General features: G+C 39.8%; 5 protein-coding genes across 12 annotated transcripts in view; 3 read left to right on the forward strand and 2 right to left on the reverse strand.

The window, feature by feature from the left end:
• prdm1a (PR domain containing 1a, with ZNF domain) overlaps window positions 1-7,031 on the forward strand; it is a 14,684-nt gene extending 7,653 nt beyond the window's left edge. The window contains exons 5-7 of the mRNA XM_047362046.1: window positions 3,267-4,339; window positions 4,570-4,698; window positions 4,807-7,031. Coding sequence (XP_047218002.1) covers window positions 3,267-4,339; window positions 4,570-4,698; window positions 4,807-5,412 — 1,808 coding nt within the window. The 3' untranslated portion in view covers window positions 5,413-7,031. The remainder of the gene's footprint in view (window positions 1-3,266; window positions 4,340-4,569; window positions 4,699-4,806) is intronic.
• Window positions 7,032-42,014: 34,983 nt separating this feature from the next.
• atg5 (ATG5 autophagy related 5 homolog (S. cerevisiae)) lies at window positions 42,015-80,901 on the reverse strand. 3 transcript variants are annotated; one of them, XM_047361967.1, is made up of 9 exons: window positions 80,782-80,891; window positions 80,562-80,654; window positions 80,230-80,414; window positions 77,639-77,766; window positions 76,133-76,211; window positions 75,557-75,719; window positions 72,025-72,119; window positions 56,975-57,092; window positions 42,015-43,056 (listed from the first exon to the last, which is right to left on the reverse strand). In XM_047361967.1, the coding sequence occupies exons 3-9, from the start codon at window positions 80,335-80,337 to the stop codon at window positions 42,920-42,922; spliced, it is 828 nt and encodes a 275-aa protein (XP_047217923.1). In that variant the 5' UTR covers window positions 80,338-80,414; window positions 80,562-80,654; window positions 80,782-80,891; the 3' UTR covers window positions 42,015-42,919. The 3 variants fall into 3 exon arrangements, with proteins under 3 accessions (XP_047217923.1, XP_047217924.1, XP_047217925.1); XM_047361968.1 differs by lacking the exon at window positions 80,562-80,654 and having other exon boundaries at window positions 80,782-80,901; XM_047361969.1 differs by lacking the exon at window positions 80,562-80,654 and having other exon boundaries at window positions 80,230-80,352; window positions 80,782-80,847.
• A 324-nt stretch (window positions 80,902-81,225) lies between these two features.
• dctn3 (dynactin 3 (p22)) lies at window positions 81,226-87,762 on the forward strand. The gene is made up of 7 exons (XM_047360731.1): window positions 81,226-81,383; window positions 82,229-82,313; window positions 86,103-86,189; window positions 86,294-86,377; window positions 86,650-86,708; window positions 86,790-86,849; window positions 87,086-87,762. The coding sequence occupies exons 1-7, from the start codon at window positions 81,282-81,284 to the stop codon at window positions 87,170-87,172; spliced, it is 564 nt and encodes a 187-aa protein (XP_047216687.1). The 5' UTR covers window positions 81,226-81,281; the 3' UTR covers window positions 87,173-87,762.
• Window positions 87,763-87,867: 105 nt separating this feature from the next.
• Window positions 87,868-112,124, reverse strand: LOC124865549 (phospholipase A and acyltransferase 1-like). 5 transcript variants are annotated; one of them, XM_047360728.1, is made up of 5 exons: window positions 94,601-94,842; window positions 89,666-94,325; window positions 89,404-89,536; window positions 89,069-89,313; window positions 87,868-88,043 (listed from the first exon to the last, which is right to left on the reverse strand). In XM_047360728.1, the coding sequence occupies exons 2-5, from the start codon at window positions 89,759-89,761 to the stop codon at window positions 87,933-87,935; spliced, it is 585 nt and encodes a 194-aa protein (XP_047216684.1). In that variant the 5' UTR covers window positions 89,762-94,325; window positions 94,601-94,842; the 3' UTR covers window positions 87,868-87,932. The 5 variants fall into 5 exon arrangements, 3 of the variants coding, with proteins under 3 accessions (XP_047216684.1, XP_047216686.1, XP_047216685.1); XM_047360730.1 differs by lacking the exons at window positions 87,868-88,043; window positions 89,069-89,313; window positions 89,404-89,536 and adding exons at window positions 95,457-95,592; window positions 95,737-95,824; window positions 110,644-112,124 and having other exon boundaries at window positions 94,098-94,325; window positions 94,601-94,848; XM_047360729.1 differs by lacking the exons at window positions 87,868-88,043; window positions 89,069-89,313; window positions 89,404-89,536 and adding exons at window positions 95,457-95,592; window positions 95,737-95,824; window positions 96,264-96,323 and having other exon boundaries at window positions 94,098-94,325; window positions 94,601-94,848.
• Window positions 104,575-121,022, forward strand: nt5c3a (5'-nucleotidase, cytosolic IIIA). 2 transcript variants are annotated; one of them, XM_047360726.1, is made up of 8 exons: window positions 104,575-104,972; window positions 116,852-116,950; window positions 117,131-117,200; window positions 117,322-117,454; window positions 117,533-117,622; window positions 117,729-117,891; window positions 118,643-118,843; window positions 119,482-121,022. In XM_047360726.1, the coding sequence occupies exons 1-8, from the start codon at window positions 104,835-104,837 to the stop codon at window positions 119,581-119,583; spliced, it is 996 nt and encodes a 331-aa protein (XP_047216682.1). In that variant the 5' UTR covers window positions 104,575-104,834; the 3' UTR covers window positions 119,584-121,022. The 2 variants fall into 2 exon arrangements, with proteins under 2 accessions (XP_047216682.1, XP_047216681.1); XM_047360725.1 differs by lacking the exon at window positions 104,575-104,972 and adding an exon at window positions 115,234-115,429.
• Window positions 121,023-121,896: the final 874 nt, after the last annotated feature.

The following is a 121,896-nucleotide window of genomic DNA, read 5'->3' on the forward strand; positions in this document are numbered from 1 at the left end:
CACAATCTTTCTGAGTAAGTAACGTTAGACCGAAACTCAGTTTAAGGGCAAAAGGTAAAAGAGGAGGAAGCTGGCAAGATAAGTCCCTGTAATTGCACATACTAAATATGAATAATGTGCAAACCAATCATTAAAGTTGGAAGCCAGTATGTAATCTTTCGTGTTAAATTTTCAGGAGTGGGGGAGGGTATGTATGACTAAAAGTAGTTTGGAATAGCATGCATACATTTGAATTATCACACATGGACAATACAATGTTTAGCAAATCCCAACTATTAATACAATTCCTTGCATAAGAATTCATAACCCCTAACCCTAACCTCTCTAAACATTGTGGAATGTTAAAACCACAAGCTTCTATATATTTTTTATGGATTTTAAGTAACAACCGAAGAAAAAGTATTGCATAATTGTCATGTGGAAGATAATGATTCATATTTTCTAAATAAAATTAAAAAATAACAATCTGAAATGTTTGCCATCCCCTATAAAAAATCATCTGCAACCAAATTGCCTTCAGAGGTCACAATAAAGGAAAATATATTTCATTATATTTTTATGAAAGGTTGTGGAGCAGTTTAAAGTAGGATTAGGTGTTAAAACAATATCCTCAACCCGACCATGATCAGAACATGAAAAGAGTAAAGCACAACTGCAAATCTACCAAGACAACATGAATGGCCTGCTATGTGTGGCAGAAAACTAACAATGTACGAAACCCTAAACACAAAATCCTCACTGTGAAACATGGTGTTGGCAGCATCATGCTATGGGAATACCTTTCTTCAGGCTCTTCAGGCTCTCCAGACACATGGAAGCTGTTGATGGGAGTTCATAGATAGATGGATGGAGCTAAATTCAAGGCAATCCAGGAAGAAAACCTGTTTGAGGTTGTAAAAGACTTGTGACTAAGCCACAGTTTGTTCTTTCAGCAGGGCAGTAAATGTTTTCAATCAAAGCACATTCCTTTGTTAGAATGGCTCATTATTCATTTAGAAACAAATCTGATTGAGAACAATGAAAATTGACACTTAACCTAATTTGATTAAACATGAGAAATTTTCCAAAGAATAATGGGCAACGATTTCAGTCTCTAGGTGTGCAAAGCTGGTAGAGACATTCCCTATCTGATTTCCAATTGTTTTGCAAGATATTGACAAAAGGGGGAGGGCTTGATGCCAGAACGTTTTTGACACATTACTGTGTGTTGGTCAATGACATAAATTCCCAATAAAATACACTGTAGTTGAACATATATCAATACATTTTATAGCTAATATGTAGTGGTCTTTTCCAGTTTTTAAAAGCACCTTTGCACACATTGACTACATTGCTACTAACACAACTTAGAAAATAATTTTTACAGATTTGGGTCTGTTGTACTAAGGGGGGCACCAGAGTTTCTGGCCAAATTAGATGACATCCTGTATTGCATTCCTAAATGGTAGGGAGAGACAATAAATGTTGTCTGTATCATTTCTCTTTGCGTAGCCTCTTTCCAGTACAGTCATTAGAAAACCAGACGTGTGTGTATGTGTGAGCAAAATGAGCATGCATCGCTGTCTCACTCCCGCACTTTCTCCTCTCCCTACTTCTCTCGCTCTTATTGCTGCTGTCATCTTGCATTCTTCAAGCTTTAGCACTCGAGAGCACCTGTCATCCATGTGAGAGTGTGTGAGTGTGTGTCTTCAAAGATACTCAAAAAACCGTCTCTCTTCCCACACTCATGCTGATACAAGGGCAACATGCCGACACATTTACACACTCCTTTTCATCTCAAACACATGCAAGCTCACATAACAAGCTTGTGTGTGTGTCGGCCAATAACCCTGATATATACGTGCCACTTAAAGAGACCAGAGAGGAGACAGAGGAGGGTTTGGTAGAGCCACACCTCCTGCCCACTCGGCTGACTACTTGAACTTCCTGGCAGAAGGGCCGTGTTGACAGATTGATATCTCCAAGATGGCCGACCTGTTTGTTTTCTAAAAGAGGGATGGAGGGAGGAGGAAGAGGAGGAGGAGGAGGAAGGCTAACTGATAACCCCAGTGTTTACACACTGCCGCTATTACTGGTGAAAGGGTCACTGACTGAGTGTGTGTGTGAGTGTGGAAGGTGAATCGTAGGGGAAAGAGAAGTAAATTTCACCAGTACTGCATTTGGGATTTTCTTTGACAGCCTCCATTTCTCTCACACACACTTTCTCACAGACAGACAGACACACACACACACACAGAGAGAGTCCCCTCTGGGCGACCTCATGGTGAAAAGTTAGCTGGGCAGTAAAGGAGCTTTAAGATAATAGACTCCTGCATTTTAAGACTCATCTGTGGCAATTTAGCAGCCGAGATGTGCTACTAACTGACATCCCGGGGCTTTTAGAATGTGTGTAAGTGAGCTCCCCTCCCTAATCCGCTCTTTCATGATGAGGAGGCAGCAGTAGGTGTGAGTGATTAAAGGGAGGAAGCTCTCTAACTTACCCTTCGACCTGGAAACAATAGCAAATGGCCAGGAAAGGCTGCAGAGTAAGAGCTTGATCAGAAGTGTGTGCAAGTTGTTCAGAAGAGGAAGAGTCAACATATCAGACAGAGGCCTTTGTCTAGAGGCGCCTCCGTGTGTGTGTGTACCTTGTCACATGGTGTGGGGCGTGTTTGTGTGTGCTCTGAGGCGGGCAGGTGGAGGCCAAGCTTTTTCTAAGGATATCTGCAGCAGGAAACCCTTCATCAGCCCTGTCTGTCTGTCTGCCAACATTCTGATTTTATCTTGATTTTATAGGCAAACACGCATCACATGCCCCACACACAACCCCTGAAGGCAGATGTCACGCCTCACTTCCTGTGGATTGCTCCTTACCTTGCCCCTCAACCTCGTTCATCACTTCTGTCACCCTAATTAGTCCTGTGACTTAATTATGCTGTTCCTTCATTCAATTCAGTTCATTCATATAACTCCAAATGAGATCAGATGTCATTTTAAGGAGCTCTACAAAGTGGTATAATTCATATGCACTTATATATAATCCAAACCAATTTAAAACTAATTAAAATAAATTTAATTAATTCATACCTTCACATTTAATTTAATTTAATTACAGACAGTGTAATTCTTTCCAATTTTTTTATACTTTAGATGTATCATTTTTAACACTAATCTTGATTTAAAGGACTTTCAGTGTTTATGCTGAGTTTAGTATCTCATCATATGCAGTATGTGGGCTGCTATGTGGATCCATTTGATGACCTACTTTTCTTTGTTTGTATTTACAGAGCAGTCATTTATGGAAGTTAAACAGCAGCAGGTGGACAGAGAGGAAAGCCCAGTTGAAGCATCCAGTCCGTTTCCTGTCTCAATTACTCCCAGTCCGCCCAAGAGGGAGCATAGCGTCCTGTCCATTCTCCGTGGCACTAACAGCACCTCATCATCCTTGGCCCCCAAGAGGGAGCCCAGCCGCCCTCTTCCCACCCGCCCACGTTGTGCTGATAGCCCGGAGCGGCTTCTGTACCCCCGTGCCATCTACCCGGCTCTCAGGCCCCATTTTCCCCTCTCTGAAGACATTCTCAAACCCAACCAGCTTGGTTACCCTTTAACTCATTCTCCTGGCAAACAGTCATCAGTCACACCAAGCCCACCTGCAAGAAGCAGCCCAGGCACCAGCCCTCATAGTAGCCCTTCTGGTCCAGCATTATCACCGGTTTCTTTTTACCCTTACCCTGGTTACTCCCCTCCATCTGCCCCACTGTCTTCAACATTCTACACTCCTGGGCCACAGTACTCGCGTTACCTCCTACCCCATCATTATCCTCTACCTGGTGGTGGTGTCCCAACCGTGGGAGGGATATTTCCTAGAATCTATCCAGTCTACGGCAGCCTATTGCCCCATCATTTGCCCCTCCTGCCTTCTGACACTGCAGGGAGGCGTCTTGTAATACCTGAACCTGTGCACCCCTCCTCAATCTCTGCTCACAGAGACTATTTCCTGCCCGGGCCAAGAAGTGCCTTCTCAACTGCTACTTCTTTGAGAGACAAAGCAGCAGCTCACAGCTCTTATCCTGGGCACCCTAACCCACATGGATCAGCTCACACTCCCTCCAGCAGCTCCCCAACTGCCGGCACAGCACCTCCCAGTGAGCAGTTGCCAACCAAGCCTACCTCAGCCCATCTGGGAAACACTAGTGAACATCACCCAGATGAAGAGGCTATTAATCTGACCAAAGTGAAGCGTGGCGCAGGGTCAGCGGGCTACAAGGCATTGCCTTACCCTCTGAAAAAGCAAAATGGAAAAATTAAGTACGAGTGCAACGTGTGCAGTAAGACCTTCGGGCAGCTGTCAAACCTAAAGGTAAACTTTGTGATATGCTCTGTTAATATATTTCAGCATCAGGTCTGCTGATCTGATTTATTACCCTGCTATCATTCCTGCAATCTGAAAGGCATGCAGTGTATCTAGTAGGGCGTAGAGCAAGTTTATGGTACTTAGAGTGTCCCCAGATGTTTCTATATCATAATAATCAGTGGAATTATCTGAAAAAAACTAAGCAGATTTGCTCTTCTTTTCCATTTTACTCATAGGTTCATCTTCGAGTGCACAGTGGAGAAAGACCGTTCAAATGTCAAACCTGTAACAAAGGCTTCACTCAACTTGCTCATCTGCAAAAACACTACCTGGTTCACACTGGGGAGAAACCACATGAATGTCAGGTGAGAAAAGATGTTTTAAAAGAGCTGATTTCATGCATAGTTAATGTGTAATAACTCACATGTGGCTACAAGCTGCTTATTTCCTATGTTCTGTGTTATATGTTTCAGGTTTGCCACAAGCGATTCAGCAGCACCAGCAACCTGAAAACTCACCTGCGCCTTCACTCAGGGGAGAAGCCCTATCACTGCAAGCTCTGTCCAGCTAAATTCACCCAGTTTGTCCACCTCAAGCTGCACAAGCGCTTACACTCCCGTGAACGTCCACATAAGTGCCCCCACTGCCACCACCACTACATCCACCTGGTTAGCCTGCGACTACACCTGAAGGGTTACTGCCTGGCTGCAAGCTCCGGTTCTGGCAGTCCGAATGTTTCGAGTCAAGCTGCCTTGGAGGAGGTGCATCGCGCCAATGAAGAGATCGAGCGCTTCGACGTCAGTGAGCACGCTGAGCGACTGGAGCAGCTGCAGGGAGGAGTGGAGATAGATGCCATGTTGGAGAAACAGGTCTTGGGGATGCTGTGGAGAGAGACCGACCTCAAGTCCCCCAACTTTCTTCCCAGTTACAATGGCACTGCTACAGAGCTTCTGTCTGCAGGTTACGGTGCATTCGAGTCCTCGAACGAGACGTCGGTTATCAAGATGCGCCGCAGCACCCCCATCCCACCACTTGCTGCTAGCATTACTGTCAAGCAGGAGTCAGAGGATCGTACATAATAGAGCTTTATTATGTGCAAGACACATGAAAAAAGATTTTGGACTGCATGGTGGACTTGTTGCCAGGAGCAACAGCTGTAAATAAATAATTATCTATTGTCATCCCTATGAACACGCCATGCTTTGTACCTATCAGGGACTCACACTCAGGGCTGCAAGAGACAATGTCCCATGACTACTTAGTGGTTTCCGTGTTTATTACTCCTAGATAATCACCTAAAAAGGATTTTTTCTTTAATGTTATTAATATAATTCTATTATCATTGTCATTTTGATTGATTTTGTCTTTTTTCCAACATTTTTGTTTTTGATAAATAGGCTGTTGTATAATCTAACTTATTATACATTTAATTTTGTGTCTGCAAAAGCAATAAGTGAATGGATTGCTGACTTACGGGGTGAAAACAATTATTTTTGTTAATTTTAATTTTTTATTCCCTGTGGCATTTTCTCTGTAAATAGTTACTCTTTTATTGCCCATATTAGTCTCTTCTGATCAATAAAAGCAGGGATGTCCATTCTACAGGACCTATCTATTTAAATCCTAGTAGTGAAGTAGCAGGTGGAAAATGCAGGAAAAGTACGGCACATAAATTAGTTCATTTCCAAAGAAGAGTTCAGCCTTTCTGGATCTCTCCCCTTAAGTGTCTTTGTCCCTTTCTGATATGTCCTTAATTTAAATGAAACATAAAAGGGCATTTTTTTGTATATTTTTCACAACAGTTACCTCAGTGTGGATGTGATGATATGTGTGTTTGTGTGTTCAAAGGGACAGCTGAAGGTAGGATTTTTTTAATATTTATTAGATTTTCTTTTCTACTTGAAGAAGAATAAACCAAACTGAACTGGAGAGCAGCTCTTTATGCGGTCCAAAGGAGCGGCATAGCCCGCTAAATGTAGCACATAATGGACTCAGGAGGCTGATTAGCCATCATTTCCCCTGTTCTTCCCTTTTGTTTTCTATCCTTGCTTTTATTAAATACTGTTAGTAACCAACAGGGATTTCAATATGTTGGGAATCTACACTAGATTTAAAAAAAACAAAGTTCATTTGGCTTTAATTTCCAAAACAATCTAAACAGAGGAAGGACTAAAATAACGAAAACAGGAAGATATATGTTGTGTAGAGGATGAAGTGTTTGCTCCTGTTTTGTACATATTGTTTTATGTTGTTCTTGCTGTTTTTATTTGTTGTTTTATTTTTGAGAAACAGCCCCATCCATCTACTGCCTTGTTAAGAACACCTAAGCACCTCGGCCCTCTTTAATGCACTGGCCCCCTCCTCTCACTTTATCCCTTCAGTGCCGATGCTTGTATCATACACTGTGTACAGTATCTGTAAAACTGGTCTAAACCTTATTGTTACTACAGCAGCTGTGATTTTCTGTAGCAGGTGCACTTCAACAACCTGAACTCTGAAGTTGTTGTTACTTTCTCTGTTTCATTATGATTCAAATGTTCGACCAAAGCTTTTCTCTTTCTCCAGTCAGAGCTTCCACTCCAGAGGAGAACCTCCTAAAATACCTGTCTCTGTTTACATACTGGTTTACAAAGTTATTTATGTGCAAAATGTCAAAAAGTGTAAATTATGATATAAATGCTCACTGCTCTAATCTAAACTCTAAGGCTCTGTGGCTCTTTTTCTCTTTTTTATTTAAAATAAATACGAAAACTAATACAAACACAAATCAAAAACTTCTAATTTTATAGGCCAAAAGAATCTTGCATCTTATTTTTTATTTTCCACTATTTAGACATGTGATACATATACTGTAGCACCAAAAGAAACAGCCCACACAAGCACACAACAAATACTATTTTGACCTCTGGTTTTAGAGTAACAAATGTGAATGCAGCCAGAGAGGACAAGAGCTAAAGTCCTGCAGGATTCTCATTTTACATCGTAACTCTGCCTGGCTTCAACCTGAGACGAGGTCTAATCACTCAGAATAACTAAGAACACCTGGGTGTAAAAGATGTATTAAATTCAAGCTAAAATATAAGGGTAATAGAAATGTAAGAAAACAGAATAAAAACATTAAAAGACTAAGATACATGTAAAAACAGTGGAAGGCTCAGTTTTTAATAGACTGTTTTTTTCTTTGTTGTTTCCTTTAACCTTACAGCTCAAGATTTCTTGTTTTTTATCACTGAGGCCAAAGTTAAGCAGTCTCTTTGGTAGAAAGTCGTGAATGTTTATGTCTGTGTCCTTCCAATTCCAAGCTTTAAGACTAGTGCAGGAAATGGGAACACAGCTTCCGCTGCCTATAGGGTGCAGTAACTGTCGTCTGTCTTTTGTCCTACAGTACAGGAGACGGACAACATGGCTTATTTCAGAGCTTTAGCTCATGTTAAATGTGGACATTTACAGTCTGGAAGAGAGATTGTTATCCAATTACAAGCTTCAACTCTACAGTCATTTAAAACAATAAAAACAACAAAAGCATTATATTTTTGATAAAACAAATTATTGGAAAAAAATGAGTCATGAGTTGATATAAATTAAGTGTAAAACAAGCTTTTAAAAATATTTACGTTTAAATGAACATACATAGACGTGTGTCTTTGTAAGCTCCTAACATAAATAATCTGTCTTCAGAGCATGGTGCTTTACAGCACTTGAGACGGGATGACAGGAGAACCTGTTTTTTTTATTATCTAAAATGGCACAAGTTTATAACATGTTTTACCAGTTCAGGTTGTGGGAATGCTATTGCTTTCATTTTGTTGCTGCATCACTTTTGCACCAGCGCTTTGAGTGTCTCGTTGCTGAAAAGCGCTATATAAATAAACTTACCTTACCTTACCTTACCTTACCTTACCAGGGGTGATGCTAAAGTTTGGTTCTTTCCATAAAGAAGCACATGCTTCAGTAAAAGAACAGTAAAAAGACCATGATAGGATAAAAAACACAATAAATATTTGGAAGTCTTGAGCCTCCTCTCCTTATTATTATTTATATTTATAGAAGCCTGTTTTAAGGGTTATCTGAAGAAACTGTTTCAGGCCATCTGACGGTTGTCTTTTCTTTTCACACTGCTTTTTTCTTTTACTTAAGACCCAGCACTTTGACCATGTCTAGAGAACGGTATTATTTCATTGTCAGGCTAAACACCATCACCATCACCAAAAAATATTCATAAAATTAGAATAGAGGTGAGATGTCAAAATCAACAGATTAGCCTGACTTGGCTCAAATGAGAGTAACTAAGCAAAGACCCTTGTTAGCAGCAGTTTGTCACAAATATTTGTTTTGTTCCAGTTTGGGTATTAGTTGCTGGTTTATGGCTTTCTAAGCTGAACTAAAAAAAGTGGCCACACAAATTTTATCTTTACAACAGGCAGCTATTTAAAAGGTGCTTTAGCATATAATTAAAATTATAGACCTCTGCTACATTGTTTCTTTTGTCTCAACAAAATGTATTTGCTTTTTATTGCAGTAATATTCTCACACTACTACTTTTTGAAAAATCCATGCTATAAACTCAGTAAATTATTTAAGTAAGGAAAAAAATCACATTTTAACAAATAAATTTTTTCAACAAAATCAGAATTAAAAAAAATAACTAAATTTCTTTTATGTTTTTCTTTTTTTTCTTTTGACCAAAACACTGTGTTTTGGTCAGAAGAGACTAAGATTGGACTTTTCTGCAGTACACACTCCAGGTGGGTGTGTCAAAAAGTGAATGAAAATGTGAAATACCCCATGTTGAGTATGGTGAAAAAATTGTGATGCTTTGGGCTGCTTGCTCTCCCAGTGGGCCTAACAGGAATTTTTTTTTAATGGGCTTTAAAAGTATTTCTGAAATGTAATTTGTATTTATGTTTAGTCATTTTTTTTTTGAGGACTTGAAACTTGGGACGGCTGCATTGAGGACTGAGGCCTTTGTATATGGATCACGCGTTTTACCGCTGTGCCACACCCTAAAAGGAGATTTTAAATGACAGTAGTGTGTCAGGAGACACAAAATAGACCATAGTGATCTAAAACATACAGCCAAACCAACACAGAAATAGGTCAATGGACTCATAATTAACCTCTGTTATGGCCATCTCAGTCCTAAGATCTAAATCACAGGTGTCAAAGTCCAGTCCTTAAGGGCTGGCACCCTGTAACTTTTAGATGTGTCTCTCTTTCAAAACACCTGAATCACATTATTAGGTCATTAACAGGATTCTGTAGAACTTGAGTGTATGAGGAGGTCCTTTGATTTAGGTGTGTTAAACTTGGGAGATATCAAAACGTCGCAGGCCACCGTCCCTTGATGACGGGAGTTTGTCAACCCTGATAAATCATTTAGAAAACCTATGGGGTGAGCTGAAGAGAGAACCAGCAGTGGTGTCCAAAGTCAGTCCTTAAAGATGACATATGCAAAATCCACTTTTTTTAGCCTTAAGATACATTCGGCTGTGTACTTGGAGTCTGTAGGAGTCCAGAAAATTTGAATTTAGTCTCTCCGGGTGCTGCGGAGAAATCTTTATATTCTGGTTGTGCCATATTTTTCAGTCCGTTCAGTTTTCTCTATCCTCTGTTACGTTTTTCCAACTATTACGTCACAGTATTTGCTGCAGAAAAGCAAATACTGTGCCTCCCTGGGCTGTCACCTTACCGTGGTGGAGGGTTTTGAGTGGCCCAATGATCCTAGGAGTTATGTTGTCAGGGGCTTATGTCCCTGGTAGGGTCACCCAAGGCAAACAGGTCCTAGGTGAGGGATCAGACAAAGCGCAGCCCACAGACCCATTATAACGAATAACATATTTCCCTCGCCCGGATGTGGGTCACCAGGGCCCCACTCTGGAGCCAGGCCTGGAGGTGGGGCTCGCAGGCGAGCACCTGGTGGCCAGGCTTTTACCCATGGAGCCTGGCTGGGAACAGCCCGAAGAGGAAACGTGGGTCCCCCCTCCGATGGGCTCACTACCTGTGGGAGGGGCCAAACGGGTCAGGTGCATTGTGGTATAGGTGGCGGCCGAAGGGGGAGACCTTGGCGGTCTTATCCTCGGTTGCAGAAGCTGGCTCTTGAGACATGGAATGTCTCCTCTTTGGTGCGGAAGGAGCCTGAGTTGGTGTGCAAGGTAGAGAGCTTCTGGCTAGAAATAGTCTGGCTCACCTCGACGCATGGCTCTGGCTCTGAAACCAGTCGCCTTGAGAGGGGTTGGACACTCTTCCACTTTGGAGTTGCCCTTGGTGAAAGGCGCCGAGCTGGGGTGGGCATACTTGTTGCCCCCCCATCATGTCACCTGTACGTTGGGGTTCACCCCGGTGAACGAGAGGGTAGCCTCCCTTTGCCTACGGGTGGGGAGACGGGTTCTGACTGTTGTTTGTGCTTCTGCACCAAACAGTAGTTCAGACTACCCACCCTTTTTGTAGTCCTTGGAGCGGTGTTGGAGAGCGCCCCTCCGGGGACCTGCCTTGTTCTGCTGAGGGACTTCAACACTCAAGTTGGCAATGACAGTGAGACCCGGAGAGGTATGGTTGGGAGGAGTGTCCCTCCCGTTCTGAACCTGAGTGGTGTTTTGTTATTTGACTTCTGTGCTCGTCATTGATTGTCCATAACTAACACCATGTTTAAGCATAAGGGTGTCCATATGTGCTCTTGGCACCAGGACACCCTAAGCCGCAGTTCGATGATCGACTTTGTTTTCATGTCATCTGATCTGCGGCTGCATGTCTTGGACACTCGGGTGAAGAGGGGAGCGGAGCTTTCCATTGATCAGTATCTGGTGGTGAGCTGGCTCTGATGGTGGGGGAGGATGCTGGTCAGACCTGGCAGACCCAAACGAACCTAGAGGGTCTGCTGGGAACACCTGGCGGAGCTTCAAACACATTCCGGGGGAGGTGGGGGACATTGAGTCAGAGTGGGCCATGTTCCACACCTCCATTGCTGAGGCGGCTTACCGGAGCTATGGTCGCAAGGTTGTTGGTGCCTGTTGCTGCGACAACCCTCAAACCCGCTTGTGGACACCGGCGGTGAGGATTGCTGTCAGGCTAAAGAAGGAGACCTACTGGGCCCTTTTTGGCCTGTGGTACTCCGGAAGCAGCTGGTGGGTAATGGCAGTCCAAGCGGCATGCAGCTTGCGTGGTTGCTGAGGCAAAAAATTGGGCGCGGGAGGAGTTCGGAGAGGCCATGGAAAACGACTTCCGTATGGCTTTGAGGTGATTCTGGTCCACCATCTGAGGTCCCCAGGTTCCACTGAGGAACCGGAACCTGGGGACCTTGGGGCAGGCTATCCAATCTCTGGAGCTGAGGTCACCGAGGTGATTAAAAAGCTCCTTGGTAGTAAGGTCCCAAGGGTGGATGAGATTCGCCGGAGTACCTTAAGGCTCTGGATGTTGTGGGGTTGTGTTGGTTAATGCGACTCTGCAGCATTGCGTGGACATCGGGGGCAGTTCCACTGGATTGGTAGACTGGGGTGGTGGTCCCCCTTTTCGAAAAGGGGGACCACAAAGTGTGTTCCAACTATAGGGGAGTCACACTCTTAAGTCTCCCTGGTAAGGTCTATCCGGGGGTTACTGGAGAGAAGGGTTTGTCGGACAGTCGAACCTCGGATTCAGGAAGAGCAGTGTGGTTTTTGTCCTGGCTGTGGAACACTGGACCAGCTCTACACCCTCAGCAGGGTCCTGGAGGGTTCATGGGAGTTTGCCCAACCAGTCTACATGTGCTTTGTGGACTTGGCGAAGGCGTTCGACCATGTCCCTCGGGGAATTTTGTGGAGGGTACTGCGGGAGAATGGGGTACCAGGCCCTTTGATACAGGCTGTTAGGTGTCAGAGCTTGGTCAGCATTGCTGGCAGTAAGTCGGACTCGTTTCCAGTGAGGGTTGGACTCTGCCAAGGTTGCCCTTTGTCACCAATTTCTAGGTGCACCCAAGGGATTGAGGGGAGCCGTTTTGGTGGCCGTATGATTGCGTCTCTGCTTTTTGCAGATGATGTGGTCCTATTGGCTTCATCGGGTTCTATTGGCTTCTACAGTTCTCACTGGAGCAGTTTGCAGCCGAGTATGAAGCGGCCAGGATGAGAATCAGTGCCTCCAAGTCCGAGGCCGTAGTCTTGAGCCAGAAAAGGTAGAGTGCCTTCTCCGGGTCAGGGGGAGGTCCTGCCTCATGTGGAGGAGTTCAAATATCTTGGGGTCTTGTTCACGAATGAGGGAAAAATGGAGCGGGAGATAGATAGACGGATTGGTGCTGCGTCAGCAGTGATGCAGACGCTGTACCAGTCTGTCGTGGTGAAGAGAGTGCTGATTCAAAAAGCAAAGCTCTTGATTTACCGGTCGGTCTATGTTCCTACCCTCATCTATGATTATGAGCTTTGGGTCATGACCGAAACAACAAGATCACGGATACAAATGGCCGAAATGAGTTTCCTCCGCATGGTGTCTGGGCTCTCCCTTAGAGATAGGGTGACAAGCTCGGTCATCCGGGAGAGGCTCAGAGTAGAGCTACTGCTTCAAGAGGAGCCAGTTGAGGTGGCATCTGGTTAGGATGCCTCCTGGACGCCTCCTGGACACCTCCCTGGTAAGGTGTTCCGGGCACGTCCCACCGGCAGGAGGCCCAGAGGAAGACCCAGGACACGCTGGAGGGACTATGTTTCTCGGCTGGCCTGGGAACACCTTGGGACTCCCACGGACGAGCTGGCCCAAGTGGCTGGGGAGAGGGAGGTCTGGGTCTGCTTAGGCTGCTGCCCCTGCGACCCAATCCCGGATAAAAGAAAGACAATGGATGGATGGATGGAAGCTAAATACGGTCATGGACATCCGGCTAATCAATTTCGCGTATCTGCCATATTTATTTCCCACTGCAATTTTGCAGTCCAAGCTCAAGTATGCCTACGCTGAAAGAGGATAGGTTCGGTTGGGTTGTTGGGTGTATTACCCCACAGAATTCATTACACCATCCCCCACCATCAGAACCTCTTCGAAGGGTCTGGTTAAATTTTTTAAACAGTTTTGCATTATTTTAGCTGCTTTTGTTCTGTTTCTGCAGCGCTTTTTAGTTTGATAGTTGTTATCAAACTATAAAAACAGAAGAAGGGGTCAAAGTGGAGTGTTCTTTGACCTGGAGGGTGCCGGGTGTGAAGCGCCTCAACAGCATTTAAAGAGATGACACCAAACGGTAAAAGAGGAGCCTGTGGAGCTCCATTAACAAGGAATTCAGATTAAGGCATTGCAGTTCCACTTTAGATTACAACTGAATGATCTAAGTGTGAAAACGGAGGATTTAAAACCATGATATGTCCCCTTTAAGAGTCAGTCCTACATATTTTAGAGCTTTAGATGGTTCAACAAACCTATATAAAACAAACGGTACACTGTCAGGTGATGATGATAAACCTAGGAGGTATTCAGCACTTTAATTCAGCTGTGTTTAATCTTGAGAACTTGATTTGGACAGAGATTTTGCAAAACCGAACGTCAGAGATCCCTATTTCTGTATGCAAAATTGTGAAATTTTATAGGGGAAGAGCTGTTAGCCTGTTAGCAAAAGGGGTTCATACATATTGTTTTCAGGGTTGCTCAAAATTGTGGCACTGGTGACTTTGTTCAAAACAGTAATATTTTTACAAGGTATTTTTCACTAAAAAGTAAATGCGCACAAATTAAGGTTGCATCAGTGTGAGATTATGCTACAGCAATATATGCTTTGTGCATTTTACATCCTCCCAAGGGGCGTCAATTAGTGTGGAAGGTACTGCAAATATAGCAAAATATAGAATGGATTATGAAAAAGCTAAAGCTGACTTCAGATTCTAGAAACTATTATATCACAGCAATAACTGCTCCCTTTTTTGTCATAAAGTCATAGCAAAGTCTCAGAATTATATTATGTTCCACATTCATACAAATTCCAAGAAGTCTAATTGGTTGCATAGTGATGATAGATGAGTTTTTCCTTTGAAACTAATCTGTGTATCAGTCAGCTGTTGAAGATAACTTTTCACAGAGAAGAAGAGATGAAACACATTGCACCTTCACGTGGTCCAGGATACTGAGGAGAGTGAAAAGTGACTCTAAAAAAACAGCATGAATCCGTTACCTCATCACCCAGCTAAAAACACCCGGAGCGCACCCACCCTTTGACTCAGCATCTTTCACTTTTGCACACTACATCGCTTTTTCCTGTTTGTTCAATCTTATTATTACTATCAGGGAAACTTCTCAACTCACTCGTTGACACAGCGAGTTCCACTACCTCAGCAAGATGGCGTCGGGGTTTCACAAAACTTTTCTGACCGGGGGAGGACATCACCTTCCAGCTCTGGAGGAGGGGGGATATCCCACAGGCTGAACCACACGTCGAGGTTTGTTTGTACATTATCCGTTTTTACAAGACGCCTTGATAAAGTTTCAAATCTAATCTAATCTTGCACAGCACCCCTTTGTGACAAACAGCTTAATTCCAAAGTAAGACACCCACAGTTTTGAAGAAAAGGGACACCCACAGTTTAAAGTTAAAAGGTTATTTGAGTGCTAAAAGGTCTGAGAATACTGGTGACATTTAGAGCTAATATCCTCCAGCTGCAGGCATCGAAACATAATGCTTTACAAGCCTTCATTTATAGATCCTCAGGTTTTGCTTTTGCTAAGATATTGCCGATCATGAAAATATACCGCACAACATTTATGCCATTTTTATTCATCATATGTGGGATTGTCTTTTAAAAATGTAATCTGTGGAAATCTGTTCTACACTACATAAAAAAAAAAAATAAAAAAAAACATTGGCTCTCAGTTGCAAGATAAAAGAGCAGAGTTCTAATAATGTATTCTTCCATGAAGCCAATATTCACTTCACCCAACTGTGTGGTTAGCTGCTGCCCAGCACCTGTAGTGTACAGGTGGGAGGGCAGGCTTATATGAGTAGGAGGTTCACTGAAATGAAATGAAATGATGCAAAGCCAGTTGTTGGCATGTGTTGGAAAATGGTGTTGAACAGAAGATAAACGTCTCAGAAATTAATTCCGATTTTACAAGAGGTCTTGATAAAGTTTTAAATCTTATCTCATTACACACACTACTCTATTTCCAAGTAAAACCCCACTGTGTCAAAGAAAAATGACGCCCACATCTGAAAGTGGGCCAAGTCCCTTTAATTTCGAACAGATGAGTTTACTAGCGATTGTGAACTGAGCCCTGCCAGAAAATGTGTAGCTGTGATGTAGCAAGTCCCGTTCAGTCATTCATTAAATAGATCTTTACCCACATTCATCTATTGAAAAGTTGTCTGTATGTTGTGTTTTATTAAAGATGTTGATGTTCATTAAATGTTTATGTGGTGACTGTAGTGATTATTAGTGTAAGTTGACTGGTACAGCTGAAAACCAATATGTAGATACAAGAAATAAAGACAGAACCATTTTTTCCACACTGTCTTGACATGAAATCAGACATTTTTTAAACATTTCTTAATACAAAGCAAACATACATTTGCTTTGTATTTTGTAGAATTGTATTTCAAGCTACAGCAAATGACTTACTTGACAACATAATGCTGCCACCACTTCAGAGTTAGGATGGTATTCTCAGGCTTGCAAGCATCTCAGTTTTTCCTCCAAAAGGAACAATAAGTAGGCCGAATATTTTAATTATAGTTTCATCAGAAAACAGGATATTTCTACTTTAATTAAGGTAGTTGTCATCACTGAGTGGATTTGCAAACTGTATTCTGTCTATTTATATAGCTTCTTGAGTAATGGCTTCTTCTTTGCAGAGTGGCCTTTCATCATGTCATTCAGCCAGCATCTTCTCAAGGTCTTTTCCTTTTGTTTTCGAGTTAATATGCAAATTTCGCACTAAAGCACATTCATCTCTGTGGGACAGAGCATGTCGCCTTCCTGAGCAGTATGATAGTATATGGGCCGCTTGCTCTACCGCTACGGCACGCGCAGCACCCTAATTTTTCAGCCCTTAACAAAATTGTACATTATAGAACATTATTCCTCATCCTACTGAAATGGTTCAATTCACCGCTTTGTCATTGTTTTTCTATCTGTCATAAAATGTGCTGCCTGTCTGGCGTGTGTCTCAGGACGATGTTGAAAAATCTGTTGTGCGGGCTTCTCTTTACTGACTAGTTCCTGCTGAAAGCCATGAATCCCTAATGTGGAAAAGACTAACATCAGCATGGGTTAAGATCAGGTTTGTAGTAGAGTGAAAGCAAGTGTTCACTGTTCACTGAAATATTTTAAAACATAAGACCTATATCATAAAACTTATTTTCAGTTTCGTGGGATTTTTATACTGACAAGGATAGGATAGATAGCTCAAGAGGTGGCATAATAGTTACAGATCAATGGGTCACAGAACTTAGGTGGTGAGCAGGTCTGCAGATTCCCGGAACGGGAAGGAGACTCATAGATGGTTTAGCACAGTAGAGTACCTCCATCCAACCACAGATATGGATACGGAGCATCGGGAGGAAGAAATCCAGGCTTGAATCCACAGGGATTTTCTGGAAGGAGAGGAGCACAAACTCGGGTAAGTGTAACTCTGGGAGAGTTAACAATCTCACACGGCCTTAACCTTGATTAGCCTTGATGTGCTGCAGCTACGGAGCTGCACCTGCCTATCACAGCCCTGCTGAGAAGAGGTGAGAGAAAACACAGCACAACAGAGGAAAAACAGAGACCAGCGAGACTGACAAGAATTAGCTAACTGAATGTCAGAGAGGTTCTTGTGGTTGGTCCAAATTATCATGGGTTGTACTGTGTCCTCAAACTATTGTCGCCATTCCTCCAGAGACTGTTTGATGGTTAGAAACCCCTGGTCTCCGATGATGTAGCTTTTTTCTGGGGGTGAATAGCGTCTGAAAAAGAATGCAAAAGGGTGGAGCTTACCGTCAATCGGAGATCCTTGAGAAAGTACAGCTCCAACCCCTGTGTCCGAAGCATCCACTTCTAGGACAAACTGGACCTTGGGATCAGGGTGGATGAGGATGGGTCCAATGAAGAATCTCTGTTAAATTTATAGAAAGCTTCTTCAGACTCAGGAGTCGAGGTGAATATCTTCTTGATGGATGTTAAAGAAGTGAGGGGTGAAGTTGTCAGGCTTAAGTCTCAGATGAATCGGCAACAGAAGTTGTCAAATCCTAGGAAAAGTTGGAATTGTTTTCTGATAGTTGGCGTGGGTCATTCTAGAACTACCTTGTTCTTTCAGGTGTCCGTCTTCACATGGCCAGCCTCAAAAATGAATCCCAGAAAGGTTATAAAGTTGACATGAAATTCAAATTTCTCGTCTTTGACAAAGAGACAGTTTTCTATACGTCGGAGGACCTTGCTGACATGTTGCTTGTGTGTTTTGAGATCCTTGGAGAAGATTAGGATGTCATCAAGGTATATAAATACGAAGATCTTAATGAAGTCTCTCAAGACAACATTAACCAGTGAAAGACAGCAGGGGCATTAGTTAAGCCAAAAGGCACAACTAAGCACTCGAAGTGTCCAGTGGGTGTTTTAAAGGCAGTTTTCCATTCGTCCCCCTCTTGAATAGGGACCAAGTGAATAGGTATTGCGGAGATTGAGTTTGGTGATTTGGTTCAGGGCTCTATAGTGGATGCAGGGTCTCATGGTTTTATCTTTCTTGTCAACAAACAATAACCCTACACAGACTAGAGAGGATGATGGCTGAATGATACCTGGTTTAAGAGAGCCCTTAACGTATTGTTCCATGGTCTCACGCTGTGAATTGGAGAGGTTGTAAAGGCAACCAGAGGGCAAAGGGAGCACCTAGGAAAAAATCTTTACTGCAATCATAAGGGGCAATGAGAGGGAAATAAAAGTGCCAGATCTTTGTTAAAGACACTCTAAAGGTCATGGTATTTTGGAGGAACATGAGAAAGATCGGGAGTAGGTTCAAGATCCGTATGGTTTGTGGAAACAGAGAGAATGGCTGAGAGGAGACAAGAACCTAAACCATGGGTGCTCCAGAAGACATTAACTTGTCTTCGATTCAGACAAGTTAATGTGTGGGTTGTGTATCTTAATGGCAGAGCAACTAGAATGTCTTTACTATGGAAGACAAGAAGAAAATAAGCTAATTGTGGTAACCAGAACGTATAAATCGGAGTGGATGAGTTTGTTGTCTCCAGTGACATGCAGTCAGCACAACACAAAACCTGCCTGAACACAGCTCTGTTGGATAACAGCTTCTGCTTTTAGTCATACTTAGTATCCTCTTTGTCTATTAGATATTTTGCACCCTCTTTCATTTTGAGTTTTAACAAGGTGCATGCAGTCTTGCCTTGTTCAGTCACTTCTCGACATATCTGACACCTGCATTCTCATTCTGACAAAATATAATATTGTTGTGTGATTAGTCACTGGCAATAGAACAGAATGTGACAATTCATGATAATAAAATAAACTGATGACATAATGTCATGACATAATCGGCATTATACTGACAAAGATAATGAATCCTGGCAGTTTTGGTGATGTTTGACTTAATAAGAAACCTGCAGGCTCACAACAACCTATGGATCTGTTTTGTTTCATAAAAACAATTCAAGTTGTGTGTTTTACCTTTTTCCAGCATAGGAATGCCTTCTGGGCCTTCATAATACGTTAAAGGCCCTGACAGTTTCCCCATGCTTTTTGATCAAGATCCAACTTTAAATGGCGAGGCTGCAGCAGAAGTTCAAGCGACGACTGTAAGTAGTGACTGGTTTTCTGGCATTTTTCAGCCGAAAATAACCATGATGTATGTGTTCACACACACACACACACACACACACACAAACACATGCACACCCACTCACACACACACACACACACACACACACACGCACACACACACACACACACACACACACACACACACATCCGTGTTTTACTATCTTTATGAGGACTTTTTGGTCACTTCCATTGACTTCCATTCATTTTCCTTGATTTTTAGTGCCTAACCCTGACCCTAACACTAACCCTAACCCTAACCAGTTAATACCTAACCCTAACAATAACTCAATTCATACCCTAGTCCTAAACCTAACCCCTGTCCCAAGAACGGAATTTGAAAAAGTGAGTACCAGGAAAATGTCCTCACTTTGTCAAAATGTCCTCACTTTGCGATAAAAATACGAAAAATGGTTCTCACTCAGCAACAAGTACAAGAACACACACACACACACACAGTTTTCCTATCTTTGCAGAGACATTGCATTGACTTCAATTCCTTGCTACAGCCTAACCCTGACCCGGAGCCTAACCCTTACTAATATATACCTGACCCTAAATGTAACCTAAACTCAATTCATTCCTTAGTCCTAAACCATTTTCCCTGTGTGGACTAGGCAAAATGTCCACACAATGCTGGTGTTTAATCTACACAGGGTTATACAGACATGTGCACACACACCCACATTCTCACTCATTCAAACAAACTGTCCTGCATTAAGGAAACACATAATACACTTAAACCTATTCCACAAATAAATTAAGACAGAAGGAGACAGATGTAGTCAAAAAAAGCGTGTACATTTCAATGTCTAACACAAGAAAAAAACATTTGTCTTTTTTCATGTCACAATTTACTGATTAATCATCTAGTTAGTTTCCCCTGACATGCTGCGATTAGTTTCTCTCATAAAAAAACCACAAACCAAACAAACCCTTAGACACCCACACAGACATATATACAGAGACACACACACAAAAACACATTCTCTATCTCCCCTAATCGGCGTTCCAGGGTGACGCCACTGATGATGGTTTTGGAAACTGAGCGGCATCCCCAGTGGCTGTTTTCCTGTAAGTGCTTTGCAGAATCATGCCATAATGTCGCTGAGATGCAAAAGTGGAGGGACACTGGTTAAGACCAGTAACTGAAGCTGTTTACCTCTTTATCCATTCATTTTACTTCCCAGAAATAATTTGTTTGTCTGTTAATCTTTCTGAAAGAAAGTCAAAGCCACTTTGGGGTCGCTGCCAGAGGATATCCAGCACCAGTAAACATGTCTGGATATGTGCTGTTACAGTTATAAATATGGAAGGGTGTTGGACCTCTGTAATTCATCAAAATATTCATCACAAATGAGATCCTGATGAAGACAACTGAAAGCCAAATACATGTAAAAATTAGATCCATATTTCCCACAAACCCCAAAGTTCTTTGTCCCTTTTTAATAACCGTTTTCCTTTCTGTCTTTAATTAAAATTAAAAAGCTGTTGGAAAACTATTTTTTCCTTTGATCTTTTGCTTATTTTCCTATTTTACAGCAATGTTTTTGTTAGTGTATTGTGGGCCTGGCAACATCAGTGTTAATTCTGCCCAATAGGTCAGTGCAATACTTTGATTAAATCAGAAATATTTGAGCAAAATCAAAATCTTATTCTTGGAGGATATAGGGGTGACTTTTCCTGAAATGGTATCAATGAAGTTAAAGTTTAGGTTAAGGTTGAAACTTGACATCAGCCAAGGGCCCAAATGTACTCGTACGCGTCGTATTCCGCTTTATCCGGGACCAGATTACGGGGGCAGCAGACTCAGCAGAGACACCCAAACGTCCCTCTCCCTAGACACCTCCTCCAGCACCTCCGGGGGGAGCCCAAGGCGTTCCCAGGCCAGCTGAGAGACATAGTCCATCCAGCGTGTCCTGGGCCGTGTTCTGGGCTTCCTCCCGGTGGGACGTGCCTGGACAACCTCCCGAGGAAGGCGTCCAGGAAGCATCCGGTATAGAGGCCCGAGCCACTTCAACTGGCTCCTCTCGATGTGGAAGAGCAGCGGCTCTACTCCGAGCCCCTCCCGGATGGCCGAGCTCCTCACCCTATCTCTAAGGGAGTGCCCGGCCACCCTTCGGAGGAAGCTCATGTCAGCCGCTTGTGTCCGAGATCTTGTTCTTTCGGTCATGACCCAAAGTTCATGCCCATAGGTGAGCGTAGGAACGTAGACCGACCGGTAAATCAAGAGCTTTGCTTTTCGGCTCAGCTGTCTCTTCACCACAACGGACTGGCACAGTACCCCCATTACTGCGGCAGCTGCACCGATCCGTCTGTCGATCTCCCGCTCCATTCTTCCTTCACTCGTGAACAAGACCTCGAGATACTTGAACTCCTTCACTCGAGGCAGGAACTCCCCTCCAACTTGAAGAGGACAAGCCACCCTTTTCCGGTCGAGAACCATGGCCTCGGACTTGGAGGAGCCGATCTTCATCCCAGCCGCTTCACACTCGGCTGCGAACCGTCCCAGCGCATGCTGTAGGTCTTGGCTAGAGGAGGCCAGCAGGACCACGTCATCTCCAAAAAGAAGAGACGAAATCCTCTGGTCCCCAAACCAGACCCCCTCCGGTCCTTAGCTGTGCCTAGAAATCCTGTCCATAAAAGTTACCGGGAACAGGTCCGACTTAGTGCCGGCAATGCGGCTGGACTCTCCTCGCCAATACCGTGGCGTAGGCCTTACCAGGGAGGCTGAGGAGTGTGATCCCCCTGTAGTTGGAACACACCCTCCAGTCACCCTTCTTATGAAGGGGGACCACTACCCCAGTCTGCCAGTTCAGAGGCACTGTCCCCGACCACCACTCAATGTTGAAGAGGCGTGTCAACCATGACAGCCCCACAACATCCAGAGACTTGAGGTACTCAATGCGGATCTCATCCATCCCCGAAGCCCTGCCACCACGGAGCTTTTTAACCACCTCGGTGACTTCAGCCTGGGTGATGAGAGAGTCTAACCCCGAGTCTGCAGCCTCTGTTTCCACCAGGGAATGCGTGATGGCAGGATTGAGGAGAACCTCAAAGTACTTCTTCACCGCCCAATAATGTCCCCAGTCGAGGTCAGCAGCCTCCCACACCCACTGTACACAGTGTTGGCGAAGCACTGCTTCCCTCTCCTGAGGCGCCAGACGGTTTGCCAGAATCGCTTCGAGGCCAACCGGTAGTCCTTCTCCATGGTGTCAGCGAACTCGAGTTTTTGCCTCTGCCACAGCCCAGGCCGCGGCATGCTTGGCCTCATGGTACCCATCACCCGCCTCAGGAGTCCCACAAGCCAATCACAGCCGATAGGACTCCTTCTTCATCTTGACAGTGTCCATACTGCCGGTGTCCACTACCGGGTTCGGAGATTGCCGCTGCAGGCACCGCCGACCTTACGGCCGCAGCTATGGGCGGCAGCATCAACAATACATGCGGAGAACACGGTCCACTCAGACTCTATGTCTCCAATATCCCTCGGAATCTGGTCAAAGCTCTCCCGGAGGTGGGAGTTGAATACAACCCTGGCCGAGGGCTCTGCCAGACGTTCCCAGCTGACCTCACTATGCGCTTGGGCCTGCCAAGTCTGTCCGGCTTTCTCCTTTTCCAGCGGATACAATAATGAACCACCACATGTGCTCTCATGCAAAGTGGGGTGCACACAAAGTATTCTTGGTGTGCCCAAGAAGGCCATTCCAAGACTCAGCATAGATCATCCACATTCTTAAAGGTTTTAATGTTGTGGTGCAGTTTGGAATGAAGGGGGGGCTAAAATACTGTAGTAGTCTATTTCTATCTTTGCTAATTTCTCTGGGTCCAAGGGATGAAACACAACTCAGCAGACAACTAGTGGGCAGCAAAACACAATACTATGCAAGAGTATTTGTACACCCTGACCTGTCAAATGTTGTCGTGTTGCAACTACAGACTGATTATCATGTTCTGGGTTTGGATCGGACCAAAGTGCAGATAAGAGCTTGGCAGCCGCATGATGAAAGGAAGACTTTTCTTTCATTAAAGGTCTCCAAAACGTAACATAATCCAGCCAGTACAAACATGTGTTGAGCGAAAAACTTACATGTGTACATAGTTCTGTAACGTAGCAAAACTGAGCATAAACAGGGGTAGTGAACGAGGAATAGTGACGGAGGAACCAGCGGGGAACAAAGAACACAGACCAACTAATATACAGGGAGAAAACAAAGGCAGGTAATCACAGGAACTAAGAACAGGTGTGGCAAGGAGACATGGAGGCATAAGGGACAGGTGGAACTAATTAACAATAAAGGAAACCATAGACCTAAGAACGGTTAATACAAAAACACAAACCAAGTCCAAGGACGTCATACCATGACATAACCCCCCCCCCTCAAGGTCGGATCCCAGACGACCACTAGAAAACACAAAGTCCAAAACACAAAAATTCTCCAACCAGGGTGGGCGGAGGGGGGCCTCGGATGGAGGGCCAGAAACAAAAAAAACAGAGTTCAGGCGGGCGACCAGGGGGTCGTCCCCAACAGGCACAGAGTTCCCCAACAGGCACAGAGTTCAGGCGGGCGACCAGGAGGTCGTCCCCAACAAGCACAGAGTTCAGGCGGGTGACCAGGAGGTCGTCCCCAACAGGCACAGAGTTCAGGCGGGCGACCGGACCTGCACCACAGAGTTCTGCGGCGAAGTACCCAGCGAAGAGGCCGACGATCAGGAGGCCAGCAGCGTCGAAGCCAGCGGCAATAGAAGCCGGTGTTCTGGAGGCCTGCAGCGACGTAGCCAGCGAAGAGGCCGATGATCCGGAGGCCAGCGGCGGAAAAGCCTGCAATGAAGAAGCTGAAGGTCAGGAGTTCGGCGACGTGGCCAGAGGAACCCAAGAAGTGAGGTCTTCAGAGGTCTGCGGCGAGGATGCAGATGCCTCGAAGGTCTGCGGCGAGGATGCAGGCTGCCTGGAGGCCGGCAGCAGAGATGCCCGGGAAGCCCACAAAGCGAGGAGTCAGGCGGTCTGTGACGTGGCGAGATCCTCAGAGACTTGAACCTGGCGTCCGGCTTGGACCCAGACAGAAACCCTGAAGACTTGAACCTGGCGTCCGGCGTGGACCCAGGCTTAGAGTCGTCAGGTACATTGTCAGGTGCATTGTCAGGCGTAAGTCAGTCAAAAAGTCAGTCATCACATTGTCGGGCTGTGGTGTGTCAGGCAAAGAGTCAGGCTCTGGTGTGTCTAGCTGTGGTGTGTCTGATCCTGGGTCAGGCTGTGGTGTGTCTGGCCCTGAGTCAGTTGTAGTGTCAGACTGCGCAGGAGCACAGTCAGTGGGTCCTAGAGCCAAGATGTGAGGCGGTCCGTCCTCAGACCCCTCAGGAAACTCAGGAACTAGGATGAGAGGCGGTCCATCCTCAGACCCCTCAGGAAACTCAGGAACTAGGATCTGAGGCTCTGTAGACCCGGCGGCGACCGGCTGAGGCTTTGTAGACCCGGCGGCTGCATGCTGGAGACATAGCAAAACTCAGCATAAACAGGGGTAGTGAATGAGGAATAGTGACGGAGGAACCAGCGGGGAACAAAGAACACAGACCAACTAATATACAGGGAGAAAACAAAGGCAGGTAATCACAGGAACTAAGAACAGGTGTGGCAAGGAGACATGGCGGCATAAGGGACAGGTGGAACTAATTAACAATAAAGGAAACCATAGACCTAAGAACGGTTAATACAAAAACACAAACCAAGTCCAAGGATGTCATACCATGACACTGATGGTATTTTACTGGGATTTGACATGAAGGACCAACAAAAAGTACCATAAAATTGCAAAATGGAAGGTAAAGACCTTTTCATAAATAAAACTTAAAACGTTTGAGGAACATTTGTATTCAAACCTTTTGCAAAACTTAAATAATAAATTGGGTTCATCTGTGTGTAATTTAATTTCAGAACCAATACAGTTGTTTTTTATAGAACATTAGAGAACAAAAAACATCATCAAGGCTAAAAAACACACTAGTCAAGTCAGAGATGAAGTTGTGGAAAAATTTAAAGTAGGGTTAGGTTATAAAGCAATATAACAAGCTTTGAACATTATATGGTAAACTGTTAATTTTATCATCTAAAAATAGAAAAGCAGGTAAGATACCTATGGTAACTGGAGTAGCTGCTCAGGTAGGACAATCAGGACAGCTGTTGGTTATACACTACAAATTTAGCTTTTATGGGAGAGTGTCAAGAAGAAAGTCAGTGTTGAAAGAATGCCCTAAGAAGTTCCGTCTGGAGCAAAAAGCCATGTAGGGACACACAAACCATATGGAAGAATGTGCTCTGGTCAGATGAGACCAAACGTGAACTTTTAGGCCAACATACTAAAAACAACATGTGGTGAAAAATAAACATTGCAAATTCCTATGAACACCATTTCCTCAAAGTGAGACACAGCGGTGGCAGCATCATGCGTGGTTACGCCTTTCTTTAGAAGGGACAGGAAGTCAGAGTTGATGAAAAAATGGATGACCTGCTTTGAATTAACTTAAAGCCATAATCCTATACACATCAAATGGTGACATTTGTGTTTGAGCTGAACTTTGTCCCTTCTGAATTAATGTAAAGTAATTAGGAATTTGTGTCAAGTTATAAAAACTGTTGATCACAGATGGAAAACTTTCAGTCTCCTAAAATGCGAAATTGGTGGAGACTTACCAAAATATACTCTGAACTGCAAAAACTAGTTCTAACAAAGTTTTTGTCAAACCTTTCAGGTTTTTATTTGTAACAAAATCTTATAAGCTATTACCATTATCTATCCACTTCATAATTCATAATACACTAGTTTGTGTTGGTCTATCACATAAGATCAAAATAAAATGCAATTAATTTTGTATGAACATGAACATGTCATATCATATTCAATAAAGTAGAATAAGCTCTTCGATGAGGCTCATTTGTCAGATTAAAATGACAACCTTCAAGCAGGTATTAAACATACTTTTCATTGAGCCCACATTTCTGCATTGATCTGATGCACTATTGCTATCCTAAGCTAGATGTAAGCATTGCTACAACTAATAAAATCTTGAGGTTTCAAAAAGGCTGTAATATGTTCCACATGGCTTTTAATTAACTGCTGTGATTGACAGTTGGAGCTCAAATAGCCCCCCAGCTATTCACTTCATCTTTGACTTTTACAGCACGTGCTTAAAAAAAAAGATCTGACTTTCTCCAGACACTCACTTCTACAGCAGTAGTTTGAAAGTTACACTAGCAAGACACAAAGTACTGTGATGCAATGTTTTGGTAGGTTTAAATGTTTTTACAGTACTGCCATGTCAGCACAATGTAGCTCAGCGGGCTAATAGTTGATGTCATTAAGTATAAATGTTATTTTTTGTCTTAAACAGTAAGACAGTTTCATTGTGAGAACAGAAAAAACCCCACAGTTCTCTAAATATAGAATGTTTTGACTCTGAATGGAAAATAGACCTCTAACAACACGTGCATTTTATATACAGTTTCTTGTTCACAGCACCAAGGACCATTCTTAAAAATGGTTGCCAAGTAAGAAGGTAAAACGCTGTCAGCTCATGTGCTGGAAACGACTGAGACCTGTCCACACTCAGCAAGACCTGAGAAATTCGTTGTTTTACTCAAGGTGGCAAGAACAAGAACAAAGTCCTTTTTGGTGAGGACATTTTGGACTTCACAAGAAACCAAGTGCCGAACTCATGGGAAGCCTAGGATGTCCTGCAGCATTTATCGATGTAGTAAACGCCTTTAATATAATTTGCAGAAATATATATGTATACATATTTAGTCTATAAGCTGAACTTTAACAAAGCCTCATAGTTTCTTGTCTTTCAACAAAATAACTTTCAAACTTAACAACTTATTATTACTTGTTATAAATAGAAGAGAAGGGAAACTGGAAAGCTACTGCATTTGTACACCTACGTTGTTCACTGTATTAGTAACCTCTGCAGCAGCGAACACTTTTCTGCTCCAACATCTATAGTCTTATCACTCTCCAGCATCTTCAATACATCTGGCTTTCAGAGGTGAAAAGACTACAAAAATAATGCACTCAAGTAAAAGTGCAGTTACTACCAGTAAAACTATTTAAAATTCAAGTAAAGTTGCTGGTGTAAATGTTACTCGAATAAGAGTAAAAAAGTTAGTTACTTTTTCATGAGCAGAAGAAAGTCCCTCTAGTTCATTACATAAAGGAAAAATTTCTCACTAAACGCAAACCTTTTTTTTGCTGTTTCGAAACGATGTTGAGTCTTTAAATGCAGATAGTCTCTTTACGTCAACTTCAGCTGTACTTGATGGGTTTTTATAGTGCCTCTAGCATCCTATTGATGTGCCTCCATGTTGGGACCTCATTACTAACCCAGCTAAGGATCGCTGCCACATTTTTATTTTTACTCTGAACGAATTAAAATACTTAAAATAAAACATAGTCAAGTAAAAGTAAAAGTTTAGATTTTGCAAACTACTTAAAAAAGTGCAAATTACAGACAAATTGTACTTAATTACAGAACGCAAGAAAATGCAATTTGTTACTTTCCACCCCTGTTGGCCTTAGTACATCTTTAGTACAAGTAAGAAATGTTTTAATTTGTTGCTGCCCTTTCCTGTAGAGCTTTCTTTTTTTATCTCTCAACTTTTCAGTGCCACCTTTACATTTCCTAGTTTGCTTCCGCTGCTGCATCTCTGCGGCTAATGTTGACTTATTTAATGTTGCTTATAGCGTCAGTGATTGACAGGTAATGTTCCACGGAGGAATGCCATGACGAGCTAAAGCCACAGCACTGCACATCTCTCTGTTGGATGCAAGACAAACAGGGAGATTTCATTTATGTGGCACAAGTAGGAGCAAGGCCGTTCTGATTCATGACTGCTGAGTTATAAGTGCCTCCAGGGCTTGAACCACCTGCCCAGTAACCCACTGGGGAAATCCCCGGTTATCCCGTATGTCAGTCCACCACTGCCACCCCTCCATCCAGACCTTGTACAGGTTTAGGGTCAGGAAAAGGACAGCTAACATCTCTGCCGACCGCACACATCCTGGACACAAACAGTTTAGATTTTTACCCTCTGAGTCACCACAATGACAGGTTCTTTCCCCAGGCTCTCTCTCAATGAACACTTAACAGTCAGTGTGCTCTCTCTCAATGAACACTTAACAGTCAGTGTCCAGATTGATACATGTATATTTGCACTAATTCAGTCATGTCTTTCGCTTTTGTTAACACACTGTATGTACAAAAAAAATAGTTTTATTTCCCTTTAATAATATTTAAAGAGTCTTCACTGAGAGCAAAGTGGAACTGAAATCAAATTCCTTATGTGTAAAAATCTGGCAAATAAAGTCATGCATTTGTTTTAAATAAAAATGTAAATAAAAGCAGTTTTGTTTTTTCAGAATGACCTCCTTGCTTAATTATTTTATGAAAGATTTACAATCAGAAACAAACCTCTTGTTTGAATGCAAACACTTTTAACTCTATTGGGGATGTGAATAAGAAATGCTTGTACCTAATAATTAACAATCACAGTTTTATGTTTTTTATACCATCATTCCAGAGACGTTCATTTCACAGACATTAACGTTCTAATGAACTACCAGGCAAGATTAAACCAGCATGAATTAAATGGATGTTTTAATAAATGCCTGGCTGATAAATGTGACACAAGCACCACACCAACACATCACAAACAAAATCCAAATTCTTTGGTTTGAATTTCTCAAGTAAACATTTAGCGAGCTTTTCTAATGTTTACTCATCCAGACTGAAGACATTTTTTTCTAATTTTGCTCCATTTTTGTATTCATTTATCCCATTTTTACATGAAAATAAAGAAGAAAATGATTTGACTGTTTTGTTTTTCTCAGCTAAAATCCCAATCAGCTTGTATAATCAGATTTGTTTCTCATTCTGGACCATTTTAGAATACAGACTGCTATGACTTTATGTTTTTCATCTTTGTCTGTCTGTACCAGGCCAGACAACTCATTAAAGATCAGTGTCTCAGCCTGTCGAACATGTGCAGAGGACGATGAAGTGACTCAGCAGAAAGCAGCCCACCGACTCTTCCTGAATCTCACACATGTGGGGCCTCTGTCTTCTTTAATTATTCTGGAAACCGCAAACAGGGTCCCTTCTTGCACACCATCCACACATACAGGTCCTTCTCAAAATATTAGCATATTGTGATAAAGTTCATTATTTTCCATAATGTCATGATGAAAATTTAACATTCATATATTTTAGATTCATTGCACACTAACTGAAATATTTCAGGTCTTTTATTGTCTTAATACGGATGGCATACAGCTCATGAAAACCCAAAATTCCTATCTCACAAAATTAGCATATTTCATCCGACCAACAAAAGAAAAGTGTTTTTAATACAAAAAACGTCAACCTTCAAATAATCATGTACAGTTATGCACTCCATACTTGGTCGGGAATCCTTTTGCAGAAATGACTGCTTCAATGCGGCGTGGCATGGAGGCAATCAGCCTGTGGCACTGCTGAGGTCTTATGGAGGCCCAGGATGCTTCGATAGCGGCCTTTAGCTCATCCAGAGTGTTGGGTCTTGAGTCTCTCAACGTTCTCTTCACAATATCCCACAGATTCTCTATGGGGTTCAGGTCAGGAGAGTTGGCAGGCCAATTGAGCACAGTGATACCATGGTCAGTAAACCATTTACTAGTGGTTTTGGCACTGTGAGCAGGTGCCAGGTCGTGCTGAAAAATGAAATCTTCATCTCCATGAAGCTTTTCAGCAGATGGAAGCATGAAGTGCTCCAAAATCTCCTGATAGCTAGCTGCATTGACCCTGCCCTTGATAAAACACAGTGGACCAACACCAGCAGCTGACACGGCACCCCAGACCATCACTGACTGTGGGTACTTGACACTGGACTTCTGGCATTTTGGCATTTCCTTCTCCCCAGTCTTCCTCCAGACTCTGGCACCTTGATTTCTGAATGACATGCAGAATTTGCTTTCATCCGAAAAAAGTACTTTGGACCACTGAGCAACAGTCCAGTGCTGCTTCTCTGTAGCCCAGGTCAGGCGCTTCTGCCGCTGTTTCTGGTTCAAAAGTGGCTTGACCTGGGGAATGCGGCACCTGTAGCCCATTTCCTGCACACGCCTGTGCACGGTGGCTCTGGATGTTTCTACTCCAGACTCAGTCCACTGCTTCCGCAGGTCCCCCAAGGTCTGGAATCGACCCTTCTCCACAATCTTCCTCAGGGTCCGGTCACCTCTTCTCGTTGTGCAGCGTTTTCTGCCACACTTTTTCCTTCCCACAGACTTCCCACTGAGGTGCCTTGATACAGCACTCTGGGAACAGCCTATTCGTTCAGAAATGTCTTTCTGTGTCTTACCCTCTTGCTTGAGGGTGTCAATAGTGGCCTTCTGGACAGCAGTCAGGTCGGCAGTCTTACCCATGATTGGGGTTTTGAGTGATGAACCAGGCTGGGAGTTTTAAAGGCCTCAGGAATCTTTTGCAGGTGTTTAGAGTTAACTCGTTGATTCAGATGATTAGGTTCATAGCTCGTTTAGAGACCCTTTTAATGATATGCTAATTTTGTGAGATAGGAATTTTGGGTTTTCATGAGCTGTATGCCAAAATCATCCGTATTAAGACAATAAAAGACCTGAAATATTTCAGTTAGTGTGCAATGAATCTAAAATATATGAATGTTAAATTTTCATCATGACATTATGGAAAATAATGAACTTTATCACAATATGCTAATATTTTGAGAAGGACCTGTACAGCTCCCCTGCAACGCATCTGAGCTGCTCACCGATGAAGTGTTTCCCATGGTTACAGGAACACTCGGGGGACCATCAGGGTTTGATGGGATATGAAGATGATCTCTTGGCCACAAATCCACATTTTAATGGTTATGGCCAACTCGCTAAAACCTGTGGAATAACAGTATGACATCATACCCGACTGTTGACTACTGTACATATCGAGGTTTCTGCTTTGCATGCTAATATCCATGAATAACTGAATACACTGTTTTTCTTTGACAGCTTGCAACATCAGTGGATAAGCCCTCTGAAAGATTTGGAGGATAGAGTTTCTGCTCATCTGATACAACTCTGTCTATTGCGTTGGACCATCATGAAACAGTCCCTCAGGGTATTTTCAAGCCCTCAACACTAAGCGGCTACCTTTGCTCTATATATTATTTAAGTAGAAACCTTTTTTTTTATCTTGAAAGAGCTGCTTTTATTCCCCTATCATAAAAAAACTAATGGCAAAGATCTTGTCAAGATTTACTTATGTTGATCATAGACGACAACTTACAATTATATACAGAGTCAATTGTAAACAAGCACAGCCAATAAATAAAAGCTAGATTCCCTCTGTTGTCATTCTCGAATCATGAATGTTTGCTAAATGTCTGGAGATATTTACTTTTTATCAGGGGTCATTGCTATGAAGCCCAGTTCGGGAACTCCTTACACAGCCTGTCTCACAACAGAAATCCCACGCAGAACCAAAACATTTCCTACTTTCTCAAAATAGCCTCCTTGACCAGGATATGGATGAAGAAAACACATATTACTCATAACAAAAATGCAATATAGAAAACATAAAAAAGGGTATAAGTAGCTTGTTTTCCCATAAAATTGCATATTTTAATAAATAGTTTGTTCCTAGTTCATTAGTTTTAACAGAATTAAATAGACAATGTTGTCATTTACTCTGCTTTAAATATTATTTTGTCAGTTTTTTAGAGCTATGCTAGTTATTTGTTTTATTTTGCATTTTGAGATAAAACAATAAAAAACAATTCATCCCAAACAATGACAGCCTTCTTCACATTGAAGAACCAAGAAGCACTTTAGTTGCAAAATTAAACTGTATAATCAGGAGAGTTATTTTTTAAATAACTGATCATAAAGTTATTTTATGATCAGGAGAGTTATTATAGCTAATATTAAACAGGATATAATATTAGCTATATCTCTGAAACATCTACATTACTCATTTTTCCTAGGAGAGTTAGTTTTTACAGTAGGACATCACCTCATTTTTACTTTTAAAGTGACATGGAAATGTCAGTTTGAACACAACTTTATTACTTGCCAAGTTTGTGACAAACAAAACCAGACAGTTAGGAGCCACACAACACCACACACACGCCTGGATACCTGATGTCCCGACCCCAAGGCTGTAAGCAGAAAGCGACACACAACGCTTATTAATGGTGTCTCTGTGTGTGTGTGTGTGTGTGTTAGTATCGGAGAGACAGAGATCAAAGAGTAATAGCTTGGCTGCCCCCATCAGCCACATCCTCCTGTCATACTCTCTGTTTCTCTGTGGGTCCGTCCGTCTCCTCAGCACCTGCCTATTAGAGGGCGACAGGGTTAATAACAGGTTGGTGTCTGTGTGTGTGTGTGTGTGTGTGTGTGTGTGTGTGTGTAAACATTTCCAGGGAAAAGTTTGTCGGTTGTTTTCTCAGACTACTTTGACCTCATGGCCGTGAGTGTTTTTTTTTTTTTTTTTTCCTTTTAATTTGATTTTCATAAACACACAAGCAGCAATAAACATTAAAGTTAGCATTTCACTCTTTTGCATATTTTTGGGGTTACTTTTTGAGGTATTGCATATAACCATCACAGTCTGGAATCATCCAACAGAGACGTCAGTGTCAATTAAAACTTAACATTCAGACGTAAAATAATGTGAAGTTTTAAGCTGCTTTGCTAGGCTTCAGCAAAACTCAACACATAAAGGGCAAACAGTTGTGACTGGCTGGTCGAACCAGTTGGATCCCTGGTTGAATAGGAGGCAGACATGATTTGCCAGAACCAACTGAGACAAGCTCTGCAGTATTCCCATGGGTAAAAATCCTATAAATATTACATTGGTTAGATTATTACACATGTAGTATGTTCATGAGTATTCTATCGATTAATCCTGAATTTAATTACATTCAGCTGCAGGAAGGAGTGGGGTCAGCAAGTCTCCTTTAACGGTCACTAGACTATCAATTAAAATGCTACGTGAACTTCAGTTTGACTTTGATGAGACAGATTAACATTTTGGCAACAAACATCCCATGTGAGTATGGTGTTAAACAATGATTTTTATTGTACCTCACCCCCATTGTCAGGTATGGTGGAGGATGTGGGATGCTGTGGGCCTGAAGCTTCTTAGTGTGCATGGCATCATGAACATGTTGAAATACCAGGACATTTTGAATAAAACTCAAATGACTCATCACAGGGGCTTTTTTAAGATGATAATCCAAAACGTATAGTCAAATAAACAAAAAAATGGTTCAAAAGATTCAAAATCAGCCTTTTTCATCAGAATACTCATAGACCCAAAGCCTATAGAAATATGTTGAGAGCTATTGGAGAAGACTTTGTAGCAAACTTATACAAAGAGGAATGTTCAAAGATCGTTCTCCCTGTATGTCCAACCTTTGGCAATTTTAAATACGAAGACTAAGAGCAGCTGTATCATCAACAGTGGAGCTGTTAAAAAGTATTAAAAGTAGGACTGCCAATATATGTGGCACATTTGATTTAGTGACAAAAATTAACCCAACTGCGAAAATAATGTGCATTTTATTCTCAGGAATAAAGTTATGGGATAGTCTAATAGATGACTGTAAGGAAACTAAAAACATACATTAGTCTGAAAGAATATAGAAGATGCTTATTTTGAATAAATCTAAAAATAAAGAGCAGCTGTTTAACCTAGGACTGTAATGGCTCTGCAAAATATAGATATATTGCAGTTGTTGTTTTGTTCTTGCTGGTTTGCAATAAGTAAACTCCTGTTTCTATTTTATTTGTTTTGCAGTAACAAAACTAAACAGTTTAAATAGTTAAGTAGCAGTTCTCCAGGTGAGTTTGTAATGCGGTAGGAATGTGTAAGGTTATACTTTGACCTACTCCTTTTCGAACATGGAAGCAGCAAATAAAATATGTCAAGATGTGACTTAACTAATATGAGAATATGTTTAAAATACACCTTAACATAACATAACCCATCCAAATAAATATTTTCAAAATAAAGGTTGCATATTTTTTAATTTTTGAGTGTAAGATTATATCAATGTTTTTGGCCATCGAGTAGAAAAGATTATAAAATATTTTTAGATTAAAAACAAAATTGACTGACTAAACAATTAAACATAATAATACAAGCATACTAAACAACTAGATATTGAAATGAGAAGAAGGAAAGATTTTTTTAATATTTGCAATCTGGTTTTCCTGCAGTACCTCCATAACTGATGCATTCATGGGATCTTTTAGGTGGTAACGCAAATGTTGGCGACTTGAAGTCTGCATCACCGGTTATGTGTCATACCATCAAGTGAAAACAAAAATGAAAATGAAATGGAGTAGTTCCTTTAAGAGCAACAATAGAGGAAGTGAACTGAAAACAAAAGTGGAGGAACAATTATGTCGTTTGAATAAAAAAGAATATTGCAACCGTATAAAAGATAAAAGCCCCAACACGCAAGACAACAAGCTTTCAGTGTGTCATCTGAGCACACTCTAGTGTGTGTGTGTATGTGTGTGTGTGGGGGGGGGGCCTGAATCGTGTCCTTTGAATCATTGCAAACTTCAAAGGCCGTCGCTCTCGTTAAAAAATGGACATCTAGTCCTCCGTCTTCTGAGACAGAGAACCACAGAGAGGAGCATATGTGTGTCACGCTGCCAGGAATAGAGAGACAAAGAATCAGGCGCTAAGACTTTTGGTTGTCGGCGTGTTTACCAGTTAAACTTGAGGAAACTCGATTCTTTCTTCACAGAAACCTCGTTCATCGGCTGTTACGCTGTCAGCTCAAATTACATCCACATAACAGGGTTCTGTTACTTTAAAGTTCCTTTTGATTTATGGATGTAACATTGAAGTATAGTTGACATACAAAGTATTTTCAGGGACATACACTTTAATTAGACCAAATTTTTTATTAATTCAGGTATACTTTCCAGTCATTTTTATCCAACACCAAACTTCAGAACTCACTTATGATGACTGATTTGTGTGGTTAAAGGCACTGCACATAAAAATAACAAGATGAAGGCAGAAAGCTAGTGAAGATTCTCCGTCTTCCAGGACATTGTTCTTTAACCACTTTTGGATGAAGGCAGAAAAACTCCAACTCTAAAACTGCTGAGAAGTTGAGACCTAAAAGCAACTCGTTTTGATTAATTTGTGTAGGATTTGGCCTTTTTTTTTTCTTCTGATGAGTTGTTTCCAACCAACTCCCACAATAACCTGCAGCTTTAATCAACTGTTCTGAAATGTAAAGTTTGGGAGTCCGCTGTGACATTCTGATGTCACATGTCCCAGTGTGTGCTGTAACATGTTTGTGCGGCTCGGGATGAGAAAAACACTCATGACTTCCTCTTCATCACTAATCACTCTCATCTGTTGATCTTCTTGATCTCTGTCTGATATACAGCAGAGCACAGCAGCCCCCTGAGACGCCTAAAAACTGGAACGGGGTGTGTATGTGTGTTATTCTGCTTGTCCTTGCTTGTGAGGACCAGTTTGATTTGGGACAGATATCATTGCTGCTATTCAAGGGCTTGGATGTCATTATATGGTTAATAAGACAAATGGAGAAAAGAACTACAACTTTATCACATTCTGACCGTTCCGCAGAGATTAAGATCCGGGACATTTTGACGGTTTCAACAGTGTATCTCAATGAAGGCCCTCACAAGTAAGGTATCATGAGCGCGGGAGGCTGTGGTTTCACCAAATTAGGCAGGACAGTAGGGGACTGAGGGGAAGTAGGTGGTGTAGTTTGTGGTCTGAGCTGATGGTAAAACTGTGTGTGCATGAGAGAGACTGGTTTCACGGAATCTAGTGGAAATCAGCCATCCGGTAAACTCGATTTGGATTTTATTGGCTATTTATTGGAAAAGAGAGGGAAGCCTTTCCAGTCCGACTTGATAAACAACATTGATCAAACACAAACAAAATAGTTTTCTGCTCTGTTGTTCAACTGCTATAGATGGCTTTATTAGTGCACATATTGTTATATAGATATGTTACATAATTAAACAAACATTATGTTTCAGATTGAAAAACAGTTTTTAAGTTGGGTCAAAATAATCTAATAGGGTCAATTCAGCTGTTAATTGACAGTTTTACTGGGCTGGTTAAGTTAACCAGTGTATCTTTTGCCAGGTTACATCATAAATGTTGTACAAATGCAAATCATTTTTACATACAACATTTATTCTTGTTTTACTCTGGGTTTTAGCTGAGTTAGAGTGATTTATAACAAATCTCACCATATTTTTATTAACTTAGTTTTTAATCACTTTTTTTTTTTTTTTTTTTTTTTTTTTATCAACATCTCTTTTGGCTGGAAATGAAATTAATATTCAGAAGTGGCCAAGGTAGAGTCTTGCCTTAAATCTCAAAGAGAATCTGTGGCGGGAGCTAAAGATTAGGGTGATGGTAAGAAGGTGTTCCAGGCTCATAGCCAGAGATGCCAGTGGAAGCATGCAAGAAGCTGGTCAGACATTATAAGAAGAGTTTAAATTCTGTACTACAAATACATATTTTTCCACTCATTATTGAGAGGGGAAGAATAATTTTTAATGACATTTTTAGTACAAGTAACAGAAATCTTTTTTTTTTTACTGATACTCCTTTAACATTTGCTTTATTTTCTTTTGAGAGGCCCATCTCATTTTCTATCAGAAACAAACTAACAGATGGCAAATATTATGATGATAAATTAAATTATGCTTTAGATTTCAGCATTTTCTAATTATCTCCATAATTAATTTAACAAAGAAACAATTGGTTCATTTACTGGTGTGAATTAGACGATGCAGGGAATGAAATAACCACCAATAAACACCAATAAAACTGATCGGCTCGAAGAAGACGATCGGTTGTAAATGGTGGATTTATTACACCAAAAAGATTGTCAAATTATACATTTTTTGGATTTCTAAACTGATAGTGTAATTGACTGAAGAAAAATTTATGTCATAAAAACAACTATTTTAAAATCTATATTCATTAATAACACTATTGCTGGATGTCTGCACGACCTGTAAGATTAGCACCCTCTAATTTACCATTAGATATACAGATTTGATTTGAAAATTTTCAATTTGCAATGTTCTGATTCTGAATGGGCTGAATTTATACAGTATAGCGTTTTCAAGCCATACCAACTAGTCATCGCACTCATTAACATGCATTTATTCATACACCGATGTACAGTGCCTTGCCCAGGGGCACATCCACATGTGGCAGCAGGAAGGAAGAGGAGGCTGAAATAAAACACACAACTTCCAGATTGCAAGACGAATACTCGACCTCTAAAAAAAGTCACCTCAGGAAGTTAATGAGAAAATTTGAGAACAAAGAAAAATTGCATGTATGTTGGTACTGCTACGGTTATATAATAATATTTCTATGATAAGGATATTGAAATGAAAGTGTTTAGTGATTTTTAATAAAATAGCATTAATGACAGTATGATTATCATGTTATTTTAGGAAGCACAACAATGCTGGATTAAATAATCATAATTTAACAAAAAACATGAACCGTAGTTAAGACTTTCAGGTGTGCAAAGGCTCTTTAGACACTTGAAACCACCATGACAGGGGATTCTAACCCAGGTGTTGACTTACAAGGAATGTGAAACCGAGTGTTTTGACAATGATAAATGTCTAAGACTGCTTGACTTCAACTTAAGTTTATGAGCTCTTTTTCCCCCCAACAAAGGAGCTCATCTAGAACATCTAGACAGAATAAGAGGAATGATGTTATCAGTTCTGATTCAGGTCTAAAGCATCTTAAAGTGAGATGGAAATCGATTTCTACTAGCAATTTAACTCATTCCATCCCTGCACCTCACTAAGCATCACACTCCCACTCAGCTTTTATTTCCTGAGCCACTTCTGCCTCAGTGTTTCGTACAGTGTGGGGGTTGGATGGCGGGCCGGGAAATCCCATTAAAGTGTGTGTCAGGCCCTTCATCACTATGTCTCCAGCCCCAGATTGCATAGTATACAAAACACATTTTCACACACAAAAACAGACACACCACCCCAAGCCGAGTGGCGGCTATTTGACTCAACACCATAAACCCGCCGTCCGATCATTGTCGGCGGCAGAAACAGCAGTGAGGAAGCGTGATGTGATGACATGATGTGTGACATCACTCGCACAACATACACTTTAAATTAGCAGACTGGCATTGTGACAACAGACAAGAATCTATGTGTGTAGACATCTGAATGTGCACACACACCTGCAGGGGGCTATAAATGATGTCTGTAATTATGTACACACACACACACTCACACTGCAGAGTTGGACTCCCTGAATTCACACACAGTGACAGAGCAGCCCCAGGCCTGTCTGGACAGTTTAGCGGTCTCATTAGCAGCGAGTGGATGCCAACAGATAATTAACCAGGAGAGATGAAGAGCGAGAGGGAGGGTGAGTGTCAGCAGTAAAACACAAATGAGAGACATGTTCTTAAAAAGACGAATAAAGTAAAAAGAGAAGGCATAGGGAAAGTTTGTTTTGACTGATTATTAATACAAAGTATAGGAATCCTTGTTTCACAAACTATAAAGGCTTAGATTTATCTTTAAGATGTCTTAGAACCAGTTCTTTTCTATATGTATGTATGTACAGTATGTAAGGATGGATGGACAGACAGATAAATAAATAAATCTCTAAAAACAAGAATATAACCTGAAACATCACTGTACAGCATTTTAGTTACAGTTAGAATAAAAATGGATTACATGTTCTACATCACATTTGTTAACAGCAAACATTTTCAACCTGTTTTAATTTCCAAATTTGTAGTTTTTAAAAGTAATCACACTTACTTGTGGGGCGGTATTAAATTAATAACCATTCATGGCATCACATTATCCACACAAAATGTAAAACAAAAAATGTAGCATAATCTGATTGGTTTGATTTCAAAAACGTTACAATTGTTTCTAATGCAGAAAATTTGGCTCCATCAAATTAAACATTTTTTAATGCGGCTTTCCAATAAAAATCCAAATGGTTTTACCAACTTATTTTTATCATTTCTTAGCTACTTATGATTTTAATTAGCTTTTGTGGTGTTTTATGTCCTTTCATGTGACGCTTCAATTATACAATTTTTTTTTATTGCATTTCTTGTTTTTAATGTAACTTTATTAACCTTTGTTTTTCTGTAACGAATGGTGCTATATAAATAAACCTACACTGACTTACTGTTTCAACAATAATAAACTATTTAATTTAACAGATATTATGTTACTGATAACATGAATTTATTGTTATTTTGGTTTTGATGTATAGACTTACGATAAAACACAGAATAAAATCATGTATAACACTAGTTTTAAATAGCTTATTGTGCAGAATATTGTCAGCTCAACAACTGTAAGTTTAAAACAGCGTTACCTAAAAAGGAGTTATGGGTGGTACTCCTCTAGTTTCCACACCACAGGTGAAGAAGTAATATTAGTGGTGCACATGTAGAGGCCTTCTTTTAAGCCAGTTGACCGATAGTGTGCAGCAACAGGTAGGGAAGGGGCAGCGGTACACTATGCTATGCCTGAATTACAGCTCCTTTAAGTCAATACTCGACACAGACCACAAGCAATATAAAACACCAAGAATTGCCTCATTTTTAGGATTCTTAGGGATTTTTCGAATTTTTCAAATATTCGGGTCAAATCTGTAATTCCCTAAGATGCAGTCACGAAGCAAGTCAGATGGATAAACTGATTTGCCTGAATATTTCCAAGAATTCATTATGATTTACAAGAATCTATTAAGAATACTGCAGGAACATCAGTAATTTGCCGAAGGCATCTAAGAATCAAGCACGATTACATTTGAATTTGTTTCCTGTGCTTTTTTTTGGACATAAAATGTAAATTGACTTTTTTTTTATTTCTTTTATATTTCTTACATATATTAAACAATTTTTATTATTATTATTTTTTATAAATTATTTTCCTTATTTCTTAATTTTTTATTCTTTTTCCAAGGGCAGGAGAGAGATTTGGGCTGTTTTAGGCATACAAAGGCTCCGAGTATCGCTTCACAAATCCCCGACGGAGTTCAGTATACAGAGGAATGCCTAAGAATCAATTAGGAATCAGTTACGAATTTGTTAACAATTAACTGAGATGTTTTGGATTCAGAAGTTCTGCAGAAGTTTGAACAGCGCAAAACCTTTGCCATGAATTCCAGCCGCCTAAAGAACAGCACGAACTGACAAAGAATAAAATACGAATTAATTATGAATTTAGGAACTTATTAGGATTCAACTAAGAATCCTAAAATTTTGACATTCTTGGCGATTCTTGTTATACGTGGTCTGTTTTGAAATGGGGGCATAAACTGTTTATTTTTCTTTTTGTAATTAGATAATTAAAGAGTCTAGAGATGTAGATGGCAGCATATTGGATACTTGCCTGAAAACTAAAATAAACTAGTCCTAAAATGTTTAATTTAGGGCAATACAGTAGAAGAAAGTGTTTTAGATCACTAAAGATTTTTTGACTAAATTACTCTGAGTTGTTATGGTTAAATATTTCTTGTTAGCAATTTTATGTTAATTAAGAACAGACTTTAAACAAAAATACAGGTCCTTCTCAAAATATTAGCATATTGTGATAAAGTTCATTATTTTCCATAATGTAATGATAAAAATTTAACATTCATATATCTGTGGGATATTGTGAAGAGAACGTTGAGAGACTCAAGACCCAACACTCTGGATGAGCTAAAGGCCGCTATCGAAGCATCCTGGGCCTCCATAAGACCTCAGCAGTGCCACAGGCTGATTGCCTCCATGCCACGCCGCATTGAAGCAGTCATTTCTGCCAGAGGATTCCCGACCAAGTATTGAGTGCATAACTGTACATGATTATTTGAAGGTTGACGTTTTTTGTATTAAAAACACTTTTCTTTTATTGGTTGGATGAAATATGCTAATTTTGTGAGATAGGAATTTTGGGTTTTCATGAGCTGTATGCCAAAATCATCCATATTAAGACAATAAAAGACTTGAAATATTTCAGTTAGTGTGCAATGAATCTAAAATATATGAATGTTACATTTTCATCATTACATTATGGAAAATAATGAACTTTATCACAATATGCTAATATTTTGAGAAGGACCTGTATAGTTGCTAAAAATAGTTTCAATTAAAAGTAAACTTCCCTATAGCCAAATTTGGTTGAAAAGCCAGGAAAAAAAACATGCTTTCTGTCTGAATCGTGTGTAAATGTGAATGCTAAATTAAAAGGTGAAAAGGCATCCATGTGTATATCTCTATTTAAGTCTGAATTGGTTTGAAAAGCTGATGGGCAAACCAAGCCTGATTGTTCATGCTGTTGTTCAGGCTACATTTAGATGGGAAATGTGGACTAAAAAAGTCTGATTTAGAACATATTTTTCGTGGCTAAACAGATACAATAACAGAAATACCCATAAATGGAGGGCTAATCCAATCATGCTACTGGTCGATTCTGTTAGCATATTGTTTGATATTTTTGATATTGCCAGTTTTGCGTGTTCACAAACTTGGGAAATAAAACGTGCATTAAATGGTCCCAGAAAGTCTGCACACCTAAAGCTAAAAGTCTCATCATCCAGGCTCAGCTTCTCAAGACAAACAAAACCAGATGGCCATTTAATCTTGGCTGTGGATAAAGAAGCTTGGGCCAAGTCTCACAAAACAGACTATAAAACCAAGCACAGTGTTGTACTGATGGGGAGAAATCAACACCTGCAATTTAAGATGAGTGGATTGTTTTCCCGACGACCTCCAAATATAATCATAATCATCAGAAGACTCAGATGACACCGTGTGAAAATGTTGCATCTCCTTCCATTTTTGCAGAAATGGTAAAACACATAAAAATAAAGAAAATTAGTTTTGGTTGTATAATTTGGTTTAATAATCACAGGTTTATAAATTCTGATTTGACTGAACATAAAGTAAACTGAAAATATATTTTTTATGTTAAATTAACATTTTACTGTTAGATGAGGAACAGTGCCACACTAAAACAATTTGGTCATTCTTGTTACTTTGTTGCATCTTCAGCCTGCTCAGAACTTGATGTTGAACTCAGGGGTTGTAAGAAGAGGTCAGTCCAACCCAATTTCTGGGACTTCTGTGAAACCTCCAGAACCGTCCAATGGTCAAGGTCGGATTTTTAATTGGAGCAATGCAACCGTTTTGAGATATGATTCCTAAAAGTTGAAGAACTTTCTAGGCTGTGATGTAAACTCATCAACACCATGGAAGTCACGATGTGCGACTGTAGTAACTAAGGCAACTTCAGCAGAACCTGACATGGCATTCTCCTAAAAAAAAACAGCTTCCCTGTCTCCAAGACAGTCTGATAATGAGAAGGAAGATGGAAATTAAAAAATATATGTTCAACTCCAGTGTATATATTTGGTTATTTGGAGAAAATATGAAACAGAGGAACATGAAAAAGGAGTAATTTCTTCTCTTAAAGAAAGGCTCCTCAATCTGAAAGGAAACAACAGAAGAAAAGTTCTCTTCATAATTTGTATGCATCAAGAAAGTTCGGAGAAAAGAGGAGTAGTAGTATTAATGACCAGATGGAAATGTAAACAAACAAGAGAAATTTGTTAAATATCACATTTCCCATCTTTTTTCATATTCATGATTAATATTCTGATCATTCTCCTTTAATGTCGGTCAGTTCCAAGTCTCCACCGTGAGGTGCTACCATGTCTGAGGTTACCCAGCTGGCAGCTAATTGGCTGATGAGTCCCCTCCATGATAAGGTGTAGAGGTGCGGCCTCAATCTGTGGGCACAGGGACGACACAGATGTGCAGGAAGTTGTCAGCGTGGCTCAGGTGTTCACTGAGCCACTGTAGAGGAGTCTCCAGCAGAGGTTCGATGCCGTGGATCAAGACCTGGTAACGCTTTAGCTCACCTAGACGGAGACAGGACGGGTATTAGCGTCGTAAACATCACATCCGAGCTCATTTACAATTCCAGTAAAAAAAAATGAATATTTACATCGTCCATCCATGAACAGCATATTAATTCTGGTTCTTTAAGGATGTACTTCAACCGTTTTGCTGTGGTGGAATGATCATACATCGCCAATTAAATATCAAAAATGTTAATTAATGTAGATTTTTCCTGATCTACAGAAGGAAAAAGTTGAACATTTAAGAAAAAGTTATTTCCAGCGTCCATCCAAATCTTATATTGAAGTGGGTCTGAAGGTTTGAGAATGTAATTTCACCTGACCAAGCCCTGTTAAGTTGTGTAGACTGACTGCAGGTGGGAGTTGCCTGCATAAAAATATTTAGTTTGACCAAGAGAGAATAGAATAAAATAGAATAGGTCTTTATTTGGCCGTAAGAGGAAAAGTGAAGATAAAGGGGGGACCAGTCCAAAATGGACACTTTTAAACTCAGGTAAACATGAAACTTGACAGCTGAACATACCAAATACATTCAAGAGGAAAGTTAGTGGCTCACATGAAACAAAGTTTGAGATACAGATAGTGATAGTTATGCATGTCAGGCATAGTGGTGATACCATCATGCTGTGGGGCGGTTTTATTTCAGTGGTTCAGGTACATTGCACAAGAAATAATGAAGCCAGAATGCAACCTTCAAATTTCTTAACTTCTCCTCAGATCAACGGCTAAATGACAATTCTCCCAAACACATCCAAATTTGTTTCAGAATGGACAAAACGGGATAACATTAAGCATCTTTTATGCCTTCCTAAAACCCTGACCCTGACTGTGTTAAACATTCTGGACTACTTTTAGATTAATATAATAGCAGGGTTTATGCCAAGAAACAAATCAATTTAAATATATACAAATTATGCCACAAGTTTGTTCAACACTTGTGGCTGAGATACACTTCAATACGGGAGATCTAATAGAAAATAATATTGAAGGGTGTATGTTTATATTTGAGCATGTGTGCATAATTATGACCCCTGCAAGAAAATCCACAAAAAAATAAAATTTCTTGCACCCAACTCATGAGTTGAGTTATGTTTTTATATGAACATTTGTGCCGATATCGACATCCGATATTTGTTATAGCGCTCTTCAACACAAGGAAGACAAAAGAAAAAGTGACAAAATTGAAGACAACACCAAAAAAGTAGCAGCAAGAAGAGAGAGAAAGCAAATGAAAAACGGAAAAGCAGAGCTGAAGAGAAAAAGAAACTAAAGAGGGCCAAAATGAATAGTCAAGGAGAACAAACAAATCGGTAAGTTAAGGAGATATGAGTTGGGAAGACGAGTGCAAGTAAAGGGATGAAAAAAGGTATGTAAATTGAAAAAAGATGGTTTGATTAAAAAAGATAAAAAGACAAAACTTGAGGAAACCATCGTGCTGAGAAAAGAAATAGCTACATGAGGTGAGACAGACCACATCAGACACGACACTAATACCACTTCTGTGGTGGATGAGACAGAGGAAGAAGAGAGAAAGTACAAAAGTGACTATGACTGTGCTTTCAGTTATGAAGCACAGTAAAGTGACAGTTGATTGTTTTTGATAGCACTGGCATCAGGATTTGAATTTTTACCTTTCATTCTGACAACATGTGGTATGCATGCACGAGCATCAGTCAGGATGTGCTGGCCGTCTGTGACTGATACCGCCCGTTGCTGAAAGGCCGGGACCGAAAAACGTTTGTTACGAGAAACGATTGTACTGAAACCACTGAAGATGTGTAACTTGCAGAGATATTTGACCATGTAGTGACATTCTGGCGGCCAAAGATTTTTAACTGTCGATCTTTAACCGTTCTAAAAACAGCTCATAACCTTTTACCGGGAAGATGATCAAATCTAAGAAGATAAAGCTAATGCCATATGCCTGCACGTGCAACCCTTTCACAGTGCAGGGAGGACAAAAAGAAATGATAATCTGGGAGGAAGAATTAAAAAAGAAACTAAATGCTGTGGGAAACGTAGAAGGCATAGTTTTGGAGCTTTACCCACGAGGCCTAATAATCTTGCACACCCTTACAACCTCTTCTCTTATTCTTCACCTGTATGTAAAACAGTAGATCACAAATAATTGGGAATTAGAAAGTATTAAATAAAAAAAAAGGATTTAGCTCACTAGAGGAATCAGATCAAAAATACACAGAAAACTAGAAGACATTTTAAGTTTGTTTTTAATCTTATTCTTCATGTCTAACTGTAGGCCATGCTAGAATTTAAAGACCCCAATTATGTATATTTTCAGCTATCTTTTCTGCATTTAGATGTACTTTTTTAAAACTTAGGTGACATTTACACAAAAGAGCTCTTTTACAACTAAAGTGCTGGTATCATGGCTAAAAACTTGCAACAACTGAATATAATTTAGGTTCACAAAGATTATAAATACAATTTTCCACTGCTTAACTTTGGATATTATCAATTTATACAAATAAAATATTCAAAATAAGCAGTATTAATGATGTTTTCTCAAATCTTCAGTTTGTCCTATAGTGGAAATATGCAGGTAAATAATGCTATGTATTTATTTTATTTGGTTTAAAATTCAAAACACTGACCACACAATAATAATTTACTACTTCTATGACTATTCGTGATTCAGATGAAATATTCTTAAGCAAATAGGTTGACAAAAAATAAGCAATAATTGTTTACACAACTGTAAAGCAACACAAAATCTTAAAGGCAGAGACAATCTTTTACCTTTTATTTGAGATTTGAATTTGAAAGTAATAAAGTAATTGGATTTACACGTCCTAACAATTATAACGTAGCATTTCAGCATCTGGCTTTCATCTCTCTGGTATAGGTGAAACACTGCATGTGTGTGACAAAGACGGATAATAATGGGCCCTTTCCCGTCAACCACTCCTCAACTCTCTCACACACACACAAATCTTTTATATATATATATTAGTGTGTGTATATATATATATATATATATATACACACACTAGCTGCACTACCCACCGGGTACATGACATTTAGTACCACGTAATATCAGGAGACGGTTGAGGCAGTGTGCTAACTGACAGTCTGAAAAGTAGCTCCACCCAACACCTGCTGAGAAACTTGCGAGATGAACTCCACACAAACGTTCCATCAAATATCCAAAACAACCTTTTAGTAGAGGTTCCTTTCTGAAAATCAAGCACTCTATTACATTTTCTGGATGAAACTAAACTAAAAAAAAAAAAAATTTAAATCAGTTTTTTTCACTAATTTGGATATTTTTTTATTTCTTTACCTCTCAGCAGACACTGTACTCTAAAAATAACACTGAGTTTGTATACATTTTCCATGTAAGATTAGTTATACTGCGCCGAAAATCTGGTAAATGCCATTAGGTTGCATATATGATGTGAAAGGGTTAAACTAACTTGGTCTGCTAAAAGAAAACAGTATGTGTTATGCAGGATTTGCTATGTTAATAATGCAAGGCCAAACTTTCATACGTTTGGCCTAAATCAGAGGCTGAGGATAACATAACAAAATAAAAGCTTTGAATAGAACTGTATTTTTGATTAAAAAAGGAAAAGCATGAAGAAAATAAGTTAATTCCTAAAAGTAAATATTAATTAATTAATTAAGTAATTATTAAGTAATTATTTCTGCAGCAGGCCTCCACAGAAAAGGCATGCTGACGACAGTCAGTGCGTTGGCGCTTTTTGTTTGTGGCAAGATGTTAACCAAAGTGCAACCATAAGAATATTGCAAAACAAAAAGGTGGTAAAGCATTGAAGCATAGTGATGTTTACAGCAATACATAAAAACTGTTAAATCTTATTTTGAACACATTTTCTTCAATAAAATGTAGATTATGACTATGAATTTTGTATCTGCATGTTGGTTCTCCTACTGAAAATACTAGCAGCAGGATTGTTTTAGTCAGTGGAGTCACATGCTTCACCAGAACTGCCAGCCTTTCCTTCATAAAGCACTTTGAAGCAGCCCTGCCTGTCACCCGTTTTACTAGAAAACCTCATATAGTTAAAGATAACTTATATTAAATAAAGTGACCTTATTAAGGTGAAGGACTGCTTGTAAAATCAGCCAAATCTAGAGACATTGTGGAGTTAAGGTAAATCACACCTTTTACTTTCTGTAAAAGGTGTGATCCTGCTTCACTGAACAATGGCGAGAAGACACTTGCTCTCTAATTCACACACACCCTTTCTGGTAGGTGTTTCTTATCCTTCACCAACATCTAGACCTTGCCATGATGTGGGTGTAGTAGGTGTATTACAGTCTCACTATGAGAAATGGGGGAAATCTACAGTGAGCAACACCCCCAACTACTTACACAAATCACACTATAGAAATACATATTTCTATAGGTCATCACATTAACCACCTGCATCTCAATCACTCACAGATGTATGTAGAGTCTCATGCTCACAGTTACACAACTTCAGATTGGTGTTGAACAATGAGAAAAATGCTGGGAAAATAAATCTGTGAGGTCTAAAAATTTAGATTCCCGAAAATGATGTCTGCACTACCAGAACAGTTGAAACATGTTCAGTCATAAATCTCAATATTTGTTGCCTCACAAAAACAAAGCAACCATACGATAATGTTGTGTCATATGTTCATCTATGGGGAATTTTTCAGACTGAACCTTCAAAATTTACCGCTTCCTTATGTCATCACTTTATCAACCTGTTGCTGTATGCATCACTTCAATTCTTTCACCACAGGGCTCAAGCAACTGGAATTAACAAGGCTGTTTGCCTTAACTTGTGAAATTTAGTAGAGTTAAAAGGTGACTTTGCTAATGAAGAGTGTCAAACAACCCACAAGGTCAACCCCACGGTTTATTTTAGATATTTTATATTTATTTTCAGACAATCCAGCAAATCAACACAATATAAACACATTTCATATTTTTGAGCTGATCAAAAATTTCTGAGCGGTGCATCTTAACTTATGTTTCATATTATTTATCTGAGTTACATGTTGAGGAAATAAACTCAGAGTTTTGAACATGTGGCTTTGAATGTTGAATATTTCTGGAGCTGAAAAACATGTCACCTAGTGACATGCAGTAAGTTTCAGATTTCTAATTATGAGATTGCTGTTGTCACTTCTGCATAACAGTGACAAGTAATTGCACGCAATAAGAAGCTGAAGTGATTTTTAATACGTACATTTTACACACCTTTTCACTTGAGCAGACATTTCTGGAATATCGCGTCAGATTCCACACAAAATATCTTGGAAGAAAAAGCTGAAATTACTCCAGATTGAAAGCTATTAACTAGTGAGTAGAACTAGACTGAAATTACAACATAAGCAGGAAAACAAGTCTTGCTCTGTGTTACATTAAAGGGTAGAAATAGAATTACCTGTGATTACAGTAAATACAGAGGCTTTAATTTCACCTTAGGCTGCCTAAAATTGCAGATGTAACCATGAGGTTAATGTGACAGAAGACAATAGTGAGGAATGTTAAAGATTAGGTGTTTTCCCCGTTTGATTCCCACCACTTTCTGGGAATCTCTAAAGTGACCACATCAACAGGAAGAACCTTGCCTGAATCCAATTAAAAAGTATTTCCATACAAAATTTACATTTAAGTCTATATTTATTAATCAGTTTATTTAGTTGTAGTATTTAGTTTATTAATCAGGCTTATGAAACCTTGACCAAGAGGTAGAAAGAGGAACAAATGGTGCACAGGATTTATTTTTTGGGTGAAATACAGCACGCTCTTTCAGTAGTACTGTCAGTAGGGGATTATGACCTGCTGGGAATAAGCTCTGGAAGAAATACCTAAAAGTACCTGAAATACCTACCAGACAAAATCTGATTCAGCATGTTGAGTAATTGGACAAACCATACGTTGCACAAGCGAATGTTGCTTGTAAGGCACAGCAGATTCGGCCAAAAAGTAGCACAAAGGTTTAGTAAACTGCCCACAAGGAAGACTAGAGCAGATGTATTATATATAATTAGTGGGCTTTCTTTAAGCCACTACAACATTATTGATAACCGTATTTCCAGGGAAGATTGCTAATGTATAAAACAAATAGCTGTTAACTGACGCATGCACACCCCCTGTGGTTAAGTGGTATTCAACTGTTGGCCAAGACGACATGTTCTTTCAGCTAAGCGCAGCCAAAAGTTATTTAGGAGGACCGCAAGTTTTCACCAAACAAACAGCCAAAGCAGTTCTGACCGTATTACTGGCAGCAACATGGACTGACAGGCTGAAGCTATTTGAATTAAATCAGGGCTATTTTAATACAGAGCAAATTTTGCTAACACGCTCTGCCAAGGATATCATGAACTAATAGATAAGTCAACCTAATATTTTAGGTTTATAGTGTAATCCAATGCCATGAAAAAGTATTTCCGCCTTATTGATTTCTTCTGTTTTTGATTGTTTGACAACTTCTTTTAACACCAGACAGAGATAACCAGAGTAGAAACAAAAACTGCTTTCCATTTATGATCTCATTTATTAAAGGAAAAACCTACCCAAACCAACCTGACCGCATGTGAAAACAGCTGCGATCAAACATTTGCGATGACTTTTTACATTACTGTGGAGGAATTAAGACTCACTCTTCTTTGTAAGATAGTTTTTTTATCAGAATCAAAATCAACTTTATTGCCAAGTTTGTACATACAAACAAGGAATTTGACTCCGGTACACTCTGCTCTCTGGTTTTTGTTTTAAGCGTTAAAAAATATACATATATACAATATACAAATGTACACATATATAATAAAAAGGTGCATTTGCAACATCTGTATGCTGTTGTTTTGTACTCTATTGAATGTTCAACAGAGAAACAACCTGGGGGAAGAAACTGTCTCTGTGGCGGCTGGTTTTAGTGAACAGTGCTCTGTAGCGCCACCTGAAGGTAAAGCTCTGAACAGTTTATGTGCAGGGTGTGTGGGGTCTACAGAGATTTTACCAGCTCTTTTTCTGACCCTTGACCTGTATAAGTCCTGGATGGAGGGAAGGTCAGCCCTGATTATTCTCTGCAGTTTTTCTTGTGCAATGTACCTGCACCACTGGAATAAAACCGCCCTACAGCATGATGGTACCACCACTATGCTTGACATGCATAGCTATCGGTATCTGTATTTCAAACGTCCTGATTATTCGTTGCAGTCTGGACCTGTCCTGTTTTGTGGATGAGCCAAACCACACTGAGATGGATGAAGACAGGACAGATTGAATGATGGCAGTGTAGAAGATGACCAGCAGCTCCTGTGGAAGGTTGAACTTCTTGAGTTGCCTCAGGAAGTACAGTCTCTGCTGGACCTTCTTCCTAACAGTATCTATGTGTGAAGACCATATCAGGTCCTCAGAGATGGCGGTTTCTAAAAACCTGAAGTGGTCCACAGCTGACACTGTGTTGTTGAGGATGGTGAGGGGGGTGTATGGGGGTTATTATTGGGGAGTTTTTGAGCGTGAACAACCTGTTTAAAATCATTCCATAGCACCTCAATCAAATTTAAAGTCAGACTTTGACTAGGCCACTCAAAACCCTTCATTTTGGTTTGTGATTGTTTTTTTTTAGCTATTCAGAGCTACACTGACAGTCTAACATAGTACTACCACCATGTTAGACTGTCAGTGTAAAGTTGCTGTGCTAGGTTTATGGCAGATGTAATAAAATGCGCACCTTCAAAAAAAGCTCCACTTTTGTCTCATCAATCCGCAGATCATTTTGCCAAACGTCTCGGGATCATGAAGATGTTTCTTTGGTGAAAATTAAATAGGTCTTTGTGCTTCTTTTGGCCTGCAGTGGACCTGCTAACTGGGACTCTCCCATGGAGGCCATGTTGTCTTTCCTTTTGTTGAACCATAAACCCTGACCTTACATGAGGCAAGTGAGCCATGCAGTGCTATAGACATTTTTGGTCATTTTGGTAACAACCCCTGGTAAGGTTCACCACTGTGGTTCACCGGCATCCCAAAGTCCTAGAAATGGCTTTGTACCAGTTTCCAGACTGATAGATGTCAGTGACTTTGCTTTTTATCTGTTATTGGATGTTTTTAGATCTGGGCCTGATGTGTTGCTCTTTGAGATCTTTTAGACCACTTTACATAGTTGGAAAGGCTGGTTTAGATGGTTTCTTCATTCTGCAGGTGTGGCAGTAAACAGGCCTAAGTGTAACTAGTAAATCTGATCCAAAAAAAGCGAGGTTAACCACAGGTAACATATGATTTAGCATTACATTTTCACATGTGGTTAGGTCATTTTGGATAACGTTCTTCTCTGATATGGAAAGTTGTTTAATGATCTGAAACAATTAAGTTTGACAAAAAAGAGAAGATGACTGTAAGGGGCAAAAACAATTAATTTTGTTGATCGAATTTGGAGAGCAATGATATGATTTAAGTTACTCCTGGTTGAACAAGAAAAAAAAAAGTAATTAATGTTAATATAAAAGATCCAAATCCACAACAATTTCACAACAACCTGCCAAAAAAGTAACTTCTTTCTAGAGATTTTGTACATTTCTCTAAACTTAAGAATTTAGAACATCTTGAGAATAAGATGAAGAAACTGCCCTTCTACAGCAGGGTTTCACAGTCGTTCACATCATTGTGAAGGTATTTTGACCCATTTTTCCAATGTTCTAATCATTTTTTAGCTATTCTGTTGTGACTAGAATTAGAAAGCAAAGAGATTAAAGCAGAGATCCTCTCAGTCAACAATAGACAGCGTCATCAGGCAGGCTTTCGAGCCATTCTGAATTCCCCTGTCTGGTGCACATCTCGAACGCCTCCGCAGATGAACCATAACCCACTATCATCTGTATCAAAACAGCCACTGAAACCTGCACTTCCCCTAGCAGACTTTGAATTGAGCCATAGTGCTCGATAAGCACAGCTGTACCGGCTACTAAGGCAGGCTCTGCGAAGAAGCATGAGATTCATGAGTGGGCTGTGCCACACATGGAAATGAGGTGGAGGAATGTGGGTGGAAAATGGTTTGGATTTGCCACTCAGATGACAAGGAGGGGCCAGGGTGGAGTTGCAGGGGGATTGTGATGATGTGGGGGTTTCCTTTTATTAATCACACACAGTTATCAGTAAAGGGTTTTACAAGAATAGACCCGACTCCAAAAAAAAAACAAAAAACAGACACCTTGCTTACGAGAACTATCTGAAATACTAACCTCTAGGCTGTGATTTTTCCAGTGAACCTAAACAAAAGGTCTGCCAAAATCTTGCTCAGAAGCACACCTGCTTTAAAAAAAAAAACAAAATACATGAGACGAATCCAACACACGTCAGCGCTGACTGCTGCTTACAGGAACCTAATGTTTTGAGTTTGGTTCACGCGGCTTTGGGGTAGCCTCACGGCAACACAGACTTTAGGCCATAGCTTTGAAAAGATTTGGGAATCCCCTTTCGTTTCAGCTCTTAATGCAAGCCACCCCTATTTGTTTGCTGCAACTGGTTTCTGGTCCCAGAGGGGTCAACAGAAATCTGCTCTCAGACATAACAGGGAGGGAATGTGTTTGACAAAAAGGGTTGTTATTTCATGTTTGAGAGATCACAGAGATGTAGAGCACCCCGGAGTTTCTTTCAGTTTTATGTTAGGGTCCTGGAGACAAAAATAAAAGTTTCTCTGAACTCATGAACAATAGTACCTGCAAACCACTCCCTCAAAACGGCATCACTCTACAAAGTGGTTGAACACACTTCCCGGGTTCTCTAATCCAAACACGCCACTATAATCCATGGCTATCACCCAACCCATATACCAGACAGGGAAGAGGAGGAAACCAAACAAACGACTTCAGACAAAAGGGCCACTTTCACCTTGATCAACCAAGCAGGCTGGCAGACTCCTCTGGAGGGAGGAGAGAAAAGAAAAGCAGAGATTTAAAGTCAAAGACATAAAAGGCATCCACAGTAGACAGACTACACCTGAGACAGAGATGTGGGATCAAAGAGGAAAAACGAGTAAGATCAGGGTAAGAAACAAGGAAAAAAAAAAAAAAAAAGAGTTAGACGATATTTTCTTTCCAGTAAAGATTCACGCAAGCTTAAGATCTGGCAATTCAGTCCCAATTAAAATAATCAATGCCAACTGGACTGAAACAGATCAGGGGCTTTAAAACCATCCATCACATGGTAAAAATATCTTTTAAGAAGATCAGTGTTTACCAGATGTTCCTGTTAAGAGTCATCTCAAGTGGCTGAATCTCTTACTGCCTAAATCCTAAACTAAACAGCTTTTACTACAGGCTGGAATCCAAGAATTGTACAACCTTACAACCTCAGCAACCTTACAAACATACAAAGCCATGAATTATAGTATAAATAATGAGTCACTGTTTCAAATACATTACTCCAGAATGATTATTTTTACTGAACAACCGTGATCATTTTAGCCTTTTAACTAAAACAAGAATCCAGGCTGCTCCCACAGAGTCTCACAATGACATCTCTGGAAACAAATACGCTGATATCGGTTGTATATCATTTAGATTCGTCCTCAGCTTACTTTCTGTATTTCTAAACACTGTTGCAAACAACAGTCCCTATTTGTAAAACCTCTTTGCAATGGAAACTAGGGGTTGTTAATCCTGGCCTGATTTCATAAACACCCGTGAAAGTAAGGTTTATAAATGCAATTTTGAGCAGGGCTTTTTACTGCCAAGCAGTGACAGTAAAGGCATAAATTATAAGTACTATTGCAAAAAAAGAACACTGAATTCAGAATTGTAAAGTATATTATTAAAAAGAAAACAAAAATACTAAAAAACTAATAAAGGCATGCTAGTCATTTACAGAGAAAATAGGTCTCAAGTCTTTTGTACCAAGTCCAAATCAAGTCTCTAATGACTGAACTTAACACTCATCATATGCATGTCATCTAGTTTTCCTAAAACGCTAACTTGCTCTTTTATATCCAGACCCCATTTAACACTTGGGCATTTCAAAACATGAATAAATATTTTCAAAATAACTCACTGCTGAATTATTTATTACTTTGAAAGTAAGCAATGTGAGCAATGAGCCATAAAGTTTACCAACATATAGGTAGCAATATAGGGAACAATGTTTTTAGTGCCACAAGAACAGAACTGATATCATCTTAATTTATCAGTTATACTTTTTACTATATTTTAGATGGTTTTTTCTGGCACTTGTGCCCATTATTCAAGAGTACTTCTGACAGAAAAAAAGATGGAGAGAGAAGGGAAAGACATGCAGCACATGGCTGGGACCGGGAACTGAACCCAGGGCAGCCACATAGAGTATAGAGACTATAGCCTCTACACACTATGTCCAAATGCTCTACCAACTGAGCCACACAGCCTCCAACTATTTACCATTTTCAAAATCTACACTATAGGTATTGTTGATGTAATTAAGCAGTTAAAACATTTTCTGGCGGCAGGTAACTGAGATAACAGAGTAATGATGTTATGTACAGGGCAGGATTTTTAGTTTTGCATATTATATTAAGTAAAAGATATAAACAAAGAGACGGAGGTTGGAGACGCAAAGAGAGTGAATATTAGACAGACGGGTAGGCAGACAGATGAGAGAAGGTGGTGTTAATGGTTGTCGCCTCTGTGCAGGTGAGTCTCCTGCGGGTCTTTACTCCCAACATGCTATTGTCTCTTTATCTACTTCCCCTCTACTCTTCCCCAGACACTCTCTGTTTTGACTGCTGCTTGGCCTTTCTCTATCCCTTTCCTCTCATCTCTTCTTTCATCATCAGCTCTCCTCCCTCACAGCTGAAACTCCAATGTATGCCACAAATCCACAGAACTTAAAAGCTCCATCTGCAGTCAGAATATAATTAGTAACCAGGAGACAACAGGCTACAGGTAGAATTACATTTATAATGAGCATTTTATATGTTTACTACAATTTGTGTGTTTTATGCTGATCTAGATTTTACACTTTAGTTTTTTTTTTGGGGGGTATATGGAGATTTTTATGAGAAATTGAACCTGAAGTGGGAAAACAGGGATCACTGGACCCAGATGTTCTAAGTAGGTACAGGATGACCATCATTCTACTAATAGCAGGTAAAGTATTTTATCTTTCCGTATGCAGCACTACATATTTAAGGGGTATCAGGAGATTTCAAAGCACGGGAAAAAAAAAAACACCACAATATTTTCTTCAAAGTTAGGTCTGTCTGTCAGAGCAGTACCTAGATACTGTTATGTGACCTCACCTGGTGAAATAAATGCAAGTAATTCTAATAAGCTCGAGATGTGACGGGAAGTAATAAAGTTTGACACCCTGTATTTAATGTGCCATGCATTCAAACTCACCTTTCCAATAGCAATACATTAGAACAGTTGGATGGTTTGTTATTGTCTTTTATGCCTACACCTGAAATAGATCTTATTAACCAGGATGCTAAAGCTCAAAGACAATGAGATAAGGGTGAGGCAAATGTGACATTCAGAGTAATCATTGCAATATTCAACAATAATATCAGGGTATCCTGCTTTTCTACTATCGTGCAGCCCTACTAGAATCTCATCTCATCAACCCAGTATCGTCCTGTGAGCTGAATGCATCACTGCACCCAACAACATATTGTGTAAAACAAAGTAGCCACTGTCTAGCAGCTAAACAAATTGCGAAGATGCACAGTGTTTTGATGAAGGGAAGATTCCTGTGTGCAATTAGACAAAGGTGTCAGTTTCAGGTGGCACTAAGAGCCATGCACTGCATTTGACTCCACATGGCTTTGTTATTTTCAGTGAAGTTATTGTTAGATTTCCATTGCAGATCAAACTTTACCCTCTTCTTCCAAGTAGGTATATCTGCAACAGGAGATGGCGTATCCAAGTTAAGGCATAGCGCAACCAAAGTAAAGTGGAGCACGTGATTGGATGACTGTGTCACCATGGGTGCAACTTTCTTCACTTAAGTTTTAAATGATTAGCTATTTTTCTACATATATCTATACATACTACAAACTGACACCATTTTAAACAGAATTATGAAGTACCAACTTCATGACTGAAGAATGCATTAACTTTCTTTCATTTCGTTGCACCTTGCAACTGCCGAAGGTAAAGAAAAAAAGAGGGAAAACGGAAGAAATGGAGAGAAAACAATTAAACAGACCTTTTAATATTTGCACGGGCGAAACGCCTAAACCTTCAAACGTCCCACTTACAGTCTACAGACGTACCCCTCCCTCTTCTGCAGTGAATGCTGCAACTTCTCACAGCCCCTTGTTGAGGCAGTTGTTTATGCCATAGCACCCTTGTGGAGCTTTTGTGCCAATTCAGCTTGGTAGTTAGGTTTTTAAAGAGTTTATGTGACCTACACTTTCAGTACAAGTTGCCTAAAGTGTCTTAACATCAGCAGTGGCAAAGCTCAGTGCAGATCCCTAAACTTTTAATAATCCTATTGTGAACTCTGCAGAATATAAATGTATTTTGGCCTTGATGTAAAAGAACATGACTCATAGATGGTGGTCTTTTTCTCTAGCAGCTAGAAAATCACCAATTATATCTAAACTTTCCTCCCATTGCCTCCCGACACTTTCAGTCAGTCAGTCAGTCATTTTCTACCGCTTATTCTATAGTGGGTCGTGGCTCCCCCCCGACACTTTCAATATGTTTTAATTTCCCTCCGCCCATTCTCTCCTTTCACCACATCTTTAGTCATTGCTTTTGGTAACAACCACTATTTTACCTCATCTATCTCCTCCAGGAGTTATATTATTAGAAAATCTGGATCTCAAAAATTCCTTCTTAAGTAGAACACAGAAAATAACCTTGATGAGTCCCTTTCTGTCTCAAGAAGAACATGTCTCACATTTGATAAGAAAATCAGACAAAGTTTTGATGATACTTAGTGTTAACTGGCAACGGTCGACATGCTTGCTTGTAGGCTTACCATCATTTGTCAGAGCATCTGGATACATCTCCTTCAGCAGGTCGCCAAGTGTGTGTGCACTGCCTTCAGGCGAAACAGGGCGAAACAGTTTCTGGATGAATGGCCTGTTGCTCAGCGTCTGGGATTAGAGCACAGCTAGTTAACAAACAAACTAATACACATAAATGAATTGCTTCCAACCATAAAAATATTTACTCTATAGACATACTTTTACTACTTTTTTAAAGCAGTCCTAGAAGAAAATCTACTTTTGTTGATCCTTAATAATAGGTTAATTGTTGTCTACCCACAGTTCTGCACAACTGTGGATGGACCTGTTTATGACGTTTTCTTTCTTAACATATTTTTTATTTGTGCACCAATTAGAGAGTTGCTTGCCAGTTTAGTTGGACATCTTGTATACTTGCATTCAATAACTAATTATCTACCCTATTATCTGTGTACCGCAGTGTTTTCTCTGGTCTCCATGATGTCGCTTGTTCTCTCATTGTTGTCGTCTCCCACTTTATCCAGAACCGGGTCACCGGGGTAACAAACGCCCAGACTTCCCTCTCCCCAGACACCTCCTCCAGCGGGAGCCCAAGGCGTTCCCAGGCCAGACGAAAGACATGGTCCCTCCAGCGTGTCCTGGGCCGTCTCCTGGGCCCTCTCCCGGTGGGACATACCTGGAACACCTCCCATGGGAGGTGTCCAGGGCACATCCGATACAGATGCCCGAGCCACCTAAACTGACTCCTCCCAATGCCCTCTTCAAGTTGGAGGTGAGCTCCTACCTCAAGAGGAGGAGTTCAAGTATCTCGGGGTCTTGTTCACAAGTGAGGAGAGGGTAGAGCGGGAGGTCAACAGATGGATCGGTGCAGCAGCTGCAGTAAAAAGGAAGCTGTACCAGTCCGTTGTTGTGAAGAGAGAGCTTAGCTAGAAAAGCAGGGCTCTCAATTTACCGTTCGGTCTACATTCCTACCCCCACCTATGGGCATGGCCAAAAGAACAAGATCCCGAATACAAGAGTCGGAAATGAGCTCCTCCGCAGGGTGGCCGGGCACTCCCTTATAGATAGGGTGAGCTTGGAATCGAGCTGCTGCTCCTCCACATCGAGAGGAGTCGTTTGTTCTCTAATGTTTATCAAAAAATATCTAGGGCCTTCAAAGAATACCAGAATTTACACCCTAAATAAATTACACACAGCTATTAACTAATTATGTGACATCAGAAGGTAACTGGTTGCACTGGAGTGCATCAAGGGGTATCGATTTTTTAAAGACATTTTGATAAACATGTATTCTTTACAATTATGTGGTAGTTTTTGTTGGAGTGTCACATAATATACGAATAAAAAACATAAAAGTTTTTGGTTTGTAATGTGAAAAATTTAAAATGGTTCGATGGGCATGAATATCTTTATTTATTATTTTACTCCTCATGCTTAAGGTCTATGTTAAAAAAAAAAAAACATCTAACAAAAACTGACATTTTCCTCTCAGCCAACATGTAAAATTGATTTAGGTAACAGTAGGGCAAAAATAAAATATCCAGTAAAAGCATTGGCTTTCTGTAGAACAATGTGGGAAAATTCTGATGTGATAAATTAGATTGTGATTAATAGAGGTTAGGGAGTGAAAGAAGTCATAACAGGATGTATGCAAGATGTCGTGAATAAAAACCTGGCAATGTGGTGGTTTGATGAGCCCCGACATCTAAAATGTGATATTAAGCAATATGCATTGATTTTACAGATGTTACAAGTGACGTCGAGATGTTTTACTGTTCAGAATCAGCCTGGAACTCATTATCTGGTACTTTAGTGTGCAGTTGGCAGAAAAGTAGGCTTCCACTGAGACTAAAAGCTCATCTGGCACTCTAAGCTTTTTAGAGGAAATGAACAGTACAGTGTATGTGACATTTTCAATCAGTCCATGAAAGACAAATCCACAACTTCCCTTAAGTGTTAAACACATCCATTTGATGTCACTGACACAGTGACACATGGGTTTACATTTTCTTATAGTTATTTGTAACCTTCAGCTGTTCTTTGGTAAATGACTTAATGAACTATAAGAAATTAAAGCTGCAAGCAGCATTGAAGGCCCTCGCACCTCAGCGCAACTCGGCCTGAGCAGCGACCGCGGGAGCGTGGCATCGCCTACTCCACGCCACCGACGATCCCACCGCTCAGTTGTGCACATCACCAGTAGGCGGCAGTGTGAGCAGGCTGTCATACAATCTTCGGTGAAGCCGAGTACTGCTCTGGCGAGAAACATTAAAAATGTAGCTAAAATCTGACCTTCCTGATGAAAGCTACACTCACTTGTTTGTTGATGTCATCAATTAACTGAGCGAACATGTTCAGCATTAACTCATGATCATGTATACTACATTTCAAGTGGATCCGATGATGTATGAGGGAGATATAGCCCTTGAAGTGTCTTGGGGGCCGCTGTTGAACCAAATTCCAATGTAATGAGCTATTTGGGGCTTGTCAAAGATGATCCTTATTCAGTTTGGAATAAATCAGACCATGCATGTGTAATTTACAGCCAAATGTATGGCCGTGGCGTGACATCAGAATTCGTCACGCCACCATAGCCACACCCTCCAGCCAAACCAGTCAGTACTGGCGACTATCTTAGACCATCATGTTATCTGTTACTTGGGACAGTTTCACATTGATTAGGTGAAGAACATCAAAAATTGACTCTGTAAAGGAAAACATGACACTTCCTGTTCTCAGGGGGCTGGGCTTCGATGATGTCAGCATCTGATCAGTGAATATTGTTCAGGGCCAGAGGCAGATCAATCTTAGAAGGTTTCAGGTCTCTGACCTTCCTTGTAGGAGGTATATCAATTTTGTCTTTTATGGCGAAAAGTCATATTTTGAGGCGTGGCCACGCCCACATGATTTCATGTATCAAAAAGCTTTTGATCCCCAGTGTCTTAAGAGTATACTGTGTTATTTTCAAGTCTCTAAGTTAAAAGTTGTAGGAGGAGTTCGCTCAGATATGCGGGTTAGAAACGCCCAAAACAGGGTCAAAATGGCAAATTCAATCCAAAATGGCTGACTTCCTGTTGGGTTTGGACCAATGCTCCAAGAGACTTTTTTGTAGGTCCTGACAAGTTACACATGTGTACCAAATTTCAGAATCCTCGGTCAAAGCATGGCTTGGGGCTCATTTGTTTAAATTTTCTAGGGGGCGCTGTGGACGAATTAGGCCACGCCCACCAAATATGTCATCAGATTTCTGTTGGGAACTGGACTAGGATCAATCACATTGAATTTGGTGCGGATCAGATGATGTATGTGGAAATTAAAGCCAAACGTATGGCCATGGCCTGACGTCCAACTTCGCCACGCCACCATGGCCACGCCCTTTTATGAAAAGTCACTGTGCTTCAAATGAAGTTAGACCCACTAGTTATCTGTCTTCTGACACACTTTCAGGTTGATTGGGTCAAGAGGGTCAGAGAGGCACCTTTCCAAATGAAAAAAAGCGACTTCCTGTTTTCAGGGGGCGTGGCTTTGATGATGTCAACATATGACCCCATAGGATCGTCGGGAACCCGAAGGTCCTCCTTCATGCCGACTTTGGTGTGATTTGGCATTTCTTTGGGAATGTTATTGCATTTTTTCACTTTGGGCGCCATTTTCGTGCCCCGGCCACGTCCCCTAAACATGGCCGAAAACTCACGATTTTGATAACTTTTAATCCCCCATGCCTTAACTGCAAGTGAAAAACAGGCAAAAATTGGCCTTTTACCCAAATGACCGACTTCCTGTGCGCTTTAGGGCATACCCCCAAGAGACTTTTTTTCTTGGTTTGAGGAGCTTTAGCAGTGTGACAAATTTCAGATCTCTACGACTTACGGTTCGGCCTATCTCAGGTTTGGGGGCGTGGCTAAGAGGTTTGGCCACGTCCACTGACAATGACATTAAGGAACAAGAATTTCACGCAGGGGACAATTTTGGGTAAAATCTTACACGTTTTGGTGCATGGTCCCCAAATTGCCCCGCAAAGACGCAACGGAAAAAAGAAGAAAGAATAAGAAATCCTACGATTACAATAGGACAATAGGTCTTGCAGGCTTCCTGCTCGGACCTAATTAGAAGAAGCCTAAACTTTGATCCTATCTGCTCTATCAGTTTAATCTTTCCTGTTCTTTATATATTTACAGAATGAGACATATTCTCACTATGACCACTATGATAATGCAAACACTAAGATTGTGATTGGACAATTTATTACAGCTGCATATAATTATGCAGCTGTAATAAACATCATTGATCAAAGTTCAATATTAATGTGCAATTAGTAGGAGCAAACAACAATTTCTTACTTATAACTATGCAGTATAGTCATTGCCAAATCATTTGTGGAATTAAAATTATTTAAATAATAGCCATTGATTTCCTGAGATGCATCAAACTTGTTTCCTGGGTTCCTGGTCATAGCTAGCCTCTCATCACTGGCATCAGCCCCCCTTGGGACCCTTCAATGACCAGGCGTGGGTGGGTACAAGCTGACATCACAGCAGGCCAATCCGGTCATTACAAGGCATGCTGTTTTGGTTTGCTGCGTCTTTCTTTAAATGGATTTGTTAATATCAGTTTCGTCATCACTTAAAGCCCAGGTCAAGGACTTGGTGGTTGTCACCAAGTGACCCATGTTCTTAAGGCATTAAAGATGTGCTCAGGGGCTGGAGACCATCCAAGGGTGTGTGACAGGTGGTAACAATGTTAATGCAATTTAAATAATAAATATTTTATACACACACCAGCTGTAACAAATTAACAGCAACTAAAGTTATAATCCTCTAGAGTTAAAAAGTATTGTGTTGCCATACCATTTCTTGTATAATGCATTGTAATTAAGAGGATATGATTGAAATCTATAGTACAGTATTAATATTTTAATAATTAAAAGCTAATAACCTAAAGAGATCAAGGTTTCCTAAGATACTTTAAACTAAATATAAATTTGACTATAATACAGGCAGTCACAGTTAGTTTTAATATGTTTGTTGCATTAAAAATGGTTTAAATAACAAGCTTTTATATTTGATTAATCCATACATAAAGTAATGAGGTACAGTTTTCATATAAATAAAAGTAAACAGTACCCTATATGTACATGTACTTAAAATATGTTTTGTCACTTTTAAAATATCCTTAATCTGATCGTAACCTTTGAATTGTAGAAAGGATTCCTGCCTCGCTTTACCTACAAAGATTCACTGTAGAATAAAAGAACTGTCTTCTCAGAAACAGAGTCATGATGCAGGCCGATATCCAACCTGAGGTGTCAAACAGAGAGTTTGACACACTATAGGGTCTAATCATGGAGCTGAGAAAAGGAAACCAGCAAAGACCAGGATTAAGTATCCACAGGGTAACTACACACCCCAGAGCCAGGCGAGAACCAGCAAGAGGAAGGTGACAGTGGAGGCGTGAAGCCAGCACTCAGGTTACGCAGAAAGACTGAGTCACTGACAGGAAGCACGGCCTTTCATGCGGGATCATAATCCAGAACCAGAACAGAGAGAGTGTTCTAAGTGACAGCTACTTCATTGCATTTTTAAATAGGTGGCCATGAATTATTGAGCCGGTCATCGTACAAAGAAGTGCTATTGATCCCTAAGGAGAGAAGCCTGATACTGTTTGGATTAAGACACTTTCTTTTCAGCTGGCGTGACACCTTAGCTGGCACAGCAGCACATGGCAATACAAAGAGAGTGAGGTGTCATTAGGATTTAGGTGAAAAGATATCACCTGCTCTCGCTGATGGAAAAGAGCACCGGAACTCAAGATGTCCCCTAATTGATGCGGGGGACATCAATCCAGCTAATTGAAGGTAAAACAATGGACAAGAATAAAGCACTGTCAACCCATGTGCGATTGCAGAAACCGAGAAGAGTGAGCTATTGGTAAATTTAAAAAAAAACAACCTTTTAGATCCTACCAGCAAACATTTTTCCTAAAACATACACTGAAAAGAAAAATATAACACAATATAAACTGAATCATGGGGTTTACATGTACATGGGTCGCGACCTGTCCAGGGTGTACCCCGCCTCTCGCCCATAGACTGCTGGAGATAGGCACCAGCTCCCCCACGACCCACTATGGAATAAGTGGTAGAAAATGGCTGACTGATGATAAACTGAATCATTTAAATGCGCCTTAATACATTCCAAACAAACTTAAAAGTTTCTCGCACTTCGTAACTGAATGGAGGAAAGAGTGGGGGAAAGGTGTGCAGAAAACATCGCCGGGGCCAGGATTATATCCCGCAACAACCTACATGTACATGGGTCGCATGCTTAAACCCCTGCACCACCAGCGCTGCGCCCACCTTTACGATTTTCTTTCCCTTGTGTGTCAGAATATAGGTTTCAGTTCTGGGAGCAGTTCTCAATTATTTTCTGATCATTATAAATCTTCATTTATTTTATTCTAACATATCGGAAACTTCACTATAGGCATGTGGGCCCTACTCTATATAGAATGCTCATTTTATCGAGATTTTCTGGAAGAGACCCAGCTTAAGAAAACTGTATGATTTAGAACAGGTGGAGATGGAATAAGATAACCAATCACAATGAAGAGGCAGGAAGAAAGCTGGTAACAGCAATATAAAGCTAAAGATTATAGCCAAAATATAAAGCATCAGAATATCTAACATCGTTTCAATGCTAATGTTATTGTAATAAATGCTGCAGGTGTCATCTGTTAGATATCTAATAATATCTGTGCAACAATCTCTGCTGTATTACATAATTGTTGATCAATGATCTACAAATATTGGCCAAAGATAAATATTGTTACACAGAAAGTTTTGTGGTTGGTTTGTGATTGGAAGTCTTTTAAACAATGTATCATAGATGTGAGCGTGAACATAAAGGCACAGACACAAATATAATATTTTGGATTGTATGATGCCCTCTGTGCTCATGCACATGACAAATGATGATGATTTTCAGAGGCAGACATTTTAATTAAGAAATGCAATTAACAATATGCCCTAACCTTCGTTGGGCATGCATCCTAACCTGCATTGGAACAGGTGAAGTTTCCAGTATACTATCGTTGTGAAACAAAAAAAAATCTAGATCTTACAGAGGTGACTGTGGCTCAGTAGGAAGAGTAGTAGTCTTATTATCCAAAACTTGTGAGTTAACTTGCAATCGTGTGAATCAGGTATGCTGGAGCAGAGACACATCTAAGGCATCTAAAACCCCCGCCCTGAGAACCACTTGATTAAAAGATTATACTTATTATACTTATTTTTTCACTGCGAAATTGCTAAAAATCGATATCTGGTACAGTAGCACGGACCAATGTGATTTTAGCTATAAATCAAAAGTGCAAAAATACAAGTTTCCAGCCCCACTTTTAATCATGTGGACGCACATATGTTCCACCAATCATAGTTTTGTCTCATGCACGTCACTATTGTAACATCTCCATGTTTTAGTCATAATCTGAATCAATCAGAACAGTTATAATCATCAGCTGTTTCCTTACAACACAACTTAAAAGCTGTGTGTTGGTTCTTCGGCTGTTTGGCAAAGGAAACTAAATATTAAAATATTTTCCTCCGACAGTCATGTTTCAACTACAGCCCTTACTGTAAATGCAGCAACAACCACTTACCCAACAAAAAAGGCTTATCACCTGTTGCCTTTGGCAAGTCTGCTCTCAACTGTTTCCAGTATTCCCATATTTTGTAATGGTCTCTGTAGTGACTACAGCCCCCTCATCTCATTAAGTCCTTACAAGATATCTGGAGGGCAACACACATGTATCCTTCGCTGGCACCTTCCAAAGCTGAAGTAGCTGGAGGTGATTTGCCAGCTCTTGCATTTGGGGGTTGGTGAGTAACACTGAGTCATGGAGCGGAATCAGTGAGGAGTACCTGCACAAAAACAATTCAAAACTGTTTTTACAAAAGTGTTTTTACTTTCTGCACAGTGGTCCAGTTTGGGCCAGGGTTGGGAAGGGTCAGGGGTCAGGGTTGGCGGTTAGGGCCCTCTACCTTTTCGAATCAGAGAACCGTTTGTGCAGGAAAGAAGACTGGAAAGCAAACAAGCAAAGGCCCACACACAAACGCACAATAACACAGTTAGAAATAAGGCAATTACATAGATGAAAATAACTGAAATATTGATAATAAAATGGAAATGGCAAATGTTGCTGCACAAACAAATATTTGAGAATGTGCAGACATAGAGAAATGTGGGAAAATGTTTAGGCAAAAGTTATAAATAGAGGAGCGCAACCCATTTACGGAGGCCTCAGTTGACGACGCAGCCGTCACAGGTTCAAGCCCAAAACGAGTGATTACATCACTGAAAATGCCTAAAATATGGTTGGAGTTTATTATTAAAATTCAAAGAGACCCAAAAATACTTGGCTGGAAGAAAACATGAGACAACCTCAAGAATATTAACCTCAACCATTTACTGCATTTTTGCAATGTTAATTTATTGTTGCCAATTATTGCAACACATAAATAAAACAAACATTTTCACATGTTACATTGCTGTCCCTGCCAAATGAGGTGCCCTCCATCCCACAGACACCAGGCCAGACACAGGTGTATCCAGGACCTGGACAAACTGTCTTAATCCTGAGGCACAACTCAACCAGAGACAATTCTGGAAACATTTTACCTGGACTGAGGAGTAGAGGTAATGCAGTGCTGCTCAGTCATCCAAAGTCTTCTCTTCAAATAAAAATGTAGAATAATAATATTAATTTAGACTTTATTGATCTCACAATGAAGAAATTATCCTCTGCATTTAACCCATCCCTTAGGGAGAAGTGGGTGGCGCCCGGGGAGCATTCAGGGGCTAAAGGTCTTGCTCAGGGACCCAGAGTGGCAGGCTGTGGGATTCGAACCAGGGTACTTGTGGTCTTGGGTCCAGTCACTACAGTCAGTATTACTTTGGGGAGCTATGTCATCTGCTGGTGTTGGTCCACTGCGTGTTAACAAGTCCAATGGTCAATACAGCTTTTACCAGTAATGTTTAAGGCACCTCATGCTTCCTTCGGCTGCCAGGCTTAACGGAGTTGCTGCTTTCGTTCTCCAGCTTGACTTGGCACCTGCTCACACTGACAAAAGTACCGACACCTGCAGCTGTAAAAAGGGGGCCCAGCCCAGTATTGAGTGCATGTACTGTAGAGTCCATTAACATGCTTTTCAGTAGGCCTAATGTAATATTCCAATTTTTGCAGAAACTGAATCCTGGGTTTTTATGAGCATAGGCAATATTTATTCAAATAACAGGAATAAATGTTTCACATAAAATCACTCTGTATGTATAAATCTATATATAAGTTTTAGTTCCTGAAATGAATTACTAAAAGAAAGAAATAATTTGTTGTCGAAAAACTAAAGGTGTTGCAAAAATATTAAGGACCACAACAGTCAGAGCGGGTTGATATCGTGGACGCCATTTACGGCCATCGTCCTGCAAGTTGTGGACAGGAGGGTGGTCTGGACTCTGCATCTTCACTGTTTTAAGAAGACATGATGTGTGACAGTGATATTTATTTTACCTTGCACAGCACACGTTGCCAGTGGAAACACAACAGGTTTCGTGCTGAGTTGAGCGAGGTAGAGTGGAGCGGAGCAGTGCGGTGCTGGAACCATTAATGGAAAAGAGGCATCTGCTACCAACGAAAGACAACCTCACTATGCAGCCTTTATCCATTCATACTGACTGATACGGTCCGAAACAGAAGGCAAGCATCGTCATCCCACTGAATTCTTACATAATGGTTAAGCTGGCATATATAAAACACCTTCAAAATAGCAAGAGCAGCGTGTTTCAGCAGGCAGGCTCATTCATACACACAAACGCATCAATTTGGTGTAGTCACTTCCTACGTTTACAACCAGTATAAAGATGCATCAGCCTCTAAATTGCACCCTTATACCTAAAAAACAGGATGCCATTATAGGCCCAATTAGTCCCATCTTGAATTACAAGGACTTCTTTGTGTCTTTATAAGATAATAGAAACTGGCACATCAACCCAGGTTTGACAGTGGGAAACACCACATTCGATGTAGAAACTGGAGGTAGCAGCTTTCTGTAATCCCACTATGCTGTTTCTAAGTACACGGAGATGACACCCCACCAACTCAGTTCAATTCAAATCAAAGTGAAAGTGCAGAAAACATAGGCCATGTTCACACTGCAGGTCTTGTTGCTCAATTCAGATTTTTTTTCCCCCAGAAATCTTCTTTTTTGGCATCACTGTTCACATTACTTTTCAAAAGTTACCTATATCTGACTCCTGTTTGCAGTTCCAAACCGACCCACATGAGCAAAAAAACAATAACAATGACGTCACACACAGCACGGTGTGGTCCAGCAACGAAAGCCGTTTAATGTATCCTCAGGTGCTGAGGAGGAATCGAATGTATAAAAAGGGAGTGAAAATCTCTCTCCTGGCATTATGCAGAGCTTTTGCTGCCAATTCATCACAGAGGTTTGTTTGGATGTGGGGAAGATCCAAATCGCAATTTTGCTTGAATAGAGGTGCCACTCCATATATTTATGAGGTCTAACATCTCACTGTCCCTTTACTGTTGCAGCTGTTGTCCATCTTGCTAAATGCTATCACTTCCCACCAGCGTAAAGTTGTGACAAATGTCAATGGAAAGTGACGTCAAAATCATATTAAATCCGCCTTGGTTGTTTCCACCAGAGTCGCATTCAAACAGATTAGATACAAGTTGTGAACGGGGCGTCCATAATGAAGCGATGACAATGATCTGACTATGATTTGTGCAAAAAAATGTGAGAATCGGTACGTTTTCCCATATTTTGTTTAATATTATAACAAATCAACAGTGTTACAAAAGAAACTGATATTTTTTTATCATAAGCTCTGTAAGGTTTTATATGAATACATTGAATCCCAATTGTCATAAATATCACTGTGACAATTTTGCATTTGCAAAGAACTGCTTGGATTCAATATTTGGGAGGATACTCTACTTCAAGTGCCACACATTCACACTCTACATATGAATAATATATTTAGCCAGTTGGATGGACTAACGTCCCCTTCTGCTTTCACCTCTTGTACAGTTTTAGTGGTGGAGATAATACTCAGGCAGAGTGGTGGACACCTTGTGGAATGGTAGATTAAGAGACAAGTCAAATTAGTGTTAAGGCTAATAACTTAATGACGACTTTCAACAGCAGTTTCGCAATTACATATTTTCTAAATTTTTGCATTCGAAAAAACTTCAAAGCGTTGGTTGGTTTTTGGTTTCAAATTATACCAGCGCTTAAAAGAAGGCAAAGGAAGCAGAGCTGGATGTGTGTTTAGTGAGGACTTTCTGCACCGCATGTGCCGAGTCAGGTGGTCCTTCAGAAATGAAGATTAAAACTTAGAGTGCTTTGGGTCAGTGTTGTTAGAACATTATAGCAGCATTTGGAAAGGCAGTTCTCCCTTTGTTGGAGCAGAGAAGACTGTTGAGAGACTCAGTGAGACTGAGCACACAATCACAACACTAATGTAATCCTGATGAAATTATTTCTCTTCATATTAATAATGTGTTGCACTGTTTTATTGCAAACATACAGATACTGTAAGCTTACAGGTACATTTGTAAAGGTTTTACAAAAATATGAAATTAACGCCGATAAATGTGGTTTGTTTTTCTATTCAACTGTTAAAATTTTATACATTAACAAATGAGATACTTTTTCAGGGCTGCACCTACATGAAAATCTGGGCCGGCTGTCAATCTTAATATTGCTTCTTTAAGGGCCGATAACTGATATTTAACAATATTATATATATTTCTCTACCCTTGTGACACCATGAAAAACTGCCACACCGCCAACATTGCTATCCCTCCCCCTCCAGAAACACAAACAGCAACATGACGCAAACACATCGTTTATTAATATAAACGATGTGGTTTATATTATCGGACCGGTACAGGTATGTAAGACTAATATCGGCTGATAATACAGATACAGTATATTGAGCATTCCTACGTTTGGTTTAGATTAAATAAAGTGTTTGCTGTTAAGTTCATTTATTTTCTTTATTCTTGTGTGACTAAATAACGCTTTTTTTATTTTATAAAAAAAATGTGATTGCTCATTATGCTTCACAGTCAGAAATTAGAGAAGCAAAGGTCACAAACCATTGCAGCCACAAAATGCAGATTATTCTTGTAAACAAATTCATTAAAAGAGATGTGACAGGTAAGATACCTTTAAAAGCTTTACAAAAATATCCTCTTTAATTTCAATAAATCTAAATGACTGTCTATCAAACCGCTTAAATTAAAACACATTAACCATGAGGTTCAATGGTTTTTTTAGATTAAAGGGTGTTGTTTACGTTGCAAAACACAAAATTCTGGAAATTAAAAACGGAAAAAAAAGGAATTTGGGAAATATAATAATAGGCCTTTATCTAGAAATCAGATTTGGACCATTGGACTGCGGGCTTTCTACTGGGGCCAATAACACGGCTTATTAACTAACTAATATCAGCTTGTTAAGCTCATTTATAGAGAGCTTTAAGTACATGATTGTAAATGTCAGTGTACTGATAGCATGTCAAACCAAACGTCTTATGAAATATTGAACTTTGATTTTACAGACTGTCAGCACACTCACCCTGCTTCCTCTGTCCTTAAACACAGCAGAACCAGTAATAAAAAGGAGATTTTTGATTTTAAGTTTTGTTTTAAAAACAATGAAAATATCATTATGAAATTCTTATATTATTATTATACACATCAGCATTTCAAACAGGCCTATTCCAAACTATCCTCATGAGTATTTCTTCTGATCATAATTAACCCATTTTGTTTACATTTTACTCCAGACTTTCTGCTGTTGTAAATATTTAGCAGTTTGTAGAATTCAAACCACACTCCTTCCACAACAAACCAGATTTTTTGGGAATTATGCTTATTTTCCCCAATGAATTTAGAAATCACATAGAGAGGCTATAAAAGGCTTTGATGCTGCAATTTTCATGAAACCATGGCAGCTCATAAATGACCACAGAAACTTTCAGTTAAGCCTAAAGCTGGAATGGTCTGGCCTCATTCTTCCCACCAACAGTGAGATGGCTTTACAGCAAGAGCAAGTGCCTGCCTGAGAGGGTGTGTTGAGTTGGTTTCAATGCATGTTTCAGTCTCCCACTTTAAAGAGCTGCTTTTATGGCAAAACGCAAGAATGCTTTTCTCAAAGTGTTAAACATTTTATGGATATTTCGAAGATGTAAAAGTTAAAAACAAGCAAAAAAAATTGTTGACAGTGACTGACAGCTGTGTATCCTTATACCCCCCCCCCCCCCCCCTCCCCTTTGCTGTTGTGCAAAATAATGTAACTGCAGCCATATGTGGAGACAAGCAGGTTTTATTAAAACTTGCTGTGCTTTAAATTAACACACTGGGAAATTACCAGCTGTCAAATTCATTCAGTTCTGGTATTAACTCACTCTGTGTAATCCTTTAAACAGGGCTCCTACACATCTTCATGTAACCAATTCAACCAATCACAGTTCTCAAGGTTTTACAATCATTTCAAGATATAAAATATTTAAGCTCCCTATACATTTCTAGCAGTTATTTCAATCTAGCGGGCTACAAATGTGGATCCTGGAAATGGGAAAGAAGAACAGAAAGTTTAGATAAAAAGGACACAAGAAAGGAAAGAAAGAAGGAACAAACAAATGAAAGAACGAAGGCAGACAAAATAAGGGAAAGAAAAAATAAAGAAGAAATTAGTTAAGGACACAATAAGACAGGTAGGAGGGATACAATGAGGGAGAGAAAGGAAAGAGGTAAGAAAATGAAGGAAGGGCACAAGGATGGAATGAAGAAAGGAAACCACATTTAGACTATAGGGTATGAAAAGTCTGGAAATACAAATAGTTTTCTATTCTCTTATTTAGAGACCTGGAAAATACTGAAATCAAATTCCATACTCTTTAAGACTGCGTAGGAACCCTGCTTTAATGTGACAAACACCTCGAAGTTGCACTAATAACTTTGCAACCTTTTATAACCATTCCTGTTCTGCTTTACATTTGACTCACGGAGCTGTTCCCACTGCTGCCTGTTTTGCAGCAGGCTAATTTTTTCCATGCAAGAACCAGCCTCTTATTCATCCAGCCGTCTTCTTTTTTGTTCTCCAAAGGGACTTTTTACCTGAGTCAGGATAAAGCTACTAATGCTTCTTGGAAACACCCGACCTAAAGCTGCCTGTCTACTTCTGCCTCTTCTTCCAGGCTCATCCCTGAAGCTCGCCCACTGCTTCAACTCGGGGCAATAAAACTGCAGCCAACGATGGTTGTCAAAGGTATCAAATGTACGCAAACGCGTTCTTTCCAAAGACACATCCCGGCAAAACTGTCTGGCAAGGGGGCTTTCAACATTTACATTTCACCATTTAGAAGGTCACAAGAACAAGTAAGGACACGTAAAAGAATGCTTGATTCAGTATTCAGAAAGGATAATAAAGAGCTTTTATTATATTAAAGAGCAATGAATTATTGAAATTAATAAAAACCCTGAGTACTTTGAGTTACTCGTGGTTGTGGATTAGAAAACTGACATAAAACAAAACGATTCCCAATTACTGGAGGCGTGGAAACGAGAACAACGGGTCCCAGAGGTACCAGGTGGAAATCTGAACAATGCCATTACTACTCATAAGCACCATAACCTGCATGACGATGATTTTAATAAACAAACGGAAAACAAAACCTATTTTGTTCATTTTAACTTGTCAAATAATTATTTTTAAAAATTGAAGGTGTCTCTAAAATGTAGATAAATGATGTAGAAAACAACATTATGAGACAAATGGAGTTAGTGACAGAGGAAATCTGCTGCAGAAACAAACGTTTTACACAGCCCTCTGGCTCCATCTACAGGCACAAAGGGGTATTGCAACTATAGAGCTACACCTATTGAAAGTTGTTTCAGAACAAATAAGCCGGTGGTGAACAGTTGTTCAGTGTCATTTTAGTTCAGGAATCTTTGTTAGGAATGCGTTTGTTACCTGGTATATCCTGAAGGGGATGTACCTAAAGCCTCCATCCTCAGTGGGATACTCCATCAGCTTCCTGTTCATGGCCCAGAACTGGTCAAACTTATCTGTAGTAACATAAACATACACATACTGATAAGCATCAGAATTTGCCCCAAAATAACAGTTGTATTTCTGAGACTACAGTTTTATGACTGCTGGATTTACAATATGCACTGCTTAAATCAAAATGTCAGCTCATCTAACACATAATATCCTGCTTTTATCTGTTTTAAGATGATTGTAGTAAGCCATAACAAGCTGTTCTATCTTTAATACTAAATGTCATTTTTATTTAGCCACCGATGAAATATAAAAAAAACTTAAACTTTCTTTTTGCTCAATCTTAAATTTTAGTGTCATGTTTACTGAAGATTAATTTGCTCTATTATTATTAGTATTATTATTAAACCTTAAACTTTATTTATACAGGCAGTCTCATTGAGACATGAGTTTTTATTTACAACAGAAACCTGTTAGAACATACATTACCTTTATTGTCCTTCATGTGATATTACAAGTATAATAAAAGCTTAACAAAGCATAAATAAACTTGAATTTTAAACACTCTATATCCAATGTAGTAAATGTATTTCAGTCTGTGAAGTATGCAACGCTTAAAATCAGATGCCAACTTCAGTGTAGAGCAATATCCTCTGACTTTCATGTCTGTCTCACTTTTACAGGTTCTTTTTCTTTACAGGGCATCCAAACATGCTGCAACACAACCCATTTAAAAAGCTTGGGGCTACTTCAGTGCTAGTTTAGCCCAACAAAGTCATGCTGACTGCAGCTGGACAGTTCATAACCTTCCTCTAAACAAGAAATATAGAAATTTCGGTGAAATATTGGTGGTCCATACTGAGCAGGGAACTATAGATCTTGCAGATTCACCTTTCTGTTGGTGGGATTACTAAAAAAAGAAAAATTTAAACAAAGAAAAGGAAAGAGAGACTTCACATAGCATATGCTAGTTTCAAACCATCCATTTAAACGTTGTGGTTTTGGTTCTCTTGGATGAAAGTTAAAGTCCTCTCTGTTTCAATTCTCTTTTGGACATGAGAGTTTAGTTTAGATACAGTTTCATCTCTCACTTTCTTGTGCAAGCCAGCTCTTTCTTTTTGGATTATTTAAAACCTTTCTCATCTCTCTCTTTTTAAATAGGTGTAAAACCATATCCTGAACAGCTCAGAGCGCAGTGTTATTAGTCAGTGTCTCGTCAGTGTCCTATTTTTTTTTTATCTTCCTTGTTTTATTAAGATGTGCGACTTACGTCTTGCTAACAATTTTAGTTTCAGGGAAAAGAGGAAGACAGATGAGCAGCCAAAACTTTGTCGGTTTCAGGCCGTAGGGTTTTTCACAGACTTGTTCCAAACATTTTACCGCCACTTGCTCACAGCAGTTCTGATGGGCTAAAAACACATCTCTGACACACTAAGAAATCATTTCTGGTGTTTTCTGAAACATTTTGCATATTAATGTAGTGCTTTGGTGTTAGTGCTACTCTTCTTTGCTCTTGCAGTAAACCAGCTGAATTATTTATATGGAAAAGTAGTTTTAACTTAACCTTCCTGTCAGTTTGTCAACAGATAAATTCAGGCAGTTTATAGAAATATCAAAATAAAAGCAAAACTTCTGAAATCAGAGCACTGTTTATGTTTTAGTACAGTGATACATACACACGTGGACAAAATTGTTGGTAGCGTCGGTAAATGAAAGAAAAACCCACAATGGTCACAGAAATAACTTGAATCTGACGATGGTCATAATGAATAAAAATTCTATGAAAATGAACAAATGAAAGTCAGACATTGCTTTTCAAACATGCTTCAACAGAATTACGTTTAAAAATAAACTCATGAAACAGGCCTGGACAAAAATGATGGTACCCCTGAAAATAATGTGACCAAAGGGACGTGTTAAATCAAGGTGTGTCCATTAATTAGCATCACAGGTGTCTACATTCTTGTAATCAGTCAGTGGGCCTATAGGGCTACAGGTAGTCACTATGCTGTTTGGTGACATGGTACCACACTCAACATGGACCAGAGGAACCGAAGGAAAGAGTCGTCTCAGGAGATTAGAAATAAAATTATAGACAAGCATGTTAAAGGTAAAGGTTATAAGACCATCTCCAAGAAGCTTCATGTTCCTGAGACTACAGCTGCAGATATTATTCAGAACTTTAAGAACCATGGGACTGTAGCCAACCTCCCTGGACGTGGCTGCAGGAAGAAAATTGATGACAAAACAAAGAGACGGATAATACAAACGGTAACAAAAGAGCCCAGAAAACTTATAAAGAGATTAAAGGTGAACTTTCAGCTCAAGGAACATCCGTGTCAGATCGCATCATCCGACGATGTTTGAGGCAAATTGAACTTAATGGGAGACGACCAAGGAGACCATTGTTGAAAACAAATCATAAAAAAGCCAGACTGGAATTTGTCAAACTACATGTTGACAAGCCACAAAGCTTCTGGGAGAATATCCTATGGACAGATGAGACACAAAATGAACTTTTTGGCAATGCACATCAGCTCTTTGTTCGCAGATGGAAAAATGAAGCATATGAAGAAAAGAACAAAGTCCCTACTGTGAAACATGGAGGAGGTTCTGTTATGTTCTGGGGCTGCTTTGCTGCATCTGGTACAGGGTGTCTTGAATCTGTCCAGGGTATAATGAAATCTCAAGACTATCAAGGGATTCTATTTTAATATTGCTCTTTTACATTCTCAGCAGCTAATGATAATAATATCATTATTAGAAATAATGTTCTCAGATCACTCTGACAGGTCATTCCTATCAAACACTTTGCAACCCATTCTTCGTCACCTTTATTCAAGTGATTCCCCAACTTGCCGTCAAGGAATGCACCCAGTGTCTCAGATCATCTGCTGTAATGTGGTTTTAACAAAATAAAAACGGTCGTCACATAAACAACTAAATGCCTTGTTATTTGATGGTTTTGCAGAGTATAACCAGAACCTCAACTAACATGTCACTAGTCCAATAAATCTGACGAGCTGGTAGAAACGTAGACAAACCCCGACCATTCTAAAATCCACCTCTTGTTAAATGATAACTTAGCATTAGCTGCAGTCAGAGTGAATAGAGGCGGCTGGTGATGGCTGATGACAGAAGGTGTAAACTGTTCTTTCTCGCTGTCTGTTGTGTAGACAGAAAACATCCATGCCTTTGCAGGGAAAAGACGTGAATTGTTACCTGTGCTGTGCGGCCAACAAAACAGGTGTGTACAAAAACCTTCAGATCGATTTAGATGTTCAGACTTACCTGTGAAATCACCACACTATAAATGAGAAATAAAAGTGTGTCTTCCAGATGATAATACACAGATCAGATCAAACAGTGCGTTTGCAAGCATGTATGTAGGTGGATTAGTTGCAGAATTAGAACATGTGTGAATCAGTAAATGTGTGGCTGCAGTATTAAATATCGCTTCCCTTGCAGCTGCTTGTGGTCTCTATGTGCTGATGCATCTTACCGTTGTGCAGGCCCATCCACAGCTGCTTGTGGTCTTTCTTCTGCATGTCATTGACAACTTGGCTCTTGTGCTTGAGGGCGTCCGCCTCCTTGATGCTGGACATGAAGTGAGCCTCGACTACAGAGTTTGATGAGCAGTGCAGCAGGTCCTGGTCTGGAAAATTCTGCCAAACATTCACATACTTATTTTTCATTAGGAACTGTATTACAACAGATATAAAAAGATGCACTCCACACCAAAGTGAAAAAGATATTTTTAGGCAACAATTATTTTGCACATACTTTGAAAATCCAATCTTGGTTTAAGAACAATTTATAATGCCTGCAACCATTTTTGATTTACTTTTAAATATTATTTATTTTTACATAATTGCTTGTGTTCTATATATGCATTTTCTGGCATCTGTGGGAAAGTCAAGCTAATATTTGAGGCCTGTGACTGAGCTGAGAAGAAACATGTTTAGCTGGGATGAAACTGCATGCGTTTCCCCTAGCATTACCTCTCCCCCACTAAACACCTCGACCCCACACCAACTGGACCAGCCGTGATTGCATTGACATTTGGATTGGCCCTTACCTTAAAGTGCACAGTGATGCTCCAGGGTAGGACCGTATTAGAGGCATGAAGATCAAACAGAACCCCAATAGGATAGTGCCTGGAATGCAGAAAAAGGCCAACAAAAACTCAACAACGGTAAAACCAGGAGAATCTTTTATCACTATTAAACCAAATTTTGTGTTAATATAGGACTAAAAATCTTTTAATTAATCCAATGTTATTTTTTTGAAATTCTGTTTTGACAAATAAAAATATGGAGCTTTAAAAAAGCTATTTAAAAATGACATTTAAATAATCTTATGGAAAACAATTATGGTATTAATACATTTTTATTTCTCTTTTAAATTGTTGACAAATGCATTGAAAGTGTAGAAAGGTCTTTTTTACTACATCAAAGAAAATATTTCTTCCTTCATGTCAGAGAATGTAGAGAGGAAACCTACAACAATCTGTTATGCGCCTGGTTCTGCTGGAGGTTTCTTCCTGTTGAAAGTGAGTTTTTCCTCTCCACCGTCACTACATGCATGCTCAGTATGAAAGGATTGCTGCAAAGTCAACACCAGTGACTGTCCACTGTCTCTACATGCTCATCCAGGAGGAGGGAATGCTGCAAGTCACTGACTGGATGCAATCTGCTGGGTTTCCTTAGACAGAAAACTCTTCATCCAATTTGAATGATAAACTGAACTTAACTGCACTGTATAATAACCAGGATCAATTACAAATTTATGCACTTGATTTTGAATCTGTCCGTATGGTTGGACTGAACGGAATCTTTTTATTTTGTATATTGCATTGAGATGAAGTCTGTTGTGAATTGGCACTATAAGGGTGAACTGAATTGAACTGTCAATTTTAGCTTTAAGGAAAAGTGACACTAAATCCCCATAATTAAGTTTGTAAAAACAACTAATGACATATTTTTGCATTTTTACACTACAAATGTTTATTTTGCAACAGGGCCACCTTGTGGCTAGAAGTTGTCACTACATCATGTTTAGCACTTGGTTCAGGCAGGTGAGCAGTGAAACCAATCATAGCCAACACCCTCCTGCACATCTACGGTGGCTGAGAAAGTATCAAAACACAGTTTTAACTGTGGAGGCCATGTTTGGAGAACAGGATGATCAAAATAAAAATATTTTATTATCAATTAATTATGAAAATGATTTATAAATTGTAAACCCCACTATTAACACATTTTTTGATCACCAACATATGAGAAAAAGAATAAAAGTAAAGACACTCAACCTTTACAGATGAGAGTCACAGTAAAGTCAGCTCTCTCCACAACAGGATATTCTTGATAAAACTTGATATACATGAAAAAACTGAATAACCGATCCCACAAAATTATTTTACAGTTTTATTTCATTCAGTCGACTTATTATCAACCACAACCAGAGCTGTAGGAACTGATATACAGTTTAGCCCATAAGCATCTGATCCAAAACTATTTTCTAGGATCAATTAGAATCCAAGGATTCTATTTTTGGTGACGTTTCACTACAATCCCTTTCATACCATTTGAGTGGTGTTCCTTCATACTCGAACCACATCTCCTCCACGTCCTCTGACCTCATCACTTTGAGGAAATGCTTTTTCACCTTGTCTGTGACAACAGGCAGGTAGCTCACCCTAGGTAGTAGCACCTGACAAAGTAAATGGGACAGAGGAAGAAAATACATCATCAACACAGTCAGACCTGAATTAATACGTTAAATTAAATTTAGAATGCACATCTACATCAATAATTAGATACTTTCTGGCAAATATTGTTTCTAGTTTTCCTGGAGGTCTGACCAGCTTATTTTAATTTGTGCTGCAGCTTCCTTGATAGAAGTAGTTGTTTTGAAAAGATAAAGCAATGACAGAATTATAAGATTATTGCCACATATGCATCAAAAGGCTAAGTTACTGAATTTTTTTTAAACTTAAACTTTATTAAACTCATCATGACTGACAAAATGTCAACCCCATTACAATAACCCATTACTGCATGGCACATTGTCCATGTGTAATGTATATAGATAGGGTCATTATATTTTTTAATAAGCTATCGACCATTTCTTCCATTACTAGATTAATCTGAATGATAAATTTTCCTCCAAAAATAAAATAAAGCGCAAAATATTTTTTAATTATTTTAAAGTAAACCTTTACATTTATTGCATCCAACTAAATAAAATGTAAACTATAATTTGCACTTCAAGGCATGAAATATTTGTAGAAAGTGCTACCACCAGAGTGAAAATAATAAACTGACAGCCCTTCTTGTTTATGTATTTACAAATAAAAAGCCAAATCTGTAGACCTCTGTTCAGTCATGAGTGCAACTCCAAATGAAAAAGAATCAATTTCTATTACACCGTTCAGTTAAAATTTAATAATAAAGAGTGTCATTTACAATCAGCCTTATAGCATAATTGCCCAAGTCAATTTTTTGGCAAATGACTAAGGCAATTATGCTATGAAGCTAATGAAGTGACGTATTTATTAACTGGATGTATGATTTCTCAGTCTGGTTTGAATCTGATTCATTTAGATATAACTGTTTTTTCACATTTAAATGAGAATAAAACAGGATGAGGTAAACCTAATTTTGTTGGCTGCAGAAAGTAAACACATTGACACAAGCGAGCACAGCATTAATGAGTCAAACCTGCAAACCTGTGGTCATTTTTTCACAGTGTCGAAAGGTTGGGGAAATAATATAAATAATATTAGTTATTTGTCCTAACAGCATTATTAATACCGGATATCAATATCGGTCCAAATTTTAATATCGTTGCATCCCTATTTATCTTCTTTCTGCTCATTATTAGTCTCTGGGTGTTATCTCTTCAGATGTTCATGCATGGCGTTGGTGCTGCTACGGCTTGTAAATTGAAGTATTTCCAAACTTCAGACCAGTGGTTGCCTAGGTGAGGGTCAGGTTCCCCCAGGAGGTCGTGAGACACCAAGTAAGGGGTCTCCAGATTATTTTCAGAATCATCCTGATATAATCTCTGAGGATTATGGAGTGCCTTAAGGGACAAAATTACATAAATATATCAAGAAATAAATGTGAATGTCCCATTAAATAAATAGATAAATGTAAAATGAAATAAATAAATGTACCATTAAATAATTAAATGTACCACTGATTTATTTATTTCTCTCTGTATAGAGTGAAATAATTAAATGTATATTTAGGGGGTCCCCAGGTCACCAGTAGGGTCTCGCCAGTATATGGCACTGTTATTTTGGGCGTCACAGGTTGAAATGTTTAGGAAACCCTGCTTTAGACTACTTCAGTCTTAGAAAGCTCTGAAAAACTTTTAAAACCTAGCTACTTTGACAATGAAGCAGATATTTTAGTCACCATGTCTGTTTTGAAACTTTAGCTCAGATGGAACCAACCAATGACTGGGGCTAAGCTCGGCTAACGTGTAACACACACAGATACACTGCGCAATGAGGACTGCAGTCAGGGGCGTTTCCGCACATACAGGAATTTGGAGGAAAACAGTCGAAACTAGTTTAGAATGATAAGAAAAAATTTGAAATTCTGGAAAATAACGTGTTAACTACAAATACTGGTGTCATCAATTTTGTCAACTACTTGCAGCAGCTCCAAATATGTTCAAATGAATCAGCAGTTTGAGTACACGTTAGAACAAACTCTTTGCTTCTGTGGCTTTGTTAAGAAGTAGATAGCAACGTAAAATTGCCTTTAACTATTTCTGTGTCGAGAAATATTCAGAGGGATTCTTCTGAGGGACCAAATCTATGTCAAAAAGCACATCCGGTAAAAACAGGAGCAACAATCAGAGGTAAGACAAATGAGAATAATAACAATAATAATAATAAATAAATTATAGAGGAAAGATTTTTTCTGATACAATAATTTCCCTACAGAATTATTAAAGTAGCTATATCAAGACTGATGGAGATAAATATTTAAAACCAGCGGGATTTCCTAACTTAGCCCTAATGTTTGTTTTATTTTAAATCTAAAACCAAATACTAAGAAGCTACTGGGGTCACTGGTTGCCTAAGTAGCATGCAAGGGAATATCAACCTTCAATGTTTGTCTGAAGTTTTTAATACTGGAGAGTAACTGTTGTGCTTACATAGTATGCTTCTGCCTCTCTCTCAGTCACCTCATCCGGGTTCAGAGTGAAGCAGGTGGGTATCCGGCCGAACCAAACATCTCTCAATACGTCCTTGTCATCTGCCATGGTACTGTTGTTGCTCTTCCCAGTAGAACATAAAGAATAAATCCCCCCAAAGCAGAGGTATAACCCTAAACTCCCTGCTGTTTGAACAGAAAGCATTTTACAAATAAACTTTCAAAATCACAGTACCATGTGAGCATTGCTCCAAAACCTAGCACTATCCTGTGATCTAAGATAATAAACTCTGAGAGGAGTTACAACGAAGTCATCGAGAAAAAAAAACGTACCTGCTGGGCTTCCAAACTAACTCCACGCTTGTCAAACTACAAACGTGATCCACTTTACTGACGTTAGCTTCAAAGCTAGGTAAGCTAACTTAGCTTGAGGAAATTCAGAGAAGCACTGATTAGTAAACTAGTGCGTTGCTGTCAGGGCATTATTTATATTTCCCCGAAACGGATATTTATTGTGCACTTGAAAATAGAGTGTTATGTGAGAAAACCTTACTTTTTGTCGATGTTGGGTAGACAGTCTGAATGGAAAAACGGGCCCTACAGTGTTGTCATCCCTTTGCTGTCACCGGAAAACATCATTTATAGCAAAAGAGTGACCCCTGGCGACAACTCTGATAATTCTACTAGAATCAGAATCAGCCAGGTTTGAGCACACAATTAATTAAACTTTGGGTCTACTTGTTCTCAAAAGGGACAGAAATATAAAAGGGAAATAAAAATATTTGTATAAATATGTATATATAACGTGATTTACAAAAGAAAGACATGGTTGAATTGTGCAAATATGCTTGTTATCGATACTAACCACAAAATATACCATTGTATATATTATTTTCAGGACCTATATTAAGTTATTTAAAATGTAACAGTTAAGAATTAAACAAGCCAAAAATAATTGGGAACCGTAGCATTACGTCATCAATACGCGACGCTACGTATAATGCAGCTAAAGCTATCCGGTTTTTGTTGTGTGTTGTCATCTGTAGCTACGAGATGGACCAAAAGTTGGACACGGACAGCCTTGAAATGCGCCTTCTGGCGTTGGAGAGCCGATTATACGGCGAGAGAAGAAACAAAAGTGGAAAACATGTCAAGGTACGTCCATAGTATATATTCGGAAATGTTACGGGTTTGACAAAATATACAGTAGTTAGCATGTAGCTTAGCACAGCTAGCGATAATTCGGTCTCTGAATGCGAGTACACGCCCTGTTAGAAAATGTTAATTTTTTATTATTCTGTAACATAAATTGTTGCAGACATTAAGTTATGTCTGAGACCATGGCAAAGGCAATACATCTGTTTTTTGGCAATGACAGAGTGTTTCTTAGTTTTTGTTGGTAGTTAACATTAAACTCAAGCTAACCGTTGGCCAGTTGTCAGTAATAATACAATTTAAGCTATGTCACTGAATTGGAAGCACTCCTTTACATTTATGCAGTAAATTTAATCGTTATTAAACACGTCTTGGCTATGTGACCAGCAGGAATAGTTTTTGCCAAAGGGGTGGTCTAGTTAGCGCATCTTGTGATGTGAAAAACATTTTTAACTAACAAAAGAGTCATTGAAGTATGCTGTTTTATCTGGTGAATATTATGTGACGAGGACTGTGTAACTTCCACAGAGCTGAATTTTCGTGGTTTTGTTGTGATTTGTTCCTGGAGCTGTAGGTAACTCCTGGAAAACATTTTCATATTCTCAACTGAAAATAATTAAAAGTTCAAAGTGAATGCTTTAAATATCCTTGCTGTCCTGAATTGTGTAGCATAGAATTAAACACACAATAAGCACTGACTGAAGACTTAGTGTTGGTGTTTATATTTTCTTTCGATGCTTGACATAATACCAAAAACATGACATAAAAAGCTGATTTCTATTATATTTTATTTTTAGGCCTTTATTAGTCATTAAGGTGAAATAAATTGTGGTTTTTTTCTGCAGTGTGCAGAAGCTTTGACCAGAATTCAAGCAGGTTTGACCAACACGGCTAACAAGAGAGAGAGAGTAAAGATCCTCCACAAAAAGAGTGAGTCCCTCTTTAGTTTCACCCATCAGTGATTTGATTTAGGCTTTATTAAACGTATCATATTATTGGAGGATTATTCATGAATCTAATTTTATAGCTAGCCTTTTTTAATACACTCTTTTACAGATGATAAGGAAATAAAGGTTCATATGACGAGCAGGGGAAATGTGCCATTAAGGATTCCCATTCAACATGGGAGGAATACATTTTAGTGATTGTTATTCATCACCAAAGCTTCTGGTTTTGTTGTTTATAAACTAAAGCTTTGCCACAATGTACACTACCAGTCAAAAGTTTAGATACACCTTCTTATTTACTGGTGTGTCTTTATTTTTATTACAATCTCTGAGAACTCCTTCAACACTGTGGGGTAAACTATTTCAGGTGACCACCTCATGATACTCATCTAAAGAATGTGAGAGTAATCAAAGCAAAGACTAGTTTGAAGAATCTAAAATATAAAAGATGTTTTGAGTTATTTCACTTTTTTGGTGCTACAAAATTCCATATATTTTGCTTAATAGTTTTGATGTCTTCACTATTTATCTACAATATAGAAAGTAATAAAGAAGCAAGAGCCATTGTATAGCAAATGACTGGTAGTGTATGTCATTATTTTCCAGGTCTGAATAAGTATGAAATATGTGTCAGATATCTATTTCCGGACTATTCCTTGTCCAATTCTCTAAATGTTTTTCATGTATCCCTTTCTTCTTTTATCCATCCACCCATTTATTTTTGTCAGTCCATCCTTCCATCTGTGTATCTGTTCCTCAATTTGTCAAGTAGTTTTATGCTTCAAAATGGGCTAAAAAAAGAACTGAAAACCTTTTGACATGGAAAATAGAATAGATATATACTTTAATGTCAAACGGGACCGGGTCGCGGGGGCAGCAGACTCAGCAGGGACACCCAGACGTCATTCTTCCCAGACACCTCCTCCGGGGAGAGCCCAAGGCCCAAGGCGTTCCCAGGCCAGCCGTGAGACATAGTCCCTCCAGCTTGTCCCCTGGGCCTCCTCACGGTGGAACGTACCAGGAACACCTCCCAAGGAAGGCGTCCAGCAGGCATCCGGTATAGATGCCCGAGCCACCACAACTGGCTCCTCGATGTGGAGGAGCAGCGGCTCTACTCCGAGCCCCTCCTGGATGGCCGAGCTCCTCACCCCATCTCTAAGGGAGCGCCCGGCCACCCTACGGAGGAAGCTCATTTCAGCCGCTTGTGTCCGAGATCTTGTTCTTTCGGTCATGGCCCAAAGTTCATGGCCATAGGTGAGGGTAGGAACGTAGACCGACCGGTAAATCAAGAGCTTCGCTTTTCGGCTCAGCTCTCTCTTCACCACAACGGACTGGCACAGTACCCCCATTACTGCGGCAGCTGCACCGATCCGTCTGTCGATCTCCCCCTCCATTCTTCCCTCACTCGTGAACAAGACCCGAGATACTTAAACTCCCCCACTTAAGGCAGGAGGTCCCCTCCAACCTGAAGAGGACAAGCCACCTTTTTCCGGTTGAGAAGCATGGCCTCGGATTTGGAGGAGCTGATCTTCATCCCAGCCGCTTCACACTCGGCTGCGAACCGCCCCAGTGCATGCTGTATGTCTTGGCTAGAGGGGGCCATCAGGACCACGTCATCTGCAAAAAAAAGAGACGAAATCCATTGGTCCCCAAACCAGACCCCCTCCGGCCCTTGGCTGCACCTAGAAATCCTGTCCATAAAAGTTATGAACAGGACCGGTGACAAAGGGCAGCCCTGCCGGAGTCCAACATGCACCGGGAACAGGCCCGACTTAGTGCCGGCTATGTGGACCAAACTCCCACTCCGCTTGTACAGAGACCGGATGGCCCCTAATAAAGGGCCCCCGATTCCATACTCCTGGAGCACCCCCCACAGGGCATCACGAGGGACACAGTCGAATGCCTTCTCCAGGTCCACAAAACACATGTGGACCGGTTGGACAAACTCCCATGAGCCCTCGAGTACCCTGTAGAGGGTATAGAGCTGGTCCAGTGTCCCACGGCCGGGACGAAAACCACACTGCTCCTCCTGAAGCCGAGGTTCGACTATCGGCCGGACTCTCCTCTCCAGGGAGGCTGAGGAGTGTGATCCCCCTGTCGTTGGAACACACCCTCTGGTCATCCTTCTTATGAAGGGGGACCACCACCCCAGTCTGCCAGTCCAGGGGCACTGTCCCCGACCGCCACTCAATGTTGAAGAGGTGTGTCAACCATTCAACCATGACAGCCCCACAACATCCAGAAACTTGAGGTACTCAATGCGGATCTCATCCACCCCTGAAGCCCTGCCACCGCTGAGCTTTTTTTAATGAAAGAGTCCAACCCTGAGTCCCCAGCCTCTTTTTTCCACCAGGAATGCGTGACAGCAGCATTGAGGAGATCCTTGAAGTACTCCTTCCACCGCCCGATAATGTCCCCAGTCGAGGTCAGCAGCTTCCCACCCCCACTGTAAACAGTGTTGGCGAAGCACTGCTTCCCCCTCCTGAGGTCCCGGACGGTTTGCCAGAATCGCTTTGAGGGCAACCGGTAGTCCTTCTCCATGGCCTCACCGAACTTCTCCCAGGCCGGAGTTTTTGCCTCTGCCACTATCCGGGCTGCGGCACGCCTGGCCTCAGGGTACCCGTCAGCCGCCTCAGGCGTCCCACAAGCCAACCACAGCCGATAGGACTCCTTCTTCAGCTTGACAGCATCCCTTACTGCCTGTGTCCACCACCGGGTCTGGGTTCAGCAGCATCGACAATAAATGCGGAGAGCATGGTCCACTAGGACTCTATGTCTCCAACATCCCCCGGAATCTGGTCAAAGCTCTCCCGGAGGTGGGAGTTGAATACATCCCTGGCCGAGGGCTCTGCCAGACGTTCCCACCAGACCCTCACTATGCGCTTGGGCCTGCCAAGTCTGTCCGGCTTTCTCCTCTTCCAGCGGATCCAACTCACCACCAGGTGGTGATCAGTGGACAGCTCAGCCCCTCTCTTCACCCAAGTGTCCAAAACATGCGGCCGAAGGTCTGATGATACGACAACAAAGTCGATCATTGACCTCCTGCCTAGGGTGTCCTGGTGCCAAGTGCACTGATGGACACCCTTATGCTTGAACATGGTGTTCATTATGGACAATCCGTGACTAGCACAGAAGTCCAATAATAAAACACCCTCGGATTCCCTGGGAGGGGCACTATTCAGCAACCCTGACAGGGACACCAAGAAGGCCGGGTACTCCGCACTACTGCTCGCCCCGTAGGCCGAAACGGCAGCCAGAGACCTCTGCCCAACCCGAAGGCGCAGGGATGCAACCCTCTCATCCACTGGGATAAACCCCAACACGAGATGGCTGAGCTGGGGGACAACAAGCAAACCCACCCCGCCGCCTCTCCCCGTGGGCCACTCCATAGTAGAAGAGAGTGCAGCCCCTCTCGAGGAGATGGGTTTGAGAGCCGACTATTTCTAGTCGATATCTCTCGACGTCCCACACAAGCTCATGCTCCTTCACCCCAAGCGAGGTGACATTCCACATCCCTAGAGCCAGCCTAAGCATCGGGCCGCCGAGGTCTCCACCTTCATCTGCCGCCCAATACTCTTTGCCCCAATCCCTCACGGTTCCCCCTGCAGGTGGTGGGCCCACTGGGGGATGGCCTCGCGTCTCTCGTTCGGGCTTGGCCTGGCCGGGTCCCACAAGGAGCAACTATTGCTCATACTTCTTTAATGACTTCTGGTTTCTGTAATTAAATATACTTTACTAGTATGCTTACATCTTATTCATGACTGTTGTACAGTTGAGGACCTGATGAAGTACCTGGACCCCCAGTTCACTGACCACATCACTCTGCCTGATGCCATGAAACTTGAGTTCATCCTGGCAGGTATGAGCAAAAAGGACATTGTAGAAATAAGATTCTAGATGTCTCGCCCTTCTGTCTTTTGCTCAGTGTACTTATTAGCATATTTATTCTGTGTCACTGAACAGAGGAGGACTCCTTGGTCTCTGAAGCTGCTTTGTTGGAGCAAGTTAACAACTTGCAGCCACTGTTGGACAGTACCCATATTAGAGGTTTGAATCACAGAAATCATATATAACTGTATCTGCACTGTAATGGAATTTAAATTATTATTAGTTTGTTATTTATTATTTATCTTTCTGTTGACAGCAGAAGTGGATAAAACAAAAGTGCTTTCCAGTTGCTTCCTTAGTTTGATATGTGCATTTAAAGTCTCTTACTTCTGTGATTGTCAGTGTGGTGTATAGCTACAATATAAACTGAGGGGGAATGTTTCTGTTCTGTATGAAGCCTGTGTCAGCTGCTTGTTTTGCAATATCCACAGATGTACCTGAACATGCGACCAAGCTGCAGCGTCTTTCACAGATTCACATCAAGCAACAGGTAGCTACTGCTCTCAAACTGACCGTCTTACCATATCTGTGTTGTTACAAGTATGTCGGTTTTTTTTGTTTTTTTTTTCAGGACCAAACAGAAGCTCAGTCACAGGAAGTTAAAAAGCTTTTTGAGGAATACAACAAAATGGTACCAAACACAACACAGAATGAAATTTCAGTTTTAGTACAACAAAACTGTGCAAAATAGCAAAAAACTCACAGAAATACAATTTTATAAAAACATTAACAAGTTCATTTCATACTGCACCACATGGTGGAAAAGGCAGAATTACAGTTTAGAAATACACAAATAACTTAGATTTTAACAATTATCTTCCTGTTTTGAAGCTAATTGATATTATAGGAAGTTAATCTCTTTGCTAGATGTTCCTGCTGTCCAAGCAGTTCGCCCAGTGGGATGAGACAATGAGGAAGATGGAGGAGGCCAAAGGAATCCGACCTGTGGAGTAGTTACTCTGAGCAATGCTAAAAGTAGGAGAAAGATTAACGCTGCACTATGGTGGTAGCTCCTGAACAGAGATGTTGCATTATGTAGCTCATTCTACCCCAGTAAGTCAGGAGGGAACAAAACGCTAAAGAGCAACAGCATTTCAACACATTTCTGTTTCTTCCTCACTTTTTGACTCTTTATTGGTTTGCAGACCAAGAAAGAATATTAATGTTGCCTAAACACTGTTTCTTTTAATGCAATGGTATTTAATGAAATAGTAAAACAACTGAACTGAGGCTTGTGAATCTTTATCTATTGTGGAGAAGAATTAGCTTCATCCTCCCTGCAGCACCAATAACTTGGAGAGGTTGCTGTTATTTATTGTTGACAGTAGCGCTTTTTAGTTCATTTTAGTTTAACTATCTTCCATCCCTGCAATCGACTTGTATTTTTGCTTTTTTCTTCTTAAAAAGAACACAGACACACCTTCAGACACATCTTCATTGCTTTATTTTCTTCCTCTGGATGTCTAAAATAATGTTTATATGTCTTTGTGTGTATAACTGTGCATAAAGCGTGAACGTAACAATTAAAGTAGTTATAAACATTATTTTCCTGTTGTTTATCTGTTTGAAACTGCAGACCAATTCCAGACTTTGTGTTCTTCAGTGCAGATGGTTTCCAAGTGGCTACAGATTGTCCGTTCAAAGGGGCGAATTGTCAGGGATGACATCTGTGGAGCTCTGTCTGCTGAACACAAGCATGTTCACTAGAATCTTTTTAGTTCTTGTGATGCGAAGGGCATTTGGATTTGCTCCTCAGGTACTCCAGTAAATGTTTCCTGTCAAATTTGTCATTGCCAAATATGAGACCCTCACCAGTCATGTTGAGCTGCAAATAAAACAAAAGGGATTATGTACATTGTGATCAGGAAATTACAAGATAAGTTGTGAGATTAATTGTTGAATTTGAGAAATTACGTTTGTAGATCAAACAGAGAAGCTAAATTTCTGACATGCGATGAAGGTTTACAAAAGCATATGCAGTACATAAGATTATATGGATTGTGTCTGCACATTATTTCTGATTTGATGTATATTTACACAACATCACTAGGGTTAAAAAGAGGTTGAAAAACCACATATAGCTGCATTGAATTAACACAGATTTGATCCTATATTGCAATGTTCTGCTGTGCTCTGAGACACCAAGTAATGGCTCCGTGTAGATACTATGTTGACCGAATCTTGTTTTTGTGGTAAACTAGTATATTCAGTTCACAAATACCTCAGTCTTTAAATCTCAAAGGAACACCTGCGAAGGTCTTGGGGAATTAAAACGAGCGCGTTGATGGTGTCTTCATTGGTTTTACTAATTCATTGGTTGGTCGATTGTTGATTAGATCTCGTAAAGAAAATTAAAGATAACAGGTATATTTTTTGGGCTACTTCACATCTTTACAAAAGCTGCATAGAAAATAAATGTCAAGTTATAATAATTTGTCCAAATCAAGCAATTACATTCTAAATCAGAAATGTACTAATACATATGTAATTGCTGATAATAAGTGTTGGTTTTGTCAGGTTTAAACAACCTACAATACTTATAACATCACAAAAGGAAGAGAAAGACAAAGAATTAGTTATTTACTCGCTGCGAGGAGAACGGATAGAGATGTTTTCAGTTGCAATCTCTCTACCGCTCTGAAAAACATCTGTCCGACCCAATAGTTTTTATGTATGTATTGGGAAGACTGTTGTATGTTTATATATAATCTATACAAAATCTGTAAGGTAACAAACAGAACATTAAAAATGGAATTTAATATTAATCTCTGTACTGAATATGAGAACAAGACTCTATTGATTCTAAATTTAGAGGACATATTATTAGTCAACGTTATGTGAGCCACATACCTGCAGTGCCACCCTCACTCCGTAGCGGACGTAGGTAGCAATGTGTTCACAGTTGTTGTGAAGGATGCCGTATATTCTGCAGTTCTGATATGTCTCAAGGATGCGTTTAATTATGTCTTTGTCATCTCCTTTACTGTATGTCTCTCCTGTTAAGGGGTCTGTATAGTCATCAAGGTAATTGTTCACCTCCGGCTCTTCGTTCATTGTTAGTTTAGCAAATTTACACGATTTACCGTGATATTTCTCTGTAAACAAATAACAAAAAATAAATTAGCAGGTTAACAATCTAATTTATAATTATTATATTATTATTATTGCTGTTTAGGTATACTTACTTGCTTGTTCATAAATGTCCTGCCCTGCCTTTTTCCCACAAATATTTACATCTCCCACATAGACCGCGAAGTGTTTGTATCGAACTCCAACTTTACATCTTGTTTTATAAGAAATGATGTCTCCAAATTGGAACTGTGAGTGGAAGAACATGCATAGTCCCAGCACAACATTTAGAATAAACAGAATGTGATCAAACTAACTGAAACAAAAACATGTTGGATATATTTTAAAGTGGTAGCCTTAATAAACTGATGAACTTACTCCACTCATTTCCAGTGTTGTGATCATCAGCAGAAGGATCCCATCCACCAGGGTAGCTTCCTCATTTCCTAAGCAGTCAAGGTCTGAGATGAACATGTCAGACTCGTGAAACTACTTTTTAACTAAGGTCATAAGATTTCACAAAGCCATTTTCTATAATTCAAAAGAAAGGACAATATATTTCATACACATTTTAGTGTTGAGCCTAATATTTTAGAGTTAATCCAGGAAAGAAGGAGTTTCAGAGGTCTTACCTTCATCTGAAGGACTTGGAGTTTACTGAATCAAAGGAAATCGCCTCCTTATATACACTTTTGAACAATACTTCTGAGTTGTTCTCCCCATGTGTCCAGTTCTGTCCTTCAGCAAACCGCAAATGGATATCTCTTATCAGCTTTTATGTTTGCAGCATGTTTGCTTGGTTCTGAACAGACTCAACCATGAGCAGTACAGTTTCTCTCCCCAACTGCTCGTTTTGTTCACAACCAGTATTTGTCACCTCCTGCAAGATAAGCAACATTCACAGGCAGTAGGATCAGTAAACGAAAGTGATTAGCATGTATCTACCGCTCTTTGTTTCTGCAGGTAGAATAAAATGTCACTGAATTAATTGTCTATCATAATATGTCTCAGGAGCTGTTAAAGGAGCTGCTAGCAAAGATAAACTACCACCTGTACTCAGTCATCATCAATGGGAAGTTAAAAAACCCTCTACAACGTTCTGTGCCACTTTTATGATAGATTTCGGTGAATTTTTATACATTATTTCTAAATTTGTATGTATAATTCTGACTCTTTATAGATTAAGGTAATAATATGTCCACCTAGTTTTTGTTTGAAAAAAATATTAATGTTTTATGGGTTTTTCATCCACCCTAGGAAATGAGATAAATCAATCATAATAAAAATGTTAAACTAACTATAAATACTTTATGTATATAAGTTTATGTGAACCTGTGTTTCAGTCCCTCTTTACCATGAAATAGAACCAAATTAAACCTCAAAATGATTTAAAACGTTTAGGGATTCAGTTAAGGAGCGTTTAGGCTCATTCAGAGTGACTGTTAAGAGTTAATCCCTACGAAATATGCTTTATTGTACTTCATGTATGCACACTGACTAAATGTAAATTATGCAAATTCTTACTGCTGTCAATTGCAGCATCTCTTATGCAGTGCCTCACAAAAGGTTTAACACCACTTGAACTCACATTTCAACACAGAGTTTGATGTTGTTTGTCAAGGTTTTGCGAGACACAAAGAGGTGCGTAAGTGGGAGAATGGTTTGTAAAAAATCTGTCCTCTATATTCTAATACACCTAAATAAAATGTAATTCTTGTTTACCTGCATGTAATGTACTCTCAGTAATAATACAGCTGCTCTGTGAAGGTCTCCAAGGTTTGTTAGAAACCTTAGTAAGCAAACAGCATCATGAAGACCAAGAAATGCATCAGAAAAGTCACGGATAGAGCCATAAAGACATTTTAAGCAGGATTAAGTGATAAAAACAAAACTATTGTTAATAACATCAAGAGAAGTGGCCCATGGTTACTGGAGGAGCTGTGGAAATCTACTGCTCAGGTGAGAGAATGTCAACAGAGAAATAAAAGTAGTTGCACTCCACAAATCTGCTTATGGAATATTATTGCAATAAAGACGAGAGAGATCCCATTTAAAGTTTGCCACCTCTCGTGTATAATGTGGGCAAACAGGAATAAGTGAAACGTGGTTGCAGTATCATGCTGTGGGGATGATTTTTTAGCAGCAGGGACAGTGAAGCTGGTCAGAGTTGATGAGAAACTGGAGCTACAAACAGGCCAATACTGGAAGAAAACCTGTTAAGAGTCTGTGAAAGAGGAACGAAGGTTCACCTTCCAGTAGGACAACGATCCTAAATCTACAGCCACAGCTAGCATAAAATAGTTTAGAGCAAAGCATATTCATTTGTTAGAAAGCCCTTATCAAAGTCCAGATCTTGGGAATATGTGGCATGACTTGAAATCTGTGGTTCGTTAAGGGACTCCATTCAGTCTGACTGATTTTAAAGACAGGTAAAATGTCTGTGTTCAGATTATAGTGATAAACTTACAGATGTTTTGCACTGAAAGGTGGTTCTACAAAGTATTGACTTGTGTGATGTTATACAAATTCACTTCAGTTTTCAGATTTTTCTTGTATATAATTTTAAGAATGAAGTATAGCTTTCTTTCCACTTCACATTTCTGCACTGCTTTGTGTCGGTATAAGATAGATTGAGGTTTGCTTTAAATATATCACATAATATTAAAAAGGTAAATGCCTGTAAATATGGCTGCAAGACACTGCACATCCTGCTGTTGATTGCTCTGTAGAGTTAGTTTTGCAGAGTTTGAGTTTTAAACAGTTTGGTTAAACTTGTATTCCTGTCCCCCAATCCTACCTACCAGCCACTCATATTTGTATTCCTCGCTCTATAATCTGTCTTTTTTAGAAGCAAATGTCTAAGATGAACAAAAAGATGGAAAGAGTACTAGAAAACAAAACATAAAAGCTTCAGCTGACACACAAACGACATAAATGAAAACATTTTTAAGGAAACAAAGTCATCACATACGGATTCATCGTGGTGCCCTTCTATTCTCAGATAGTATTTAACACATGCAAGATTTTTTTTTTTATTCAAGAAAGCTCTTTCAAGACTCTTACCTTCAGCAAAATAGTGGACACCTACTGAGGAAAAGAGAAAACCAAAGGTACACCTGAATAGTCCTGCCACTGTTTCCCAGATTCATTTGAATGAGCCAGCCTCCAGTATGAGATTAACACTTCTTGACTTTTTCATTTGAGAACATCAGTGTTAAGCTAAAGGAAGGGTTTTATTTATTTAGGCTCTGTTAAGTTTTCTTTCAGGTTCCAAATTTTATTTTGTACATTTAACTTTCAGTTTATTGTTTTGATGCTAGAGGTCTTCCTCATTTCTGCTACTGGGAGAATTGTTTTTTTATGCATTGTGGGATTAGAATAATGTTGCACTGGCTATATATAAACTGCTCTTCTATCATTTTTGGTGGCACGGTCAAACTCCACGTACATATGACATTTGCATCTATTTTGTCATGCTTATCTGTTTGAGACAGTAAAGAGGGATGTAGGTAATTCCCTGGCAATTATGCAAAAGCTAACTTTATTACAGGTTAATTTAGGTATATGGCAGCATGCAAACAAAAGTTCATTTTATTCTCCCGAGCATTGATTCTTCTACTGTAAATACTGTTAACATATTATCTCGAAAACTAAAGTGTTTTAATCTCAAAAACATGAAAAAACCACCGGACATCAGTTAATAAGCTAAACTGTAATGAATGCTATCAAAGGTATATGTTTGGGTGAGTGAACTTGTAATGGCTTTTTAAGTGCTATATCTAAAGAAAACAACATTGAGTTGATTATGTATTTTTCAGATACCTGAGCTCTTTTTTTAATCTCTAAGAGGACATAGAGAAAACACTCAAACACTCATCAGTGGGAATGAAGTGAACTGGTAAACCTTTAAAAATAAAGATGCACAGACCTTATTGAAGGTACCTCTGGCACAAGCCTAATTAAACTAGCTAAAGCAACATTTAGTTTCAGTGCTCCACAGTTTCAAAACAAACTCCATGAAAATTTTAGATGAGCAGAAACTGTGGCTCCTTTAAATCACGACTGCAACGTTATTTACTGCAGTTTTATCATAAAGGCTGAGGTTTATCAATCAATCTTTATCATTTCTTAGCAATTCAGATCAGCATTTAACCGTTTCTTCTTTAATGATGCTTACATTTTCAATTAAATATTTTTATGTAGTCATTGTTTTTACTGTAATTTTCTTGACCCCTGAACCCTGGTGGATGAAATGGCAGTTCAGAGTGTGCTGTATCCAAGCATGTTTATAGAGAGTTGACTGGAAGGAAAAAAGTATGGTGTGCACCCCAGCTGGAGTCAATGCTTCATCACACTCAGCTACAGAACTATGGAGTACTGTCATGGTCTGAAGGTCCATTCTAAAGCAACCAGGGTTTTCTTAACACTAGCAGTCCCACAGGATAATCACCTTTGTGCCACGCCACACTGATGCAGCAATTCTTGCAAGTGACACGCCATTGAAGTGTTGAGTTCATGCCCTGGACATACTTTTCTGTATATTCAATGCATTTCTGTATTAAAAATCTTTTTTTTTTTTTTCATTAAGCAATAAAAAAGTTTATATTATGCTTTAACATGAAGCTGAGGCTATGGGCAAATTATTTAACTCAGAATGTCTAGACTGAGTTAGAGTTTTTTAAACACTCATCCCCTGATTTACAACTTTAGGTTACAACTAATATGTTAATCTAAGATACTTTAAATTATATAAATGTCTTTTGCTGGCTTGTACGCCAGATACCATAATAATCAGTAAGTCAGTCTAAAATACAGTGTACATACTTCATTTTATTAGTAACTGCACACCCTCATAGACAATAAAAGAACTTGCTTATTGATTTTAATTTAATATCTGATGTGACATTTAGAGGGAAGAACATTTAAAACATGTTTAGCCTGCTGGGTCAGAGCTGCAGGATTCTCTCAAGTATTGCCCCAAAGCTTGTGTATTGATCCTTGGGTTGTTGAAACAAAGACCTTCACCAGTCAGTTTAAACTGTCAAAAAAGACAAAGTGATTAGACAGAATACATAAATTCTTAAACAACTAATATTCACTCTAATAACATAAAGTTAAGAGTAACCCTGGAGGAATATAGTGTGTTAAGTATGAATTTAACATTAAAAATAATTTTAATGGATCCAAGCAACACGAGCACTACAGCTGTAGGTATATACATTAGTGGTAAGACTTTAAGACGTTATAATCTGTTTTATTCCTCCAACATTTTTCTAAAATATTCTGTTTATACATCTTTAATGAAACACTTACCTGCTCTGCTATTTTATGTCCATAACGCACATAGTTAGCATGGTGCTCACAGTTGTTGGACAATAAGTTATACCGATCACAGTTATTATTTGTCTCTATGATCCGTTCACGAATTTCATCATCAGTTCCTCTTTTAAATGTTATTTTTGTTTCAGGGTCTGTATAGTCGTCAAGGTAATTTTCTACTCGTGGCTCTTCGTACTGACTTAGCTCTGAAAATACACATTGTGGTGTCGGACCAGACTTCACTGTAACAAACAAAAAGAAGAAATAAGGCGGAGGTACGTTTTACAGTTCAAAATAGTTTCATTGTAATTATGTATTGTAGATGGGCCTCCTGATTATCTCAAATACCTCTACATTAACTGTGTCACTCTTTAATTTCTAATTGTTCTGTCAGCTGATTTTTTCTCAGCACTTTCTTTTTTTTTTTTACTGTTAAACTTGTTTTGAGGACATTTAATTTATTTAGCTGAAGATTCTTCCTGCTTGTATCTTGGTTTCTTCCCATCTTTGTTGTAACTATTCTGAATATGTCCTCATAATTGTACTTCTGTTTCATGATTTTTTCTTTTTTCATGATTCTTGCATCACATTCTTGCTCTTGCATTTTGTATGGAAGATTCCTGTTATGCCACACACTTAATAGATTTGCCTGCCTTTCAGTTTGCTTTTGTTTCCTGATTTCAGGATACAGACACACTATGACATTCTTATATGTCATGGATAAATTTCACAAAATGGGTCTTTTAGAGTGTTTCCAGGGGTCTGATACCTAAACTGTTTTTGTCTCACACCGCTTTGTAATTTTATTCTTCCTTATGTGATGTTATTTCTGAGTTTGTGGTGTACTTATATCGTTCATAGATGTCCTGAGCATCAGTTTTGGGTAGGTTATGCACGTTTCCTTTCCCCACATAAACAGCAAAATGCTGGTACCTAAACGTTGCTCTGCATCTCGTTTTAAATGAAATCGTATCTCCAAAATGAAACTGTGAGTGGAAGAACAGAAAACATCAGATATGCATCAGATAACCAAACCTTCCACAATAGTTTTTATTAAACTGCAGTAAAATGAACTCAAACACATTAGTTAGTCTTAAACAGATCAAAGTTAAATGAATTTTGCCTCTTACTCCATTTGTTTCTAGTATTCTGTTCACCACAAAGACAACCACAACCACCAAGATCAGGCTCCTCATTTTTGTGGCAGATAAGGACTGACTGAAAAAAAAATACAAATGCACAGAGACTGAGAATCAAATGAAAGAATGAAAAGCATAAGTTTAGATGCAGTTTTGAGGAGGAGTAAAGGCAAAAAGTGGACATTCTTTGCACTCTTAAACATTCCTAATAAACCAAATAAATATAAACCCTAGAAATTGAACATTTTAGTTTCAGTTTAATCTTATAAACAACCTATTTACTGAGAACATTATTTGGCCTTCTGCTATTTGGACATCTGCCTTACTATTTTTCTGTTGTTAATGATCTGAAAGCAAAATTCTCAGATTAAATTATTTTTGAACGTTCTTTGTATGATTTAAGGTTAGGACATTTCTTTAGTAACAGAAAAACGTTAGAACTGAGATATGAGAATTTGCAGTTAAAGAGTATTTTGTTCTGTTGAATAGATAACCAAAAATGACCAAACTGCTCTTACCTTCAATGTTGAAGGAGGGAATCCTGCTAAAGAAGCTGGAGACATGGCTTTATATAACCATAAGAAAAGTAGATATGAACTACCCTTAAAAAACGGGAAGCCTTTATCCCACTTTCTCATTTGCATGAGTTAATATCACCTTGGTCACATCCTTTTTTATTTTGTATTGTTTTGGATTTGAGAACCTCACATCCAAAACAATACAAAATAAAAAAGGATGCGCCCAAGGTGAACAAGATATATTTATTTTAAAATTAACACAACTTAAAAAACAAAGTTGAAAAGTATTCTGTTAAGGTGTGCAAGACCGTTTCTCGATTTTGAATAAGTCAATATCAAGTAGAAGATAGGTCATTGGCACACTCTGCTTTTATATTTTTGCATTTCAAATGTTCTTTAGTAAGGCTCACCATTGTATTTTCTTTCTCTCCGTGATAATGTATTGTAGCGTGCTAGCTTCTAAATTACAATGAATAATTTGTTTTTTTTTCGGATGTGAGTACCTGTTCACATCACTTAATGCTGCTAATTCAAAACTGAGGAAACAATCCCCTTATGTTGACAGCAGAAAACTACATGTTGACTGATCACTATGAGAAACACTAAGTGAACTACATAAGATCTTATAAGGGAACCATTTCCTCAAATGACCATCTGGTTTCAGTGCCTCCTTTCTTGTCCTTCGTGCAGTTTTTGGGCAGGCACTAATGATTTAAATGCAAAGTCCAACTGAGCACAAAACTATACCAAAATACAGGCAGGCTCTCAGCAAATATTGATCATGCACATCTAAAAAGAATTGTGCTCAACAAAAAGAGCAGCAGGTAGTGCACAAATGCAGCTTTACTTCTATAGGCACACATACAGTTAAACAAGATGGTTTTTTTTATTGTAAAACTTAAAAGCATTTTTAAAAAGTATTAAAGCAATCTCATAAGATCAAACTATATATTTAAATTTGTATTTTAGTGCATATTAGTTTCTAAGTGCAAGGGGCCTTACTTTATTTATTGAAATGTTTTGTAAGCATAGAATCTGCATAGAAAAGCATGGAAGAACTCCAACAAAATAGGTCGTAACACAGGTTGCTTTGAGAATGAGTAAGCACTCAGATGGCTCATTGATTTCCAGTACAGTACAATGTTTAGTTTATACACAATACAGACCCTTTTAAAGAATGTTAAGTGGTCGAGACTTATGCTTATGCTTGTCAAGAAATTGCAAACCTACAATGCACTCTTAAATTGTAACTTTAAAAGTAGATGCCCATGTGGATCATAGGGAAGATCTCGTCAGCAGCAGGGAGTCCGGAAGAAGAGCTGATCGCTTTTTCGAATTGCTGCCGAGATTGAATTTTGTTAACAGTATCGAGCAGATAGATACTGAGAGATTGCTTACTTTTGGAAGTGGCGGTAAAAGGTATAAACTGGTATGTGAATGGTTCAGAATGGATACACAGGAGGACAATATGGACTTTGAAGAATGGATGCCAGTACGTAGAGGGAGAGGACAGGGAAGAGGTAAAGCAGAAGAAGGAAAAATGTTAGACAGCCAAAGGAGTAAAAGAGAGCTGAAAGAAAACAGTTCTGAAGAAGAGAGAGTAGTTAGAAGGAAAATTGGAAGGGAAGAATGTAACATAATACTCGTACTCGTCGTCTTCCGCTTTATCCGGGACTGGGTCGCGGGGGCAGCAGACTCAGCAGACTCAGCAGAGACACAGGGCATCACGAGGGACACAGTCGAATGCTTTCTCCAGCTCTATACCCTGTAGAGGGTATAGAGCTGGTCCAGTGTTCCACGGCCGGGACGAAAACCACACTGCTCCTCCTGAAGCCAAGGTTCGACTATCGGCCGGACTCTCCTCTCCAGGGAGGCTGAGGAGTGTGATCCCCCTGTAGTTGGAACACACCCTCTGGTCACCCTTCTTATGAAGGGGGACCACCACCCCAGTCTGCCAGTCCAGAGGCACTGTCCCCGACCGCCACGCAATGTTGAAGAGTCAACCATGACAGCCCCACAACATCCAGAGATTTGAGGTACTCAGGGCGGATCTCATCCACCACCGAAGCCCTGCCACCGCGGAGCTTTTTTTGATGAAAGAGTCCAACCCCGAGTCCCCAGCCTCTTTTTTCCACCAGGAATGCGTGATGGCAGGATTGAGGAGATTCTTGAAGTACTCCTTCCACCGCCCGATAATGTCCCCAGTCGAGGTCAGCATCTTCCCACCCCCACTGTAAACAGTGTTGGCGAAGCTCGGGGAGGCCATTCCTCCCGATCACGCCTCTCCAGGTGTCACTGTCATTTCCCACGTGGGCGTTGAAGTCCCCCAGCAGAATAATGGAGTCCCCAGGAGGGGCATTATCCAGCACCCCCGACAGGGACGCCAAGAAGGCCAGGTACACCGCACTACCGCCCGGCCCATAGGCCGAAACGACAGTCAAAGACCTGTCCCCAACCCGAAGGCGCAGGGATGCGACCCTCTCATCCACTGGGGTAAACCCCAACACTAGACAGCTGAGCTGGGGGGTGACAAGCAAACCCACCCCAGCCTGCCGCCTCTCCCCTTGGGCCACTCCAGAGTAGAAGAGAGTCCAGCCCCTCTCGAGGAGATGGGTTCCAGAGCCCACGCTGTGCGTGGAGGCGAGTCCGACTAGTCGATATCTCTCAACCTCTCGCACAAGCTCAAGCTCCCCCCCCCCAGCGAGGTGACATTCCACGTCCCTAGAGCCAGCTTAAGCATCCGGAGATCGGGCCGCCAAGGTCTCCACCTTCGTCCGCCGCCCAATCCTCTTTGCACCAGTCCCTCACGGTTCCCCCTGCAGGTGGTGGGCCCACTGGGGGATGGCCTCGCGTCTCTCGTTCGGGCTTGGCCTGGCCGGGTCCCACAAGGAGCAACTATTGCTCATACTTCTTTAATGACTTCTGGTTTCTGTAATTAAATATACTTTACTAGTATGCTTACATCTTATTCATGACTCTGTTGTACAGTTGAGGACCTGATGAAGTACCTGGACCCCCAGTTCACTGACCACGTCACGTGCCTTGATTTCGTAGTCGTCATGAGGGGTTCTTGAACCGCTCTTTGTCTGACCTAGAGCGTGTTTGCCATGGGAGACCCTACCAGGGGCATTTAAGCCCCAGACAACATAGCCTCTAGGATCATTCAAGCACTCAAACCCCTCCACCACGTTAAGGTGATGGTTCAAGGAGAGGAAAAGAAAAGTGTAAGATAATAAAATTTTATAATCCATGTAAAATATTATCATTCGAGTTGATGGATGAATTAATGGGGTACTTAGAAGGAAAAGTAATCTGGTGTGGAGATTTTAATGCTAACAGCACATTATGGGGAAAATGTAATGACAAGTTATTGAAGAAATAATGGAAATGAAAAATTTGGTATGTATAAATGATGGAAGAGGAACAAGAATTAATGTAAAAACAGGTACCGAGTCTGTGATTGATTTAACAATAGTATCAAATTGTTTAGCTAATAAGTGTGAGTGGGACATTGACAAAGATATAACAGTAGGCAGTGATCATTACCCCATTAAAATCATAACAGGAATATTAATAAATAACAGGAATACAGGATTATATAAAAGATGGAATTTTAATAAGGCTGATTGGGAAATTAAGTCAAAAGAAATTAGAAGAAATAGATGAGTCAATTGATATAATAATACGGATGATTTTGGCATACAGCTCATGAAAACCCAAAATTCCTATCTCACAAAATTAGCATATCATTAAAAGGGTCTCTAAACGAGCTATGAACCTAATCATCTGAATCAACGAGTTAACTCTAAACACCTGCAAAAGATTCCTGAGGCCTTTAAAACTCCCAGCCTGGTTCACTCAAAACCCCAATCATGGGTAAGACTGCCGACCTGACTGCTGTCCAGAAGGCCACTATTGACACCCTCAAGCAAGAGGGTAAGACACAGAAAGAAATTTCTGAACGAATAGGCTGTTCCCAGAGTGCTGTATCAAGGCACCTCAGTGGGAAGTCTGTGGGAAGGAAAAAGTGTGGCAGAAAACGCTGCACAACGAGAAGAGGTGACCGGACCCTGAGGAAGATTGTGGAGAAGGGCCGATTCCAGACCTTGGGGGACCTGCGGAAGCAGTGGACTGAGTCTGGAGTAGAAACATCCATAGCCACCGTGCACAGGCGTGTGCAGGAAATGGGCTACAGGTGCCGCATTCCCCAGGTCAAGCCACTTTTGAACCAGAAACAGCGGCAGAAGCGCCCGACCTGGGCTACAGAGAAGCAGCACTGGACTGTTGCTCAGTGGTCCAAAGTACTTTTTTCAGATGAAAGCAAATTCTGCATGTCATTCGGAAATCAAGGTGCCAGAGTCTGGATGAAGACTGGGGAGAAGGAAATGACAAAATGCCAGAGGTCCAGTGTCAAGTACCCACAGTCAGTGATGGTCTGGGGTGCCGTGTCAGCTGCTGGTGTTGGTCCACTGTGTTTTATCAAGGACAGGGTCAATGCAGCTAGCTATCAGGAGATTTTGGAGCACTTCATGCTTCCATCTGCTGAAAAGCTTTATGGAGATGAAGATTTCATTTTTTAGCATGACCTGGCACCTGCTCACAGTGCCAAAACCACTGGTAAATGATTTACTGATCATGGTATCACTGTGCTCAATTGGCCTGCCAACTGTCCTGACCTGAACCCCATAGAGAATCTGTGGGATATTGTGAAGAGAACGTTGAGAGACTCAAGACCCAACACTCTGGATGAGCTAAAGACCGCTATCGAAGCATCCTGGGTCTCCATAAGACCTCAGCAGTGCCACAGGCTGATTGCCTCCATGCCACGCCGCATTGAAGCAGTCATTTCTGCAAAAGGATTCCCGACCAAGTATTGAGTGCATAACTGTACATTATTATTTGAAGGTTGACGTTTTTTGTATTAAAAACACTTTTCTTTTATTGGTCGGATGAAATATGCTAATTTTGTGAGATAGGAATTTTGGGTCAATAGTGGCCTTCTGGACAGCAGTCAGGTCGGCAGTCTTACCCATGATTGGGGTTTTGAGTGATGAACCAGGCTGGGAGTTTTAAAGGCCTCAGGAATCTTTTGCAGGTGTTTAGAGTTAACTCGTTGATTCAGATGATTAGGTTCATAGCTCGTTTAGAGACCCTTTTAATGATGTGCTAATTTTGTGAGATAGGAATTTTGGGTTTTCGTGAGCTGTATGCCACAATCATCCGTATTAAGACAATAAAAGACCTGAAATATTTCAGTTAGTATGCAATGAATCTAAAATATATGAATGTTAAATTTTCATCATGACATTATGGAAAATAATGAATTTCATCACAATATGCTAATATTTTGAGAAGGACCTGTTGTAGATAATGGTACTCCTCAAGGAAGTATTATAAGTCCGTTATTGTTTTCTATAATGATAAATGATGTATTTAAAAAATTGGTAAGGAAGTCGGTTGCTTACTATTTGCAGATGATGGAGCTATATGGAAAAGGGGTCGTAATATCAAACTTATTGAAAAGAAAATACAGGATGAGATTATTAGAATAGTGCAATCTGCTGGGTTTCCTTAGACAGAAAAACTTTTTATCCAATTTGAATAAATAACTAACTCTGACTGCACTGTTCAATGGTTAGGATTAATTGGAATGTACAGGGGTTGGACAATGAAACTGAAACACCTGTCATTTTAGTGTGGGAGGTTTCATGGCTAAATTGGACCAGCCTGGTAGCCAGTCTTCATTGATTGCACATTGCACCAGTAAGAGCAGAGTGTGAAGGTTCAATTAGCAGGGTAAGAGCATAGTTTTGCTCAAAATATTGAAATGGACACAACATTAGGGGTGACATACCAGAGTTCAAAAGAGGACAAATTGTTGGTGCACGTCTTGCTGGCGCATCTGTGACCAAGACAGGAAGTCTTTGTCATGTATCAAGAACCATGGTATCCAGGGTAATGTCAGCATACCACCAAGAAGGACGAACCACATCCAACAGGATTAACTGTGGACGCAAGAGGAAGCTGTCTGAAAGGGATGTTCGGGTGCTAACCCGGATTGTATCCAAAAAACATAAAACCACGGCTGCCCAAATCCCGGCAGAATTAAATGTGCACCTCAACTCTCCTGTTTCCACCAGAACTGTCCGTCGGGAGCTCCACAGGGTCAATATACACGGCCGGGCTGCTATGGCCAAACCTTTGGTCACTCATGCCAATGCCAAACGTCGGTTTCAATGGTGCAAGGAGCGCAAATCTTGGGCTGTGGACAATGTGAAACATGTATTGTTCTCTGATGAGTCCACCTTTACTGTTTTCCCCACATCCGGGAGAGTTACGGTGTGGAGAAGCCCCAAAGAAGCGTACCACCCAGACTGTTGCATGCCCAGAGTGAAGCATGGAGGTGGATCAGTGATGGTTTGGGCTGCCATATCATGGCATTCCCTTGGTCCAATACTTGTGCTAGATGGGCGCGTCACTGCCAAGGACTACCGAACCATTCTTGAGGACCATGAGCATCCAATGGTTCAAACATTGTATCCTGAAGGTGGTGCCGTGTATCAGGATGACAATGCACCAATACACACAGCAAGACTGGTGAAAGATGGTGATGAACATGAAAGTGAAGTTGAACATCTCCCATGGCCTGCACAGTCACCAGATCTAAATATTATTGAGCCACTTTGGGGTGTTTTGGAGGAGCGAGTCAGGAAACGTTTTCCTCCACCAGTATCACGTAGTGACCTGGCCACTATCCTGCAAGAAGAATGGCTTAAAATCCCTCTGACCACTGTGCAGGACTTTTATATGTCATTCCCAAGATGAATTGACGCTGTATTGGCCACAAAAGGAGGCCCTACACCATACTAATAAATTATTGTGGTCTAAAACCAGGTGTTTCAGTTTCATTGTCCAACCCCTGTATGTACCTGACTGTTGTGAAGTGCCTTGAGACGACGTGTTGTGAATTGGTGCTATATAAATAAAACTGAATTGGATTGAATCTACGAAGGAAACAGTTAGCAATAAATTACTGGATAAACTTACAAAGCAATAATACAGATCATCCCACACGTGATATTTTAAAACCATGCTGGAAAATGGAAAAAAAACAAGTTAAGAGTTTTGGTTGGATTATCAATAATATACCAGAACAATTTCAAATATATGAAAAAGAAATCAGTTCAATGTTGCCTTTGTCAGTGGTGACACCTTGGCTGTTACCAGAAGCAGTGGTGGATATGGCATTGATGAAAAAGGATCCAAAATCTAGATTAGATTCAAGTATAATACAGGAATATATAAACAATTACTATCATTATTTACACAGACGCATCCAAAACAGATGGAAAAATAGGAGTAGCATTTATAATACCAGAATTTAAAATAAAAGTAGGAAAAAGAATTACAGATGCATTATCAGTATATTCAGGAGAATTATTAGCCATATTGCTAGCAGTGCAGTGGGTGGAGGATATAAAACCATTAAAAACAATCATTTGTTCAGACTCAAGTTCAGCATTATTAAGTTTAAAACATAATCATTCAGAGGGTAGACCAGACATTTTGTTGGAAATAAAACATACTTTATTTAGAATACAAAGGATGGGATTAATATTAGTGTTTTTATGGGTACCAGCACATGTGGGAGTTGGGGGGAATGAGATGGTGGACAGGATGGCAAAGAAGGCAACACAAAACAACATTAGCTTTATAATTAATATTACGTCAGAGGTGAGAAATATAATTAAACAGAGAACCAGGAAAGAGTGGCAAAAAAGGTGGGATGAAGAAAAGAAAGGAAGATGGTTTTATAGAATCAACAAGATAGTAGGAGAAGTAAGAACTGGAAGAAGGAGCAGAAAAGAGGAAAGGTTAATTACAAGATTAAGATTTGGACATACAGGACTTAATTCTACATTGTTTAAGATAAAGAAACATAATACAGGAAAATGTGATCATTGTAGAGAGGAGGAAACAATAGAACATGTAATACTGAAGTGTCAGAAATATGAACAAGAAAGAACAATTTTGAGGAGAGAATTTGAAGGTATTAAAGAAAATTTTATTTTGATAGATACTTCGCAAAGAAGTTTAGGTAGCAAACATATTCAAATTACAGTTAGATTTAAAAAAAAAACTAAATGAATAAATAGAATTTGATTGTTGTAATAGTAAATAAGATTTAAAACTATGAAGAACCACACTCCATACCCGTCGGTGGCGGTAATGCACATCATAAAGTTATTTGCCAACCGCCAAAAATAATACAAGAAGAAAAAGAAGAAGATGCCCATGTGAGGATTTGGAGGTTGTATTTACCTGTTAGCTACTTTTTAAAAGTGACTTTTGAAAGTAGGAATTGGGTCAATAATTATTCCTTAAGTACTTAAATTCGGTCACACGACTTATCAATTATGAAGGGATGTTCTGAACCAATGACAGCTTGTCATACTTCAGAGTAACCAGTCTCATTCTGCATAGACGATCTTTGGTTCCGTGTACGCACCAGTAGAAAGGCGCCTGCTGACTGGGGAAGTACGGGACGTTTTTGTGCGAGGGCGGACTGTTATGGACAAGACGGCCGTGGTGAAGGTCGGAGCCGCAGCCAGCGCCGGTGTCTGTGTCGTGTTCGGCGGCGTGGCGCTGGCCCAGTACCTCGTAGCGAAGAAGAAACGCGCAGGGAAGAAAACGAAGATCATAGAGATGGTGAGTTAAAGTACTCTCTAACTGCGTTGTTAAACAGAGAAACGTTGAGAGGAAGTGGGATGTGTGGGTTTCAAAATAAAGCTACGCTAACATTAGGTTGGAAGGTTACCCAGGCAGATGGCGAAACTTATTATAAAGATTATGACCGGAAAGTAAACCACGACCTTGTTTTATCTTTACGCTTTTAAACTTGGTCGATGCAGTGCGCCTGCGCACCGGGTCCTCGTTGGAGGTCACCAGCAGCCTGTTTTCAGTGAGCACATGGAGCTACAGCCTTCCTGTTTCTTTCCACAAAGCTGTGACAGCTGAGCTCTTGGTCAGTAATATCCTCAGCGAACCTTTCACAGCCCTGAAAACAGCTTGATGTTGCTGTGTTTGTTTGAACGGGCTTCATTCAGGTTGGGTTATACAAGCTTCCTCAGCACAAAAATATATAACACTGGTTTATATGGAAACTGGATTTAACATCCCTCATATATGAATTCATATTCATTTAATCGGCATTTCACTGTATACAAACAGTATCCGTTTTTTCTGAGAACACAAATTTGTAAAAACGTTATATTGATAAAGCACAACTAGATTAATCATATAAAACGAGAACAATAACATAAAGTGCCTAACCGTTTAGGCTTTTAACTGAAAGATGCAAAAACAGTGTAGCAGTCTAGTTTCTGCTTTTATTTTGTAGTACCTTTATCCATTTTTTTCCATGAGTTTTTAAAAGCTCATAGAGAAAGTGTGAGGCATATCTGACAGTGTTGAGAGTGCTGTTCCTATAAATGTAAAACATGTCCTTGACCATGCGTAGAAACATACTAATAACCTTTTCAGCTCCCCTCACTATCCTCTACAGGGCTTCAAATTTAAACTTAAACTGTTTAATGTAATAATTGTTATTTTCCTTTCTGCTGAAAGAGGAGGAGTTGAAAGGTATGAGGAAGGACCTCCTCCTTGTTCTGTAGAGCACCTTGGTGGTCTCAGTCTACGACTGAAGGTGCTGCGATAGGAGACCAAAGGGGCATGCAGAGGGCGTGACTCGTTCAGGATGTGGAGCAGTTTCCCCAGCATCCTCTTCTCAGACACCTCTGCCAAAGGCTGCAGTTCCACTCCCAGGGCAGAGCCAGCTCTCCTAAAGAGCTTATTTAGTCTGTTGGCATCAGCTGTCTTCACCCTGCTGCCTCCACAACCCACAGCACAGAAGATAACACTAGAAACCACTTAGTGATACCACATCTGCCGCATGGTCCTGCATACTCTTTTTGCCAACCCCCTGCAGCTCTTTAGTTTTTCCTGTTTTGAGTTGCAGGTTGTTCTGTCCGCACCGCTCCACGAAGCCTGCCACCGCGCCGCTATATTCAACCTCCTGGTCGCCGGTGATGCAGCCCACAATGGTAGAGAACTTCTGAAGATGGCAGGATTGTGTTTGTACCCGAAATAAAAGGTGTAGAGTGTAAACAGAAAGAGCCAGAGGATCGTCCCCTGAGGAGCTCCTGTGCTGCTCAATATGATGTCCGAGGTGGTATTCTGCAACTTGACATTCTGTGGGCGACTAGTGACGTAGTTCCCAATCTAGGTGACCAGGGAGTCATTCACCAGCATGTCCAGGAACTTACTGCAGAGTAGAGCAGGTCTTATGGTGTTAAAATCTCCGGAAAAGTAAAAAAAACATGAGTCTTAAATTGTTGCCTGCCCTGTCCAGGTGCGAATAGGCTCTGTGCAGCAGGTAGATGATGACGCAGGTAGATGAAGCTCTAATACGTGGCTGGTGTGCAAACTATAGGGTAGTTGTTCTTTGGCACTGGAAACCAGGGATGTTGTTTTCCACAGAGCAGGACCAGTAATCATATTCAGGTGGTAAATGTGCCAGAAAATATCACATAGCTGCGCTGAACATCCTATCAGGAGTTTGGTAGACAAGCCGTCCGGACCTGCAGACTTGTCTGGACGTAGGCGGCTGAGCTCCATCCTCGCAGCATCCCTGCTGATGGTGATAGAGGGGGAGCGGTGTGAAGTGGGCAGGGAATGAGGTCTGAGGTGGAGAGGCGGCGGGTCTAGGAGGTACGATGTACCCCGGGGAGGTGTTGGAGAAGTGGGTGATGAGTGGGCAGAGCCCACAACATCAAACCTGTTGGAAAACAGGTTTAACTTGTTTGCCTCCTGTTGGGCTCCCCCCATGTTTGTCGTAGTGTTTGTTCCCAGACCTGTGATGCTTCTCATTCCATTCCACACCTCCATGGTGGTGTTTTGGGCCAGTTTGCTCTTCATCTTCCCCCTGTACTGCTCTTTGCCTTTCCTGATCTTATCCCTCACCTCAGTCTGCAGTCTCCTCATCTCCTCCTTGTCCCACTCCTAACGGCAGTCTTCTTCCTGCTCAGGGCTGCAAACTGTTTTGTGGGTGTTAAATTATCCATGCAGAAGGTAATATAATCCGTAATGCAGTCCGCGAGTGAGTGAATGTCCTCCACATGTGCATCACAGAAAATGTCCCAGTCAGCCACCTCAAAGCAGCCCCGCAGGGTCTCCGTAGCCGCCTCTGTACAATTCTCGTGGTCACTGGCTGCCGCTGGACTGCAGGGATGCACTGGGTTTGAGGTAAACTAAGTTGTGGTCTGATTTTAGAAATAATTTAAACATAGTTCAGATTCATAATAACATTGTTTGAGGTATAAAACCTCATGAGAAACCCTGAGTCCCCGATGGTATCTTCCTTCCCGTGAAACTGGCATGCAAGTGAACATTTTTAATATTTTTTGCTTTAGTCTCCAATATTGTATAAGACAACTCTGGCTACCTAATGGTACCTAATCTTAAAATTAATTAACATCATTAATCAGATCAAATCTACAGTAGACACATTTTCTGAAATCGTACGCTACTAAACATTTTACTCTGGTGTGGACTAATAATCGGGATTGAATGAATGAATGAATTAATTTAATCTTTATTTCGAACATATGAATAACAAATTTCAGCTTAAGAAATGTGATAAAATAAAAATAGGATTAATAAGCAAACTTAAAATAAAACCTTCATATTCAGTTTGAAAAGGAACAGGAAGAAGCCAGGGCCTTTTAAATCATTGCCCTATTTGACTCAGGCATTGGATTTAATGCCCATCCACTAGGGCTGTATGATATCAGGAAAACACGTTGATGAATATAGCAGTAACGATGCAACCTGCAATAAATGGAGAAATAATAAAAAGGGCTAATGTCTTTCTGCTTTGGGTTCATAGCAAACATAGATCCCAGATAAGGAATCGTCTATTCTGCTACTGTAACAAATATATTATTACCATCTTAGCAGCAAGGATTAATTACAAAGTTGCTTCAGGAATACATCTGCTGTTGCGGGAATGAAACAACTTAGTTGGAGTTTCTTAATAACTGTAACTTGTTGCTTCATCAAACATTTTTATGATGCATTAAATAACTGTAACCAAATATATTATAGATATAGACATCTTGAATGATCGGTACTCCAATAATTAGCTAACACTTTTGCCAGCATGCTTTTCCTACAGTGTTCTGATCCACGTCAGACGGACAAAACGGTTGGATGCATTTCCCCCCTATAAGTTTGGTCTGACTCGCACTAAGCTGTGTGGATCAAACTGTGTCGTCTTTTGCTATGATTAGATTATAGATGAACAAATGTGATGACACCAGCACCACATTCTGTGTCTGTAAATCAAGTTTCAAGATAATCTGTGAGTCGGTGTACAAACTTTTTTATCACAGACATTGCAGCTACCAATGTGGTCACAGTAAAAGGAAACTGGTCACAAGATGCCTTAATAATATCATCTGAACCAGGCCTGCCTTTCCTCTTCAGCTGCTGGTAACTGTAACCTGGATGCTGATTGTTTTAGGTTATTTTAATTCTGCTTGCCAGGTGTGTTTTGGTCTGCTGGCCTCTGGAGGGCAGAACAGAGTAAAATGTCCCTCTTCTTCAAGACCTCTCTGCTTGGCTCTCTTGTAATTTACAACTGGACGTAAAATTACGCCCAAACTGGATTAGGTTAGTTGGGTTTAGTTTAGGTTTGGTGACTGCACTGCTGTGAATCATAGCATTATTTTATTTACTCCTGCTATGTGGGTGTGACGATAAGAAACGTGCTGTTCTGGTAACGAATACTGACAAACAGGAGCTGCAGAACCGAATGTTCTGCAGTTAAAACAAGATGAGATCAGAATGGGTTCTCCCTGCAGGTTCGCCAACACTTCTTCTCTAGAAGGCTTTATCATTAGCAGCAGAAAGTTTTTATTATCACAGACTTTGCAGCTACGAGTGCGAGTACAGCTCAAGGGAACGAGTACGCCTTAGTCCCTTATCATGTTACAGATAATCATAATAATATTCATACTAACTAATCCCTGTATGTCGTCATGCTTTTATATCGAGTAGAAATCTTCAGTTCTGTGAAGCTTTTATTTGATCTGCTTATTTTCTAACTTGGGCGACAGATAAAATGGGATCAAACATCTGGTTTAGAGAGAAATAGGAATATTTTCTTCCTCTTGCTGTTTCTCTGTTATCAGCAAGCCTTGACATTAACTGGAGGTTGAGGTGAGGTGGAGACATAATTGTGTTTAGTCAGGGTATTTGCTCATGTAGTTAGGCTGTAGTTGTGCATGATCTTTAAACAACACCCCGTGCAGGTTAATAACTGTCATTGCATAGTCCACGGAGTCCAACAGAATTCTGGTGCCGGAAAATTGACCATTTTGTAAACAGTCACTTGTACTGTGGCTCTGATTGGAGACTGCTGCTTGCTTAGGTCTCACATTTAATCAGTTGGACACAGAAGAAACAATGTTTTGTTTTGTCTGTATTTGGGAGGTTTGATGATTGAAGTTGTCTGCCAGAGTTGTAATTCCACCAGCTGAAAAGCTTTTATGCACATGAGAAAGCAAAGAACATCTCATATAGTACAAGAAAATCTGCTTTCCAAGACACTGATGGTGGAGAATGTTCAAGGTTCAAGTGGAAAACCAGCTACATGTTCACAGGAAAATGTAAGATAACATTTTGGGAGGAGGGATCAGATAAATCTATCATTTAAAAATGCAGAGCTAAGCACACCTTCAAAGTGCTTTTCATTCTGTAGCTGTATGTTCCTTCAGTCAGCATTTTATAACAGACCGGATCCTGATGTAAGGAAAATGTTACAGGATCCAGTTCAGACTCCTGCTCATTCTACATATGTCAAATCATTTCCCACTTATAACTGATTTCATTTATTCTATTAAGACGTTAGAAACAAGTTTAGAGTTTGATTCAATCTTAACCCAAGTTAGATTTTTCTCAATCAGCTTCTATGTTAGTTTTGCCAGTGTTTTTTATGGTTCTGCAGGGTTCACTAACAGTAGAGAGGATTTTATCGGAACAGGAGTCCAGAGCTGCTATGTCTGTGTGAGAAAACCTTGCTATAACTGTGGTGAGGTGTAATCTGAGAGTGTTGGACTTCATGGTTAAGATTTACGGTATCCACAACAGTCCGAGTGAAAGGAATTTGTTCAGGTTGTTTTACAGTAACATCCACAGCACACAGCTGAGAGAACTGAACCATGTTCTGTGTTAAAATAACCCTCATACTCGTACCCGTCATTTTGGCAGCAGTCTTAGCGGAAACGCCCAGACGTCCCTCTCCCCATACACCTCCTACCTTCTGGGGGAAGCCAGAGGGCATTACCAGGCCAGCCAAGAGACCTAGTCCTTCCAGCGTGTCCCGGGCCGTTCCCTGGGCCTCCTCCCAGTGGGACGTGCCTGGAACATGTCCCAGGGGAAGGCGTCTGAAGGGCATCCAAAACAGATGCCCAAGCCACCTCGGTTGACTCCTAACGATGTGGGGGAGCAGCGGCTCAACTCGGAGCTCCTCCCGGATGGCGAACTCCTCACCCTGTCTCCAGGGGTTTGCCCGGCCACCCTGCGGCGGAAACTCATTTTACCCATTTGTTTCCAGGATCTCGTTCTTTTGGTTCATTCCAATAGATGAAGGTAGGAACATAGACAGACTGGTAAATTGAGAGCTTCGCCTTTTGGCTCAAGTCTCTCTTCACCACAACGCCGCATTACTGCGCCGGCCACACCAATCTGTCTGTAAATCTCCCACTCTATTCTCCCTCACTTGTAAACAACACCCTGAGATACTTGAACTCCTCCACTTGAGGCAGGAATTCCCCTCCAACCCAGAGAGGGCAAGCCCCCCTTTCCCAGTTGAGGACCATGGCCTCGGACTTGGAGGAGCTGATCCTCTCCAAGCCGCTTCACCCTCGGCTGCGAACCGCCCCCGTGCATGCTGTAGGTCCTGGCTCGAGGGAGCCAGCAGGATCACATCATATGCGAAAAGGAGAAACAAAATCCACTTGTCCCAAAACCAGACCACCTCCGACCCCTGGCTGCGCCTAGAAATTCTGTCCATGAAGGTTATGAGCAGGAACGTTGACAAAGGGCAGCCAACAGGCACCAGGAACAGGTCCAACCTAATGCCGGCAATCTAAACCTAATAAAGGGCCCCTTAATCCTGGAACAGCCCCCGCAGGGCACCACAAGGGACAAGGCCGAATGGCTTCTCCAGTTCCACAAAACACATGTGGCCCAATTGTGCAAACTCCCATGAACCCTCGAGTAACCTCTAGAGGACACCCTCTAGAGGTTAGAGCTGGTCCAGTGTTTAACTGCCGGGACAAAAACCACACAGCTCCCGCTAAAGCTGAGGTTCAACTATCTGCTGGACTCTCCTCCACAACACCCTGGCATAGGCCTTCCTGGGGAGGCTGAGGAGTGTGATCCCCCTGTAGTTGGAACGCACCCTTACATTTATATTTAGGCTGCTAGGAAGGCTTGGGTAAGTTCCACCGATCATTCCACCGGATCCGGTTCATCAAAGCTGCAGGAGAAATAATGGATGAAAAAGACAACAGCCTGCTTGTTGTAGCATGAGTCAGTCTTTCATCAGACATTTTCTGACATCGTGTCATTTAAAGGTGACTGACGGATTACATTTAATAAACGTGAACTTGTAGAAATACGTATCGCTGTGCTGATGGAAAGATTTGAATCTACTGGATGCGGAGTGTTTACCTTATTTACTGCATAATTTATAGAAATTCCTGCTTCAGTTTTAATTAGGTTTCCCTCAGTCTATTCATAGTTCAGAGCAGTTATATACTCAGTTCTGGTGTGACCTGTATTATTGGCTGTTGTCAGGCAGCTATTCCCTATAAAAAGCAGGTTGTTGTGAAAGCGTAACTCACACCCAAATTAACTTTTTATTATTATGAGTTATTAATTACTCTTTTCAGACTAGGCATCCGGAGGACCTTTTTTCAGAGAGGCTCGGTAGTTTGGTCACAAGAGCTCGTAAAATGGTCTGTTTTAGTCATTTACTTTGATATAATCCTGAAGGCTGGGTCAAAGTTAAAAACAGTGCTTTAATTTATCCAGCATTTACATTGGTTGGACCTGATTTTCAGATTTTCTCTGTCCATTAAAGTACATGTTGTTTGTTGATGCATTTAGTGATTTGAAAACATGGAATCTTTCAGTTTAGCTGCATTTTTTTTGAAGACGGGCAAATATTATCGGGGCCTGCTTTAGCAATGAATGGAGATCTCAAAATACGACCTAAATATAGTCTACAAATTAAAAGCCTAAACGGAGTAATTTATTGCAGAATTAGGACATAAAGTACTGCTGGAACTCAGTCAGTGATGGAGATGGTTCTACTTTCAAAATAAAGCTTATTGATATTTTTGAAATCAGAGCTTAACATTCCATAGTTAAGCCCATAAAGGGATTTTAGCATAATTCCTAAAATTAGGAAATAAAACAATGCCAAACAAAGTCCTTGTATGGTTGTCTTTCCTTGATGCTTTACTAATTCCTATCAGTTATTAAATGTATTAATTCCTATCAGTTATTTAATTTATTAATTCCTATCAGTTATTTAATTTATTAATTCCTATCAGTTATTTAATTTATTAATTCCTATCAGTTATTAAATGTATTAATTCCTATCAGTTATTTAATTTATTAATTCCTATCAGTTATTTAATTTATTAATTCCTATCAGTTATTAAATGTATTAATTCCTATCAGTTATTTAATTTATTAATTCCTATCAGTTATTTAATTTATTAATTCCTATCAGTTATTTAATTTATTAATTCCTATCAGTTATTTAATTTATTAATTCCTATCAGTTATTAAATGTATTAATTCCTATCAGTTATTTAATTTATTTTCCTATCAGTTATTAAATGTATTAATTCCTATCAGTTATTTAATTTATTAATTCCTATCAGTTATTAAATGTATTAATTCCTATCAGTTATTTAATTTATTAATTCCTATCAGTTATTTAATTTATTAATTCCTATCAATTATTTAATTTATTAATTCCTATCAGTTATTTAATTTATTAATTCCTATCAGTTATTAAATGTATTAATTCCTATCAGTTATTTAATTTATTAATTCCTATCAGTTATTAAATGTATTAATTCCTATCAGTTATTTAATTTATTAATTCCTATCAGTTATTTAATTTATTAATTCCTATCAGTTATTTAATTTATTAATTCCTATCAGTTATTTAATGTATTAATTCCTATCAGTTATTAAATGTATTAATTCCTATCAGTTATTTAATTTATTAATTCCTATCAGTTATTTAATTTATTAATTCCTATCAGTTATTTAATTTATTAATTCCTATCAGTTATTAAATGTATTAATTCCTATCAGTTATTTAATTTATTAATTCCTATCAGTTATTTAATTTATTAATTCCTATCAGTTATTTAATTTATTTTCCTATCAGTTATTAAATGTATTAATTCCTATCAGTTATTTAATTTATTAATTCCTATCAGTTATTTAATTTATTAATTCCTATCAGTTATTTAATTTATTTTCCTATCAGTTATTAAATGTATTAATTCCTATCAGTTATTTAATTTATTAATTCCTATCAGTTATTTAATTTACTAATTCATATAAATAATTTTAAAGTAGAAGATGGTTATATTTTGGGCAAGAATGTTTCTGTGTATTTAAGTAATAGGTTGACTAATCTTTCTTTTAGACAAACAATGTAATTTTATTTATTTTTTTCTATTTGAATTTTATTTAAAACATCCTTTTGCATTTATTACATCAAAATATAAATAAAACAAAGATTTGTACTAAGGTGTGAAATGTATGCATAAAGCAGCACCTCTTGCATGGCAAAAAACAGTTTGTTTTACAAATGAAACTCCACTCAGTATTTATAATGTCATAATGTAGCTGTGTGTGTATTCACACACCAATATATGGGTCTGTAGGTAAGTTGGAGTTTGGCGGCATGCCAACATGTGGAGAGGGAAGAAGCTGGAATCAAACCCACAACTTTGTGACTGTTCAAATTGATCTATTCATATAATAGCAATATTTGTCCCGGTAAATGTGATTTAAAACGGGTAGAAGTAAAATCAACTAGATTGGCTGTGCAGTCTGTGGATTATTAACACATCCAGGTTTAGAGTTAATTACCATAGTCTAAATGTTCCCTACATTTTATTAGAGTTGACGCAAAATAAAAATAAAAATCAAATCATAAAAGTTTAGTTATGACTAAAAATATAGATATTGACAGATTTGTATAGTTTCCGTCGACCTTTCACCGCGACCTAACTATCCTAAATCTTACCAACCAGAAACTGGAACATCTCTTCGTTCTTCTACTGGTCTGACCTTCGCTGTTCTACACTAAAAACGCAGCCAGCTGAGTTCAAGGCTCAGGGTCTCACCGACATGTTCAGACTCAACCAGGAATGCACTGACACTGCATCTCTGTAAGAGCGAAATATTAAAGCTGCCGCAGGAAGATAAGACTCTGTAAGTTATTTCTGTGTGTGTGTGTGTGTGTGAAAGCATGTGAGTGAGTCTTATCCATGAGTTGATGTGTGTCAGGTGTGACTGACTTGTCAGAGCAAATGCTCATTCTGAAACTTCACCCTTGTGACCTCTCATGTAGCTTCAGGCTATTTACTGCATGTGTGTGTGTGTGTGTGTGTGTTTGCATAGAGAGGATTGTGTGTTAGAAATGTATGTACTCAGCAGGAGTACTCCTGAAAGCGAGGACGCCCCTTCTAATCTATTTTAAAGGCCAGAGATTAAATTACTGGAAAAAGTCTGAATTGGAAACACCGCTGGCCCGGTTGCTACATCTGTTTGTCGTACACTGTGTTTGTGGACTTTGTTTGTGTCTGTGTGTGTCAACTAGAAGTGTCACTGTATGTGTGTGTTTGAGCCTGTGTGTTGTGGAGGGGTTATATTGTCTAATCGGTTTTGGCCGACACCGCCCCCCTCTCCTTTCGCCCTGCCTGGTTCTGTGGATATATAAACCCTGCGCAGACGCACAATCTTTTCTTCACTCTTGTTTTCGCGACGACAACACACCCGAGGTAAGCTTGTATGTGCCTGTATGCAGCGGACTCACTAACTGAAATGCCTCGGTGTTTGTTCATTAGGGCACCGATTCTGAAATCAAGAAAACAAAACGGTTAATTTATTATTTTGGTAAACTGCACTGCTAAAATCTGGTGTTGCATAGAAAATAATGTGTGCAAAGTGCAGTGAAATTTATAGAATATCATAAACCTTTAGGAAAATAGTGTCTGTAATTACAGTTAAATAAAAGTGATGCTTTGAACTCAGTATCCATCAGCAGAGACTGCCCTCTGAAGGATTTCAGGAGTCTAATCTTTAGTTTTAAACTACAGGTTTTATGATACTGTAAATGCAACATAAAATTAGATGAGTTGACTTTTTGTAGTTATTGTGACGCTTGGCTTGTTTGCTTCTCTATGTGGTTATTTTTAGTTAATGTTCTGAGTATCGTATGTCTTAAGGATCAGAGTGATATATGAGGTGTTAAGGTGCGTAAGGAAAAGCTGTGTTGTAGGGAGGGTTGGTTGTTTAGGGTGTATCTCCAGGCTTGGGTGTTTGAATTTCATCAAGTCTTTATATATATACTGTACTGTTCTTGCAGCCCCTCCTGTTAACCAAGGTGTCATTGAAACTCACTTTCTGCTGATGAAATAAGATTCACCTTTTAGCTGAGTGACATATTGGTACACAGCTGCTTATCAAGCTCAACTTATGAATTAGGAGCTATAGAACAACTCGTTCTTTCTTGTTACTTAACAGGGTAATTTACAACTTGAAACAAACAAGCATTTATTCTGTTCAGCAATAACATCTGGTCTTAAATTAAGACTTGCGGACTATTTCGCTTGTTTCTGCATCCATAGCCACATGATTCCTGTTTGGAAAGGCAGGAACACTTTTTATCTTTCCTCGTGTCGTGTCTGAAATGCGGAACATGATCTTCTTCTCCTGCAAGCTGTCAATAAGAATTTGGAAGTTTGTGTGTAAAATGACAAGAAACGACTTGTAGGCTGTGAACCATTCGGCACAACTCTTAAAGCAAATATGGGTCACATTTAATGTTAAGGAAAGTCAGCCAAAGTATGGTGCTCCTCTAATTCTGCATTTGCATCTTATTTTTGGTATTTCTTGTTAAAATCTCTTTAGGAGTTATGAAAATAATATAAAAATAAAAATAAAAAAAAACAATAGATTCATTTTTTTTTTATAAATTAGATTTTTTTTAATGTATATTTTAGTATTTTAATTACTACATGTTTTCATTAGTTTTTACCATATAGAGAAACTGATGACCTACACGTGCCAGGGCAGATGTTTTAAATAAAACTTTTTTTTTGCGGCTACTCGGCATAGATTCTCTTTTATCCTACAAAAAACTTTGCTTAGATACATTTTTTTTTTTATTCCATTTTATCTTTATTTGTGTGAAACTCCAGATGCCTCAGTTTGAGAAACCGACGGTGCACATGAGAGACCCTGAGAGGGTGGAGCAGATCATCTGTGGCCTCATCAAGGGAGGAGCTTCCAAACTGCAGGTACATCATCAAATCCTGACGGTCGTCCTAGCATTCCACCTAAACGGTCTCATTTGAAATGTTGCTGGATTGTTGCGACTGTCTTTGGATACCCATACATGAACAATTTCTCTTCTCATGCCTGTTTCATCAAACCCCTCTCAGATGTTCTGATACGTAAAATGCTTTTGAATGTTTCAGATCATCACAGACTTCGACATGACAATAAGCAAATTTACTGTCAATGGAAAACGCTGTCCGACATGTCACAGTAAGTATCACATGGAGATAATTGAGGACGTTTCAAGACATTATATATAAATGTTACATCTTAACTGGAATCAGGCAGGAAACAGATGTTATATTGTTGCTAATATATTTTCCCTGTATAGATATTATCGATAACTGCAAACTAGTGACGGAGGAATGCAGGCAGAAGCTGCTGCAGCTGAAGAATAAATATTATCCTATTGAGATTGACCCTCACCTGACTATAGAGGAGAAATATCCTTTCATGGTGGAGTGGTAAGTAAATCCAACCTGTGACCTCCACACATGCTTTGTACACGGCTCATGTTTTCCTAAAGATGCGTTTGTTTCCAGGTATTTTAAGTCCCACTCGCTGCTTGTAGAGCAGCGGTTAGAGAAAGACAAACTGCCAGAGGTGGTGAGGGAGTCTGATGTCGCCCTCAGGTAACTTCAGAGGATCAGATGGAGTGAATGTGTGAGACGTGTGTGTGTGTGTGTGTTGTTGGCTGAATCAGACAGCGGGACAAACTGATTGTGTGTCTTGTTGCAGAGACGGTTATGAGCAGTTCTTTGATCGCCTGCATCAGCACAACGTGCCTGTCTTCATTTTCTCGGCTGGTCTGGGAGATGTGCTGGAGGAAGTTATCCGTCAGGCGGGAGTCTACCACCCCAACATCAAGGTTGTCTCCAACTTCATGGACTTTGATGACAATGTAAGTCGTCTATAAAATATGGACTCCTCTTTTCTGCGTTGCTGACACATTAAACGGCTAAATATAAGTAGAAATCCACCAATGAAAAAATTTGGGCCAACTTCTGATCTTTTGTAGAGCTTTACCTGCCAATACTGGTCTCGGCCTGTTTAAATTTCTCTTTAAGAACTATAATTAATAGCGTTAAAAATACTTCCTTCTAGCCTTTCTGCCATATTGGCAGTGATCAACACAATCAGCAATGTTAGTATGTCTAATAAACATCAGTCTGTGTGTATTTCCAAAAAAACTCTGGGCTTTACAAAATGCAACCAACAATTCCAGTTCCATTATTTTTCCAGAGGTTGAAAGTTCAAATGCTCAAATACAAAAACTTTGCCGTCAAATGTTGTGGTGGTTCTGAGGTCTGCTCAGGATCCGTTTGTCCTCTTGTTGTTTTAACAAAACGTCCCTAAGGTGCGTGCAAGTTGATGTTCTGTGAAAGACGGTTCCTTGTCAGGGACAAAACTGCGAAAGTATGAAATGGCGAAGAAGCGAAATGTCCTGCACCGGCCGAGGTCTATCTCTGTCTGAATGAACAACAGACATGCCACCAAGGGAAAAGGCAGCTTCCTTATAAATAGCTTTTGACAGCTTTTCTTATTCCACTGACTTCATTTTTGAACACCAAGTGATACCCTAAGTTTAAGTATTTTTCCTCAGCAGAGTGTTCTGATTAATGGATCTCTGAACACAAGTGTTTGTCCTGCAGGGAGTACTGAGGGGATTCAAAGGTGAACTGATCCATGTGTACAACAAACACGACGGTGCTCTGCGGAGCACAGACTACTTCAAACAGCTGAGGGATTTCAGCAACATCATCCTGCTGGGAGACTCCATTGGAGACCTCACCATGGCCGACGGTGTTCCCAATGTGGAGAACGTGCTCAAGATCGGCTTTCTCAATGACAAGGTAAAGCCATTAATCTCTCACAGATTTTTTAAATAGTCAGTCTGTTCTTGAGGTTTTTATCATGTTAAAAGTGTGAATTGTGCTTTAAAGCAGCTTGATATTACCTATAGTTTTAGTTATCAAATATTTGAATTGCCAGGAATTAATTTCCTAGTCCATGTTCTCAGAAAAACATAAGTAAAAAGACTTTTTTTTTTTTCTCAATGTTTTATGTTGTGATGACCTAATTTGTCTTCAATTGCTCACATTACACTTTACGTTTTCCATTTTATCCATTAATATTTCCATTTGCGAATTATCCACAGATTAAAGGAATCTCATTTAGAAATTTAAAAAAGATACTTTTTTTTTTTTAGCCTTCAGATTACTTTAAATCAGGGTTTTAAGCATCTCATTCCTAACCTGCTATTTCTGAAATCTTTATAGTCACAATAAAGATATGAGAGATCTTTACAGACTTTAATACTCTGTTTTTAATGTAGGATAATCCAATCCTGATCTGACAAGATCTGAATTTAGAAGATAGCGCTGACTTGAAGTCGCATATATAAAGTTTTGAAATGGCCTTTTACCAAAAATATGCCTGAAGGTGTTTGTGCCATACGCTTTACTTACAAGTGTTCTTGCCATCTCTGCAGGTGGAAGAGCGCCTTGATAAATACATGGACTCTTATGACATTGTCCTTGTGAAGGACGAGACACTTGAAGTGCCCAATGCCATCCTCCAGAAGGTTTTATAAATCCCTTCTGTCGTTCTCCTCTGCATCGACACCCCCACCCCACCACCACCACCACCACCATGTCATCATCTCCCCTGCAGCCTCCGGCCGGTCAGACTCCTGAACACTGTGTAACTCCTCTAATCTCTTCACATACAACCAGCATTTGGTTGTCCAACCGCATTTAAAAAAAATACATTTTACGTCTCCTGAACAAACTGTTTATAACAGTCTTTATGGCTGCAGCAGTTTGTCCCTGGATCCTTTTGAAATCATTTCTCATGTTTTCTCCAACAGGTCGTTTTCTGATTAAAAGAGATGTGAGGAAAAACAATACACACTGTCACTCCGTCCTCATGGCTTGCACATTATAGTTGTTATTTCTGGGAGTATTTTTGATATTGTAAAATGTGTAAATGATAAACCAGGCTACAGTTTGATTTCGTTCACGTCTGCCAAAGTTAGTAAATCAAAAGTATAGGAAACAATCCGGTATCTAATGGACCTTGGAACGTATTTTCTCAAAAGCAAATTGATTGTCTTGCTCTGTGGGAGCAGCAACATAATGACAACGAACAGTATTAATAAAGGATAAAGAAGAATTTAGATCATAAAAATAAAATCACAAGATCATGTCAAAAACAAGGAAATACACTTTCAATTCTTTACACAGAAAAATTAGATGTGGCTATAGGTTTGATCTGGTGAAGTTGGAAACATATTCATGCACAAAAAAGGCTATGTTTACATATTTATTTAATTCTAATGTGCTAATTTGATATTATTTTAATCCACAGAGGAGGAAGAAAATGAAACTTTTTATTCTACAAATGAAATATCCATGATGTTATCTGCATAGCTCATTTACCCAAACATTCTGCATGCCAGTGTTGAAGGTTAGAGAAACTGTTTAGACCTGAAGCTGACCTCTAGTGGTTGTTATATTGAATTACAATAGTAAAAACATGCTGAATGCCTTGTTATTAATAAATATTCTCATTCATTATGTCTGAACTGTTTCACTGTTTCAGGAATAAAAGGTGTAAACATAATGTTCCTTGCTCTGTAAAACCCAGTATAAGACCTGCTAAAGTGTTTTTATCACCTTTTCTTTTAATTCAGTGGTTAAAGTTGAGCACTACCTCTGAAATATAGTTTTTTAGGAGTTTCAAAGCTAAATGATCTCGGTTGTTTCAGCATGTGGTTTCCCTTTAATTTGTTGGTTTTAAATGTGGTGCTATCACCTGCATGTTGCCTTTTCTTAGTGTTTATTTCGGAGAAATGGGAGAGTATAAAACAATATTTATCATTTAAATGGTGAATACTATCATACTGTATATGTGGAAGATATATGGAAATGTATATTGTTTTATTGCTTTTGAGATATTTTCTGAGGTGGTATGTTTTATTTTTATAAGCTGATGGCTTTCTTTGATGCTGTGAATAAAACATGCAATACATTTTATGAAGCCATGACTGGATCACACACAGAAATACCAAAGTATCTGTTTTTGTGTCTTATTTGAATGTGCATCTATTGACTGTGAAGAAGCTATTTGCTTTTTGTCTATTGGGCTCTTAGGCACTCTATACTTTCTATTTCAAGATCTTGAAATCCAGCATTACCACACACACATACACATATACTGTATATATATATATATATATATAAAAATGTAACAGTTCCTGGAATTTTAAATACAGGCATAATGACCAGGACATATTCTGTAGAGGGTTTTTTGTACAAAAGGAAAAAATTTGAAACTAAATATGAACTTGTGAATCGACTTAGAATGTTGTAAGAATTTCATGCCAATTTTCTGGCTCTTTGATTTTTACATCCCTTCATAATTATTGGCACCCCTGACAACGATGTCTAAAAATCCTTAAAGTAAATAATGTGGCGATCTGGTGACCCCAAGATGCCATTCTTTGTTAGGGTTCTCCAACGATAGACTTTGGAAAAGTTTCTTGTTGCTATTTCCTGATTTATGAAGAATCACACTTCTGCCTTACTTGAATGACATATTCTCTTGCCTTTTAACATGGTGAAGCCTGCATTAGATAAACAGGTCGCTGTGGCAGCTACATCATATTTGTACCACAAGGCAAGAGGAAGTCAAGGATTACTGTTTAAACGTTCCTAGAAACTCTAATTGACTTAAAATAAGTGTAAATTGAAAAAATACCTAATTTTCATTTAATATTTATTGTTAGGGGTGCAAATAAATGTGATTTTGCTTAAAACAATTCTTAATGTGGGATTTTTAAAGGTTGGATTTTTCTAACATTTCCAGTATGAGATTATTGCTATGGCAAGAAACTAATTTATTT

The sequence above is a fragment of the Girardinichthys multiradiatus genome, chromosome 3, assembly GCF_021462225.1.
Source record: "Girardinichthys multiradiatus isolate DD_20200921_A chromosome 3, DD_fGirMul_XY1, whole genome shotgun sequence".
Classification (NCBI taxonomy): Eukaryota; Metazoa; Chordata; class Actinopteri; order Cyprinodontiformes; family Goodeidae; genus Girardinichthys; species Girardinichthys multiradiatus.

Excerpts from the sequence above, each read along its gene's own strand:
- LOC124865549 (XM_047360728.1), bottom strand. The coding sequence starts at position 89,761 with ATGTTCATCTCAGACCTTGACTGCTTAGGAAATGAGGAAGCTACCCTG. Across the intron at positions 89,537-89,665 it reads CAACACTGGAAATGAGTGGA|TTCCAATTTGGAGACATCAT; the intron begins GTAAGTTCATCA and ends TTCCACTCACAG. Across the intron at positions 88,044-89,068 it reads GAGTGAGGGTGGCACTGCAG|CTCAACATGACTGGTGAGGG; the intron begins GTATGTGGCTCA and ends TTTTATTTGCAG.
- dctn3 (XM_047360731.1), top strand. The coding sequence starts at position 81,282 with ATGGACCAAAAGTTGGACACGGACAGCCTTGAAATGCGCCTTCTGGCG. Across the intron at positions 82,314-86,102 it reads AAAGATCCTCCACAAAAAGA|TTGAGGACCTGATGAAGTAC; the intron begins GTGAGTCCCTCT and ends ACTGTTGTACAG. Across the intron at positions 86,709-86,789 it reads AGATTCACATCAAGCAACAG|GACCAAACAGAAGCTCAGTC; the intron begins GTAGCTACTGCT and ends TTTTTTTTTCAG.
- nt5c3a (XM_047360726.1), top strand. The coding sequence starts at position 104,835 with ATGGACAAGACGGCCGTGGTGAAGGTCGGAGCCGCAGCCAGCGCCGGT. Across the intron at positions 104,973-116,851 it reads AAACGAAGATCATAGAGATG|ATGCCTCAGTTTGAGAAACC; the intron begins GTGAGTTAAAGT and ends GTGAAACTCCAG. Across the intron at positions 118,844-119,481 it reads TCGGCTTTCTCAATGACAAG|GTGGAAGAGCGCCTTGATAA; the intron begins GTAAAGCCATTA and ends CCATCTCTGCAG.
- atg5 (XM_047361968.1), bottom strand. The coding sequence starts at position 80,337 with ATGGCAGATGACAAGGACGTATTGAGAGATGTTTGGTTCGGCCGGATA. Across the intron at positions 76,212-77,638 it reads GAAGGAACACCACTCAAATG|GCACTATCCTATTGGGGTTC; the intron begins GTATGAAAGGGA and ends TCTGCATTCCAG. Across the intron at positions 72,120-75,556 it reads GTGGATGGGCCTGCACAACG|ATAAGTTTGACCAGTTCTGG; the intron begins GTAAGATGCATC and ends ATGTTACTACAG.